The sequence below is a fragment of the Salmo salar genome, chromosome ssa10 (assembly GCF_905237065.1).
Source record: "Salmo salar chromosome ssa10, Ssal_v3.1, whole genome shotgun sequence".
NCBI classification, from domain to species: domain Eukaryota; kingdom Metazoa; phylum Chordata; class Actinopteri; order Salmoniformes; family Salmonidae; genus Salmo; species Salmo salar.
Window position 1 is genome coordinate 84,896,137 of NC_059451.1, and position 130,529 is coordinate 85,026,665.

General features: G+C 44.0%; 7 protein-coding genes across 11 annotated transcripts; 5 read left to right on the forward strand and 2 right to left on the reverse strand.

Annotated features, from left to right (window-relative positions):
- The first annotated feature begins 5,589 nt into the window (after positions 1 to 5,589).
- On the forward strand, positions 5,590 to 44,196 carry LOC106560884 (zinc finger CCCH domain-containing protein 18). 3 transcript variants are annotated; one of them, XM_045688167.1, is made up of 20 exons: positions 5,590 to 5,776; positions 14,270 to 15,180; positions 17,590 to 17,674; positions 18,171 to 18,322; positions 18,426 to 18,521; positions 18,777 to 18,934; positions 19,049 to 19,078; positions 19,368 to 19,485; positions 19,697 to 19,983; positions 29,296 to 29,484; positions 29,716 to 29,841; positions 30,028 to 30,123; positions 30,465 to 31,472; positions 39,682 to 39,792; positions 40,835 to 40,843; positions 41,127 to 41,326; positions 41,455 to 41,684; positions 42,099 to 42,198; positions 42,411 to 42,510; positions 43,138 to 44,196. In XM_045688167.1, the coding sequence occupies exons 2-20, from the start codon at positions 14,284 to 14,286 to the stop codon at positions 43,337 to 43,339; spliced, it is 4,194 nt and encodes a 1,397-aa protein (XP_045544123.1). In that variant the 5' UTR covers positions 5,590 to 5,776; positions 14,270 to 14,283; the 3' UTR covers positions 43,340 to 44,196. The 3 variants fall into 3 exon arrangements, with proteins under 3 accessions (XP_045544123.1, XP_045544124.1, XP_045544125.1); XM_045688168.1 differs by having other exon boundaries at positions 42,102 to 42,198; XM_045688169.1 differs by lacking the exon at positions 40,835 to 40,843.
- A 5,181-nt stretch (positions 44,197 to 49,377) lies between these two features.
- LOC106561111 (interleukin 17c) lies at positions 49,378 to 50,254 on the forward strand. Its single transcript, XM_014124760.1, has 3 exons — positions 49,378 to 49,404; positions 49,555 to 49,808; positions 50,005 to 50,254. Exons 1-3 carry the CDS (start codon positions 49,378 to 49,380, stop codon positions 50,252 to 50,254), a joined length of 531 nt encoding a protein of 176 aa, XP_013980235.1.
- A 1,069-nt stretch (positions 50,255 to 51,323) lies between these two features.
- tango6 (transport and golgi organization 6 homolog (Drosophila)) lies at positions 51,324 to 74,983 on the forward strand. Its single transcript, XM_014124272.2, has 18 exons — positions 51,324 to 51,485; positions 51,744 to 52,402; positions 52,692 to 52,808; positions 53,816 to 53,972; positions 54,142 to 54,248; positions 54,366 to 54,528; positions 55,802 to 55,869; positions 55,965 to 56,077; positions 56,279 to 56,455; positions 56,706 to 56,832; positions 57,257 to 57,451; positions 58,128 to 58,268; positions 58,411 to 59,061; positions 59,730 to 59,787; positions 60,068 to 60,217; positions 62,796 to 62,947; positions 65,319 to 65,432; positions 74,290 to 74,983. The coding sequence occupies exons 1-18, from the start codon at positions 51,434 to 51,436 to the stop codon at positions 74,464 to 74,466; spliced, it is 3,378 nt and encodes a 1,125-aa protein (XP_013979747.1). The 5' UTR covers positions 51,324 to 51,433; the 3' UTR covers positions 74,467 to 74,983.
- Positions 74,984 to 77,491: 2,508 nt separating this feature from the next.
- On the forward strand, positions 77,492 to 92,383 carry has3 (hyaluronan synthase 3). Of its 3 annotated transcripts, XM_045688170.1 has the most exons (6): positions 77,492 to 78,324; positions 79,733 to 80,094; positions 85,322 to 85,482; positions 86,166 to 86,810; positions 87,550 to 87,651; positions 87,774 to 92,383. In XM_045688170.1, exons 3-6 carry the CDS (start codon positions 85,480 to 85,482, stop codon positions 88,701 to 88,703), a joined length of 1,680 nt encoding a protein of 559 aa, XP_045544126.1. In that variant the 5' UTR covers positions 77,492 to 78,324; positions 79,733 to 80,094; positions 85,322 to 85,479; the 3' UTR covers positions 88,704 to 92,383. The 3 variants fall into 3 exon arrangements, with proteins under 3 accessions (XP_045544126.1, XP_045544127.1, XP_013979743.1); XM_045688171.1 differs by lacking the exon at positions 79,733 to 80,094; XM_014124268.2 differs by lacking the exons at positions 79,733 to 80,094; positions 85,322 to 85,482.
- Positions 91,744 to 94,240, reverse strand: LOC106560882 (CTF8, chromosome transmission fidelity factor 8 homolog (S. cerevisiae)). The gene is made up of 3 exons (XM_014124271.2): positions 94,020 to 94,240; positions 93,159 to 93,276; positions 91,744 to 93,048 (listed from the first exon to the last, which is right to left on the reverse strand). The coding sequence occupies exons 1-3, from the start codon at positions 94,043 to 94,045 to the stop codon at positions 92,815 to 92,817; spliced, it is 378 nt and encodes a 125-aa protein (XP_013979746.1). The 5' UTR covers positions 94,046 to 94,240; the 3' UTR covers positions 91,744 to 92,814.
- A 2-nt stretch (positions 94,241 to 94,242) lies between these two features.
- On the forward strand, positions 94,243 to 104,370 carry utp4 (UTP4 small subunit processome component). Its single transcript, XM_014124267.2, has 17 exons — positions 94,243 to 94,369; positions 94,735 to 94,903; positions 95,102 to 95,290; positions 95,404 to 95,488; positions 96,352 to 96,441; positions 96,616 to 96,827; positions 97,032 to 97,206; positions 97,315 to 97,406; positions 97,588 to 97,684; positions 97,841 to 97,905; positions 99,722 to 99,844; positions 101,159 to 101,315; positions 101,451 to 101,557; positions 103,106 to 103,201; positions 103,392 to 103,577; positions 103,768 to 103,878; positions 104,047 to 104,370. Exons 2-17 carry the CDS (start codon positions 94,745 to 94,747, stop codon positions 104,161 to 104,163), a joined length of 2,061 nt encoding a protein of 686 aa, XP_013979742.1. The 5' UTR covers positions 94,243 to 94,369; positions 94,735 to 94,744; the 3' UTR covers positions 104,164 to 104,370.
- A 144-nt stretch (positions 104,371 to 104,514) lies between these two features.
- Positions 104,515 to 116,834, reverse strand: LOC106560881 (WAP four-disulfide core domain protein 1). The gene is made up of 7 exons (XM_014124269.1): positions 116,243 to 116,834; positions 108,717 to 108,915; positions 108,454 to 108,537; positions 108,219 to 108,359; positions 108,088 to 108,138; positions 107,922 to 107,987; positions 104,515 to 105,752 (listed from the first exon to the last, which is right to left on the reverse strand). Exons 1-6 carry the CDS (start codon positions 116,345 to 116,347, stop codon positions 107,923 to 107,925), a joined length of 645 nt encoding a protein of 214 aa, XP_013979744.1. The 5' UTR covers positions 116,348 to 116,834; the 3' UTR covers positions 104,515 to 105,752; position 107,922.
- Positions 116,835 to 130,529: the final 13,695 nt, after the last annotated feature.

Consider the following 130,529-nt stretch of genomic DNA (forward strand, 5'->3'; position numbering starts at 1 on the left):
TACAGACTCCTATAGATAATTCAGCCAGTCATCAAGGCCTACAATTATTTTTGACTCAGCTATGGAGGCTTTCTTACAGGGTTCCGTTATTCTGATGGTAATCACTAGCTTGTAGCCTACAATGTACATTATTCCCTAAAATTAACACAGCAGGTCTAGCCCTGCAACTCATCTTCACAAGTCCATCACCTATGGGACAGCACATCCCACTCAAATCAAATCGGATTTGTCACATGCGCCGAATACAAGAGGTGTAGACCTTACAGTGAAATGCTTACTTACAAGCCCTTAACCAACAATGCAGTTTTGAAAAAAAATTGTTTTATTTAACCTGTTGGGGCTAGGGGGCAGTATTTGCACGGCCGGATAAAAAACGTACCCGATTTAAACTGGTTACTACTCTTGCCCAGAAACGAGAATATGCATATAATTAGTAGATTTGGATAGAAAACACTCTAAAGTTTCTAAAACTGTTTGAATGGTGTCTGTGAGTATAACAGAACTCATATGGCAAGCCAAAACCAGAGAAGATTCCATACAGGAAGTGCCCTGTCTGACAATTTGTTCTCCTTCTGTGGCATCTCTATCGAAAATACAGCATCTCTGCTGTAACATGACATTTTCTAAGGCTTCCATTGGCTCTCAGAAGGCGCCAGAAAGTGTAATGGGGTGTCTGCAGTCTCTGGGCGAAGTACAGCAGCTCTGTTTGTGAGTGGTCAGCCTGGGGACAGTGACACTGGGGATGTGCGTTCATGAGAATTATCAATTTTTTTTTAAACAGCGTTTGACATGCTTCGAAGTACGGTAATGGAATATTTTGACATTTTTTTGTCACGAAATGCGTTCGCGCGTCACCCTTCGGATACTGACCTGAACGCACAAACAAAACGGAGCTATTTCAATATAACTATGGATTATTTGGAACCAAAACAACATTTGTTGTTGAAGTAGGAGTCCTGGGAGTGCATTCTGACGAAGAACAGCAAAGGTAATCCAATTTTTCTTATAGTAAATCTGAGTTTGGTGAGGGCCAAACTTGGTGGGTGTCAAATTAGCTAGCAATGATGTCCGGGCTATGTACTCAGAATATTGCAAAATGTGCTTTCGCCGAAAAGCTATTTTAAAATCTGACACCGCGATTGCATAAAGGAGTTCTGTATCTATAATTCTTAAAATAATTATGTATTTTGTGAACGTTATTCATGAGTAATTTAGTATATTCACCGGAAGTTTGCGGTGGGTATGCTAGTTCTGAACATCACATGCTAATGTAAAAAGCTGGTTTTTGATATAAATATGAACTTGATTGAACAAAACATGCATGTATTGTATAACATAATGTCCTAGGAGTGTCATCTGATGAAGATCATCAAAGGTTAGTGCTGCATTTAGCTGTGGTTTTGGTTTTTGTGACATATATGCTTGCTTTGAAAATGGCTGTGTGATTATTTTTGGCAGGGTACTCTCCTGACATAATCTAATGTTTTGCTTTTGCTGTAAAGCCTTTTTGAAATCGGACAATGTGGTTAGATTAACGAGAGTCTTGTCTTTTTTTCTAGGATTAAATATCAGGAATTGTGAAAAAACGGAGTTTCAATGTATTTTTCTAAGGTGTATGTAAACTTCCCACTTCAACTGTAAACTCAGCAAAAAAAGAAACGTCCTCTCACTGTCACCTGCATTTATTTTCAGCAAAATTAACATTGGTAAATATTTGTATGAACATTACAAGATTCAACAACAGAGACGTAAACTGAATAAGTTACACAGACATGTGACTAACAGAAATTGAATAATGTGTCCCTGAACAAAGGGGGGTGGGGGGGTCGAAATCAAAAGTAACAGTCAGTATCTGGTGTGGCCACCAGCTGCATTAAATACTGCAGAGCATCTCCTTCTCAAGGACTGCACCAAATTTGCCAGTTCGTGGTGTGAGATGTTACCCCACTCTTCCACCAAGGCACCTGCAAGTTCCCGGACATTTCTGGGGGGAATGGCCCTAGCCCTCACACTCTGATCCAACAGGTCCCAGACACGCTCAATGGAATTAAGATCCGGGCTCTTCGCTGGCCAGGGCAGAACACTGACATTCCTGTCTTGCAGGAAATCACGCACAGAACGAGCAGTATGGCTGGTGGCATTGTCATGCTGGAGCGTCATGTCAGGATGAGCCGACAGGAAGGGTACCACATGAGGGAGGAGGATGTCTTCCCTGTAACGCACAGTGTTGAGATTGCCTGCAATGACAACAAGCTCTGTCCGATGATGCTGTGACACACCACCCCAGACCATGACGGACCCTCCACTTCCAAATCGATCCTGCTCCAGAGTACAAGCCTCGGTGTAACGCTCATTCCTTCGACGATAAACGCGATTCTGACCATCACCCCTGATTGGACAAAACCACGACTTGTCAGTTAAGAGCACTTATTGCCAGTCCTGTCTGGTCCAGCGACGGTGGGTTTGTGCCCATAGGCGACGTTGTTGCCGGTGATGTCTGGTGAGGACCTGCCTTACAACAGGCCTACAAACCCTCAGTCCAGCCTCTCTCAGCCTATTGCGGACAGTCTGAGCATTGATGGAGGAATTGTGCGTTCCTGGTGTAACTCAGGCAGTTGTTGTTGCCATCCTGTACCTGTCCCGCAGGTGTGATGTTCAGATGTACCGATCCTGTGCAGGTGTTGTTACACATGGTCTGCCACTGCGAGGACGATCTGCTGTCTGTCCTGTCTCCCTGTAGCGCTGTCTTAGGCGTCTCACTGTACGGTCATTGCAATTTATTTCCCTGGCCACATCTGCAGTCCTCATGCCTCCTTGCAGCATGCCTAAGACACATTCACGTAGATGAGCAGGGACCCTGGGCATCTTTCTTTTGATGTTTTTCAGAGACAGTAAAAAGGCCTCTTTAGTGTCCTAAGTTTTCATAACAGTGACATTAATTGCTGTTCGTGTCTTAACGACCGTTCCACAGGTGCATGTTCATTAATTGTTTATGGGTCATTGAACAAGCATGGGAAACATTGTTTAAACCCTTTGCAATGAAGATCTGTGAAGTTATTTGGATTTTTAACAATTATCTTTGAAAGACAGGGTCCTGAAAAAGAGATGTATTTTTTTGCTGAGTTTATATATTTTTTTAACCTTTATTTAACTAGACAAGTCAGTTAAGAACAAATTCTTATTTACAATGACGGCCTACCAAATGGCAAAAGGCCTCCTGCGGGGACGGGGGCCTGGGATTAAAAATAAATAAAAAGAAATACAATATAAATAGGACAAAACACACATCACAACAACAGAGACAACACAACACTACATAAAGACAGACCTAAGACAACAACATAGCAAGGCAGCAACACATGACAACACAGCATGGTAGCAACACAACATGGTAGCAGCACAAAACAAAGTACAAAAATTATTGGGCACTGACAACAGCACAAAGGGCAAGGTAGAGGCAACAATACATCACACAAAGCAGCCACAACTGTCAGTAAGAGTGTCCATGATTGAGTCTTTGAATAAAGATATTGAGATAAAACTGTCCAGTTTGAGTGTTTGTTGCAGTTCGTTCCAGTCGCTAGCTGCAGCGAATTGAAAAGAGGAGCAACCTAGGGATGTGTGTGCTTTGGGGACCTTTAACAGAATGTGACTGGCAGAACGGGTGTTGTATGTGGAGGATGAGAGCTGCAGTAGATATCTCAGACATGGGGGAGTGAGGCCTAAGAGGGTTTTATAAATAAGCATCAACCAGTGGGTCTTGCGATGGGTATACAGAGATGACCAGTTTACAGAGGAGTATAGAGTGCAGTGATGTGTCCTATAAGGAGCATTGGTGGCAAATCTGATGGCCTAATGGTAAAGAACATCTAGCTGCTCGAGAGCACCCTTACCTGCCGATCTATAAATTATGTCTCTGTAATCTGCGGGGGGTGGCAGGTAGCCTAGTGGTTAGAGTGTTGGAATACTAACCAGAAGGTTGCAAGATCAAATCCCCAAGGTAAAATTCTGTCATTCTGCCCCTGAACAAGGCAGTTAACCCACTGTTCCTAGGCTGTCATTGAAACTAAGAAATTGTTCTTAACCGACTTGCCTAGTTAAATAAAGGTAAAATGGCCATCTGTCGGTAGGATGGCCATCTGAATCAGAGTTAGTTTAGCAGCTGGGGTGAAAGAGGAGTGATTATGATAGAGAAAACCAAGTCTAGATATAACTTTTGCCTGCAGCTTTGATATGTGCTTAGAGAAGGACAGTGCACCGTCTATCCATACTCCCAAGTACTTGTATGAGGTGACTACATCAAGCTCTAAACCCTCAGAGGTAGTAATAACACCTGTGGTAGGAGGGGCATTCTTCTTACCAAAACACATGACCTTTGTTTTGGTGTTCAGAACAAGGTTAAGGGTAGGGAAAGGCTAAACCAAATATTAAAATAGGATATAGAAAGATAACCCAGATGAACAAATAGGTCAAATATCTTTAACACCACCATCCTCGTAAAACAAGGTTAAACCACATGACCTTTGTTTTGGAGGTATTCAGAACAAGGTTAAGGGTAGAGAAAGCTTGTTGGACACTAAGAAAGCTTTGTTGTAGAGCATTTAGCACATTATCCGGGGAGGGGCCAGCTGTATCATCTGCATATAAATGGATAAGAGAGCTTCCTACTGCCTGAGCTATGTTGTGATGTAAATTGAGAAGAGCGTGGGGCCTAGGATCGAGCCTTGGGGTACTCCCTTGATGACAGGCGATGTAATTTACAAAATAGCCTCCAACACTCTACTTAGCAAATTGGATGCAGTCTATCACAGTGCCATCCGTTTTGTCACCAAAGCCCCATATACTACCCACCACTGCGACCTGTATGCGCTCGTTGGCTGGCCCTCACTTCATATTCATCACCAAACCCACTGGCTCCAGGTCATCTATAAGTCTTTGCTCGGTAAAGCCCCGCCTTATCTCAGCTCACTGGTCACCATAGCAGCACCCACTCGTAGCACGCGCTGCAGCAGGTATATTTCACTGGTCACACCCCAAAGCCAATTCCTCCTTTGGCCGCTTTCTTTCCAGTTCTCTGCTGCCAATGACTGGAACGAACTGCAAAAATCACTGAAGCTGGAGACTCATATCTCCCTCACTAACTGTAAGCACCAGCTGTCAGAGCAGCTCACAGATCACTGCACCTGTACATAGCCCATCTGTAAATAGCCCATCCAACAACCTCATCCCCATACTGTTATTTGTTTGTTTATTTTTCTCCTTTGCATTTATTGCCTTACCTCCCTTATCCTACCTCATTTGCACACACTGTATATAGACTTTTTATATTGTATTATTGACTGTATGCTTGTTTATCCCATGTGGAACTCTGTTGTTGTTTGTGTCGCACTGCTTTGCTTTATCTTGGCCAGGTCGCAGTTGTAAATGAGAAGTTGTTCTCAACTAGCCTTAAATAAAGGTGAAATAAATAAAAAATAAAAAAATCATTGCGGAGTGTTTTTTGTTTAGACGTTATTGAAGTCAAGTTTAATATTGAGCGCACGGTGGCGCCAAAGCACAATAACGTTGCCCGTTTATGGCTTAAGCTGACAGTGTCGTATTTTGATGACGTCACTGCAATGGCCGCTCTCACTGTATCGTGTAGGTTTTTTTTATTTCCTCCAGCATAGCAGCTAAATAACCATACCATTATTTATTGTAGAGCCTCAGACAAAGAGGAAGAGAGACGGGGTTGTTCTTAACGCCGCCTGTCTTCAACGAGGTTCAGGTTGGAAAGGTGACTGAAAATATTTCAAGTTTATCTAGCTAACGTTACTGGTGTTTGTAGGGGGAGGGTTGCATTGTTAATTGAACAGACAAGCATGCTTCGATAGCAGACCAGAAAGTGGTATTTTGCGTGTATAAAGTTGCTTTTCAGTTGTATGGGTTGGTTAAACCTTTGTTTAACTCATTGTGGCATCTCCTAAATACAAATCAGACGTTAGCCTCTTGTCTGGTATAGCCCTCGCAGTTTTCGGGCCTGCTTCACCCGGTAACTAGCTAACGTTAGCATTGTTGTTGTAAGCTAACGAGACATCTTTTCGTCCTACTGCGCTGAAGTTGCCTCTTAATTCGCTTATCTATCTAGCTACGACATTGTTATACTATAAACAGAGTCCCCCAGTTTTAATATGAGAATTGTGTTGAAGGCAGCTATGATCACCTGCTCTAGTTGAAACATAACTAGTTAACGTTCGCTAGCTAGCGAACGTTCGCTAGGTAACTTACCAATAAAATGTTATTTGATTTAAAATATCAATATGTAATTATTTCTGACAGACTTACTGACCTGCGCTATTCTCGAGATATGGCAGATGCACTCCCTACATGCATGTATCTTATTGCGAACTTTGTAGCCATATGCAATCAGATAACTAGCTCAAATTCGCGCTTTGACGACTTCCATCGAGAAATGGATTGACTCCCTATATTGATAATTTAAATGAAATCACATTTTCATGGTCACATACAGTACCAGTCAAGTTGACACCTACTCATTTAAGGGGTTTTATTTTCACTACATTGTAGAATAGTGGACAAACTATGAAATAACACATGGAATCATGTAGTAACCAAAAAAAGAAATCAAAACATATTTTAGATTCTTCAAAGTAGCCACCGTCTTCCTTGACAGCTTTGCACACTCTTGGCATTCTTTCCACCATCTTTACCTGAAATGCTTTTCCAACTGTCTTGAATGAGTTCCCACATGCTGAGCACTTGTTGGCTACATTTCCTTCGCTCTGCTGTCCAACTCATCCCAAACCATCTCAATTGGGTTGAGGTCAGGTGATTGTGGAGACCAGGTCATCAGATGCATCACCCTCCTTCTTGGTCAAATAGACCTTACGCTGCCTGGTGTTGTAAAAACAAATGATAGTCCCACTAAGCGCAAACCAGATGGGATGGCGTATCACTGCAGAATGCTGTGGTAGCCCTGCTGGTTTAGTGTGCCTTGAATTCTAAATAAATCACTGACAGTGTCACCAGCAAAGCACCATCACTCCACCTCCATGCTTCATGCTGGGAACCAAAAATCTGAACTTTGGACTCATCAGACCAAAGGATAGGTTTCCACTGGTCTAATGCCTGTTGCTCGTGTTTCTTGGCCCAAGCAAGTCTTCTTAATATTGGTGTCCTTTAGTAGTGGTTCCTTTGCTATAATTTAACCATGAAGGCCTGATTAACGCGGTCTCCTGTGAACAGTGGATGTTGAAAAGTGTCTGTTATTTGAACTTTGTGAATCATTTACTTGGGCTGCAATTCTTGAGGCTGGTAACTCTAATGAACTTACCCTCAGCAGCAGAGGTAACTCTGGGTCTTTCTTTCCTGTGGCGGTCCTCATGAGCCAGTTCCATCATATTTCTTGATGGTTTTTGCGACTGCACTTGAAGAAACTTTCAAAGTTCTTAATTTTTGATATTGACTGACCTTCATGTCTTAAAGAATGGACTGTTTCTCATCGCTAATTTGAGCTGTTGTTGCCATAATATGGACTTGGTCTTTTACCAAATAGGGCTCTCTTCTGTATAGCACCCCAACTGATTGGCTCAGATGCATTAAGAAGGGAAGAAATACCACAAATTAACTTTTAACAAGGCATACCTGTTAATTGAAATGCATTCCAGGTGACTACCTCATGAGACTTGTTGAGAGAATGCCAGGAGTGTGCAAAGCTGTCATCAAGGCAAAGGGTGGCTGCTTTGATGAATGTCAAATATAAAATATATTTTGGTTACTACATGATTCCATATGTGTTATTTCATAGTTTTGATGTCTTCACTATTATTCTACAATGTAGAAAATAGTAAAAAAATAAATAAAAACACTTGAATGAGTAGGAGTGTCCAAACTTTTGACTGGTACTGTATACTGAACAAAAATATAAACCCAACATGAAACAATTAATGATTTTACTGAGTTCATATAAGGAAATGAGTCCATGTTCTGTTAAAATCTCCACCCGGCACAGCCAGAAGAGGACTGGCCACCCCTCATAGCCTGGTTCCTATCTAGGTTTCTTCCTAGGTTTTGGCCTTTCTCGGGAGTTTTTCCTAGCCGATGTGCTTCTACACCTGTATTGCTTGCTGTTTGGGGTTTTAGGGTTTCTGTACAGCACTTTGAGATATCAGCTGATGTAAGAAGGACTATATAAATACATTTGATTTGAACTAAATTCATTAGGCCCTAATCCATGGTTTTCACATAACTGGGCAGGGGTGCAGTCATGGGAGGACATAGGCACACCAACTTGGGAGCTAGGCCCTGTCAATCAGAATTACTGACTGACATATGGGCCTAGCTCCCAAGTGAGTGGGCCTATGGCTGCGCCCAGTTTCATCAGCTGTCCGGGTAGTTGATCTCAGTCGATCCCGCAGGTGAAGAAGCTGGATGTGGAGGTCCTGGGCTGGCGTGGTTACACGTGATCTGCGATTGTGAGGCCGGTTGGACGTACTGCCAAATTCTCTAAAATTATGTAGGAGGTGGCTTAAGGTCGAGAAATTAACATTCTATTCTCTGGCAAAAGCTCTGGTGGACATTCCTGCAGTCAACATGCCAGTTGCACGCTCCCTCAACTTGAGACATCTTTGGCATTGTGTTGTGTGACGACAACTGCACATTTTATAGCGTCCTTTTATTGTCCCCAGCACAAGGTGCACCTGTGTAATGATCATGCTTTTTAATCAGCTTATTGATATGCCACACCTGTCGGGTGGGAAAAAAGTATCTTGGCCAAGGAGAAATGCTCACTAACTGTGAGTAAACAAATTTGTGCACAAAATTGGAGTGAAATATGGAACATTTCTGGGATCTTTTATTTCAGCTCATGAAACATGGGACCAACACTTTTTACATGTTGCATTTATATATTTTTTCTCTCCGTATATTTATCAGATGTTATTGCAGGTGTATCAAAATGTTTGTGATCCTAGCTCCAACAGTGCAGTAATATCTAACGATACACACTAATGTAAAATAATGGAATTTAGAAGTATTAGGACGCGCAATGTCGGAGTCAGGACTATGTATATGTACAGTTGAAGTCGGAAGTTTACACACACCTTAGCCAAATACATTTAAACTGTTTTTCACAATTCCTGACATTTAATCCTAGTAAAAATTCCCGGTCTTAGGTCACTTAGGATCGCCACTTTATTGTAAGAATGTCAGAATAATAGTAAAGAGTGATTTATTTCAGCTTTTATTTCTTTCAGCACATTCCCAGTGGGTCAGAAGTTTACATACACTCAATTAGTACTTGGTAGCATTGCCTTTAAATTGTTTAACTTGGGTCAAACATTTTGGGTAGCCTTCCACAAGCCTCCCACAATAAGTTGGGTGAATTTTGGCACATTCCTCCTGACAGAGCTGGTGTAACTGAGTCAGGTTTGTAGTAATCCTTGCTCGCACACGCTTTTTCCGTTCTGCCCACAAATCTTCTATGGGATGGAGGTCAGGGCTTTGAGATGGTCACTCCAATACCTTGACTTTGTTGTCCTTGAGCCAATTTGCCACAACTTTGGAAGTATGCTTGGGGTCATTGTCCATTTGTAAGACCCATTTGTGACCAAGCTTTAACTTCCTGACTGATGTCTTGAGATGTTGCTTCAATATATCCACATAATTTTCCTCCCTCATGACGCCATCTATTTTGTGAAGTGCACCAGTCCCTCCTGCAGCAAAGTACCCCCACAACATGATGCTGCCACCCCCGTGCTTCACGGTTGGGATGGTGTTCTTTGGCTTGCAAGCCTCCCCCTTTTTCCTCCAAACACAACGATGGTCATTATGGCCAAACAGTTATATTTTTGTTTCATCAGACCAGAGGACATTTCTCCAAAAAGTACGATCTTTGTCCCCGTGCAGTTGCAAACTGTAGTCTGGCTTTTTTATGGCGGTTTTGGAGCAGTGGCTTCTTCCTTGCTGAGCGGCCTTTCAAGTTATGTCGAGATAGGACTCGTTTTACTATGGATATATATACTTTTGTACCTGTTTCCTCCAGCGTCTTCATAACGTCCTTTGCTGTTGTTCTGGGATTGATTTTCATTTTTCGCACTAAAGTACATTCATCTCTAGGAGACAGAACGCGTCTCCTTCCTGAGCGGTATGATGGCTGCGTGGGTCCATGGTGTTTATACTTGCGTACTATTGTTTGTACAGATGAACATGGTACCTTCAGGCGTTTGGAAATTGCTCCCAAGGATGAACCAGACTGGTGGAGGTCTACAAACTTTTTTCTGGGGTCTTGGCTGATTTATTTTGATTATCCCATGATGTCAAGCAAAGTGGCACTGAGTTTGAAGGTAGGCCTTGAAATGCATCCACAGGTACACCTCCAATTGACTCAAATGATGTCAATTAGCCTATCAGAAGCTTCTAAAGCCATGACATCCTTTTCTGGAATTTTCCAAGCTGTTTAAAGGCACAGTCAACTTTGTGTATGTAAACTTCTGACCCACTGGAGTTGTGATACAGTGAATTATAAGTGCAATAATCTGTAAACAATTGTTGGAAAAATTACTTGTGTCATACACAAAGTAGATATCCTAACAGACTTGCCAAAACGTTGGTTTGTTTACAAGAAATGTGTGGAGTGGTTGAAAAACAAGTTTTAATGACTCTAACCTAAGTGTATGTAAACTTCCGACTTCAACTGTGTGTGGTGGGAAGTATGGACATTATGGACAGTATATGAATATAATATGTAGTAGAAGAGTGGTATATGTACAGCAGTAGTTATACAGTGCATTCGGAATGTATTCAGACCCCTTCCCTTTTTCTACATTTTCATACATTACAGCCTTATTCCAAAAAGGATGACATAAATACAAATCCTCATCAATCTACACACAATACCCTACAATGACGAAGCGAAAACAGGTTATTAGAAATGTTTGCTAATTTATGTACATAAGTATTCAGATCCTTTGCTATAAGACTTGAAATTGAGCTCAGGTGCATCCTGTGTCCATTGATCATCCTTGAGATGTTTCTACAACTTGATTGGCGGCCAACTGTGGCGAATTCAATTGGTTGAAAAAGAAAAGGAGAGCTGCACACCCTAGGAGCTCAGATGCTATAATTAAATAACCTAATATCCAATGTTTCGACAGACAAGCTGTTTTCATCAGGGTATTTCAATTCATTGGACATGATTTGGAAAGGCACACACCTGTCTATATAAAGGTCCCACAGTTGATAGTGCATGTCAGAGCAAAAACCAAGCCATGAGGGCAAATGAATTGTCTGTAGAGCTCCGAGACATGATTGTATTGAGACACAGATCTGGGGAAGTGTACCAAAAAATGTCTGCAGCATTGAAGGTCCCCAAGAACACAGTGGACTCCATCATTCTTAAATGGAAGAAGTTTGGAACCACCAAGACTTTTCCTAGAGCTAGCCGACCATCCAAAATCGAGTAATCAGGGGATAAGGGCCTTGGTCAGGGAGGTGACCAAAAACCCGATGGTCACTCTGACAGCTTTAGAGTTCCTCTGTGGAGATGGGAGAACCTTCCAGAAGGACAACCATCTCTGCAGCACTCCATCAATCAGGCCTTTATGGTAGAGTGGCCAGACAGATGCCACTCCTCAGAAAACGTTACATGACAGCCCGCTTAGAGTTTTCCAAAAGGCACCTAAAGGACTCTCAGATCCTCTGGTCTTATGAAACCAAGATTCAACTCTTTAGCCTGAATGCCAAGCATCACATCTGGAGGACACCGGTCACCATCCCTACGGTGAAGCATGGTGGTGGCAGCATCATGCTTTGAGGATCTTTTTCAGCAGCAGGGACTAGTCAGGATCGAGGGAAATATGAATTGAGTGAATTAAAGCTCCAGAGCGCTCGGACTGGGGGCGAAGGTTCACCTTCCAACAGGACAACGACCCGAAGCACACAGCCTAGACAATGCAGGAGTGACTTCGGGGCAAGTCCCTGAGTGGCCCAGACAGAGCCTGGACATGAACCCGATCTAACGTTTTTGAAGAAAACTGAAAATAGCTGTGCAGCAACTCTCCTCATCCAACCTGACAGAGCTTGAGAGGATCTGCAGAGAAGAATGGGAGAAACTCCCCAAATACAGGTGTGCCAAGCTTGTAGTGTCATACCCAAGAAGACTCAATGCTGTAATCACTGCCAAAGGTGCTTCAACAAAGTACTGAGTAAGGGTTGACTAAATTCTAATAATTTTACTTTGTCATTATGGGGAAAAAACATTTTTGGAAGAATTAGTTTGATGCTTATGTAAAGCATTAAAAAAAATTATAAGAAGTGAAGGGTCTGAATACTTTCCGAGTGCACTGTATAGGATAGGCCTTGACTAGAATACAGTACATTCTTATGAAGTGGGTAAAACAGTATGTAAACATTATTAAAGTGACCCGTATTCCATTACTATGTACATAGGGCAGCAGCCTCTAAGGTGCATGTTAGAGTAACTGGGTGCTAGCTGGCTAGTGACAGTGACTAAAGTTCAGGGCAGGGTACTGAATGGAGGCCGGCTAGTGGTGACTATTTAACAGTCCGATGGCCTTGAGATAGAAGTTGTTTTTCAGCCTCTCGGTCCCAGCTTTGATGAACCTGTACTGGCCTTCTGCATGGTACCGAGGTAAACAGGCTAAGGCTTAAGTCCTTGATAATCTGTGACACTGGGTGCTGTAGATGTCCGGTAGAGCAATGTTCCCCCGGTGATGCGTTGGGTAGACCAGGTGGTAAAGCCCGACAGGATGCTCTCAATGGCGCATCTGTAAAGGTTTGATGGTTTTAGGGGCCATGCTGAATTTATTCAGCCTCCTGAAGTTGAAGAGGCGCTGTTGTGCCTTCTTTACCCCCATTGTCTGTGTGGGTGGACCATTTCAGATTGTAAGTGACGTGTACGTCGAGGAACTTTAAGCTTTTCAATTCATCCACTTCGGCTCATCGATGTGGTTGGGGGCATGCTCCTCTTCTGTCTCCTAAAATCCATAATCAGCTCCTATGTTTTGTTGACGTTGAAGGAGAGGTTATTTTCCTGGCACCACTCCGCCAGGGCCCTCACCATCTCCCTGTAGGCTGTCTCGTCGTCGTTGGTAATCAGGCATACCACTATTATTGTCTGCAAACTTGATGATTGAGTTGGAGGCGTGCATGGCCACACAGTCATGGGTGAACAGGGAGTACAGGAGGGAGCTGAGCACGCACCCTTGTGGGGCCCCTGTGGTGAAGATCAGCGGAGTGGAGATGTTGTTGCTTACCTTCACCACTTGGGGGCGGCCTGTCGGGAAGTACAGGGCCCAGTTGCACAGGGCAGGGTTGAGACCCAGGGCCTAAAGCTTGATGTTGAGTTTGTTAGGGTACTATGGTGTTGAAGGCTGAGCTGTAGTCTATGAACAGCATTCTTACATAGGTATTCCGCTTGTCCAGATGGGATAGGGCTGGGTGCAGTGTGATGATGATTGCGTCATCTGTGGATCTGTTGGGGCGGTATGCAAATTCCAGTGTGTCTAGGGTGTTGTAAGGTGGAGGTGATATGATCCTTAACTAGTCTCTCAAAGCACTTCATGATGACAGAAGTGAGTGCTAAGGGACAATAGTCGTTTACTTCAGTTACCTTCGCTTTCTTGGGTACAGGAACAATGGTGGACATCTTAAAGCAAGTGCGGACAACAGACTGGGATAGGGATTGAATACGTCCGTAAGTACTCCAACCAGCTGGTCTGCGCATGCTCTGACGCGGCTAGAGATGCCGTCTGAGCCGGCAGCCTTGCGAGGGTTAACACGCTTAAATGTCTTACTAATGTCGGCCACAGAGAACGAGAGCTCACAGTCCACGGGAGCGTTGGTGGCCTGTGTCGGCGTCACTGTATTTTCCTTGAAGCAGGCAAAGAAGGTGTTTAGGTTGTCCGGGAGAAAGATGTTGGTGTCCGCGACGTGGCTGGTTTCCCTTTATAATCTGTGATTGTCTGGAGTCCTTGCCACAAATGTCTGGTATCTGAGCCGTTGAATTGCGACTCCACTTTTTCTCTGTACTGACTTTTTGCCTGTTTGATTGCCTTACGAAGGGCATGACTGTTTGTACTCAACCATTTTCCCAGTCACCTTGCTGTGGTTAAATGTGGTGGTTCATGCTTTCAGTTTATTTTGGCAGTTATCTATATATTGCCTAGAGACATTGTCTTTGTGTATTAAACCAAATGTATCTATTTTAATAACAGACAATTCTATAAGTAAATACTGTCTTCTGTTTTAGTGGATCATTCTCCAATGGACACCCCTGAGAGCCCCACCCAGTCTCCTGAAAGCCCCAACCAATCACCCCAATCCCCAGAGGAAGAGAAGGGCATTTCTGACAGCGAGTTCCTGGCATCCCCTGAGGAGGAGGAGGACAGGTTGCTCTCTGACAGTGAGCTGCTGAATGATGAAGACAACGGTGGTTTAGATGAAGAGGGTGGTGAAGGTGGGGACTCTGAGCTGGATGATGACGAAGATGGGGGGGTAGTTCAGGAGCGTATCTCTGACCCAGAGGATGACGAGGCTGATGGGGAAGGTGGAAGGGATAGGCATACTATTCTAGAGCAGGAGGAGTCAGTGGGGATGGTAATGATGGGACAGGAGCGACAGGATAGCCAGTCAGATGAGGAGGAGGACCGGATCAGCCAAACTCCTAAGTCCCCTGATTCTGAGCCAGAGCAGGAGAGGTCATCCCCCTTAACTGAGGAGATGTCCAGACATGAGAAGGAAGATGAGAGTGGGGAACCGTCTGTGAAGCTGGCAGTGGAGACAGCAGAAGTAGATGATGAAGAGGAGGAAGAGAGACTGAGGAGGAGGAGGGTGGTGGTGAATCAGATGAAGGAGGAGTTGTCGTCTGTGTCCAGAGAGCTTGATGAACATGAGCTGGACTATGACGAGGAGGTTCCTGAGGAGCCCAATGTTCTAGCGCCTGAAGAAGATGACGAGGTGGAGAAAGGACCCAGAGAAGGGGATGAGAAAGAGGACAAGAGCGTCAAAAAGAAAGAGAAGATACCAATCCTTCCTCCATCCCCGAAAGACGGTCCACCTAAGAAGCCTGAAGAGTCCAGGGCTCAGGACAGAGGAAGGAGAGATTCCTTTCGTGACAAAAAGGACGAGGATGATGGAGAGATTGATGAGGGAGAAATAGATGTAAGTAATGTGATTTATATGCTCTCTTCAATCTGCATTATACTTTTAATCAAGAGACTGATTTCTTTGAGTATGCAGGGCCACTCACACTGAGATAAGGGAGGGAAGCAAAACAGGAGAATAGATCAAGTACAGGACTGCAAAGTCAGAACTGGGGCTGTTGCAGTGACCATGTTACCGTCACACCAACAGGCATGTGTATTGACCGCAGTCAAATTCCACGTGACCGTTGAGTCACGGTAATCTCCTATGTACATGAATGGCACTGATGCGTTGGGACTACACAACTCGCTAACGACCACCAGGCACCTGATACGCAGTGCACTATTGTCCCTCAAATCCAGCGTTTCCCAAACTCTGTCCTCGGGAATTTTGTTTTTTGCCCAAACACTACATAGCTGATTCAAATGATCAAAGCTTGAGGATTAGTTCATTATTTGAATCATCTGGGTAGTGTTTGGGCAAAAAACAAAACGTGCACCCCTTGGGGTCCCAAGGACCGAATTTGAGGAACCCTGCTCTAACCACTCTGACATCAACGCAAGTACAATGGAAAATCACATCAAACACTCATCATCAAAACAGTGTTGTGCTTTTAAAACTCACTGTTAAGATGCATTGTTTGACCCCACTCACTGTAATCGATCAATTTGAAGAAAGAAGTTCAAAAACAGGTTGAAACTGAGTGAAAAACATGTTAGTTGTGGATCTTGTTTTAAAGCCAAACAAGGAAATGGACAGCACTTTCTAAGGTGATGATTCATTAAAAGCAATTGACGTGGCATGTAGAACACCTATAGGCATATTAGAGCTTATGCATACGCCTATATATGATCAAGCCTGGGAAGGAAAGTGTGAATTAATATAATGATTGTGCCATTATACAATACATAGCCTAATAGCCTACCACATATTCTTTGTTACATAATTGGTCTAGCCTATAATCCAAAACTAAACAAATTCTAGTAATTGCCTTTGAGTGTGGACTGTATTATTATACATACTGGATGGACTGTTTACCTTATGCTACGCTCCAACATTACTATCCATGAGTCTGGGAGAGAACGTATAGGCCTAGGCACTGCTGTTGGTTCATTGATTGTGCAGGGAGGTTACAGAGTAGGCTGGTTAGCCTACAATTACAGTGAATTAGTATTTGATTTTGAATAGCCTCTCCACCACGTGTTTCCATCTCTCTCTCTCTCTCTCTCCTTCGTTCCTTTTTGTGAGCGCATAGAGAGAAATATGTTTCATTGTGTAAACATGTTACTATCGGCGTTCCTGAAAAGATTTCACTTGGTTACTTTCCCAAATGAAGTACTGTGTAGCTGCAGGAAGAGGTTTGGAGACCCCTTGACATAGTTTAGGTAGAATATCACCAGCTCCTCAAACAGCCAAACCATTTCTATATGCAATCCACAGGAGGCTGGTGGCACCTTAATTGGGGAGAACGGGCTCGTGGTAATGACTGGAGCTGAATCAGTTGAATGGTATCAAAACCATCAAACACATGGTTTACAGGTGTTTGATGCCATTCCATTTTCTCCGTTCCAGCCATTATAATGAGCCTTCCTCCCCTCAGCAGCCTCCACTGATGCAATCCTGTGTGGAACGCAGAGTTTTGATGATTGCCACTTAAAAGAGGATTCCAGCTTTCTACTGCAACTAGATTTATTTCTCAGCTGCTAGTATTAAGCGCATTGCTCCGCTGTAAAACCAGAGTAGCCTACCCGGCACGATGAAACAAGGAACTACCGTAAAACGCAGCCTCCATTCGCTATTCGAGTGCATACGGATAACGCCTTTTTTCCCTTGCCCCAGTTCTGCACATTTGATAATGGCCCATTTTAAATCGAAACTAATTCCACATATTATTAAAGACAAGATTATATTGAGAATAGTCTGATGGGTGAAAATATGTTCACATGATGAGAGAACAGCGATGGCAGCCAGAGGCAAGGAACAGAGCACAAGCTTTTTTTGACTTTCTCAAATCATCAATATACTCGCATCATGCAGCCCTTATATGTTTTGATTTATAAGACATTCTAAGGTTTGTATTATTCACAGCTAAATTTGCAAGAAATTATAGACTTTTTAAAGGGTAGACGTTCCAAAGGCGCCCGTCAGCGGCTTGTATGTGTGAAGGCATGAAGATGCTAAACGTGTTTATGTTAATTAAAGGTCAATTACAGTGAGACCAGCAGTCATTTTGCATGACAGTTACCATCTGACAAAATTTCATGACCGCCACAGCCCGAGTCAGAACCATGTGACAATACAAATAACCTGCCCTGCAATACAAATTGCACCCTGTCCCACTGACCTAGGGTTCCAGCGGTGTCATTCGGTTACTTCACGGATGCACATGGTTAAGTGGGTTGATATTTAGCTGTTCCATTTGTGCAGGATGATGACCTGGAGGAGGGAGAGGTGAAGGACCCCATGGACAGGAAGGTCAGACCCAGGCCCGTCTGCCGGTTCTTCATGAAAGGTACCTCAACGTACTCTCCTGTGCACCACTCGCGTGTACAACACCTGTCTTATGACGAAACTACACTGTGCAAACATTGCGTGTGCAACTTGAGCATTCCATTCTACACCAGAGACGTATCATGAAGGTAAAACCGAAGGTAAAATCGTGACCCACTTGATCAGCAACACAGGCCTTGCGTTTTGTTGCTTCACTGATGTTCTTCTTCTGTGGCCTGTGTAGCGTTTCTCTTCTTCATTGTAATGGTCCTTTTGAAGCAGTGATATTGAAGACACTTGTTTCAGACAGCAGGGGGAAGCATTGTACTTCATAACTGAAATGAAGATAATGTGGTAATGGAATATTATTAGGAGCTAAGCCACATACAGCGATGATGGATGTCAATTTACACCCAAACACAATTTACTTCAAAGTATTGGAATTCAATGAAAATATGCTTTTTCCAATTCCCATGTATCTGTTTTCAAAATGATACAGCTCTGTTTTTCGTTTCCAGGTAACTGCACATGGAGTATGAATTGTAGGTTCATCCATCCAGGGGTCAACGACAAGGGCAACTACTCTCTCATCTCCAAGCCAGACCCCTTCTCTCCCAATGGGGCACCACCTGGAGCACCCCACCCTCTCATTCCTGGAAGCAACCCCTGGGTATGCACCACCTCTGGCCCGCTGTATTTGGACCTGAAGAGTGTGTGTGTGTGTGTTTCTGCATTGGGTAAATGTATTGTGTTTACATCTGTTTCCCTGTCAGGGTGGACCTGCTGTTGAGGAGCTCCCTCCACCCCCTCCTCCAGTGGAGCCTCCTGTGGAGAGTGCCTGGGAGAGGGGTCTGAGACATGCCAAAGAGGTACAACACCCTCTCAGCTCTTACACGCATATATGTACTCCTCTTCTGTACAGGTTATTTTTCAGCACCAGCTGATTTTGAGTATGTTGATTTTTTTCATTGACATGTTTTCTGAGAGGGTTCCCCTGCTACATTTGGCTCGTGAAGCGTCTTTATAATAATAAACGTGTGTTTAGCCTCTATGGGTTTGTTCAGTCAGCAGGTTATGGTGAAATCCCAGACTTGCCTCGTGTAAAAATGGCCCTATTCCTCTAGGTGTTGAAAAAAGCTACCATACGCAAAGAGCAGGAGCCAGACTTTGAGGAGAAGCGCTTTAACGTGACCATTGGAGAGGATGAGAGAGACTTTGACAAGGAGAATGATTTCTTTAGGGAACGCAGCTACCGCATCACCAGAGAAATCAGAGACCCAGGGTAAGCTCAGGAGCTATGGTTCGATATAGAGAAAATATCTTGGTGGATGTTTTTAAGAATTGTTTTAGACGATGTCTCTGTTTAAACCGTTTTTGGACTTTTCTTCCCCCGTAGTGACTTGGAGTTCAGAGACCCAATCTATCCGTAAGTACAATGTAGGGGAGGTAGTAACATCCTCTTTTCATGCATCTCTTATCTCTACGTTTCCCTGCTTGATTATCAGCTCCTGCTCTGCTGTGAGAAAACAGCTGGTCAGTTATAATGATCAGCCCACTCCACTAGGCCTTATGATTCATTTGTCAATACATGTCTAATTATGGGTTTGTTCAAATATACAAATAAAATGAACCCTAAATGATATAGATGGTGTATATAGCTGCACAGCTATTTATCTCTATTGTTCGATTTGTACTCGATTGTGATGTCATTTCAGTAACGACCCTTATGCTGATCCATACTATGACTATGAGATGGAGGCCTTCTGGAGAGGGGGACAGTATGAGAACTTCAGAGTGCAGTACACAGAGACCCCTCTGCCCTACCACTACAGTGTAAGTACACTCAGAGAGACATCCACCACCCAAGGACTACACAACTTTAAACACAAATGCACAATCGATATTAACTTTGTCGGATTTGCATTTTACTTGTAAGCCTTTTGGTTAAAGAGAATCTTGAATGCGCTATTAAAGCGTAAAGCAGGTTGAGCCTTGCTGGAGGTCTATGGCAGTGTGTTTACAAACCCACCTGTATGAATGTTAGGAGCGTGAACGTGAGCGGGACCCGCGAGAGCGCCATCGTGACCGTGAGCGGGACCACCGCGAGCGAGAACGCCGGCAGAGAGAACGTGAAAGGGAAAGAGAGAGGGAGCGAGAGAAGGAGAGAATGCGCAGAAAGGAGGAGTGGGAGAGGGATCGCATGAAGCGTGATGAGAAGGAGAGACCCATCAGGGAGCGGCCTCCACGTGAACCTCGGGAGAAGAAGGAGGGGGAGGACAAGCAGCCTAAAGGTCCCCCCAGGTCCCCCACCGATACCAACATGCCCCCCAAGTGAGTAGCATGTCCTTTATTACAGGTATCATGTCCTCTAGACCAGGGTTTCCCAAACTCAGTCCTGGAGCCCCCCCCGTGGACGTTTTTTTTTTTCTTCAGCTGATTCAAATAACCAACTCATCATCAAGCTTGGATTATTTAATCCCGCTGTGTAGTGCTAAGGCAAAAACCAAATACTTGCACCGGGGGTGAACGACCGAGTTTGGGAAACTGCACTAGACCAGGGGTTCTTAAACTATTTCGGCTTGAGACCCAAATGAGAAATTGACTATTCTCTCATGACTCAAATAGTCCTCCAGTTACTTAAATTAAAAGGAAATGTGTGATTTATAGAAGTATTCTCAAAACTCGTGACCCACCTATCACATGCTGGGTCCCAACCCATAGTTTAAAGCCGCAATCCTTAGTTGAAACTAGGAATGGGCATTTTACATTTTTGTACTGTATTTATGTATATACCAAGAGATCGCAACAATGCCTAATTTATCATAACTATTACAGATAACAAATCCTAATTGCTGAATTGCCCCATATATATGATATACGTACATGTATACAGCTGAAGTCGGAAGTTTACATACACAAAGGTTGGAGTCATTAAAACTTGTTTTTCAACCACTCCACACATTTCTTGTTAATAAACTATAGTTTTGGCAAGTCGGTTAGGACATCTACTTTGTGCATGACACAAGTAATTTTTCCAACAATTGTTTACAGACAGATTATTTCACTTATAATTCACTGTATCACAATTCCAATGGGTCAGAAGTTTACATAAACTAAGTTGACTGTGCCTTTAAACAGCTTGTAAAATTCCAGAAAATTGTCATGGCTTTAGAAGCTTCTGATAGGCTAATTGACGGTGTACCTGTGGATGTATTTCAAGGCCTACCTTCAAACTCGGTGCCTCTTTGCTTGACATGTGAAAATCAAAAGAAATCAGCCAAGACCTCAAAACAAAATGTGTAGACCTCCACAAGTCTGGTTCATCCTTGGGAGGAATTTCCAAATGCCTGAAGGTACCACGTTCATCTATACAAACAGTAGTACGCAAGTATTAACACCATGGTACCACACAGCCGTCATACCGCTCAGGAAGGAGACGCGTTCTGTTTCCTAGAGATGAACGTACTTTGGTGCGAAAAGTGCAAATCAATCCCAGAACAACAGCAAAGGACCTTGTGAAGATGCTGAAGGAAACGGGTACAAAAGTATCTATATCCACAGTAAAACGAGTCCTATATCGACATAACCTGAAAGGCCGCTCAGCAAGGAAGATGCCACTGCTCCAAAACCGCCATAAAAAAGCCAGACTGCGGTTTGCAACTGCACATGGTGACAAAGAATGTACTTTTTGGAGAAACGTTCTCTGGTCTGATGAAACAAAAATAGAACTGTTTGGCCATAATGACCATCGTTATGTTTGGAGGAAAAGGAGGGAGGCTTGCAAGCCGAAGAACACCATTCCAACCATGAAGCACGGGGGTGGCAGCATCATGTTGTGGGGGTACTTTGCTGCAGGAGGGACTGGTGCACTTCACAAAATAGATGGCATCATGAGTAGGGAAAATTATGTGGATATATTGAAGCAACATCTCAAGACATCAGTCAGGAAGTTAAAGCTTGGTCTCAAATGGGTCTTCCAAATGGACAATGACCCCAAGCATACTTCCAAAGTTGTGGCAAAATGGCTCAAGGACAACAAAGTCAAGGTATTGGAGTGGCCATCACAAAGCCCTGACCTCAATCCCATAGAAAATTCGTAGGCAGAACTGAAAAAGCATGCGTGAGCAAGTAGGCCTACAAACCTGACTCAGTTACACCAGCTCTGTCAGGAGGAATGTGCCAAAATTCACCCAACTTATTGTGGGAAGCTTGTGGAAGGCTACCCAAAACGTTTGACCGAAGTTAAACAAGTTTTAAGCAATGTTACCAAATACTGATTGGGTGTATGTAAACTACTGACCCACTGAGAATAAGATGAAAGAAATAAAAGCTGAAATAAATAATTATCTCTGCTATTATTCTGACATTTCACATTCTTAAAATAAAGTGGTGATCCTAACTGACCTAATAAGACGGAATTTTTAAATGTCAGGCATTGTGAAAAACTGAGTTCAATGTATTTGGCTGAGGTGTATGTAAACTTCCCACTTCAACTGTACAGTCTGAAATGTCAGACTGTACTCATTCAAGGGTTTTTCTTTATTTTTACTATTTTCTAGGTTGTAGAATAATAGTGACGACATCAAGACTCTGAAATAACACACATGGAATCATGTAGTAACGAAAAATGTGTAAACAAATCAAAATATATATATACGTACACATACAGTGCCTTCGGAAAGTATTCAGACCCCTTGACTTTCTCCACGTTTTGTTATGTTGCAGCCTTATTCTAAAATGGATTAAATAAAATTCCCTGTAATGACAAAGCAGATTTTTATTTTTATTTTTATGTTTGCAAATTTATACAAAAAAAACTAACAGATACCTTATTTACACAAGTTTTCAGCCCCTTTGCTATGAGACTCGAAATTGAGTCAAATCAATTTATATTTGTCACATGCGCCGAATTCAACAGATGTAGACCTTACAGTGAAATGCTTACTTACAAGCCCTTAACCAATAATGCAGTTTTAAGAAAATACCCCCAAAAAAGTAAGAAATAAAACTAACAAATAATTATATAGCGAGGCTATATACAGGGGGTACCGGCACTGGTACACTGGTTTGTCAAGGTAATTGAGGTAATATCTACATGTAGGTAGAGTTATTAAAGTGACTATGCATAGATAATAACAGAGTAGCAGCAGCATAGAAGAAGGGGGGAAATGCAAGTAGTCTGTGTAGCCATTTGATTAGATGTTCAGGAGTCTTATGGCTTTGGGGTAGAAGATGTTTAGAAGCCTCTTGGACCTAGACGTTCCAGTACCGCTTGCCGTGCAGTAGCAGAGAGAACAGTCTATGACTAGGGTGGCTAGAGTCTTTGACAAAGTCTATATAAGTTCCCACAGTTGACAGTGCATATCAGAACAAAAACAAACCCATGAGGTCGAAGGAATTGTGTATCCTGTTTCCATTGATCATCCTTAATGTTTCTACAACTTGATTGGAGTCCACCTGTGGTAAATTCAATTGATTGGACATGATTTGGAAAGGAACACGCCTGTCTATATAAGTTCCCACAGTTGACAGTGCATGTCAGAACAAAAACCAAGCCACGAGGTCGAAGGAATTGTTCGTAGAGCTCCGAGACAGGATTGTGTCGAGGCACAGATCTGTGGATTCCAGTCTGCTGTTGGTCCCGCCTCTAGGTACCTGGTTGTACGTGTTATGTGTGCTGTGGTTGCAGTCTAATTTCTACATGGGGGAGAGAGCATGAATTTGCACATCCCATATGTGGTAAGGGTGAGTCAAAATCCCCCAGTTACTGACCCGACAGGTCCAGTAACCTTTCAAGGATCTCTCTGTACTTTGCTCTGTTCATCTTTCCCTCGATCCAGTCTCCCAGTCCTTGCCGCTGAAACACATCCCCACAGCATGATGCTGCCACCACCATGCTTCACCGTAGGGATGGTGCCAGGTTTTATTCAGGCCAAAGAGTTCAATCTTGATTTCATCAGACCAGATAATCTTGTTTCTCATGGTCTGAGAGTCCTTTAGGTGTCCATGAATTTCAGAGTGGTTACATTTCTCCAGGCCCATCACTATCCAGCTACCTTCCCGGTTTTCAGCTCTGCACGTTGAGACTAATGCCCCTTGTGTATATATAGTCATTAAATGCTGGTCACCTCATATTCTGTTTATATATTGTTGTTTACTCACTGTGTATGTATACCGTATTCTCAACACAACTCATCCAAATATACAGTGCATTCGGAAAGTATTCAAACACTAACTTTTTCAACATTTTGTTAAATTACATCCTTATTCTAAAATTGATTAAATAGTTTACTTTCCTCATCAATCTACACATAATATCCCATAATGACAAAGCAAAAACTGGTTTTTAGAAATTTTTGCAAATGAAATTGTACATTTATATAAGTATTCAGACCCTTTACTCAGTACTTTGTTGAAGCACCTTTGGCAGTGATTACAGCCTCGAGTCTTCTTGGGTATGACGCTACAAGCTTGCCACACCTGTATTTGGGGAGTTTCTCCCATTCTTCTCTGCAGATCCTCTCAAGGTTGGATGGGCAGCGTCGCTGCACAGCTATTTTCAGGTCTCTCCAAAAAATGTTAGATTGGGTTCATGTCCAGGCTCTGTCTGGGCCACTCAGACACTTGTCCCGAAGCCACTCCTGCATTGTCTAGGCTGTGTGCTTAGGGTTGTTGTCCTGTTGGAAGTTGAACCTTCGCCCCCAAGTCTGTCCTGAGCGCTCTGGAGCAGGTTTTCACCAAGGATCTCTCTGTACTTTGCTCCGTTCATCTTTCCCTTGATCCGGACTAGTCTCCCAGTCCCTGCTGCTGAAAAACATCCCCACAGCATGATGCTGCCACCACTATGCTTCACCGGAGGGATGGTGCCAGGTTTTCTCCAGACGTGACGCTTGGCATTCAGGCCAAAGAGTTTGATCTTGGTTTCATCAGACCAGAGAATCTTGTTTCTTTTGGCAAACTCCAAGCGGACCGTCATGTGCTTTTTACTGAGGAATGGCTTCCGTCTGGCCACTCTACCATAAAGGCCTGATTGGTGGAGTGCTGCAGAGATGGTTGTCTTTCTGTGCCTTTCCAAATCATGTCCAATTAATTGAATTTACCACAGGTGAACTCCAATCAAGTTGTAGAAACATTTACGTCATTTAGCAGACGCTCTTATCCAGAGCGACTTACAAATTGGTGCATTCACCTTATGATGTCCAGTGGAACAACCACTTTACAATAGTACATCTATATATTTTATTTTTTATTTTTGTAAAAAAAAAAATTTGGGGTGGGGGGTGGGTTAGAAGGATTACTTTATCCTATCCCAGGTATTCCTTAAAGAGGTGGGGTTTCAGGTGTCTCCGGAAGGTGGTGATTGACTCCGCTGTCCTGGCGTCGTTGTCCTGGCGTCAATTAATCTTCTCCTTTCCAGAAGGGGGAAAGGAGAAGATTAATTGTGTGTCGTCTGCGTAGCAATGACAGGAGAGACCATGTGAGGATATGACAGAGCCAAGTGACTTGGTGTATACCGAGAATAGGATCTGGCACCCCAATGTTCCACCACTGGGGTGCCAGAGCAGCGAACAGTTTTGACTGGCTGAGCGGGAACTGTGCTTCCGCAGAGGTAGGGGGGCCAGCAGGCCAGAGGTGGATGAACGCAGTGCCCTTGTTTGGGTGTAGGGACTGATCAGAGCCTGAAGGTACGGAGGTGCCGTTCCTCTCACAGCTCCGTAGGCAAGCACCATGGTCTTGTAGCAGATGCGAGCTTCAACTGGAAGCCAGTGGAGTGTGAGGAGGAGTGGGGTGACGTGAGAGAACTTGGGAAGGTTGAACACCAGACGGGCTGCGGCGTTCTGGATGAGTTGTAGGGGTTTAATGGCACAAGCAGGGAGCCCAGCCAACAGCGAGTTGCAGTAATCCAGACTGGAGATGACAAGTGCCTGGATTAGGACCTGCGCCGCTTCCTGTGTAAGGCTGGGTTGTACTCTGCAAATGTTGTAGAGCATGAACCTACAGGATCGGGTCACCGCTTTGATGTTAGCGGAGAACGACAGGGTGTTGTCCAGGGTCACGCCAAGGCTCTTAGCACTCTGGGAGGAGGACACAATGGAATTGTCAACCGTGATGGCGAGATCATGGAACGGGCAGTCCTTCCCCGGGAGGAAGAGCAGCTCCGTCTTGCCGAGGTTCAGCTTGAGGTGGTGATCCGTCATCCACACTGATATGTCTGCCAGACATGCAGAGATGCGATTCGCCACCTGGTTATTAGCAGGGGGAAAGGAGAAGATTAATTGTGCGTCGTCTGCGTAGCAATGATAGGAGAGACCATGTGAGGATATGACAGAGCCAAGTGACTTGGTGTATAGCGAGAATAGGAGAGGGCCTAGAACTGAGCCCTGGGGGACACCAGTGGTGAGAGCACGTGGTGCGGAGACAGATTCTCGCCACGCCACCTGGTAGGAGCGACCTGTCAGGTAGGACGCAATCCAAGAGTGAGCCGCGCCGGAGATGCCCAACTCGGAGAGGGTGGAGAGGAGGATCTGATGGTTCACAGTATCAAAGGCAGCAGATGGGTCTAGAAGGTGAGAGCAGAGGAGAGAGAGTTAGCTTTAGCGGTGCGGAGAGCCTCCGTGACACAGAAGAGCAGTCTCAGTTGAATGACCAGTCTTGAAACCTGACTGATTTGGATCAAGAAGGTCATTCTGAGAGAGATAGCAGGAGAGCTGGCCAAGGACGGCACGTTCAAGAGTTTTGGCGAGAAAAGAAAGAAGGGATACTGGTCTGTAGTTGTTGACATCGGAGGGATCGAGTGTAGGTTTTTTGAGAAGGGGTGCAACTCTCGCTCTTGAAGACGGAAGGGACGTAGCCAGCGGTCAAGGATGAGTTGATGAGCGAGGTGAGGTAAGGGAGAAGGTCTCCGGAAATGGTCTGGAGAAGAGAGGAGGGGATAGGGTCAAGCGGGCAGGTTGTTGGGTGGCCGGCCGTCACAAGTCGCAAGATTTCATCTGGAGGGAGAGGGGAGAAAGAGGTCAAAGCATAGGGTAGGGCAATGTGAGCAGGACCAGCGGTGTCGTTTGACTTAACAAACGAGGATCGGATGTCGTCAACCTTCTTTTCAAAATTGTTGACGAAGTAATCCGCAGGGGGGGGGGGATTCAGGAGGGAGGAGAAGGTGGCAAAGAGCTTCCTAGGGTTAGAGGCAGATGCTTGGAATTTAGAGTGGTAGAAAGTGGCTTTAGCAGCAGAAACAGAGGAAGAAAATGTAGAGAGGAGGGCGTGAAAAGATGCCAGGTCCGCAGGGAGGCTACTTTTCCTCCATTTCCGCTCGGCTGCCCGGAGCCCTGTTATGTGAGCTCGCAATGAGTCGTCAAGCCACGGAGCAGGAGGGGAGGACCGAGCCGGCCGGGAGGATAGGGGACATAGAGAGTCAAAGGGTGCAGAAAGGGAGGAGAGGAGGGTTGAGGAAGCAGAATCAGGAGATTGGTTGGAGAAGGATTGAGCAGAGGGAAGAGATGATAGGATGGAAGAGGAGAGAGTAGCAAGAGAGAGAGCGAAGGTTGCGACGGCGCAATACCATCTGAGTAGGGGCAGAGTGAGTAGTGTTGGAGGAGAGCGAGAGGGAAAAGGATACAAGGTAGTGGTCGGAGACTTGGAGGGGAGTTGCAGTGAGACTAGTAGAAGAACAGCATCTAGTAAAGATGAGGTCAAGCGGTATTGCCTGCCTTGTGAGTAGGGGGGGACGGTGAGAGGGTGAGGTCAAAAGAGGAGAGGAGTGGAAAGAAGGAGGCAGAGAGACTTGAGTCAAAGGTAGACGTAGGGAGGTTAAAGTCATCCAGAACTGTGAGGGGTGAGCCATCCTCAGGAAAGGAACTTATCAAGGCGTCAAGCTCATTGATGAACTCTCCAAGGGAACCTGGAGGGCGATAAATGATAAGGATGTTAAGCTTGAATGGGCTAGTGACTGTGACAGCATGGAATTCAAAGGAGGAGATAGACAGATGGGTCAGGGGAGAAAGAGAGAATGTCCACTTGGGAGAGATGAGGATTACAGTGCCACCACCCCGCTGACCAGATGCTCTCGGGGTATGCGAGAACACGTGGTCAGACGAGGAGAGCGCAGTAGGAGTAGCAGTGTTTTCTGTGGTAATCCATGTTTCCGTCAGCGCAAAGAAGGTGAGGGACTGGAGGGTAGCATAGGCTGAGATGAACTCTGCCTTGTTTTCGCTTTGTCATTATAAAAACCTGTTTTCGCTTTGTCATTATTGTGTTGTAGATTGAGGATTTGTTTTTAATCAATTTTAGAATAATGCTGTAATGTAACAAACTGGTAAAAGTCAAGGGGTCTGAATATGTTCCGAATGAAGAGTAAATGTTGAACTGGAATGCAAAAATGCTCTGTAAAGTTAGTTGCCCTGTTGAGCTAGTGACTGACAAGATCCACTTGCCATCGTGTTAATGTTGAACCCTGCACGCAAAATAAAATAAAGGTTGAGAATCGTGCATCCTGCGAAACACGACCCAGCCAAGCCGCACTGCTTCTTGACACAATGCCCGCTTAACCCGGAAGCCAGCCGCACCAATGTGTCGGAGGAAACGCCATACACCTGGCAACCGTGTCAGGGTGCATGAGCCTGGCCCGCCACAGGAGTCGCTAGAGCACGATGGGACAAGGACATCCCGGCTGGCCAAACCCTCCCCTAACCCGGATGATGCTGGGCCAATTGTGTACCGCCCCATGGGTCTCCCGGTCGCGGCTGGCTGCGACAGAGCCTGGACTCGAACCAGAATCTCTAGTGGCACAGCTAGCACTGCAATGCAGGGCCTTAGACCACTGCACCACTCGAGAGGCCCCCACACCTATTTTTAAACATTCTGGTAAACAAACCTTATTTACTAGCTTTGTATGAAAGCGCGAATGTTTAGGTTGGGAAACTCCTATACCGGAATCTTCGCCACACACAAGAAGCAACAAAGAGCTGTTGTCTTTCAATTCAAAAGAGGTTAGGCCTACATTTAGGTTATACCCAGCCGTACAAGTACTGGAACTGTGATATGATGGCCTAGATGAGTGCATAACATGGCATCAGCATATGATGTAGTCTAGGCTGTGTGTTTACACTGCAGCATCAGATTTGGCTCTGGGTTTGTTGAGACTTTCTGTTCGAGCGCCTGTCCAAATATTTGGCCGAGGAAATGGGAGAGATTCCCAGTGTTGAAACAGCTCTGATCCATACCTTAGACTCTACAGAGAGGACAGTGAAACATCGCATCCGTTTTACCTCCAATCAGTCAGCGACTGGACTGGTGCCGTCACTGAACATTCTTTTGCCATCACAGAAACAGTCTTTAGTGCAGAATGTTTTGAATGTGCGAATAGTTTTTTGGGGGGTCATCAGATAAGGTCCGTGACAGCTTGTTCTGCACTCATCTCCTCCAGGAATGTTGCAACGCATCATGTTGTGATTTCAGTGTCTTTGTTTCTCTTACCTGGGAATAACTGAAGGGATGTCATGCCATACTATGTAATGAACATAAACTGAGGAATGAAAACAGTGTATTGAACCTTTTTTATTTTGTATTTCTGTCTCATTCATTTGTGATGCTTTATTGCTAAACGTGTGATTTGATTTGATTGCCTCTCTCAACCCCTCTTCCCAGTCGGCCGATGATGGAGCCGCCTCTCAAAACAGAGCTGATGCCCATGTCCAAGCGGCCAGATGAGTGGAAGGACCCCTGGCGCCGGTCTAAATCCCCCAGGATACGTCCGGGCATGTCCGGGTCACCACCGCGGGGCCGCCGGCGTCACCGGCCCTCTGGATCCTCTGTCTCACTGTCCAACTCCTCTAGGTAGCTTTCAATTCAGCCTTACCTCTAGTCTGGTACTCTGGTAACACCTTAAATCAACACTTTAAAACAACGTTTTTATTCTACAGTCATTTATATCTACTTGAGTATTATGGGTTTCTGTGTGTGTGTGTGTGTGTGTGTGTGTGTGTGTGTGTGTGTGTGTGTGTGTGTGTGTGTGTGTGTGTGTGTGTGTGTTAAAGAGTGAGGTTAACTGTGGGTTCTGTTCTGCAGGTCTTCGTCCCGCTCTTCCTCCTACACAGGCTCCGGTTCATCCCGGTCTCGCTCTCGCACCTCGTCCTTCAGCTCGTACTCCAGCCACTCCTCCCAGCACAGCTCCTTCAGCGGCAGCCGCTCCAGGTCCATAACACACACTCTGCCTGTCTGTCTGTCCACCCCCACAACACTGTCTGTTGAATAGGACACCCATTCACTGAGAGCATGGTAACCTGTAATCTCAGGTCTCCCATAAGAGAGCTGATATGTGTCATGGATCGGAGATGACTTAGGGTTGTATTAAACGTGGCCTCCTGTTTCTCACTGCAGGTCCAGATCGTTCTCCTCGTCTCCCTCTCCGACCCCTTCTGCACAGAGAAACGCCAAGAATAAAGCAGCGGCCCCGCTGGCCCTAGGGCCCAAAGGGTAAAGCTATACTCATCCATAGACATACTGTGTATTCATCAGTTGTGCTGTGCACTTCCATACACAACTCACACAGATCATGTACTTTTCCTTTCATGTTTCGAGTCAATATAGATACTGAGTCAATCAATATTAGTACTTCAAAGTCTTACATAATAATAGGGTAGTTTGCATGTAATGCACATGCTGTATTGTTCATCTTAGACATGTAGCTAGCATGCTTCTAGTATTAGTCTGTAGAATCACTGTCTCTTGAACAAAGCATGTGTTTTTCCCTCATGGATGTGACGTGTGTGAATGCTGCATGCCAAACAACAAACCAATGCCTTATCATCCTCAAGCATCCCGTCGAAACCTGGTGCACCTTCCCCTCCTGGTAGGGAGAAGGCTCCCCCCAAGAAGGCTCCAAGCCCACCACTGCCAGGCCAGCCTGGGAAACCCCCCAAACCCACCCTAGAGGGGGCTAAGCCTGGCAATTCCCGCGAGCCCCGTGAGGTGGGCCGACCCATGCCACCTCAGGAGGGGGGCCGACCCATGCCCCCTCAGGAAGGGGGCCGACCCATGCCCCCTCGGGAGGGTGGCCGACCCGTGCCGCCTCGAGAGGGTGGCCGACCCGTGCCGCCTCGGGAAGGTCAGGGGGGCCGACCCATGCCGCCTCGGGAGGGTGGCCGACCCGTGCCGCCTCGGGAGGGTCAGGGGGGCCGACCCATGCCGCCTCGGGAGGGGGGCCGACCCATGCCACCTCGGGAGGGTCAGGGGGGCCGACCCATGCCTCCTCGGGATGGTCAGGGGGGCCGACCCATGCCTCCTCGGGAGGGTCAGGGGGGCCGACCCATGCCTCCTCGGGAGGGGGGCCGACCCATGCCGCCTCGGGAGGGGGGCCGACCCATGCCGCCTCGGGAGGGGGGCCGACCCATGCCGCCTCGGGAGGGGGGCCGACCCATGCCGCCTCGGGAGGGGGGCCGACCCATGCCGCCTCGGGAGGGGGGCCGACCCATGCCGCCTCGGGAAGGGGGCCGACCCATGCCGCCTCGGGAGAGGGGCCGACCCATGCCGCCTCGGGAAGGGGGCCGACCCATGCCGCCTCGGGAAGGGGGCCGACCCATGCCGCCTCGGGAGGGGGGCCGACCCATGCCGCCTCGGGAGGGGGGCCGACCCATGCCGCCTCGGGAGGGGGGCCGACCCATGCCGCCTCGGGAGGGAGGCCGACCCATGCCGCCTCGGGAGGGGGGCCGAGCCATGCCTCCTCGGGAGGGGGGCCGACCCATGTCACCTCGGGAGGGGGGCAAACCCCTCAACCTGCGGGAGGGCCGACGGAAGGAGCGGCAGCAGCACAACCCACCCAGGAGGTAGGACAGAAGTACACATTTGGTCAGAGATGGCCATCTGTCTATCACAAGTTCCTTTGTCACATTCAACACAGCCAACCTGAAATCTCAAGGTTTTCCAATGATATACAAAGGTGTATACCAACAGGGCTCGACATACAGGGCTGCCCGCTTGCCTAGGGATGTTTTGGAAACCCTCCGGGCCAGTTAATCATTCATGTCAGTGGCCCGCTTTGGCCAGTGAAAAAAATATCGTAATAATGGTATTTTCAGTCTAGTCTATATAATTAATTAAAAAAATTACATTAATTCCCCGTAGCTGTTAGTTCATGTACATTGCTGTGAAAAAGTATTTACCCCCTTTCAAATTTTCTCTTCTTTTGTATATTTTTGATACTGAATGTTAAAACCTAATATTAGATAAACGGAACATGAGTGAACAAATAACACAACAGTTAAATACTTCTTTCATTTATTTCGTAAACAAAGGTATGCAACACCCAATGCCCCTGTGTGGAAAAAGTAATTGCCCCTTACACTCAATAACAGGTTGTGCCACCTTTAGCTGCAATGACTCCAACCAAACACTTCCTGTAGTTGTTGATCAGTCTCTCACATCGCTGTGGAGGAATTTTGGCCCACTCTTTCATGCAGAACTGCTTTAACTCAGCGATATTTGTGGGTTTTCAAGTATGAACTGCTTGTGTCAAGTTCTGCCACATCTCAATTGGGATTAGGTCTGGACTTTGACTAGGACATTGCAACATTTCAAATGTGTATACCTTTTTGCTATTTTCATGTAGACTTGATTGTGTGTTTTGGATCATTGTCTTGCTACATGACCCAGCTGTGCTTCAGCTTCAGCGTTCAGATGGATGGCCTGACATTCTCCTGTAGAATTTTCTGATACAGGCAGAATTCATGGTTCCTTCTATTAAGGCAAGTCGTCCAGGTCCTGAGGCAGCAAAGCATCCCCAAACCATCACACTTCCACCACCATGCTTTACCGTTGGTGTAAGGTTCTTACTGTGGAATGCGGTGTTTGGTTTTCACCAGGCATAATGAGACCCATGTCATCCAAAAAGTTATACTTTTGACTCATCTGTCCATAGAACATTCTTCCAAGAGTCTTGATGTTCTTCCAGGTGCTTTTTGTCAAACTTCATTGAACTTTTTGGATGAGATGTGTCCCATTATGCCTGGTGGAAACCAAACACTGTTTTCCCCAGTAAGAACATAGGCCTACCTACTTGGCAGTCAGGCCTAGCCAATCAGAATGAGTTTTCCCCCACAAAAGGCTTTATTACATACAGAATACTCCTCAGTTTCATCAGCTGTCCGGGTGTCTGGTCTCAGAAGATCCCGTATGTGAAGAAGCCGGATTTGGAGGTCCCGGGCTGGCGTGGTTACACGTGGTATGCGGTTGAGGCCGGTTGAATGTAATAACAAATTCTCCAAAACAACGTTGGAGGTGGCTTATGGTAGAGAAATCAACATTAAATTCTCTGGCAACAGCTCTGGTGGACATTCCTGTAGTTAGCAAAATTGAGACATCTGTGGCATTGTGTTTTGTGAAACAACTGCACATTTAAGAGGGGCCTTTTATTGTCCCCAGCACACGGTGCACCTGTGTCGATCATGCTGTTTTATCAGCTTCTTGATATGCCACACCTGTCAGGTGGATGGATTATTTTGTCAAAGGAGAAATGCTCTCTAGCAGGGATATAAACAAATTTGTGCATACAATTTGAGAGAAATTAGCTTTTTGTGCGTATGGACATTTTCGGGGATCTGTTATTTCAGCTCATGAAACATGGGGCAAACACTTTACATGTTGCATTTATATGTGCAGTTTTGTCATGCAACACAATGCCACAGATGTCTCAAGTTTTGAGGGAGCATGCAGTTGGCATGCTGACTGCAGGAATGTCCACCAGATCTGTTGCCAGAGAATATCATTTTCATTTCTCTTCCATAAACTGTCTCCAATGTTGTTTTTGAGAATTTGTCAGTACGTCAGACCACCTGTATGGCGTCGTGTGGGTGAACATTTTGCTGATGTCAATGTTGTGAAAAGAGTGCCTCATTGTGGCAGTGGGGTTATGGTATGGGCAGCCATAAGCTATGAACAATGAACACAATTACATTTCATCGATGGCAATTTGAAAGCACAGAGATACCGGGACGAGATCCAACGGCCCATTGTCATCAAATTTTATTGGTCACATACACGTGTTTAGCGAAATGCTTGTGCTTCTAGTTCCGACAGTGCAGCAATGTCTAACAAGTAATATCTAACAATTTCACAACATATACCCAATACACACAGTCTAAGTAAAGGAATGGAATTAAGAATATATGGATGAGCAATGTCAGAGCAGCATAGACTAAGATACAGTAGAATAGTATAGAATACGGTATATACATATGAGATGAGAAATGCATAGACTTAGATACAGTAGAATAGGATAGAATACAGTATATACATATGAGATGAGTAATGCAAAATATGTAAACATTATTAAAGTGGCCAATGATTTCAAGTCTGTGTATATAGACAGCACCCTCTGCTAGTGATGGCTATTTAACAGTCTGATAGCCTTGAGATAGAGTTTTTCAGTCTCTCGGTCCCAGCTTTGATGCACCTGTACTGACCTCGCCTTCTGCATGATAGCGGGGTGAACAGGCAGTGGCTCGGGTGGTTGTTGTCCTTGATTTTCTTTTTGGCCTTCCTATGACATTGGTTGCCCTAGGTGTCCTGGAGGGCAGGTAGTTTTCACCCGGTGATGCGTTGTGCAGACCACACCACCCTCTGGAGAGCCCTGTGGTTATGGGTGATGCAGTTGCCATACCAGGCGGTGATATAGCCTGACAGGATGCTCTCAATTGTGCATCTGTAAATGTTTGTGAGGGTTTTAGGTGACAAGCCACATTTCTTCAGCCTCCTGTTGCGCCTTCTTCACCACTGTCTGTGTGGGTGGACCATTTCAGTTTGTCAGTGATGTGTACGCCAAGGAACTTAACTTTCCACCTTCTCCACTGCTGCCCCGTCAATGTGGATGGGGGGTGCTCCCTCTGCTGTTTCCTAAAGTGCCACTCATCTGCCGCCATCACCTAATGTTTCAGCATTATAATGCACGGCCCCATTTCTTGAGGATCTGTACACAATTCCTTGAAGCTGAACATGTCCCAATTCTTCCATGGCCTGCATACTCACCAGACATGTCACCCATTGAGCATGTTTGGGGTGCTCTGGATTGGCGTGTACAACAGCGTGTTCCAGTTCCCGCCAATATCCAGAAACTTAGCACAGCCATTGAAGAAGAGTGGAACAACATTCCACAGGCCACAATCAACAGCCTAATCAACTCTATGCGAAGGAGATGTGTCACGCTGCATGAGGCAAATGGTGGTCACAACAGATACTGACTGGTTTTCTGGTATCTGTATTCCCAGTTGAGAAATCTATAGATTAGGGCCTAATGAATCATTTCCTTATATGAACTGTAAATCAGTGAAGTCTTTGAAATGGTTGCATGTTGCGTTTATATTTTTGTTGAGTATATTAGCTTATTGCAGTGAACTCCGTTGCTGCTCCACTAGCTAGAGACTTCACTGGGTCTCATTTTGATCTTTTGCAAATCAAGTTGTTTACCTTATTTTCAGGCTGTATTTCACAGGTAGGCCTAATACCAGGCGTATTTGTGTGTGTGTGTGTGTGTGTGTGTGTGTGTGTGTGTGTGTGTGTGTGGGTGTGTTTTTTATTTTTATTGAACTTGCATGACCGGTATCCCTCAGCTCACAAAGACACTTTGCATGGTAGCTAGATTAGCATCAGGAGGGACCTTTTCCGGGAGCATTGCTGTGTGTTGGTGGAAGAGCTATCCTCTGTCTCAGGGTCAGGTGACGCTATGGCTGGGCCTTCATCGGAAAGAACCTAGGTCTGGTGCTGTGCTGTAGAAGGGAAGGAAAGGACAGCGTGGGGGCGAGCCACTGGCTGTGGTTTCTCTGCCTGCCTTGGTAGAATACACTAGGCTCACACTTTGTGTGGCGTGGTGTTCCCTGTGGAAAACCTCATGTAAATCTTTTTGTCCAGTGGTCCTGCAGCTCTAAAGACACATTGTCCTCCCATGTAAAATGACTTAACCACACTTTTTATGTTAGTCATTTTGTTCAGCAATGATTCATAGTCAATGGCATTTTTACACTTTTGCTTGACTCCTTCTATTTAGTGGGACATGATCCATTACCTAAATTCATACCATGCATGCATACATTTTGAATAGGCTACTGTATGAATGCTTTTCTTTGATCTCCACTTTTAGTGGTTTATAATATCGAAAGGATGTGAAAAGTAGTTAAGTACTAATATTTGTGCTTTTATGTTCATTTCATTTACGTAGTGCGCTTTGGAAGTGATCACCAACCTCCATGCACAGTCGTGGCCTAAAGTTTTGAGAATGACAAATATTAATTTCCACAAAGTTTGCTGCTTCAGTGTCTTTAGATATTTTTGTCAGATGTTACTATGGAATACTGAAGTATAATTACAAGCATTTCATAAGTGTCAAAGCCTTTCATTGACAATTACATGAAGTTGATGCAAAGAGTCAAGATTTGCAGTGTTAACCCTTCTTTTTCAAGACCTCTGCAATCCGCCCTGGCATGCTGTCAATTAACTTCTGGGCCACATCCTGACTGATGGCAGCCCATTCTTGCATAATCAATGCTTGGAGTTTGTCAGAATTTGTGGGGTTTTGTTTGTCCACCGGCCTCTTGAGGATTGACCACAAGTTCTCAATGGGATGAAGGTTTTGGGAGTTTCCTGGCCATGGACCCAAAACATCAATGTTTTGTTCCCCGAGCCACTTAGTTATCACTTTTGTCTTATGGCAAGGTGCTCCATCATGCTAGAAAATGAATTTTTCGTCACCAAACTGTTGCTGGATGGTTGGGAGAAGTTGCTCTCGGAGGATGTGTTGGTACCATTCTTTATTCATGGCTGTGTTCTTAGGCAAAATTGTGAGTGAGCCCACTCCCTTGGCTGAGAAGCAACCCCACACATGAATGGTCTCAGGATGCTTTACTGTTGGCATGACACAGGACTGATGGTAGCGCTCACCTTGTCTTCTCCGGACAAGCTTTTTTCCGGATGCCCCAAACAATCGGAAAGGGGATTCATCAGAGAAAATGACTTTACCCCAGTCCTCAGCAGTCCAATCCCTGTACTTTTTGCAGAATATCAGTCTGTCCCTGATGTTTTTCCTGGGGAGAAGTGTGTTCTTTGCTGCCCTTCTTGACACCAGGCCATCCTCCAAAAGTCTTCGCCTCACTGTGCATGCAGATGCACTCACACCTGCCTGCTGCCATTCCTGAGCTAGCTCTGCTCCCGCAGCTGAATCAACTTTAGGAGACGGTCCTGGCGCTTGCTGGACTTTCTTGGGCGCCCTGAAGCCTTCTTCACAACAATTGAACCGCTCTCCTTGAAGTTCTTGATGAACTGATAAATGGTTGATTTAGGTGCAATCTTACTGGCAGCAATATCCTTGCCTGTGAAGCCCTTTTTGTGCAAAGCAATGATGACAGCACATGTTTCCTTGCAGGTAACCATAGTTAACAGAGGAAGAACAATGATTCCAAGCACCACCCTCCTTTTGAAGCTTCCAGTCTGTTATTCGAACTCAATCAGCATGACAGAGTGATCTCCAGCCTTGTCCTTGTCAACACTCACACCCGTGTTAACGAGAGAATCACTGACATGATGTCAGTTGGTCCTTTTGTGGCAGGGCTGAAATGCAGTGGAAATGTTTTTGGGGGATTCAGTTCATTTGCATGGCAAAGAGGGACTTTGCAATTCATCTGATCACTCTTCATAACATTCTGGAGTATATGCAAATTGCCATCATACAAACAGAGGCAGCAGACTTTGTGAAAATTAATATTTGTGTAATTCTCCAAACTTTTGGCTATGACTGTACATGGTCACTTGGCACAAGAACAGGCAAATCAAATTGAATTGGTCACATGCACATATTTAGCAGATGTTATTGCGGGTGTAGCGAAAAGCTTGTGTTCCTAGCTCCAACAGTGCAGTAATAACTAATAATTCACAACAATACACACAAATCTAAGGTAAAAGAATGGAGTTAAGAAATATATAAATATTAGGACAAGCAATGTCTGAGTGGCATTGACTAAAATACAGTAGAATAGAATACAGTATATACATATGAGATGAGTGAAGCAGTATGTAAACATTTATTAAAGTGACTAGTGTTCCATTATTACAGTGACCAGTGATTCCATGTCTATGTATATAGGGCAGAAGCCTCTAAGGTGTAAGGTTGAGTAACCGGGTGGTAATCGGTTAGGGATGGCTATATAACAGTCTAACGGCCTTGAAATAGAAGCTGTTTTTCAGTCTCTCGGTCCCAGCTTTGATGCACCTGTACTGACAACTTCTTCTGGATGGTAGCGGGGGGAACAGGCCGTGGCTCAGGTGGTTGATATCCTTGATGATCTTTTTGGCCTTCCTGTGACATCGGGTGGTGTAGGTATCCTGGAGGGCAGGCAGTGTGCCCACAGTGGCAGCCAGTGTGCCCACATTCATGGGTGAACAGGGGGCTGAGCATGTACCCTTGTGTGGCCCCTGTGCTGAGGATCAGCGAAGTGGAGGTGTTGTTTCCTACCTTCACCCCCCGGGGGTGGACCGTCACGAAGTCCAGGACCCAGTTGCACAGAGATAGGCTCCAAGCTTAATGATGAGCTTGGAGCGTACTATGGTGTTGAATGCTGAGCTATAGTCAATGAACAGTATTCTTACATAGGTATTCCGCTTGCCCAGATGGGATAGGGCAGTGTGCAGAGTGATGGTGATTGCATCGTCTGTGGATCTATTGGGGTGGTATGAGAATTGAAGTGGGTCTAGGGTGTCAGGTAAGGTAGAGGTGATATGATCCTTAACTAGCCTCTCAAAGCACTTCATGGTGACAGAAGTGAGTGCTATGGGATGATAGTAATTTAGTTCAGTTACCTTTTGCTTTCTTGGGTACAGTGGTGGACATCTTGAAGCAAGTGGAGACAGCAGACTGGGATAGGGAGAGATTTGAATATCTCTGTAAACACTCCAGCCAGCTGGTCTGCGCATGCTCTGAGGACGCGGAAGTAGGAAGTACAGTAATATAATTGATTGATTGCACAGATCTCCTGTGGTGTCAGAATAGTTTCAATGGAACTAGTCACGTAGTGCAGATTGTAATCCACAACCACAACCTGGCACTACTCTGTCTGTTCATGGTTTAACAAAATATTATATGTTGCTTAGTTTGGCAAGCAGAGTAGGTTAGCTTGATAAGATGAGTAGGTTAGCTTGATAAGATGAGTAGGACAGCTTGATAAGATGAGTAGGACTTGAAGACATGCTGTTGTAGGCTGTTTCCTGGGTTTTCCTCTCGGGTGAACTTGTATTGTCAGTCAGTTTATGTTAGTGTTTCTCCTATATTTAAAAGAAATCTGCCGGGATGCGCTTTTAAAGGGATATGGTGAGATTTTGGCAATTAAGTAATGAACTCATGGACACCATTTGTCTCTGTGTGCAGTTAAAAGGAAGTCGCTAACGAGCGTTTGCGCTGTTTCTAACTAGCACACTGACTGGAGGTCTATGGGAACAGCTAGCTGTGCTAGACTCAAGTCATTGCGCTAACACTAACTTCAAACTGCACGCAGAGCAATGCAAAAATCTCACATTATCCCTTTAAGATCAGTGACAAGTTACAATGTATATAAGTAAACAGAGAGAGCAGTGGGGCGAATGAGCGCCACGAGCACACAGCCACCGCTTGCTCCTCATAATCTCCCTACAGTGCAGAGTCGCCCATCAGTTCTATTTCAGTTGGTGGCAACATAATTAAATGTTCATGCATTTTGGAGTAGAATGTCCTTTTAAAAAGTCACCAGAAGTGGCCTTCTCACGGTCATTCTACAACAACACTCCTGCTCTGACTAAAATCTTCCATCATATGTGATACCACACTCCATTCCTCCTCTACAGGGACAATAGTTTGTTTTCTATTATATGAATATGACCTATAAACCCTTGCCAATTATACAATGGGACTGATGCGTTGTTACAGTGATGTACAATCTACTATTAAAAGTATGCTGATCTTTTCATTAACTCAAATATATACCTTTTTCCCCCCTCTCCTGTCTTTCTATTCCCCTGCTCCAGGCAGACGGTCAGTGGCAGTGTAAGTGGCAGTAGTTACTCTGGCTCCAGCTCTCGCTCAAGATCCCGTTCCTCCTCTGCATCCATCTCACCTTCCGGATCCAAGAAGTCCAGGTAGAAATAACAGATCCTACTTCCACTACTGGGTAAATGCAGTGGTGGAAAAGTACCCAATTCTCATACTTGCATAAAAGTAAAGATATCTTAATAGAAGTAAAAGTGAAAGTCACCCACTAAAATACTACTTGAGTAAAAGTCTAAAAGTAATTGCTAAAATATACTTAAGTAAAATATACTCAAATTCCTTATATTGGGAATGGGGTGGCAGGTAGCCTAGTGGTTAGAGCATTGGGCCAGGTTGCTGGATCGAATCCCTGAGCTGACAAGGTAAAAATCTGTTGTTCTGCCACAGAACAAGGCAGTTAACCAACTGTTCCCCGGTAGGCCGTCATTGTAAATAAGAATTTGTTCTTAACTGACTTGCCTAGTTAAATAAAGGTATAACATTTTTATATTAAGCAAACCAGATGGCACCATTATTATTAAATTACGGATAGCCAGGGGCACACCAACACTCAATCATAATTTACAAACAAAGCAAGTGTGTGAATTAGACCATTTTCCTGTCTTTGCTAATCATTCAAAATGTAACGAGTACTTTTGGGTGTCAGGGGAAAATGTAAAAATACAATTTTCTTTAGGAATGTTAAAGTTGTCAAATTTAAATAGTCAAGTAGCGATACCAAAAAAACGACTTAAGTAGTACTATTTTTACTTAAGTAGTAGTTTCAAGTATTTTTACTTTAGTACTTTACACCTCAGGATTAATGAGCATTGCACTGGTTTACACACAAATACAGAATAAACTATAACGTAACGTCTGAGGAAGTAATGCTGAACGGGTATTCCTTTGAACAGGTAGTCTTATCCGTCCACAGCTTAATTATTAGGATATTGGTAATCCTCCAAATCAACAAGATGTGTATATGATTGTTACTTGGTTTCTTTTCATATCACACTGAACAAACTACATATAGAAAGACAGATATGATTGCTTTAAAAGCTGGCAATTATGGTGTTTAGTAAAGCACTTTGAAACGGACATGTATTGAATCCTTTCTCTCTTCTTGCTATTATCCACTGGTCAACTTTGTAGAAAATCCAGGTACTACGTCAATTATATCAGTCTTTTCTTTTCCCTGTACCTCTGCTTCTCTTCATTCATCTTAACTGTAATTCATCTGTTTGATTGATTTCTTCTCCATGTTGCCCCACCATTCACTCATTTGTTACGCTCTGTCCGTGTGTGTTGTAATCATAACTTTTTTGTCATTATAAAATATATATATTTTTACTGTGATGTATGAGTTAAACTACGTGTAAACAATGTGTTTTTGTGGCGCAGCACTGAGTCTTCTTTCCCTGTGTTCTGTGTGGTCTCTGTGCAGGTCTCTGAGTGTGAGCAGTGTGTCTAGCGTGTCCTCGGCCTCCAGCAGCAGCTCTGTGAGGAGCGCTGACTCAGATGACATGTACGCCGACCTGGCCAGCCCTGTGTCGTCAGCCAGCTCCCGCTCCCCAACCCCAGGACACCCCCATGCCCGCAAGGAGAGGGGCCCACCACGGGACAGGGGCCCCAACAAGGACAAAGGTAGTGGTCAGACTTTTGTTATAAACTCTTGACTCACTCTGTATTGTGTTTAGGTTGGTGTGACACAGCTATAACAGAATCGCAGCATTTAGTGGTTGTTGGTGACATACGTAGTGCTCTCCACACAGGGAAGCCCACTAAGAAAGATGAGCCCCATCCCCCCAGGGAGGACCGGCGAAAGATGGATCCCTCAGGCCTCCCTCCCAGAAACACTCACGGTCCCATGCCCAGGTCTGGGCCTGGCAGCAGGGGCCATGGTCCTGGCGGCCACCCCATACACCCGCCGCATGGACCCCCCATGGGTCCCCCTGGAGGTTACGGCCAGCACAAAGACATCAAACTCACGCTCCTCAACAAGGTGACTAATACTGGATTACTGTTGGAAGTCAACTTCTCTTACCCCAACCCAGGTAGACTACAAGTGATGAGTCTTCGAAGTTCTCTGGAGATGTAGATATGAGTTACACTAATATCACACCCTGTGACACTGATGTCATTACGGGGTTTTGACTTTGGGGAAGGACAGTCAGTGTCTGACTTCCTCATACTCTTGGGATGTTATCAGTGAGACTGAATAAGTAGACATATTATTATCAAGTCTCTGTATACAATACTTTTGTTTTTGCTAGCATTTACTCTCGGTTAACTGATATACAAACATTATTTGAATACCACCATTGAAGATGTGATTTGATCTCAATTTAATGTACTCCATTTTGCATTTGTTGCTTGTTGAATGTCTGACGAACCTTGGCTCTCTCTCACTCTGTAGCAGCAGGCAGAGCGGGGTAACAGGAAGCGATACATGCCTTCAGACAAGGACAGGCCGACCTCTCCCCTCAGCAAGAGGATAGCAATGTCTCCTGAGAGAGGTGAGGGCCTCAAACTGTCCAGAAAAGTCAGGGATGAATGTGTTCTTCCCAAGGAAATCACACACAGACATGCACACCAAATATGTGGTTCAGTAAACCCAAATGTGGAAATCCAACACCAGAGAAACCTCACAATAGGCTGCATTCTCTATGATCTGTCCACACGTCCCTGTTGTATTGTTGGTAATCAACTTCCCCTCGATGTCCTGCAGGTCGTGGTGACAGGAGGATGCCTGGACGGCCCCCACTCTCTCCTAGAATGGACCGGCCCAGAGGCCAGGGCCCTCGTCCCATGCCCCCACCGGGAGAAAGGTAAGTGCCCTCTGTGCTGCTTCTCACCCCAGATCACACACACGACCCCAACCTGCCACCTCTTTGTTGGTGCTGCCCTTCTCCACTGCAGTAGTGATGTCATTTTAAAATGTTAAAGCAACCACAAGCCTTTGTTTTGAATGTGGAACAAGTCACGAAAGTGGAATCCCAGAAGTATATGATATTTAAGCAATAAGGCCTGAGTGTGGTATATGGCAAATATACCACGGCTAAGGGCTATTCTTATGCATGACGCAGCGTGCCTGGACACAGCCCTTAGCCATAGTATATTGGCCATAAACCACAAACCCCAGAGGTGCCTTATTGCTATTATAAACTGTTTACTCACGTAATTAGAGCACTAAAAATGAATGTTTTGTCATACAAATGGTCTGATATACCACAGCTGTCAGCCAAACAGCATTCATGGCTAGAACCACCCAGTGTATAAACACCTATAATACATAGGGCATGTGACCATGGTGCCACACCATGTAGAAAACTCATACAATGTGAGCCAAATCTACAGGTATCATCTCTACCCTGGTAGATGTATCCCCATGATAACCCTTATAAATTGTCATAGGCATGTGGCTCTAAACCCAACCTTGTGATTTCCCTGTTTAGAAAACGTCCTTTGTCCCCACCACCCAAGTCGTCTGGGAAAGGTCCAGGGGGGTTGTCATCGGGCTCAGGCAAGCAGCCCCCAGTCGGCCCGGGCTCAGGCAAGCCTAGCAGCACACTGTCCCGTCGTGAGGAGCTGCTGAAACAGCTTAAAGCTGTGGAGGACGCCATCGCCCGCAAGAGGGCCAAGATCCCTGGGAAATAACCCTCACCCTGCCCGCCCGCCTGTCTGCCCACGTCACCCAGGCAACATCAAGCATCAAGGGACATAAATCACCAATCCCATTCATGACGCCTAGCGTTCTCTGGAGATTTTAAAAAGGTTTCTGTCCCAAAATGTAAAGGCTATTGTGTAATTGTTCCTCAACAAAATGGCCACCAAAACATTTTTGCTTGTTTGCCCTCAGAGAGAGGTTGTCTTGATGATTTTACAGTACTGAAGAAATTTAGTAGCAGGGTGTCATTGTTGCTCTCTCTTGTCTGTTTAATGAGAAAGGAGAATCTTGACATTGTCTCAATGATAAGGTGAATTTATATACTTTTGATCCACTCTCTCTGTCTGCCCCTTTTACTGTCTCATATCTCTCATGTCTTATTTTTATTCGATTTTTTGTTATTTTGGGTTTGGAGTTGGTCTTGCCCTAATTGATTCCAAAAATCCTGGAAACCGCTTCTAGGCTCCCAACTGGTTCTCTGTACAAACATTTAGCATCTGTATTCATTCAGACTGAGAAACGTCGAACACGCTCAAAGGACCTCTTGTTCATGGTGGTCACAACTTAACCATCTTAACCTTTTCTTCTTCTAGGTCTGTGCATTGTGTTATCTTACAGTGTGTATTTTACATACTGTTTTCAATCATAGTGAGCATATGACAAGCACCCTTTTTTTTTCTCTCAAGTGTATGATTATAGAGAACAAATTGACAAATTGCTTTTTTTCTCCAGCTCTTCTCAAGTGATAAACTGTTTTATTTGTCCCACATTTTTAGTTGACACAGGAGTGTATGTTTGTGCTTTTGTGACAAAAGGCTTCTAAATAAACTATTTTGATAAAGCAAAACCATCTGAGCCTTTTCCTTGTCTCCACACCATCACTCTGCTACGTTTCCACGATCCTACATGACTTTGATGGATCAATTCTTCAATCGCTTGTTTCATATTGTTTCTCACGAGAGATGGAGCTTCATGTACTGCATGTTAACATACATTTTCACTACCAAATATAATTAAAGCACCTGGACTATCTCATCATGATTACTGCAGATCGTATGCATGTCAATGGGCAGGACACAAATTGGTGCTTTCAAGGGTGGGGCAAGGACATCACGAATGCATTCTGCTTCGCAATTAACTTTTTGCCCCTACTAGCACTGACTTTAATAATGACTGAGATTTGTGGTTGTCCCACCTAGCTATCTTAACCCTCCCGTTGTCCTCATATTCTGTATACACCCCGTGTGCTCCAGGTCAAACTGACCCGCCTTGACTAAACCCCCAATGAGCACATGTGTGACAGTATGCATGTGCACAGCCTTTGCAGATATATTTCTTACATCTGCAGCACACAGTATGTGTTTTAGAGTCCTTCTTTGGTGGGCAGATCTGACACCTCTTACTTGCCCCAGCTTGGGCAGTGGCTAGTGGCTCCTCAGGTTGATCATGAGATCTGGCCCTCTGAACAGCTTTCACAACTGATGCAGATGCGTCTGTGCGGGGGAGACGCTACCTTCTTTTGATGAATGGAGTTACAAGTGCCTTTCCCAGCTGCTCCAGGAACACCCTCCTCTTGCTGCGCTTACGAGGCATCCAGCTAGGGTTGATCTCTCTCCATGTCACAAAGGCATTGTAGGAGGAAACATCAATGATGTTGTGGAAGATGGCCAGTGGGCAGTCATCCTTTTGCAGCTGTACGTTCCAATCACCTTATCTAGGTTGTCCACACCTCATTTGTTGCAGTTGTAGTCTAGGATCATGGCGGGCTTCCTGTCCTGGTGATGGCTAATTTCATCCTCTGTGCAGTGTGCTCAGAAGTAACACATTCTTGTTTTTCTTTGGGAGGTAGGAAACTAGAGTGGTGGTGGGCGTGAAGGCAAACCTTGATAAGAAGACCTCTGTCCTTTTACGCAAGCAGTGCAGGTGGGAGCTCAGGCTTGTTCTTTCGAACTGTGCCAACCATGGTGATGTTCCTCTTCAGGAGCTGCCGTCCGAGTTCATAAGAGGTGAAGAAATTGTCACGTGACATTGTGACCCCTCTGTCACATCAAGCACAACCCGCATCCCCTGGTTCTTCTCTGGGCCTCCACTGGTCGGCTTCCCGATGTAGACTTGCATCTTCCAAGCGTAGCTGGATTTGGCGTCGCAGGCCACCCATGACTTGATCCCATATTTTGCTGGCTTGCTGGGCATGTACTGCCGGAAAGGACAACGTCCTTTGGCAAGAAGAGATATAAATTGATATTTATTTATAAAGCCCTTCTTACATCAGCTGATATCTCAAAGTGATGTACAGAAACCCAGCCTACAACCCCAAACAGCAAGTAATACAGGTGTAGAAGCACGGTGGCTAGGAAAAACTCCCTAGAAAGGACAGAACCTAGGAAGAAACCTAGATATACCTAGATAACCTATATACACTACCTCTGAATGGAACCAGTTGCTCATCACTGTCACGTCAGGCCCTGGGTTGTAGAGGACTGGTAGCCTTTCCACCCACTTGTCCCAGATCTCTCTTATGGCTGCCAGTTTGTCTGTCGCACGTCTTGCAGGTCTTGACTCACGGTCATCAAATCGTAGCAGTCTTGAGTAAGTGTGAAAGAGTTTGAGTGGCATGGTGGCACGGAAAATCGCCCTTCCACTCTCTGCATCCCATAGACTAGCTGCAGCCTCACCTCGGGACCTGTATACACCTGCTAAGATTAGCAGCCCTATATAGGCATGCAGGTCAGTCTCATCCATCCCTTTCCAGCTGTCTCCATATTTTCGAAAACCCTCCAGATTTGTCATGTCCAGGATGATTTTTTTCTATTGCCTGTGTGATGAACAGGTAGAATGTCGAGGCCATGTCATGGGCATGGGAAACGGCATACGTTGTGGGTCCCGGGGTCATCTCCAGGCCCTTATGCTCTGCCATTCTGCCCTGGTTGTGCTATGCTGCTGAGGACCATTTGATTTTGCCATTTTTTGACAGGAAAGCCTCTCTTTCAGCTTGAGGGAGTTCTTCTTCCTCTTCTTCTGGAGATGATGCATCGTGCTCTGGGTTGTATTCCTCCCCATCTTCATCTTCTGACACATCCTCCACTTCCTCCTCAGAATCAGAGTAGTCTTGCTGGACATTTGAAAAACTGTGTTCTAGAACCTGTTCAGCAGTGAAACACACAGTCATGGCTTCAGCACCTTGGACAAGACCACATGTCCGGACATGTACAGACTTGTCTGGACATGTACCCATGACAATATTAGTATCTGTTGTTTCCTACAGCTTACACGGATGCATGAATAAAGGCAACATTTCACTTTTGTACTACTGGGGTCAGTCTAGGACAAGTCATCAAATGTCAAGTTGAATAATATCCTAGAGGGGATTGTTTTCACTGCTCCACATGTCTGGACATGTAAGGACATGTACCCCTTCACTTTTGCACTACTGGGGTCAGTCTAGGACAAGTCATCAAATTTCAAGATGCATAATATCATGGAGGTGATTGTTTTCACTGCTGTAGTGTCGGGTCAAAATGACCCGAGGACAGCAAGAGGGTCAACACTGTGTGGGTTCAAAATGACCATAGGACAGAGGTGCCAGGTCACAGTGTCGGGTCAAAATGACCCAAGGACAGCGGGAGGGTCAACACTGTGTTGGGTCAAAATGACCTGAGGACAGCGGGAGGGTCAACACTCTGTGGGGTCAAAATGACCCGAGGACAGCGGGAGGGTCAACACTCTGTGGGGTCAAAATGACCCGAGGACAGCGGGAGGGTCAACACTGTGTGGGGTCAAAATGACCCGAGGACAGCGGGAGGGTCAACACTGTGTGGGGTCAAAATGACCCGAGGACAGCGGGAGGGTCAACACTCTGTGGGGTCAAAATGACCCGAGGACAGCGGGAGGGTCAACACTGTGTGGGGTCAAAATGACCCGAGGACAGCGGGAGGGTCAACACTCTGTGGGGTCAAAATGACCTGAGGACAGCGGGAGGGTCAACACTCTGTGGGGTCAAAATGACCCGAGGACAGCGGGAGGGTCAACACTGTGTGGGGTCAAAATGACCCGAGGACAGCGGGAGGGTCAACACTCTGTGGGGTCAAAATGACCCGAGGACAGCGGGAGGGTCAACACTGTGTGGGGTCAAAATGACCCGAGGACAGCGGGAGGGTTAAGATTAAATGTGTTTCCATGTAGGTGACATGTCATGATAATTTACTGAAAGTCAAGGTGGAAATGTGAGCCCAGCTGAACTGGTCAATGGTGCAAGTCTACTGATTTAACACTTGATTATTGGAAAGTGAAACAAACATTGGAAAGTTCAAGGTACCAGCATTGGAAAGTTTCATTGTATAAGTCTATTGATTTAATATGTTTGCTCTTTGGGGCAGGGATTTGATCATTGGAAAATTCATGGTACTTGCCCTTATTGGGCTAGACTCATCTTTTCACCGAGCCTTTTCAAAGTGGCAGATGTGAATTTGTATCTCTTAGACATGTTACTCAGCGGCAGATTGATAGTCTAGGGTCAGTTTCATCATGACCAGAATGTATTAGAAGAAGCACACTAGTAGTTTATCTGCTGCTCATTAGCTTGCAGATGGAGGGAACTTCTACTTTATCACAAAGAAAACTACCTATTTATAATGAAGCATGTTGACTTCTGACAGTTTACTGTACCATGTGGAGTCCTTTCCAGATTTCTCTTTGCCTATGTATTGGCTTGATGGTGAGAATACCTGGCATTTTGACAATCTCACCTGATAGTTTATTACAATGCACTGATAAGGCATTATTGTATGCCTATCTCTCACTGCTGTACAAACACCTCATGCTGTTCAAGAACCACCTTTTTTGGAAAGAATTCAATCAGGAAAAACACAAATTAAAAATACTTTCGGGAATCTGTGGCATCGACTTGCTCAGTGTGAACTGCATTGTTGGTTAAGGGCTTGTAACTAAGCATTTTACGGTTGTATTCGGCGCATGTGACAAAATACAATTTGATTTGATTTGATGGTAGTGAAGGAAAATGATCAGATGGGGGGTGTGGAGAGAAGGAAAAGGCTCAGATGGTTTTTCTTTATCAAAATAGATTATTTAGAAGCCTTTTGTCACAAACGCACAAATATACACTCCTGTGTCAACTAAAAATGTGGGACAAATAAAACAGTTTATCAATTGAGAAGAGCTGGAGAAAAAAAGCAATACTTCACATCATTGTCAATTTGTTCTCTATAATCATACACTTGAAAAAAAGAATAAACCGTTTAAGTGGCTGTCCTGATGAAAACCACTGATTGCATCAGAGTGGGAAGACCCAGGCTGCAGGAGAAAGTTGTGGTCTTGTAGGAAGGCTGATGAGGCTGTCTAGTGAAGCAGCTAAATATACTTTTATGAGAATTTAAGCATCATGCTCTGATGAACAAAGCTAAATCATCAACAAAGCAAAAGCCCATTGGTCTAACAACTAAATTAACCATCATTTAAAAAATATATAATTGAATACAGTATGTTACATTTATTATTAGTAGAAAACTGTGAAAAGGTGTAGTAGCATAAGCCACAATTGGGCTACATTTATAGATGGATGCAGATCGAATCAGTTTTAGCATTGTATGTATTAATGAACAGTTTTGTTACATTTCTTCATAATTCCTAGCTTCTGTCTTGACTGAGAACATATCAGTAAGATTACTGTCAGTCATAAATGACTAGGGGATGCAGGTTGTCTGATATTAGATCTATCGTCAGCGTCAATATAGTAATTACATCAGATAAAAAAATCTATGTGTATAAGCTATAGTATAAATCACATGAGCTCATATAAATGAATTTAATAACAGGTGATGTAATCTTAATGTAGACACTCACTGTAGGAAAGAGGATGCAGGGAACTCAATATTCCATTTCCTTCTACATGCGGGTTTCCCCAAGCAGATAGTGGACTTGCCTATAAATTCTGTAGGAGCATGGGCATGATGGCACAAACCGAGCAAAAGCACCTGGGCTCCTCTACTACCAAGATATTTGATATTTGAACATGCCAGGCCTATTCAAGATTATGCAGGTAAGTGAGAGATTGACTGCCCTGATGGAATGAAGTGTATACACCTCAATTAATGTTGGGTTGCCTTCTGATCTATCTTTATGGATAGGCCTTATTCAAATGGAAATTTCCAAATGTTTTTGATTAATTTATTTCATCATTCCTTTGCAGACTCTAATTTTACTTGGACTTGTTATTGCTAAATGTACATGGACATCAGAGGCACACAAGTATAAGGGATGCTTCAGTACAGAAAAACTGGAGCATAGAGCTCTCAAGATCCTTCACCGAAACCGGTACCAGACAGATGTTCATATTGACGAAACACAGTATCACAAACTTGGTATGAAGAAGACCTGCCCCACTGTGCTTCGTTCACAGTCAGTAGACTACAACAATCGTTCAGTCTCCCCCTGGCGGTACAGGTAAGGCATCTCTTTCTACTCGAAGTAAATACCTTTTGATAGATCGAACATTGTTTTAACCATGCATTCATAATATTATCAGTCTGACAGTAACTAAATGTGCATGCCATATGGTTGGGAAATACATTTTCGGATAGCATTATTCATTGATTGATAATTGGCTATTTTGATAACTGGATTGCCACTTTTCCCTTAGCATCGATAGCGTGGAGGGACGATTCCCCGAAAAGATTGTTGTTGCTGAATGTCTATGCCAGGGATGCCTCATCATTAAAGGGCCCAGACACCACGGGGCCCAACATCATGCATATAACTCTGTGCCTATAGAGCAAACCCAGATGGTTCTGATGAAGACCGTATGCCTGAACAACCCAGAAAAATACTCACTTACATCACACTTTGTCAAAGTGCCCATTGCCTGCACCTGTGTTAGGAGTAGGATATGATTGCCTCTCATAGAGGACATTTTTTAGACAAACTGTCCTGACATGTTTCACATTTTGTTGTTTGTTTTTAAAATGCACTTACGCTATTGAAAGTATTACACTTAATATGCTTATGGATAATAAGCTATCGATAATACATGCGTTTTTATATTAGACAAAATTATTTGTGTACAGTATTTATGTTGCAAGATTGTATTTATTTGATTGACTATTGTCATGTCATTGACTATTTATTGCACTAGCTATGTTCTCAAGCTGTTTATTTATATATGGTTTTTGGTGACTTTTGTTAAAAGGCCAGCCTATTCCTTTCAACATCAATGTGTTCTTCTGTTGCTTTTCCCATCAGCTGCGCCACAGGCTCCCGAGTGGCGCAGCGGTCTAAGGCACTGCATCTTAGTGCTTTGGGCGTCACTACAGACACCCTGGTTTGAATCCAGGCTGTATCACAACCGGCCAAGATTGGGAGTCCCATAGGGCGGCGCACAATTGGCCCAGCATTGGCCGGGTTTGGCCAGTGTAGGCAGTCATTGTAATTAAGAATTTGTTTTTAACTGACTTGCCTAGTTAAATAAAGGTTAAATTAAAAAAATATATATATATATCCATGGACATTGATTGGTAGTGATGCATTTATAGAAATGTAGCATCATTTATGGGATTTTATTGTTGATTCCTTAATAAAGATGCCTAATGAAATATCTGCCCCTCTTGCTTTATTTAGTCCAGCCTACACATTCAAGAATGACAGATTTTTTATACACTTGACCAATAAACCACTTGATCAGTAGACAAGGTTAATTCATTTAGGATTAAATATGGATTAAGCTTCAGGGGGGTCATAATGTATAATAACGTTATTATATAGGCTAAACAAAAAAACGCGCAATGGAAAGCGCTGCATTATTACATTAATAGCCATTTTTTTTTTGAAAATCAGCGCAGTTGAAGTCCCTGATCTATAGCCAACGTCATGGCTGCAATTCCTTCTAGGCGTCCGCCATTTCTTTATCCCTATTTTATGCTTTCAGATCTATGAAATTATGACCAATCGGATGCACTCCTGAGCTACCCACAATATTACGTATTCTTTCGGCGACAAGTGTTTTTAGCAGCATGGCTAAAAATGAGTAGCGGGAAAACTGCAGGACCTCTGCTGTAGCGAAATAAAACATAAATATGACTTCAGCCATACTGTCTGCACTTAGTGTCCTCACTAAACCTATCGGAGGTAAGTTAACATTCAGTGTGATTTAGCTAAATACGTTCCTCATTAACATATATGTGTACAGTGCTAGCTAGATTAGCCACATATGATTCGGGAACGCTGTCTACGTTTAATTTGATCCGCCATACTGCATTTCATTTTATCCATGTCAGAAGAAAAAGCGCTGTTACTTGCTTGTTTGGTAAATCAGCTCAATCAATGGGCTTTGACTAAATCTGTCTGGGTGTATGTGTGTCTGCTGACCCTATATTTCCCCTCCAGAGACCACAGTGCATGGTACTCAACACACTGAACAGGAGGCACTGATGGCTGCACTCCAAGCCAACCAGGCCCTGCTGGAGGAGCGCCTGAAGGGGGAGAAGGGCCTGTACGAGGTGCGCAGCCTGCGGGAGGAGGTGAGGGCAGGGGTGCCCTGGATCTGTGCAGATACAGAAGACGTCACATGGAGCTTTGTCCAGGAGTGTCTGCTGCTGTTGCTAAGCCTGGCTCGTAACCTCACTCTCCAGCTAGAGCTCTTCAACCAAGCCCCCAGTCCAGCTATGTCCAGACTGCGGACCTCTGAGATGGCCCCTCCACTGACTCCTGATGTGCTGAGCGTGGCCCAACAGAAGACACTTGGTGCAGCTCTTCAATTTGTTGTCTCCCTGGGCCTTTGCCCCTACCTGGCCCCGGGGGTGGGGGTGCCCCTGGGGCGCAGGTCAGCGTTTGGGAAGTTGGTGGAGGGGTTGGTGTGTCATGATGTGGCCCCTGTCCCTGAGCGTCGTCTCCTGACCACCACTTCTGTTCTGCTGGAGCTGTCTGTGCTGTCATCACTGGCCACCATGGTCTACACTCGCCACCTGGGAGATGTCATGGCAGCACTATGCCAGCTAGGATACCGCCCCCACCGCCCAGAGAAAAACACCACTAAGGAAGAGAAGGTAGTTCACTGTTCCGGCCTGACGATGTTGAATATGAATGGTATTTTATAACTTGATGTCATGGATATGGATATCAGTTTTTCAGCAAAATAAGATGCCCATGTAGTTTCCTGTTTTGCCTATTTGCCATAATGAAGTCAGTTATTCAACTTGTGACAGATAGGGTTGTCATAACACCCTTTTGCCACTAGATGGTGGAAGTATTAACCAGAGGAACAAGCAGGCTCAGCTGTGAACAGCTGGTTTTGCATCTCACTAAATCCATATGATCACTCTTTTGATAATGTAGGAGATCAGTAAGGAGGAATGCAAGAACTGCAGGGAGGCTCTTCAAAAACTCTTGGGGAAAGTCTACCAGCCAATCGTTATCAAAGAGCTGCTTATTCTCCAAGGCGGTCCCAAACAGGTAGAGCGCAGTGAAGTGTCTGTACACCATTACATATCAGTATGTTTTCCTCTGTGTACTTGTATATGGTGCTGTGTCTGTCTACTCTGGTGTAACCTAATGTAGCAGGCGTAAAAGAAACGCCTGAGCAGCCTTTCTTTCTTTTTGATCATAACTAGAGAGAAAAAAACTGTGGAGGGAGGTTCTCTAATGCACTATTCATCCAATCCAGTAAATGTGGAGGAGGAGTTAAGATGGAGTATCACCTTGTTAACGTCTGAAAGCAGAAATCTCGCCGCAGGCTCTTTCCATTTTTCCTGAAAACCGTAAACATCTGATTGTTTTTGACCCTGCTGATGGTAACTCTGGTATGATCTTCAAAGAGTATCTTAAAGGTCCAATGCAACTGTTTTATCTCAATATCAAATTATTTCTGGGAAATAATTAAGTACCTTACTGTGTTTTCAATTCAAATGGTAAAAAATAAACACAAATAGCTTCTTAGTGTAAAGGAAGTCACGCTGCTTGCTTAGCGAGTACCACTTCCTCCCGAATCGGGCCATACCTGGCGCAAACTCGGGTCCCCTGCCTTGCTAGCACTCGGGACAACCCTCCTCAAGCATCTTACCAGCTTGCTCTCACCTGTCATCTGGCGCTGGTCTTTTGAAACAGTGGGGACACTTCAGGCTGAGGAGTAAGTTTCACACATACCCATGTGCTACATTAGCATAGAGCATTTCTCAAGCAATAATTTAGCTAGGACTGTGGGAGTGGTCTGAGTGGGGAGGGGATACTGAAAACTATCTGTTATTGGCAAAGAGGTTTAGAACTCTTTCTTATTAGTTTATTAACTAAGGTCACCATGCAAGCCAAAATTCCAAACAGCTCTTACACTAAAAGGGCATTACTTACTATGACTGTGATATGTGGTCGTCTCACCTAGCTATCTTAAGATGAATGCACAAAGTCGCTCTGCATAAGAGAATCTGCTAATTAACTAAAATGTAAATGTCTCTCTGCCCTTCCAGGCCCCTCCAGGCCCTGGTACTAGTGGTGGCAATAGGAGCCCTCTGAGCCAGGCTCCCCCATGGCTGAGGCGTCTGTGTGGGCAGCTGCTGTCTGAGAGGCTGATGCAGCCCAATGGAGTCCAGTCTGTGTTGAGGGCTATCCTGGAGGGAGGCGCAGGTGAGCTCAGCTGGAGACGTAGGGGGAACATTTAGATAGCCATGAGATGGGCAAGAAACATCTACCAAACTCTTAGGTATTATCAGTTGTGATGAGTGACCCATAAGTGTCATTCTTAGCCGCTTTATAATAATGCAGTTTCACTTTTTGTTCCCTCTATCTCTAATAGGAGGAGAGTCTGATTGGAGGAAATGTGATGGTGTAGCCAGGATTCTAGCAGCCTGCCCTCAGCAGTCTCTATCTTCAGACAGCTACTACAGTCAAGTTTGCCCCCAGGTTAACCTGTCATGTTTTTAAAGATTTATGGAAATTGAACTTTCTGTACATACCAGCATAAAAGTCATGATCATTTCTAGATTCATTCTGGTAATAATATTCTGTCATAATGGTCAGATTCTGGAGCTCCTGCACTTCAGAGACAAGCTGACAGCTCAGCAGTTCCAGCGTGTGGCCACCAGGGCGGCTCTCACCATGGTGCAGGACTGCCCAATGTTTGCCCTGCAGTACCTGCTCACTCCCCTCTTCAGTTCCCTTCACCGCTGTGGCCGGATGGCAGGTCAGTGCAAGCTGTGCAGTATCTCCGAGAGAACAAATGTAGTAATTAGTTACCTAAACTATATACCGTAATTTCCGGACTATAAGCCGCTACTTTTTTCCCACGCTTTGAACTTGGGGAAGGCCCTTTCTTGTTTCAGCACGACAATGCTCCCGTGCACAAAGCGAGGTCCAAACAGAAATGGTTTGTCGAGATCGATGTGGAAGAACTTGACTAACCTGCACTGACCTCAACCCCATCGAACACATTTGGGATAAATTGGAATGCCGACTGCGGGCCAGTCCTAATTGCCCAATGTCAGTGCCCGACCTCACTAATGCTTTTGTGGCTGAATGGAAGCAAGTCCCCGCAGCAATGTTCCAACATCTAGTGGAAAGCCTTCCCAGAAGAGTGGAGGATACTATAGCAGCAAAGGGGGGACCAACTCCATATTAATGCTCATGATTTTGGAATGAGATGTTCGAGCAGGTGTTCACATACTTTTGGTCATGTAGTGTATGTTGGTTTGTTAAAAATGACAACTTCTGTAGGCTATATTACTGAAAAATAACCACCGCTGTTGTTAGCTTGCAGAGCTGATTGCAGCTTTCTATCAAATTATTTGGTCTGTGCATCAGGAAAATTGACACTGCTGCAGAGATAGACTCCACTGGCTTTTAACTTGAGTCTGCCGGTCAATATCCTTACCACTCTGAAAATGACACTTGGTATTTGTGTGTGTGTGTGTGTGTGTGTGTGCGTGCGTGTGTGTTTTGGGTTTGTTTGCGTGTACATGTATGGGTGCCCATGCCTGTGTGTGCAAATTGTGGTATTGCTTGAGGAGCACTCTCTAAAGTTGGGCTAATTGAATATGGATGTCCCCCTGCTGTTAACAGGCCTGTGGTCTGGCTGCTGCTCTGACAGATAGATAGTACACAGACACAGCAAATCTGCATCAACAAAGAACTCCTCATTGATCCACTTAACCAACACAGGACACATCTACTCTATGAGACTCATCCTTAGCCTCTTTGTGTTTTGAATAGTATCTACGTTTTATTTCAATCCTGCCCCAGTTACTATATATTATGTGTGTGTGAAAACAATTATCCTCTATTCTGTAGGTATTGTCCCTCGCTGAATTCATCGTTTTTTTTAAGCTAGCGAAATCCTGGCTCACGATTAAAGATGTCTGCTGGCTGTAAGTGCTTGCTTACGTCATGCTGAACATGAACCTCTAGGTTCAGACACAGTTTGGGTGGCTCCAGCCACTGAGTATGTCTGTATTTGTCAGGGGAGGGTCAAACCCAGGTCACAGTGGAGGAATGGGAGCTGACGCGCTGTGCGGAGGACGTGTTTAAGGTGAGTGGAACACAGACGATTAACTCGACCATGTATAGGCCAAACCTAGAGATTTACTGTATCACTCTCTCCTTCCATCTCCCTCTCTCGCTCAGATTTGTGTGGTGGGGAACAGCCCGTCTGCTCCTTTGCTGAAGGCTCTGGGAGAAGCGATTCCTGTTCTCTTCGATCTGTACTGCTTCACCAAAAAGAATGCGTCCCACCTACGGTCAGTTCTGTTATTGAAATGCTTCAACTGCTGAGTATTTCTCTATCTGGCTAGTACTATATAGTCTCAATAAGCCCTATTTGTGATGGTCACTTCAGCAATATAACAATGGTTTCACCTGTATCTTGTCGTGGATCAGTCTCTGCTTTTTAGGTCGTTTCTAACTTTTCCCTGTGTATGTGTATGCTGTGTGCTCCACAGTGCCCCCTGTCAGGAGATCCTGCTCTGGTACTTTGGCAACTCTGAGCTTCCTGTAGCCCTCTCAACCCTACAGCAGCTGTGTGCCATCGATGGAGGGGCAGGCGGGGTGGCCCCTGGCTTCCACTTCACCCCTGGTAGTGACGGAGGGGCACAGCTTACCCCCTCAGAGACCATCAGGTGACTGGCATTCAACATCACACAATTACTGGTCTCCAAGGCTCCCATACGAGAAGATGCTAGTAAAACCCCTTCATTGGGCGGAGGGGTTTTTATCACTGATCTGATGACTGGGATTGATGGATGTAATGTAGTGGAAACTGCAAGTGCCCCTATCCAGTCATGTTAGAAAAAAAGCAATTAAATATACAATCATGCCCCGTGTCTCTCCCATCATGTGTGTCGGTCTCCTCTACCCTTCATGTCTCAGTGATGAGGATGATGCTCTCTATGAGAGGGTGTCTGGGGAGCAGTGGAGGGTGGAGTGTCTGGCCCAGCTGCTGGCTGAGATGAAGGATAGCGACTTGCCTGGAGACTTCTTCCTGGAGCTGCTGCAGGTAGCTAATGAGACCGAGACACAGACAGACACCGAGACACAGACAGACACCGAGACACAGACAGACACCGAGACACAGACAGACACCGAGACACAGACAGACACCGAGACACAGACAGACACCGAGACACAGACAGACACCGAGACACAGACAGACACCGAGACACAGACAGACACCGAGACACAGACAGACACCGAGACACAGACAGACACCGAGACACAGACAGACACCGAGACACAGACAGACACCGAGACACAGACAGACACCGAGACACAGACAGACACCGAGACACAGACAGACACCGAGACACAGACAGACACCGAGACACAGACAGAGAGGCAGCCTATGGCTTTGGCCAGTATTGTCCTGCTGCGTTCCCCAGGTGGGGTTGGTGTGTAAATATGGACGCTCTCTTCCCTGACAGGCGCTGACTTGCTGGGCTGCAGAGAAGGAGGAAGAGGAGCAGGAAGTGGACACGTCAGCCATGACACTACTGCAGCTGGAGCAGCATCTGTTAGGGAACGTTACAGGGAGGAGTCAGAAGCTGGCCCTACTGCAGGTGCTGGCTGTCATGTGTGAGGGCCTACCACACACTCTACTGCTGCGCAAGCCAACCCAGGTAACTACTGGTATACACCCCACAGCTAAACTCAATAACCTTGCTCCTGTTCAAGATTGGATCATGTCAGATGCCAACAGTTGATTGACTTGAGTATTTGCTTTTCACTGCTTAACTATTTATCTCCAACTCTAAAGTTTCAGTCTCCCATCATTTATGTTATTATCTCAGTTTATGTTCACCATCTTTCCGCTTGTAGTTTTGTGATGAGCTTTTATCAAACTTTAAGTCTTTCTGTCTCTCCCTCTGCATCAAGGCTTTACAGAACACTGGTCCTCTGGGCCTCCTTATTAAGGAATGAGGGCATGATGAGTAATACTTTAAGAGCTCTAAGAATAGTATGGTCTATCTCTGATTAGGTAAAAGACCCAGGGCTAGTGCTGTGCCATTTTGCCTGAGGAAAACCATTCACTCTCAGATTAGGAAACTTCTCTGATAAACTGGCGTCAGTTCAGTTGATAAGCAGTATTTTTAGCCATTTTATCTTGAGGGCCCTCAGCCAGGGGTTTTTGCAGAGACATTTTAAAACTTTTTTTATGTTTAAATCTGTGGGTGTGAGAATTTAAGAGCTCTAGTTAATATGCACCTCGTGGTAGGAAATGTGTGGTTTGTATACATGCAGCTGTCTGTCTGTCCGTCTTGTATCTGATACGTCTGTCTGTGTGTCCTCTCCCAGGTGGTGGAATTCATCGTGTCCATGCTGCAGAGGGCCTGTGTGGGTTTGGACCAGGTCCAGGCTGCTGCGGGTCCAGTTGAGACCCAGACACTCAGCATGGGAATGGGCCTGGTGGCCACCCTGCTGTCAGGACCCTCACCGGTACTGCACACACAGCTAGGGAACACACACCATTCTGTTCAGGCAACAGGCTTTACCATTGATACTACTGTAGATGTGTATGGTATCATATTGTATGATATGTGGCATTTTGTGTTGATGTTTCTCTCTCTCCTTGTCGCAGCTGAGTGCTGAGGACTACTCCTCGATGTCCAGGCTCCTCCCACCACTGGAGGAGATTTCCCAGAGGCACCCTGAGGTGGTCATCCAGGAGCTGGCCTCAGACCTGCGAACCGCCATTGCCACACACGGTGCCTACCAACCTGACAACGTGACACGAGCCACTCAATATCAAAGTCCCAAAACGGACAATAACGTGCCTACTAAGAAAAACTTCAAGACCCAAACAAGTCCCTCGCAAGTCTCCCAAACAAGACTCTACTCACCTACCCTTCATAACAACCCCAGCACACACGCTACTCAAACGCCTAACACCCGAGCCCCAATTCAGACCTGTATCCCCAACCTCAGAACACAGAGCAGCTCTGGTGATAGTCTGGCCCAGAAAACTCATCCATCCCAGAGGGTATCATCTGGGGCTGGCCAGGGTCCTGCAGGGGTGTCTGCTCCTGATGGGGGGCAGTCAGGTGGGAAGGGTGGCAGCAGTAGCAGCAGTGAGCCCTCCAGTGGCACCCCCAGTAGGGCCTTCTCAGACTGCCTGCTCGGGGCATGTGATCCTGAGGTCCCCACCAGAGCAGTGGCCCTGAGAACCTTAACCCGGGCCATACAGAACAGAGACAGGGAGGCTCTTCAGAATCAGGAGAAAGTCCTCACGGTGAGTAGAGCAGTGGAGAACCAGTAGATATAGCATGTAGCTTATAGAATATGTCTCAGTGGTCTGACTGTGTATCAACCAGGGGACCCATTGCAGTCATGGGTTTAATAGGTTCCCTCTGATTCAGTGATTCCCTCTGATTCAGTGATTCAGTGTTTCCATCTCCCTTGAGAGGGGTCTTCCTCTAACACCGTAGACTCATGCAGGCCCTGGAGGCGTGCACAGTAGCAGCAGAACCAGTCTCTGTGGGGGTTACTGTCTGTTTGGGTGGAGAGGATGTTTAATAGATGAGGGAAGTTGATCAGAGACCCTGGGCAATGCAGTGTGGTCTATGGGGACTTGTTAATCTGGCTGAGGGGTGGTGAGGTTGAGGGGACTGGATTATCACACTGGGTCTGGATCTCATTTAGTATTCAGTGTAATGAGCACCCCCTCTGTGTGCACCTTCCACGACCCCCCCCGTCTCAGCCTAGGGGGTCCAGTACCTGGTGGCGGGTGGGGATCCTCTTTAATTTCCATCCTATTGTGCTTCTCTTTGTGTTGGGTTGTTTTGGGACAAATTATAAGCACTATGAAGAAAATGATGTAGTGGTGTAATTTATAATTTTTATAGGATGTCAGATGGGAAAGTTTGGTGTAATGTGTCCTGTAATGGCGTTGTCTTCCAGCTCTTCCTGGAGAACTTGGCGCATGAGGACACGTTTGTGTATCTGTCAGCCATTCAAGGTAGGAAGTCAATGGTCTCCAGGTGGTGCTTAACCTTACATGTGTAAACCTTTGGTCTTTTACTCTAGTTTTGTGGGGTGATATTAACCTTTGGCTTCGGCTAGCTTTCCTTTAGCAAGTTGGAGCAAGTATAACTAGGATACAACTGTTGTATCTCATCTAATTTGCCCTAGAAACTGGAATGACATTAACTTGCAGTGGCATCTTCTTCATGGTATATAGGTTTTGCTGGGCTTAGAGTTTCTCAGTGACCCATTCTGTGTCCCTCTCCTCCCTGCAGGCCTGGCGGTGTTGGCTGACTTCTTTCCTGAGAGGATCCTGCTGCGCCTGCAGGAAGAGTACCAGAATGGTCCATCCTCTCAGAAGGAGAGGTCCCTGGAGACACGGCTGAAGGTTGGAGAGGTGCTGATGAGGGCTAGCAGGGCTATGGGTGAGTGGACTATTATCAACACAGCTAACTGACCTACTAAAAACCTGCTCACCACACATCCTGGGAGAGGCTCCAGCAATAGACTCATTATCTCAATGAGAATATTATCTTTTGGTGTGTGGATTTGACCACACAGAGAAGGAAGCGCCTGCAGCTAGCCTCAATGACACAGTTTACTAGGTTTTGACAGATTCATAGGTTGTTTTGTGAGGGACATGTGAATGAATGATAGTGAATTTGCTTACTCATGTTAGTGTTTCCATTTGAATTATGCATACATGTGTGTTGGTCTATGTTAACGGTGTATGAGGCCCAATTATAGTTATAAAGTCATAAAACAGTCGTAAAACAGACAGTACATGCTTGTTCCACACTGAGGGGACTGTGTCGAAACCTCTCCCTCTCTGCTAGAATTCCGTGTTTGTGGTTTTTCCCTCTCCCTGGTTTTGTCTGCCAGATCTCGATAGTACCATTTTCCCGGGACAAGTGAGGGGTTATTCGGCATGCCCCCCTTCCCCTCCCTTATCTTGGATGTGAAAGGCACCCAGACAGACCAGCGACGGTCTCTAATTGGCCCTGCTCCACTAGCCTAACAGAACAGCATCTCAGCTGGTTTGTCGCCCCATTAGATACCCACAGGAATCTTTTGTCACTCCTCTGGATCACTCTCCCCTTTCTTATGCATCTGGGAAAATACCCCCGTCCGCCAAACCCCATATTCTGAATCGAACCATATTAGCACCCCATCTTATTTTTGTTTCCCCCCACGTACTACAGATGGGCATTTGAAATTACTTTACTATTCAAGTAATATTATTATATTTTTCTGGGATATCCGGATAGCCGGAATGCAAATTCATAATACAGAAATTACTCTACAATGCAAAATGAGGTCAACAGTGAACAGACTGCTTTTCTCAGGTAGTTTTGGCTAACAGCAACAGTGAAAGAGAAGTCTGATTTTCGCCATGATAGAACTGATTATGATACAAAAAGGTATTTGGTCATCAGGTCCTGTGGAAACTCTGTTAGGTGGGCGTCTGTAATTGCTATTTGAAGTGCAGAACATAGCATACCAATGCTATGGAGGGATAAAAACTGTCACGACTTCCTCCGAAGTCGGTCCCTCTCCTTGTTCGGGCGGTGTTCGGCAGTCGACGTCACCGACCTTCTAGCCATCGCTGATCCATTTTTCATTTTCCATTGGTTTTGTCTTGTCTTACATCACACCTGGTTCCAATCTCATCAATTACATGTTTCCCCTCATGTCCTTGTCGGTGATTGTTTGTGATGTGCAAGTTATGTTCTGGTGCGCGACAGGTTTTGTACCCACTTTTATTATCTTGTATATTTTGGTTTTCCGAGTTTTGTGAGCACTTATTAAACGACTCCGTTTATACCAAGTTCGTTCTCCTGCACCTGACTTCCCTGCCACCAGCACGCACCCATTACAAAAACAAAGTTTTAATTTTTTTGTTAAGAATTTCAAATGTGAAGCTATATCCTTGCAAGTAAAGCTTTTTCATTGTTGAAATAGGCCTAAAAATAATTTAACACTCACTCATGTAAGCGAATACTAACATCTGTTAGGATATTCGATTAACCGTGCCCATCCCTACCACGTACTGTATCCCCAGTGCACAAAAGGCCACTTTCCCTTTGCTTTTTCAGTGTATTGCACATTAATCCATTTCCATCAAAGGAATTCTTGAGATTCTTCGGCCCAGGTCAGATCTTGGTCTGAGACTGATGTAAAGTTACAGTTTTGACTGACTGGACAAAGGAGCTAGAATGAGTCAGGAACAGATAGTAGTAAATGGGCAAGGGAAGCATGAGAGTAGCAACTGGACAAATACAGGCCTGCTGACCTAGATAAAACACACAATCATTCACAAACCGACACCTGTTTTCTCTTTTATTAAGGCAGTTAATAAAAGACCATCCTTTGAAACATGGCTCTGACTGAGGAGTGGCCAGCTGAACTGGTGTGTATGGGTTTCTGGAAGGTGGAGGCCAGGGCAGGCTGAATGATACCTCTCATGGTGGGTCTGTCTGACTGGGCCAGCAGACTCAGCTGCAGGGACCACGGCCCAGTCCACCCATCTGAGTCTTACTTGGACACCCAGTAACCTGGCCAACTCCATGGCTCCACTCCCACTGCTTTATGTTGTGGAATATAGCATGTTTTGCACTGTCAGTGGGGGCTGTCTTAGTAAGACAGATACACATACACACACACACTTACACACACTGAAAGGAGTAAAGCGTCTTCTCTATTTTAGTTTCTTTGCCGATTTAGCAACCACCTTTGTAAAAAAAATAAATAATAATAATTAAAAAAATTAAAAAATAACAATGAGTCAGCTCTTTGTATAGATTAAAACAACTTCTCCAGCTGGACCAATAGGCAGGTAGTGTGATGCCATGTCCTCCTGAGGTGCATTGGAGGACAGACCAAACGTGCGGAAGTTTCCTCAGCACTGTCAGCAGCCAGTAGTCAGTTTTGCTGGCAGCCAATAGTACAGTATTGATAATTGTTAATAAGAATACAAACCTTATCTTCCTTCCTGTGTTTCAGGTGACCTGGCGCCCCACCATGGCCGGCCCCTGATCGGGGTCTTCCTGAGGGGGACGAGGGACGAGGACCACAGTGTCCGCGCTAGCTGCCTGTCCAACCTGGGAGAGCTCTGCCAGAGACTCAACTATGCCCTGGGGCCTTGGGCTCAGGAGGTGAGGACCACTAGTAAACCATGTAATTTGGTTAAACAACAAATGTCTGTCAGTTTATTTGCCTATAGTTTCTAACTATAGTACCAGTCAAAAGTTTGGACACACCTACTCATTCCAGGGTTTTTCTTTATTTTTGCTATTTTCTACATTGTAGAATAATAGTGAAGACATCAAAACTATGAAATAACACATATGGAATCATATAGTAACCAAACAAGTGTTAAACAAATCAAAACATATTTGAGATTCTTACCTTGATGACAGCTTTGCACACTCTTCACATTCAACCAGCTTCATGAGGTAGTCACCTGGAATGCATTTCAATTAACAGGTGTGCCTTGTTAATTTGTGGAATTTCTTTCCTTCTTAATGTATTTGAGCCAATCAGTTGTGTTGTGACAAGGTAGGGGTGGTATACAGAAGATAGTCCTATTTGGTAAAAGACCAAGTCCATAATATGGCAAGAACAGCTCAAATAAGCAAAGAGAAACGACAGTCCATCATTACTGTAAGACTTGAAGGTCAGTCTATCCAGGAAATTTCAAGAACGTTGAAAGTGCAGTCGCAAAAAACATCAAGCGCAATGATGGAAATGGCTCTCATGAGGACCGCCACAGGAAAGGAAGACCCACAGTTACCTCTGCTGCAGAGGATAAGTTCATTAGAGTTACCAGCCTCAGAAATTGCAGCCCAAATAAATGCTTCACAGTGTTCAAGTAACATGGACATTAGACTGGTGGAAATCTGTCCTTTGGTCTGATGAGTCCAAATTTGGGATTTTTGGTTCCAACCGCCGTGTCTTTGTGAGACACAGAGTAGGTGAATGGAGGATCTCTGCATGTGTGGTTCCCACCATGGAGGAGGAGGTGTGATGGTGTGGGGGTGCTTTGCTGGGGACACTGTCAGTGTTTTATTTAGAATTCAAGGCACACATAACCAGCATGGCTACCACAGCTTTCTGCAGCAATACGCCATCCCGAAAGCATTCCACTGATGCTGGCCCATGTTGACTCCAGTGCTTCCCACAGTTGTGTCAAGTTGGCTGGATGTCCTTTTGGTGGTGGACCATTCTTGATACACACAGGAAACTGTTGAGTGTGAAAACCCCAGCAGTATTGCAGTGATACAAACTGGTGCGCCATGCACCTACTACCATACCCTGTTCAAAGGCACTTTTGTCTTGCCCATTCACCCTCTGAATGGCACTCGTACACAATCCATGTCTCAAGGCTTAACAATCCTTCTTTGACCTGTCTCCTCACCTTCATCTACACTGATTGAAGTGGATTTAACAAGTGACATTAATAAGGGATCATAGATTTCACCTGGGTTCACATGGTCAGTCAATGTCATAATGTTTTGTACACTTAGTGTATTATTATTTGTATTGTTTCATTCACTTCTGTTGCACCTGCACTGTTGGAGCTCGGAGCGTAAGAATTTCACTGTACCCTGCAAATGCATCTGTGACCCTGTGCATGTGACTAATAAAATAATCTGTCAATGAATCATCCTGAATATGTGTGTGTGTGTGTGTGTGTGTGTGTGTGTGTGTGTGACGTAACTACTCCCTCTCTTAAATCTGTCAATGAGTCCAGATGTCCCCTGTCTTGGTGTACTGTTGTCTACACTTATAGCCTTAGGATGGTTGGGGTCAGGGTGGGATTCAGGTAGGGGTCCGGCGTCAGGGAACAGCAGGTATTGCCCAAGGTTAAAGGTCACGGTTCATTTTCTTTAGAGGGAGAGAACTGAACTGTGGCTGTCTTGTCCTACTGCCCCTCTCAGCCTGTGCCTCTGCCCATGACACATTTTTCCCAGCTCAGCAGTATTGTGTGTTGGAGTGTCCTCTCCTAAAGAGCCCCTCCCTCAGTGCTGAGATCAGGCTTTTCACTGGTGGGGAGAGCATGAGGGGGAAGGGCCGGAATCACTTCACTCAAACGCTCGTCTGCTCTAGTCAATGTTTGAGTTGACAGAAATGTGTGTGTGTCAGGGCAGCTTGTGGAAGGCCTGTCTGCCTGCTGCAGTGGTCAGGGCCCTAAATAAAGCTGCTTTGACGGCAAGGGGTCTGTCAGCGAGGGCTGTGCACTGCAGACTCTGCTTCATGAATACGTATCTCTGTCAGACTGAGTAACAGGGATGCCTATTCATGAGAGCCATGGCCCTCTGCTCTCTGCTACAGCCTAATCCCTCTCAGTCCATCGCAGCCTGCCGTCGGTGTGTGTGTCTATCCTACCAATATGTTAATCAACCCGGCGCACTAGCAGTAAACACAGCACTGTGGACCTTGGCAAGGTCACTGCTCCTTTATAGATCCTCTATTTCAGCCTCTGAGAGTGTGTATTTATCTGTGTATGTGTTTGTTCTTCCTTAGTTGAGCACCTGTTTGACGGCACTGATAAAGACCGAGAAGGAGGCAGAGGTACGGCGAGCTGCTGTCCACGTCATTGCCCTGCTGCTCAGGGGCCTGAGCGACAAAGCCACCGAGGTACAGTACTAGAGCAGTTGTCTGTACTCATACAGGTACAAGAACCACATGGATACACAAATTTGTTGAGCACTCCTACACACATTTGTTGAACAGTCATAAGAAGTAAAGAATTGTCATTAGTATGGCCTCTTACAAAATGTAATCTAATGTAGTTGACATGTTAGTGAGTGGAGATGCGTGTTGGTGGGCGGCGGGTTGCGACAGAGATCGTTGCGGTCCTCATACTGCGGGCAGAAGCGGCGGTCAGACAACTTTGGAGGGTTTTTTGTCCTGCAGAATATTTTGAAACGGTTGTCATTCTGCTTTGTATGCATTAACATTGGACTACCTATTGTATTAAAAGTAGGGGTATAAGTAGATTTTATTTCTTACCGGTACGGGACAAACACATGATGTTTTCATCTGATTGTCAAACAGTCACTTCAAAAAGGTGCTCCTGTAGGCTACCTGTGCATGTTCGTCCTCTCACTAAATAATTCCAGCATCCAAACCCCAACAGTGCACTGTGCATCCGCAATTTAATGAATGAAAAGAGACGTACGTGTTTTGTAATGACATTCTGCGGTTTTCATTATGGCTACACTTGTAGCCTGAATTGATGCGTCCACTACCTATGCATAGGCAGTGAATCACATGGCAGTTATCTTTCCAAGGAAATTAACTTAAATATGATTACACTATAGTTTACTATCGTGTCGGTAAATAAATATTGATAATGGAAACAAGTGGTGGGCACTTAACCAACGTGAATCGAGGTGCAATCAAAAAATGTGATTATCATTAAAAAGGAAAAGATGCAATGCGCATACCATGGTGAGCGAACGTTGTGCCTTTTCAATAAACATTGTTTGCCCATTTATTTGTCTCTACCTGCAATGTTTGCCCATTTATTTGTCTCTATCTGCAAATCGTTCTAAAAGGTAGGGTAAGCATACCTATTAAACCCACTTTCCCATTAAGCCCACTTCCATTGTTGGATGCAAAAAAAATTCTAAAATAAAAAAACTTTTCTGCCGTTTCACGTTTGAACTAATTCATTTGGTTGTTACACCCATAACCTTTATTCTAAGCCAATCAGTTGTTTTATTGTTAAGGTATTGACTGTTATGTGTAAGTTCTCACTAATGGCTAATTTCAAAGCTGCAAAAAAACTTGTGTTGAGGCTACCCTCAGATAAATAACATCTTCAGATATTTTAGTGGATATATGATAGCATGTTTCATGAGAATTCATTGCTATTTCTTGCCAATTGAAATATGGGTTTTTCATGCTAGCAGTCATACATGCATGTCACAGTTACACAGTAGCAACATAAATTGGTGAACTACAACAAGATAATAAATAGAGGCATTCTCAGCTTACATTTTTTTTCAAAGCATTTTGTCTAATTTTACTGTTAAATCAACCTTGCATTGTTATACATAGATGCCATTGACATTTAGTTGGGCTTAAAGGGTACAGTAGCACAAAAAGCACTCCATAAAGAGTGTAAATGACAAAGAAATATTGTTCAATATGATCAATACTAATTCTGCGTAATATTGTAGTCTATAGTGTATTTTATAGCCCAGACCATTGGTTTCCAAATATTTTATGAGTAGACTTTGCTCTTCTGTCTTTTTCACCATAAATCACTGTTGTTCCAATTAAGCCCAGTATGCTCCTTTTAGGCTCAGTATGCTCCATTTAAGCCCAGTATGCTCCATTTAAGCCCAGTATGCTCCATTTAAGCTCAGTATGCTCCATTTAAGCCCAGTATGCTCCATTTAAGCCCAGTATGCTCCATTTAAGCCCAGTATGCTCCATTTAAGCCCAGTATGCTCCATTTAAGCCCAGTATGCTCCATTTAAGCCCAGTATGCTCCATTTAGGCCCAGTATGCTCCTATTAGGCCCAGTATGCTCCTATTAAGCCTGGTTTGTATTGAAACACATGGGGATAGTGTGTTGATATCCCTAATATTCAATGAACAAAAAACAATGTTTTCTCAGATTTGTTGGTTAAAACACACAAAAACTACAGTTATGCATATTATGCATCTAGCTATGGTGCCTTTACCAAGATAGGATCCTCTCTCCTCTCTCCAAGACTTTTGGAGTGGACAGGTAGTCGTTGATGCAGAGAAAGAAGAATAAGATCAGGGTTGAAGGACAGAAGACCTACAAGAGGTGACAAAAATGCAAACAAATGAGAGACAAGAAGATGACAATTTGATGACTGCTTATGCACTTTTGGGTGGGGGAATTGTCATATTGTTGTCTTTCATTCATCCAAGTGATTCTGTTTTTTGGTCCACCACCTGTACCTTTTTTAATACACAGTAGTGAGGAAGATATTAAACTGTCAGCAGATGGGCTTTAGCAAGACAAGTTGAACTAATTAACAAGAATAGCAGTACAGCAAATGTGAATCAGCTTTCAGATAATTTCTTGAAAGTTGTGTGCGTTATGGTCTTTGCATGGCTTCTTATCCATTGTGGGTTCAGGTTTGTGTTCTAATCAATCAGTAACACACCTGATTCAACTAATTGAAGTCATTGATTAGTTGAATCAGGTGTGTACTGGTTTGCAAGAACAAAAGTCCACATTGATCTCTGTGGACTTTCAGGATGAATAGCAATGATCAGTTTATTCGAATAACTTTAGGGGAGATACATTTTATATTAGAAGGATTTCCACGTCTCCCTCTGTTGGTTCTCAGTCCAGGAAAGTAGAGTTGGTTTTGTTCTTTCTTTGATAGTATAGTGAGGGGGGAAAAGTATTTGATCCCCTGCTGATTTTGTACGTTTGCCCACTGACAAAGAAATGATCAGTCTATAATTTTAATGGTAGGTTTATTTGAACAGTGAGAGACAGAATAACAACAAAGAAATCCAGAAAACCGCATGTCAAAAATTGTTATAAATTGATTTGCATTTTAATGAGGGAAATAAGTATTTGACCCCTCTGCAAAACATGACTTAGTACTTGGTGGCTAGCTGGCTATGGCTATCCAACACTGTAACTCGTCAAGGTAAGCTTTTGGTTTTATAAATGTATTGCCACCGGGGCCTGCTGGTGTAACTGCTAAACTGTTTGCTGCTGACTGTACTGCATGATTGTTGCTGGTTTATTAACATGTTCGTTCTATTAGCTATGTTGACAATGACATTAATATGGTGACAATGTAAGCTGTGTGTAGCGGTTAGCAGAACGTTTGGCTTGAAAAGGTTTTTTTCGCCTGGTCAGACAGTTGATGTGTGAAGTCCACTGAAGTCCACAAGCGAAGTGAAAGGGTGAGAGGAGAAGAACGCGTAGATTTGAGAAGGAATTGTACAATGATCAAAGGGATCATGCTGTTTGTATTTGGCTGCTATGAAAGTGAACTGTGTTTGCGTGTATTCATTCCGCTGATTCTGTTGAAAAACTTTTCTTAAACGGAACAGGGATAAACATACCTGAATTTGTCCAATAGAAACTCTCGTTTCAAACTGTTGGACTAATGATTACACACTAGATCAGCTAGATGCAGGCAAGAGTGTGCAAGGCGGTATGTGTGAATGTCTGTCACCTTCATTACTCAAATTTCTTTCAACCTGTGCACCTACGTTGTAAACTTTCATTCATAGGCTAGGTTGTAGTAACCTCATGGGTGTAGGGATTTTTTTTGTATTATCATGAAGTAGCCTTAACCTATCGACGTAACATTGAATTGGGTGAATGGAATATGAATGACAAATCAAATGTTATTGGTCACATGCGCCGAATACAACAGGTTTAGACCAATCATGGTCCAAACGTGTGTTTGGACCATGATTGTTTGTTGATGTGGACACCAAGGAACTTGAAACTATCGGCCTGCTCCACTACACCCCCGTCAATGTTAATGGGGACCTGTTCGGCACTCGTTTTCCTGTAGTCCATGATCAGCTCCTTTGTCATCCAATATGCTGTAATAGAAATAAGGCCATGCTCATTAAAAAAATAATCATCCTCCCTCATCTTAAACTGCACCGACCGCCACTGAATGTAACCTATTTCTTCAGTTATTTTTTAGCATTTTGATATTGCCTATAGGGCACAAAATTATTGGGACCATGGCTGGCAAGCGAGCTGCGTCACATACACCTAATTAACATTGTGGGACTAGTTCTTGCAGGAGCGGGTGGGAGTTGGACAGAAAGCCAGCGAGAGCAGACAGGAGTGGTTTGAAAAGCTGTGGGTGGGAGCTGGATGAATAAATCAGTCCCGCGCAGACCTCTGTGTCTTGGTGAACATCACTGTGTTTAGGCTACATGTGGAATCCTGGAGCCAGCTGGAATGGAGAAACAAATATCCCTTTCATGCTAACAGTCAGTGGTGATTTTAGCATGTAAATCTTGGTGGGGCAAATTCCCCACCAAAATTGTTGATGCATGCCAGCAAAGCCACTACACAACACAACACTAAACAATACATGAATTGAACTATAACAGTGACAAACGGTGCCCACAAACTGTTAGGGCCTATATAAACCTGTCCCAACAGTAGAGCTTTCTTTTCAGCACCATGGAGTGAATCCTTACCACTGCTACACCTGGCTATCTGTGGAGCCTTGTCTGGCAGCGAAACAGTTCATTCAGCCTCATTTACTGCCTTTTAAAAGAAACAGCTGATATGGCTGACTTACTTAAACAAATGTGGTTTCTACTGACAATTGAGATGTACAAACTATGGCTTAAGGGAACGACGAGCGGATAAGAGGCAATCCGTAATTTAGAGTAAAACATTAATGAGCGAGCTAGGATGGACGTAGTCAATAGAAGTATTTGTTCAGCACTTTTGAAACACAGTGACAGAATTCAGAATATGAACCATTCTTACAGTATTCTGCCTGTACACAAGTCAGAACCATAGGATAAATAAAGGGGGCATATAATCAGAAAATGAAAGCTCTTACAATATTCAATGATTACATTTCTCTAAAACAGGCTATAGGCTACATGTGCACCACCAAGTTAGAGCAGTAGGCTAAATTATGATGGAGGAAAGGGACCAAATGATTAGTGTGAGGCACATGGGCTACTAACAGCTTACTACACAACTAACATTTAGTCTTACTTTCTTAGCTGCAGTATACGTATCTCACTGGCATATTGCATAATTTATGTAGCAGCATACAATACATTCTTGGACGCAACTTGTTGTGCTGTGCTCACTTGAAGAGGAAGGTGGTGTGGCGGTCCCTGTGGGCAAATTTGATTCATGATGATGACTGCTTGCTATCTAAGATTTTGAAAGTATGATGTTAACATGATCAGTCCAATCAGAAGGCCAATGCAATTGAACGCATGTAACAAATTGTTGCTTACTGAAACACCCAAAGCATTTCAATCCTTATATAACATTTGAAGCAATAACCTACCCGCATCAAATCAAATTTTATTGGTCACATACACGTGATTAACAGATGTTTAATCATCACAACAGTTTTCAGCTGTGCTAACATAATTGCAAAAGGGTTTTCTAATGATCAATTAGACTTTTAAAATGATAAACTTGGATTAGCGAACACAGGAGTGATAGTTACTGATAATGGGCCTCTGTACACCTATGTAGATATTCCATAAAAAAATTGCCGTTTCCAGCTACACTAGTCATTTACAACATTAACAAACAGTACATTTTTTTTCTGCACAGAAGATATGCATTATAAACTAGCACTGTATTTTTTTATCAATTTTATGTTATTTTAATGGACCAAAAAAATGCTTTTCTTTCAAAAACAAGGACATTTCTAAGTGACCCCAAACTTTTTGAATGGTCGTGTATATTCTAAATGGATTTATTGAAATAGACACCCTCACACATCTGCACACCACTACTACCACTCATCCCCAGCATGTACACGAGAGGTATAAAAAGTGTATGCAGGCAAGAATGTGATAAAAGTAGGCCTGTTTTAAGGGGGACAAAGAAACATTGTCCTTTTTTTTTTTTTTACAGGAAAAATACCGTAACTCCAATGTGAAAGCAGTTAAAGAAAACAGTGGACCAGTCATTTCCTCTTCCCTTATTTGGAACACCAGTCTGAAAGCCACCTTTATAGTTTATCCCGGAATACCTTTCTGTAGACATCATAATTCTCTCACTCACACAACCTTCAATACACACACCACAGTTTACAGCAAGTACCAGTGTTCTACAGTACAGCTCCCTGAATTCAGCTGTTATTATGTCATGTATGGTTATAAGTATGGAGTTACTGCCCAGACAGGATATTTTTAGTTATAGTGAAATAATGGTTTTACATCAGAAGTATTTTGGTGTGTGCTGCACTCTGTGACCCTAGAGCACGTGAATCAGGTGTAGTAGGTTTGCTTCCACACTAACTGATTTCATTGTACCTGGTTCCACACTCAGGAGGTGTGTGTTTGATGTGGTAGGTAGGTATGTTACCTTGGTGCCAGCCTGTGCCACTGTGACTCACATTGGTTTCCATTAGTAGATTCCCTCCACCCCCCAAACCTGATTGTTTAAACTGAGTTAACAGTCTGCTTATGGAGAACAGAGCCAGACCGATATGGGGTTTTTGGGCTTATTCCAATGTTTTTTGGGGGGAAAAACTTACAGATACCGATATCTGCTGATATACTGTTTTACAAAGGGGAAAAAGTTAAACATTTCCACACAGGCTTCTCAAAATTGCCATCCAAAAGTCAAAGAAATATGCTTCAAATGTTGATTTCTTACATTATGACAATATTGACACATTATAAGAATGGCCACAAGTGTTCAGATAAGCATGGGATTCCCTTTTTTCCATCCTATCTATTGAATTTTGGTTATTGGTGGAAATATCGTCCGAGATCATTAACAAGCCAATATTGTTTGATAATGTCAGCGAACCGATCAATTGGTCAGGCTCTAATGGAGAGGCCACACTAATACAAAACTGATAGATGATAACAGCCAGGGATTTTCCACAATGTGTGATGGGACTGGCCACTGTTGATGAGTTGCCTGGGAAAGTCTTGAAATTGTGCGTTAATGCTGTGACAGTTTCTGAATTTTGAGAGTTCTATATCTTAAATTGATTGAAGGAGGGACTGTACACAAAACGTTGGGCAAAAGACAAGGGGTTACAGGCAATACTGGTTATTTTGATCTCTCAATAGTTGGTTCTCTGCTAACCGTGTGTGAAAATGTTTGTGTGTGTGTACGCTTAGTTTCATTGTATCAGTAGAACCAAAAGTTCAGAGATGTCATGTAGACAACATCCCTGTGTAGCCAGGGCCTCAGAATGTGTACACCAAATATGGACATTCCTGAAAACAATATAGGCTAGTAGAGGAACCCTTTCTGTGGAGGAAGAAAACAATGTCCATATTATCACCTCTAGTGCTCTACACTGGCCGACATACTGAAAACACTAGTAGAAGTGTGAAAACATTAGGTGTGTTCAACAGTAGAATCTGTTCAGAGCCTGTTCTTTGAAACAATTGGTCCTCTAATCTTGTGTCACCATGCTCCACAGTGTGATTACAGACTGTTGGCAGATTCTCACCAAGAACAGGAAGGAGACTTAGTAAAAGCATCCTGTTTTGGACTTGCACTGTAACAACCACGTTATCTGGGGAAAGTCCATGCTCATCTTGTATGACATACTCTCTGTCCAACCAGAGAGTCAAACGCAGAATAAAAAGAACAGCTAACTCCTGTGACTGTCTAGGACCAGGACTGGACACTGATGTGTTGCTAAGGGTCAGTACACTTTGGACAACGAACCTGTTAAATTTACCCACTGCTTTTATAGGGTTATTCACTCTCCATTCTATCTAGGCTGCTTGTCTGACCTTTGCATTACTGACCATTTGATTCCTTCGTATAGGCCAGTATCTAGTCCCGTGTAGCATAGCTCCAAACCACATTGTCCACTCCTTTGAAAGTCTGGAGAATTTTGTATTAGCCGAATCGGCTAGAATGGTCCAGTGGCTACATTTTGACTGAATGTTACATTTCAAGAACCCCCCCCCCGCTACTTTCTGCCATTGACTTCACCTGGCTTACCGATTTAGAGATGCCTGGTTCTCGACGTGGTTTGCCAATATCTAGTTAGCTGTCTTTTGGTCGTAGGACTTTTCAAATCTGTAACTGGTCTTCACAACACACTTTTCCCTTGGTTAAGTTTCTCAGGCCTTTCTCAAGGTCCTGTCATTTGGTTAATTGCTGTAGCTGTGTGTGCAGCTGTTGTGGTGGCAATAACACTGAGTCCATGTGAAAATATCAGTTAGGTAGACCAGACATGACCTTAAACCTGATGACTCAAACCTCCAACTACCTCTTCCCTTACTGTTTTTATTTATTTATTTTGCTCCTTTGCACCCATTATTTCTATTTCTACTTTGCACTTTCTTCCACTACAAATCTACCATTCCAGTGTTTTACTTGCTATATTGTATTTACTTTGCCACCATGGCCTTTTTTGCCTTTACCTCCCTTATCTCACCTCATTTGCTCACATTGTATATAGACTTATTTTTCTACTGTATAATTGACTGTATGTTTGTTTTACTCCATGTGTAACTCTGTTGTTGTATGTGTCGAACTGCTTTACTTTATCTTGGCCAGGTCGCAATTGTAAATGAGAACTTGTTCTCAACTTGCCTACCTGGTTAAATAAAATAAATAAATAAAAAACCTGGTGTTTGAGAAGAAACAGCTGATGGCTGAAGACCTGTGTCTACCTTGTGCTCCCAGGAACACTGATCACCTACCTACACCACACTCATTATGGCTCTATGAGATCACTCTCTTATTCAGTTCTGTATACATCCCTCTAATCTCTCTCCCTTCATCTTTTTCTCTCACCTTTTCTTGTCTCTCTTAATCTCCCAGGTCCTGAGTGATGTTCTGCTGGACCTGTACCGGGCATTGAAGTGGGTGGTGCGCTCAGACACTGATGATGTCACAGTGCTCCATGCTCAGCTGGCTCTGGAGGACCTTGACGATGTCATGAGGAGGTTCATCTTCCCTGCACAGAAGCTGGAGAAGAAGATAGTGGTTTTGCCATGAGATTTGAGGAACATGAGCCCACAGAAGAGCGCACACACACCAACTAACCAGTGTTACGAGAACATTTTAGGAGTATCCAGGAGTAGGAACTAGGGGATAGTTTCAGACTGGGCACAACATTCCACCTTTTTGTCCAAGTTCCCGTTGAAGGTGATGGCTGAACTGTGTGTAAAACATGACTTTCTCAACAAACACTGAGTTACCTCTCTTGGTCATTTTCTCAGTGTTTGCAGTACATGGAGTTCCCCCAAGCCAGTCTGTGTCATGGTATCATTGTGACCATAGGGAATGAAGGGTATTTTATCACAATGACAGATCTAGGCCTTCTGCAGAGGCACCAAACTTCCCCTCTCTGGAAACTACACCTGTATGTCCCTATGAATCTTATAAACAGAGGTTAGAGGTCAAAATTAGAGGTGATGATGATCAGCTGATTGTGTGTGTGCCTCTGAATAAAATCCCATTACAGTGAAATAAAATGAAGGGATATGAGTTTCCTTTTGTATGAACAAGTGCATGTTCTTTTGTTTGAGCGTTGTTCTTTACGGTGACCTCAGGCTGTTGTCGTTTGTGTTCTAGGCAGATGGCCCAGTGGAGCTGAAAGTAGTTCAGGCGCAGGGTCTCCGAGCCACTAGGGACTAACCATGAATTCACCAGCACAGCACTTTTAGTTTCCAGCAATGAGCTTACCCTGCTTGCACTGTAGTCCTGTATTCATAACCATAAACAAGGTCAATTCTTGTAAGCAGTTGGCTAGTTATGTGATCCTTGCCATTATAAGTGTATTGAATTGAGGACTGTACCGAAAATACTTTCGATCTAAACATGCCATGACGATATATTTTTATATCTTTATTTAGATCAAATTTCATGTATACAGTTATGGTGTGAGGCACTTAATCAAATAGCTTATCATTCTCTATGGAGAGAGAGATGTTACATTAATACTGTAAGGAATTTGCCTAACAGTAGATATAAACTCAGCAAAAAAGAAACGTCATCTCACTGTCAACTGCGTTTATTTTCAGCAAATTTGTGTAAATATTTGTATGAACATAAGATTCAACAACTGAGACATAAACTGAACAAGTTCCACAGACATGTGACTATTCCATTTCTGTTAATCTGTCCCTGAACAAAGGGGGGGGGTCAAAAGTAACAGTCAGTATCTGGTGTGGCCACCAGCTGCATTAAATACCGCAGTGCATCTCCTCATGGACTGTACCAGATTTGCCAATTCTTGCTGTGGGATGTTACCCCACTCTTCCACCAAGGCACCTGCAAGTTCCCGGAGATTTCTGGGGGGAATGGCCCTAGCCCTCCGATCCAACAGGTCCCAGACGTGCTCAATGGAATTAAGATCCGGGCTCTTCGATGGCCATGGCAGAATACTGACATTCCTGTCTTGCAGAAAATCGTGCACAGAATGAGCAGTATGGCTGGTGGCATTGTCATGCTGGAGGGTCATGTCAGGATGAGCCTGCAGGAAGGGTACCACATGAGGGAGGAGGATGTCTTCCCTGTAACGCACAGCGTTGAGATTGCCTGCAATGACAACAAGCTCTGTCCAATGATGCTGTGACACACCGCCCCAGACGGACCCGCCACCTCCAAATCAATCCCGCACCAGAGAACAGGCCTCGGTGTAACGCTCATTCCTTTGATGATAAACGCGAATCCGACCATCACCCCTGGTGAGACAAAACCGCGACTCGTCAGTGAAGAGCACTTTTTGCCAGTCCTGTCTGGTCCAGCGACGGTGGGTTTGTACCCATAGACAACGTTGTTGCTGGTGATGTCTGGTGAGGACCTGCCTTACAACAGGCCTACAAGCCCTCAGTCCAGCCTCTCTCAGCCTATTGCGGACAGTCTGAGCACTGATGGAGGGATTGTGCGTTCCTGGTGTAACTCGGGCAGTTGTTGTTGCCATCATGTACCTGTCCCGCAGGTGTGATGTTCAGATGTACCAATCCTGTGCAGGTGTTGTTACACATGGTCTGCCACTGCGAGGACGATCAGCTGTCCGTCCTGTCTCCCTGTAGCGCTGTCTTAGGTGCCTCACAGTACAGACATTGCAATTTATTGCCCTGGCCACATCTGCAGTCCTCATGCCTCCTTGCAGCATGCCTAAGGCACGTTCATGCAGATGAGCAGAGACCCTGGGCATCTTTCTTTTGGTGTTTTTCAGAGTCAGTAGAAAGGCCTCTTTAGTGTCCTAGGTTTTCATAACTGTGACCTTAATTGCCTACCGTCTGTAAGCTTAAAGTGTCTTAAAGACTGTTCCACAGGTGCATGTTCATTAATTGTTTATTGTTCATTGAACAAGCATGGGAAACAGTGTTTAAACCCTTTACAATGAAGATCTGTGAAGTTATTTGGATTTTTACGAATTATCTTTGAAAGACAGGGTCCTGAAAAAGGAACGTTTCTTTTTTTGCTGAGTTTACCTTTATAAGCAACATGAGGTTCAGGTAAGTCATACTAGTGCAGCCGACATAGAAATGCAGAAATTATGTGTGTGCCAGCCTGCCAGGGTTTTTCTCCTCAGCTTGACTGCCAAGGACATTCACACAGTGACAGGGATGCTCTGATAGTGTGATGCTATGCTCTGATTCACCTCAGCTCACCACAGGGCAGTAACCCTGAAACACAGCCAGCCAGGTAGCGTACCACCCCACAGGCCCCATGCCATTGCTATCCATGAAATGTCTCTTACACTAATTACAGTACTGCCACACCCTCTGAGCAGGATATGGAGTGTGAGGGTGAGAGAGTAAGTGGGACCAGACACAGTTGTATACTGTATACAGTATGTGTTATAAGATAATTGGTAACTTGGTGTTCAGGGTATGACTTGAGTAGTGTATGTGATTACAGGATGTACTGAGTGTGTGTGTCAGAGCTTTCTGCAGTTTCTCTCCCTCAGTCTATCAGCCTGTGTCGAACCTGCAGGCTGTCGGCAGCACCGGCGCAGGAGAGGAGGGGTGGGTAAATAAATAAGCCCATAAAGGATGCTTTGAGCCAGGCAGTGTGGAGGAGAGGAGAGGGGGTCTGCCTGAACAGTCCTGAGTCTTGTTGGAGGCTGGCTACACTGCAGTGAGCTGGGAGGGGGAGCTAGTGAGAGGGTAGAGGGGTCTTGAAGGGGAGAGGAGGAAAAGCAGCATCAGTCTGGGCAGCTATGCACCAAGCCGGGACAGTGTGACAGAGGAGAGGGGAGCTGGGATTTGGGCTGTGCTGCAAAGGGATGCAGAGTGGAGCTTCCACTGCAGCAGGGAAGCGAGATCGAAACAGAGAGGGCGACTGAAGGACAGGCAGGCAGGAGGCTACAGAGACCCAGTATTAGACCTCCAACCTCTACCACATTGTGGCCCGACCGCTTGCCCATGGGAGAGACCACCGAGCAGACATGGACTCAAGACCGGATGGGTGAGATCCAACCAGGATCAGGGATGGGATCAGCTCATCTGCTATCCTCCTGAACACTTATCTCTGCCTAAAACTCTCAGCTGTTGGGTGAGACTGGGATCTGAGGGCCTTCATGCCCTGAGACTGTCCAGGTAGATAGAGGGAGAGGAGGAGGGGCAGGGGGAGGTGGGACAGGGGAGGCGGAGGAGAAGGAGGCTGAGAGTGAAGTAGAGCTGTATTTTTGGATGAGAGACTCCCGAATTAAGCGAGCTGGAATAAAGATGTAGTGTGAGTGGGAAGCAGAACAAGTAGTGTGCTGTGCTGCAGAGTGTGGTTGAGTGGGGCAGACCGGGAGCCGGGGGTGGACAAACGGACACACAGGCGGCCTGACGGAGCTGCAGGGGTGACTCCAGTGGGGGAGACAGAGCCTGAGCAGTCTACTGGATCAGGAAGGTATGGGACAATACTATGTTTTATGTTACTATGTGTGAAAGAAAGAAAGAAAGAAAGAAAAAGAAAGAAAGAAAGAAAGAAAGAAAGAGAGAGAGAGAGAGAGAGAGAGAGAGAGAGAGAAAGAATGGTACGTTTCTGAAACCTCTGTGTAAGTAAGAACATAAAAATTTAGAGAGAGCCTTGTGTAAAGCAAATGTATGCAGAATATTTTATGGAGAAAATGTGCTTGTTCACTGTGCTGATGGCCAAAAAAGGATGTCAGATGAAAGGTAGAAAGTAACATTTAGTTTGAAACAAACATTACCATCTCAGAATATATGTATGTTTAATTGTATGTAAGTATTAGAAATAGAGGGAGTATGTCATGGGGTAAAGAATGAGTCACATTCTGTTTATGAGGAGATGAATGTCTCTTTGTGTGTGTGTGTGCGTGCGTGCGTGCGTGCGTGTGTGTGTCGGCCTGTGTCAGGTTAGTTTTTTGAAAGTGTATGGTACAGAATGATGTATTTTGTGGTAGAGCACAGTGGTTGGTTCCCTGAGGCTGGCGGAACGTTGGAAAGAAACAACAGCAACGCCTCAGAATTCCGTTTGAAGACTTGACCTCTCCAAGAAAAACGTTGACTGTTTGACTTTCCATGGCATCACTGGTCGACCCCAAATTGGGGTCTGGTGGCCATTTGAAAAGGCCCTGTTGGGATTTGCCATCAGGCCTCATGGGAAGCGGTGCTGGTTTCTCAGTGGTTTCTATTTAACTAACTGGCCCAGTTACCAACTACCTCAGCTCAGTCTGCCACAGAGGTGCTTTGGCTGCTTTACCAAAACTCTGGGGGACAACTGCAACCACATGTGTCTTTGTATGGGGGAACATGAAAGATTACTTTATATTCAATAATTTAAGAAAAGAGATCCGTTATTTTTGCCATATAGTCTCTGCTTTTTGTGTACTCCTTGAAAGTGCCTCGGCCATTGTAAATGTGTTGTGAGATTAAAAGAGAGCCCTCTAGTGGGGAATAGATGTGAATTGTTATACATTGGCCTAACTGAAGATGATATACTATCAAATTCTGAGTCATGGTGACAATATTACTAAATACATACTGCAAGAAGCTGAGTCTATTGTGCATGGAAAGCAGAAAGATCTCTGGTCCACTGGGTTTCTTAGAGAAAACTCCAGGGCTTTGATTCACAGGCTTGTCTCTGATTGGATGAACCATGACTCATGAAAGCAAGGCTGTGGGAGTTACAGTATTGATAGAGTAGATTGATGAAGAGTCAAGTTGAAACCCAGCTAGCAAGAGACTCCACTCACTTGCCCCATCCATCTCTCCCTTCACATGGTCATCCACTCCCCCTCCTTTGCTTTCTGTCATCCCTCCCTCCTCTCCTCCCTCCTACCCTTCTTCACTAGCCTCTGTAGATGGCCCCTGTCCCACAGCCCAAATGCTCATTCAGTCTGCACCAGCCTGCCATCATACCTGAGAATACAATCCATTCATTCTGCTGGAGGGGCACATTACACCTGCAAATACCTACCTGGGACCTGGGTAGCTACCTGTGCCTGTGCTTGGCTCTCCTCTGTGAATGCTGAACTGCAGCTCACCCTAGAGCCACTGGATTACACAGCAGATTCTTCATTTGAATGGGACATCCAAGATAGAGGAGATACTCCAGGAGATACTCCAGGAGATGTATATTTAGCTAGCAGGGACAGAAAAAGCCTTGATCATGAACTGAAATCCTGCTTCTCCAGCAGTCACCATTACCACCACAGTGAGTACTTGCCTTTGACCACTCACTACTCTAAGGACTTAACAATACTGTTCAGGTATTCCCCCAACTCTATTGTCGTAATGTAGAATTATACTCAGTGCTTGAAAGTGCATTGTAGTAGAAGGGTCCCACTGGGCACACCATGTCAATAATTGGGTAATATTTGGTTGATACTTTGATCAATGAGATTACAAACTATTTTTATCCACTCACAGACAGTCAAAGGTTTGTTGAATTCCCAATGTGTTATCAGTATGCTGTCAAGCACCTAAAAGCACTAATTCCAATGGAAAATCTATGTCAGATTTTTGGTTTAGTTGTCAGTTGAATGCGATATCACTGCGCTTTGAACCAATTAAAAGCACAACAAAGTTCAAATGGGAATACAATGTTAGATATTTTGTTTAAACAACAACTTCATGTATTATCACTGTGCTTCATCTACTAGCACAACTAAATGTCTTGAATTGCAGTTGAGATTATTTAAGTACATTGTGCAAGTGATTAATGTCATTTGAGATTCTGCGCAGATTATTATAACAATTGTGAAGATTTCCAGAGACCTACATGCACTTGAACATGCACGCTTTCTATAATTACGTAACACATTTATTGTCAGAACAACCTCAAAATGTGGCCAGGATGTATTAATCATTTTAAAGTTGAATAAATACTTTTATGTTAGTTTGTAAGATAGACCTAACTTTAGGCTATTTATTGTATTACAGAGTAATATTGAATTGTGTTTGGTTGACAATGCAACCAAATATCAACATTTAACGTAGATGTGTCTACTGCTCGGATAGTTCCACCTGAATCCAACATATTGTTTGTTAACTGGTCGACAAGTTAATATTTACTCTACTGCAAAAGTGATTTTGAATTGTGTTTGGTTCTCAATGCAACCAAATATCATCATTTGAAGGAGATGTATCCTTGGATAGTTCCGTCTATGCCACTGAATTCCAATTTGTCTACAAATTGATAATTGGTAGGTGTATGAGATTTAAGTCTCCAACCAAAAATCTAAGTTAATTAATAGGCCTAAATCAAATCAAACTTTAAACGGGGTGGCAGGTTGCCTAGCGGCAGGTATCCTAGCAGTTAAGAGCATTGGGTCAGTAACCAAAAGGATGCTGGTTTGAACCCCTATTCAGACTAGGTGAAAAATCTGTTAATGTGCCCTTGAGCAAGGCACATAGCCCATAGTAAAATGACCAAATCGCTCTCTAGCGGCCTCACACGTGGAATGTTATTCATAATTAATCAAATAAATGAATAATTAAACCCTCTGAAAATCCAGTGTTTCTATGTCAAATGGTTTTGTTTTATTTCAGTTTTCTGTGATGTACAGTACCAGTCAAAAGTTTGGACACACCGACTCATTTCAGGGTTTTTCTTTATTTTTACTATTTTCTACATTGTAGAATAATAGTGAAGACATCAAAACTATGAAAAATCACATATTGAATCAGGTAGTAAGCAAAAAATTGTTCAACAAATCAAAATATATTTTATATTTGAGATTCTTCAAAGTAGCGACCCTTTGCCTTGATGACAGCTTTGCACACTCTTGGCATTCTCTCAACCAGCTTCATGAGGTCACCTGGAATGCCTTTCAATTAACAGGTGTGCCTTGTTCTTTCCTTCTTATTGCATTTGAGCAATTGCAACAAGTTAGGGGTGGTATACAGAAGATAGCCCTGTTTTGTAAAAGACCATGTCCATATTATGGCAAGAACAGCTCAAATAAGCAAAGAGAAATGACAGTCCATCATTACTTTAAGACATGAAGGTCAGTCAATGTGGAAAATCTCAAGAACTTTGAAAGTTTGTTCAAGTGCAGACGCAAAAACTATCAAGCGCAATGATGAAACTGGCTCTCATGAGGACCGCCACAGGAAAGGAAGACCCAGAGTTACCTCTGGTGCAGAGGATAAGTTCATTAGAGTTACCAGCCTCAGATTGCAGCCCAAATAAATACTTCACAGAGTTCAAGTAACAGACACAATCTTTCAGAGGAGACTGTGTGAATCAGGCCTTCATGGTCGAATTGCTGCAAAGAAACCACTACTAAAGGACACCAATAAGAAGAAGAGACTTGCATGGACCAAGAAACACGAGCAATGGACATTAGACTGGTGGAAATCTGTCCTTTGGTCTAATGAGTCCAAATTTGCGATTTTTGGTTCCAACCGCCGTGTCTTTGTGAGACACAGTGTAGGTGAATGGATGATCTCCGCATGTGTGGTTCCCACCGTGGAGCATGGAGGAAGAGGAGTAATGGTGTGGGGGTGCTTTGCTGGTGACACTGTCAGTGAATTATTTAGAATTCAAGGCACACTTAACCAGCATGGCTACCACAGCATTCTGCAGCGATACGCATTCCCATCTGGTTTGTGTTTAGTTGGACTATCACTTGTTTTTCAACAGGACAATGACCCAACACACCTCCAGGCTGTGTAAGAGCTATTTGACCAAGGAGAGTGATGGAGTGCTGCATCAGATGACCTGGCTTCCACAATCACCCGACCTCAACCCAATTGAGATGGTTTGTGATGAGTTGGACCGCAGAGTGAAAGAAAAGCAGCCAACAAGTGCTCAGCATATGTGGGAACTCCTTCAAGACTGTTGGAAAAGCATTCCTCATGAAGCTGGTTGAGAGAATGCCAAAAGTGTGCAAAGCTGTCATCAAGGCAAAGGGTGGTTACTTTGAAGAATCTCAAATATAAAATATATTTTTATTTGTTTAATACTTTTTTGCTTACAACATGATTCCATATGTGTTATTTCATAGTTTTGCTGTCTTCACTATTATTCTACAATGTAGAAAATATTTTTTTAAATAAAGAAAAACCCTTGAAAGAGTAGGTGTGTCCAAACTTTTGACTGGTACTGTACTGTATAAAGTGTAATACTGGGATGCAAACCCAAAATGTAATACATTTCAACTCTGTATCTGACATGGTACAGGTGTCTTCTTTTTTTGTTGTTGCCTATAACCATGTGTGTGAGGTGTGTTTCAAAGTAGATTTGTTTATGACTACCAAGAATCACTCTCTGTGACCTTGACTTAGCCCACTGCAGTAAAGGTTAACCCTAATTTATCCTGTAAGTCGCTCTGAATAAAGAGTCTCCTAAATTACTTTGACTACTAACTTGTAGATTACTACTAACTTGTAGATTCCATTTGAAATCAGCCAAAGCTTGAAACCTTAGGCCTGTATGTCTTGTCTCTTTTTAGTTGAACCCTGGGTTGAATTTATACAATAGCTGTTGATGACTTTCCAAATGCTATATAGGATTAATAGCATCATTGATGATATATGAGTGAAAAAGTATAGTTACATTTAATTTGCTCTGTTAAATCTACCTTTTGGAATGACTTTGATAGCAACAGTGAATAAGTGGATATTTCTCAGCAATCATCCTCACAATAGCACATTGGTAAAAGTCAGTGATACATATTGAAGCAAAGCTGGGCTTGGTTAAAACCCTGGATGGGAGACCAAAGTGTAGCTGTAGATCGATTCAGTAGGAGGTGCTTCCCTGTTTTTTGCTTTTAGCGGATATTACATTGAAGAACTGATTTTGTTTCAAAGGTACAAATTCAACATATTTTATAGAAGGTTTGTCAAGTGGTTACCACGATGGCATAATGCTGTGGTTGAAATTTCACCCTCAAAACAACAGTTTACATTGAAGACTTTTTTCAAATCCAATGTATTTTCTATGTGGATTCCATGTTACAATACGTTGACATATTACGTTGAAAGAACATATGATTTAATCAGTTTGTGCCCAGTGCGGTCTCTCTTCTCTCTTTTCATTGAGGAGATGTTAATGAGAGATTGAAAAAGAGGGTGAGGTCCAGAAATTCCAGGTGATTATACAGTATGTTTTGGTGATGTGCCACTGCAAAGGCTGGAATTCTATGGATTTCTGTATCAGGGATCAGTGACACTACTCAACTACTCTACATTTTCAAGATGCCATAAAAACAGTAACTACTCTTTGTTTCATTTATTCATTGTTTTATTCATCGGCTGTGCAGTCCAACTTGGAAGTCCCTCTTTCTACCTGAAACATGATTTTCAGTCCATGGAGTTTGACATGGAGCCCCCTCTCTATTCTTCTAAAATCTTGACTGCTAACAGCCCCCCCCCCCAATTAGTCTGTCTGCCTGCCTGTCATCTCCTGTATGCCCAGGGGGTATTAATGGCGTGCTGGCTGCCTCACCCTCTTATTGTCCCCCATGGTCCCCAGATCATAGACTGGCCCTCAGAGGGGAATAGTTACTGTATATGTGTTGTCAGTGGACACTGAATTAATCTGCACTCACTTTCACATAAGCAATTCTAGACGCAATATCAGGCATGGTGTAATATTAATGGAATAATGTAATATTATGGAAATTCTGTTCAGGTAGTGTATTACTTATCCTGGTGGTGTACAGTACTGACAATGCCTACAAGTAGCTTACAGAGTATTACGGTGAATGCACAAATTTGTAAGTCGCTCTGGATAAGAGCGTCTGCTAAATGACGTAAACGTAAATGTAAATTATTACATTGAATGCAGGTTGTATAGAAAAGATGAGTGGTAAACTGCCTGAGGACCATGATTTAAATTCACCTTATGAATTCCATTTCTGCCAGTGCTTTCCCCTCAAGTGGATGTTATGATATGAGGTCTGTGAATGAAGGCCGTCTTGCTCCAGCAGAACCGAAGCAGGGGGCACAGGGAGGTAATTTCATCAATGAAAGGGGGGGATTGTTCTCCATTCTGGCCACTCCTGAGTGCCGGCCATGCCCTGCCTGGTCTTTAATTAAAGTAATTAACCTGTGGGGGGAGGGGGGGGCAACAGCAGATGTCTAACTCAGTGAACTGGTCTCGTTTCCATTTATTGTTTAAAGGTTGTAAATGGCTATGTTGTTTCCCCAGGTTTATTCAGCTTTCTGTAGGTGGGGTCATTCACATTCTTTCATTTTGAATTTTTGAGATAATGTTTAGATCTTAATCTTTACATATTTAGTGTTATGAACAGTGCATATAGTTATTTATGTTTCAGAAGAAGACTGGTTATGAAGAGTGTGACAGATAAGACAGGAAAATTCAATGTGATGACGTTGAATCAAAGTTGAGAACTAATTGAATTTGAAAAAAAGTAATTAAAGGAAGGGATGACACTCAACTACTTTTCTCCTTCCCCCCTTCTGACACCCAGGTGGCGTCGCGCATCTCTGCATGCCTGGCACATATCTCAGCCTGTATGGAGCCATCCACCACCTCAAGCTCAACTTCGACAAGACAGAGCTGCTCTTCCTCCCAGGGAAGCCTGTTCCAAGACCTCTCCATCACGGTTGACAACTCCACTACAAGACCATGGTACTTGTCTACAGAGCAGCAAGAGGAACTTCTCCTCTCTACCTTCAGGCTATGCTCAAACCTTACACCCCAACCCAAGCACTCCGTTCTGCAACCTCTAGTCTCTTGGCCCTCCCACCCCTACGGGAGGGCAACACCCGCTCAGCCCAGTCCAAGCTCTTCTCTGTCCTGGCACCCAAATGGTGGAACCAGCTTCCCCCTGAAGCTAGGAAAGCAGAGTCCTGCCCATCTTCTGAAAACATCTGCAACAACCCTACCTCTTCAAAGAATATCTTAAATAATCCCACAGCCCCCCCCCCCCCCAAAAGACTTGTGAACTAACACTGCCATTCTTTCCCCCTTGATAGGTCTGACTTTGCTGATAGACACTTTATTGACGAAAAATGTACTTACTATGAATATGATATGTGGTTGTCTTAAGATGAATGCACTGTAAATCGCTCTGCGTCAGAGCGTTTGCTAAATGACTAAAATGTATATGTAATTGTAGTCTTTTTTTAACCTAAATCCATTGACATGGTTAAAAAATATATATTTCACATTGAATTCACGTTAGTTGACAACTCAACCAAATGTAAATAAAAACTAGACGTTGAACATCTGTGCACAGTGGATGAGCTCTGTCTTTCGTCCATCAGTTCTTTCTGGAATCATGAATCCAATCCCTCTCTTGTTCCCTCTAGATGCCCTCTCGCTGTAGGACTGTGCTGCATATCGTGACGACTACCCTCTTCGCCGCTGTGGTCCTGTTTGGGATCCTGCTGGCTTACGTGACTGGCTACCAGTTCATCCACACAGAGCAGCACCACCTGTCTTTCGGCCTGTATGGAGCCATCCTGTCTCTGCACCTCTTCCTCCAGAGCCTGTTTGCCTTCCTGGAGCACAGACACATGCGCAGCCCCGCCCGGCCCCAGCACCTGCGGCGCTCCGTGGCCCTGTGCATCGCTGCCTACCAGGAGGACCCAGACTACCTGAGGAAGTGCCTCCGCAGCGTGCGCCGCATCTCTTTCCCCGGCCTGAAGGTGGTGCTGGTGGTGGACGGGAACAGGCTGGAGGACGGCTACATGATGGACATCTTTCAGGAAGTGATGGGTGGAGCGGACCAGGCCGGCAGCGTGGTGTGGAAGGGGAACTATCACAGTGACGGGGGTGGAGGGGTGGGCGGAGGGGGGGCCAGAGCAGCGTCCCTGCATGCGGAGGAGGCTGCACGTGTGGCCAGGCTGGTGAGGAACTGTCGCTACTCCTGTATCATGCAGGAGTGGGGAGGGAAGAGAGAGGTGATGTACACAGCTTTCAAAGCCCTGGGAGACTCTGTGGACTATATGCAGGTAAGTCTTTCTCAGTGGTTGAATTTTGCATCAGTGTGTCCTCCGTCCTGCTTGATAGAAATCTCATTGTGACTGAGTCTCCGAAGACATTGGCACAAGGCCTTGTTTTGATGCTCTTCGATTAGAGAACAATATCACAAAGCTGCGAACACGTACACACATGCAGACACACACATATACTCACACACACACACAACACACACACACACACACTTTTATTACATATTATAGCAACGGACTGATATTTCTGTATTGCTCCTGGGCTTGTGGATTGTTATAAAAACAAAGATGCACATTGAGCCATAAACAGTGCATTACTGCATTGTCAGGCTCGAAGTTCAGTTGTTCAGCTGACCCTCACCTGTGTGCTTCTGGAACACCTGTGTGCTGTCAGCAGTCTCTAATTTCTCTCAGGTAACTTGACTGGCATCTGATAAAACACAATGGAACTGAAACACCTGCTGTGGCCCTAGGCTACCGTCTTGAGTATTTCTCACTCATCAATAGACAGTTAATCGCTCATTTGTTAATGTAGACCACATCAGTGTGTATTATAGACATACTGTATGATCCCAACAGCTATCATAACATCAATAGTAAGACCAATAGCCTATTGTGTGATGGATAAGCAAATCAGATTAATCCACTGTCAAAACCAATACACATTACCACCAACTTGGCTTCATGTCAGTTATATTATAAGGGTAGAAATAAGGCCCCCGTGTGTGTGCCATTGCAGGTGTGTGACTCAGACACAGTTCTGGACCCAGCGTGCACCATAGAGATGCTGAAGATTCTAGAAGAGGATGCAAAGGTGGGGGGAGTAGGTGGAGATGTTCAGGTGAGAGACTTCTTTCTCTAAGAAGACCCTTCACATTGGTGTTATTGTCTTCCTTCCTATACTAGTACACTGAGTCAATCATCAGCAACAGTTTCTCCTGTCCTCTTATTGTTTCCCTTCAGATCCTGAATAAGTATGACTCGTGGCTCTCCTTCCTGAGCAGTGTGCGTTACTGGATGGCCTTCAACGTGGAGCGGGCCTGCCAGTCCTACTTTGGCTGTGTGCAGTGTATCAGTGGTCCCCTGGGCATGTACCGCAACTCTCTGCTGCAGCAGTTCCTGGAGCCCTGGTATCACCAGACCTTCCTGGGCAGCAAGTGCAGCTTCGGTGACGACCGCCACCTCACCAACCGCGTGCTCAGCTTCGGCTACAAGACCAAGTTCACCGCTCGCTCCCAGTGCCAGACTGAAACGCCAACGCGCTACCTCCGCTGGCTCAACCAACAGACCCGCTGGAGCAAGTCCTACTTCAGGGAGTGGCTGTACAACGCTCTCTGGTTCCACAAGCACAGCCTCTGGATGACCTATGAGTCTGTGGTGACAGGCTTCTTCCCCTTCTTCCTGGTTGCCACTGTGATCCACCTGTTCTACCGTGGGCGCCTGTGGAACATCCTTCTCTTCCTGTTGACAGTGCAGTTGGTTGGCATGGTGAAGGCTACCTACGCATGCTTCCTGAGGGGCAGTCTGGTCATGATCTTCATGTCTCTCTACTCCCTCCTCTACATGTCCAGCCTGCTGCCAGCCAAAATCTTTGCCCTGCTCACTATCAACAAGGCTGGCTGGGGTACGTCAGGGCGGAGGAAGATTGTGGTGAACTTCATTGGGGCAGTGCCTGTCACAGTGTGGGGAGCTGTGCTGCTGGGTGGGGTGGCATACACCATCTACTGTGAGACCCAGGAGCCCTTCAGTGAGACAGAGAAAGCCCTGCTCATCGCTGGGGCCATCCTGTACGCCTGCTACTGGGTCATCCTGCTGGTTCTTTACCTGGCTATAGTAGCCAAACGCTGCAACAAGAGGGAGGAGCAATACCACCTGCCGTATGCAGAGGCATAAGACATGGATCAATTGTCAATGTTTCAATGGTGCTGCTGGAACAGCTGAGCCAGTCTTTGGCCCCACCCCTCTCATGCCATTCTGTCTCCATGGTGCTAAACCTCTGGTTCTAAGGGACATATGTGGTATGAATGTGTTGTAGAGTGCTCTACCAGTGGTCATGAGTTACAAGGGCATGGTGCTTTCCATAGATATAAAGCACATTATCAAACAACCCGTTTACAAGAGATTGTAAGCGCTATGACACAGGCCTGGAGGTTTGGGCTTATCGAAACAAGTATATGTGTCAGTATGAACAGTATGAAGCAGTGTTGATATGTCTCCAGCATGAGTGGAATAACTGAACATAGAGACAGTAAGACACATGTACGGAGGGCCCTATTTGCCTCAATCAGGTGACACAATGATCTACAGTTGTATTTCTGTAATACAGTAATTTAAAGACAATCCAACATTTATACATAACATAACTCATAAATACATTTTTCGTGCTGTTGAACAGTGCCCAAGATAAAAGCTCATATGGTAATAGTCCAATCTTCAATCGCCCGCAAGGATATTTACATCCAATTGAATGAGTCAGTTCATTTTGTGTGGGCATTTTATTGTATGGGTGCCACGTTGTATACACATTACATACAGTATCAATGCTCAATACAGGATATAATTTACCAACTGAGGATAATCCATCATTCATTCCATCATGTAAACTGCTATGACCAAAGACCACTTGTTTTTTGACGCATGCCTTACCATTAGTATAATACAAGTACTAACTCCACATTTCTGTTATTAGTTGTTAAATCCAGAATAAGAAAATAGAAAACCATGATCCCCTTTTATCAAGGCCATTGGTATTAGTGTAGGTGCCATGTCTAAGTTGACATGTTTTTGTTGTTGGAGAATGGAGATACTGTCGTGGAAGTTTACGTTCTTGTGCTTTTTAAGTTGTGTTAATATTATTTTATTCAGTGAGAATTGCATAACTTGAAAGTGCAAACAAGACACAAGAAATAACGCTTGTTTACAGGGTGGCTCAGCCTCTCTCTACCAATGGTGCAGTAGGTCAATTTGACAGTACAGTATAGTTCCATGACCACACAAAGGAGATCAAAGGTGTTATGACTTTCTTTCCCTTTTCACAGTCTGAATAGATATTAAAGTACAAACTTGGTAGGCGGCCATCCATATGCATTTGCAGTGTTGTCTTGGCTGTAAATCAGAGTTAGCTGTTATTGGGGCTCAAAACTGCAACCTCAACATTAACCACAGGAATAATGTCCCCTGACACGAGACACAAGATTGTTTGCAATTCATTCAAGTATTGGTGGCCATGAATTGTGAACACACCATTTTTGTTGTTTTTCCCATACTGAAATTGGAGTTAAATCGATAAAACAGCTCCCCCAAAAAATGCTATACTTTGAAGTTATTTCCTGAATGCAAGTATACTCGCAATTTAAGCGGTCATGAATGGGTTTTGTTTTAGGCGGTGCATTTAAAAACGTGTTGGAGTCACAAGGCCAGAGAGTGTGAGTGGGGGTGGAAGTGGCCATGCGCAGAGGGGGGAAGTGATTTACTGTGTGGCTGGATGAATTGGCCTCTTGTCAAGAGAATTTTCAATCCCAATGATAATAACTAACAATCAATAAGCTTTAACTAATCCCCAAGGTTTGTAAGACACTGGGTTAATAATAATTAGGCAAAGACTCAGCTTATGCAAAAGGTTCATACAGTTTATTCAGAGAACGTTCTGAAGTCCATAATACAGAGACATTCATTTTATAGTTCATTTCCTACTTACGCACATACATCCACACAAACAGTAGATATCCTACGCACATACATACACACGAACAGTAGGTGAGTTGTATCCCTCCCCAGAGTTCTCACCACTGTTTATCACTACCCAGCGCTGTCCGTTCCATTCCCCGAGATTAGAGGAACCTTGAGAAGTACTCCCTGTCCTATCATAGGTTTCTCAGTTCTAGCCAGGTCAAGCCAAACACAGTCTTAATTGTTCTCGGTATTCTCTTAGGCACACACATACACGCATACATTTATCTTCCTCACAGGTCTCTACTAAACCTTATGGGACTTACATTTAGTACTTTAATTATTCATTATACATGCTACATAAACTAATAATCACTAATAGGTACGTTTCAGGGTAGAATTATTTAATCATTACATTTAAACATAAATCCCTTATCACCCCTTTAGCCATCATGAGTAAAAATTGTGTTTTTTACTTTTATGGTTATACCTCCATCTGCATGCCAAGAAGGGACCTCCCTTTCCCTTAAACACACACCCATACAGCCCATTTGGCCCTCTTTCAGAAATCAGAACAGAATGCAGGAACACTGAATTTAGTGTTTAGAATTGTGTACAGACAGCGAACTGATCTCTTTTAATCATCTGACTTGTCTTCAAACGTATATGAGGCCTACCTTTCCCTCTACTTTCAAGGGTGTATGTAATGTGACTGTGTAATAAGACTCACAGTGGTATAGATATTGGGATAACATGAAGAAATTAGAGGCATAAATAGAATACAGAGATGACTGTGATTGTTGTCTGAAATTGAGTTGTATGGTGTGTAGATATCATATACAATCTTTGTTATAGTAGCCTATCTGTCAGGCTGAACATCTGCTCAGTCTACAATATTGTCTTTAATGCCATTTTTGATTTCCTTGATACTTCCTGCCTCTGATGTACACTCAGGCCCTTGAGCTGTGACAGTTTCAGACCACTCATGTTTGACAATAAATCAATGGGTCTCATAACGCTGAGTGACAGTAGATGTCCACCCATATTTTGTAGGCATATCTTACATGGAAAAACATTCTTATAATAGAACTAGTTTGTATATAATTATAGAACTATTCAATAAGTCTTAACGTGACCTAAAATCTATACCAGACTTTTCTAAGCATTCTCTCAATGCCGCAGAACAACTGTTGAGCCTAACCAAAAAGCCATGGCAGCTCAGCTCATACATCATTCAATGTTTACAAAAGACAATGTTTCAAAGAATATTGCAAAGTAATATATTTTCTGTATTGAACATATTCAAAGATATTTTGAAGATGCGCAAGAATGATGGGGTGAAGAATCGGCTTATATTTAAAAGGAATTATGGGGTTCTGACATTTCATGAAACGACAGCTGTTCACATCATGTTTATAATATGATGTAGCTAGCACATCATGGTCAGTGAATTCAGTGTAGTTTGGTCTCTAGAGCTCAACATTGCTACACTGGTATTTGTGTAGTTACATGGATGAGAGATAAGACTTATTTTATATTACCATTTAGGAATGATACGTAGATTTAGAAGAGGTAGGTGTAACTGTCATGTAGAAGTAATTAACCAACAGATAACATTTCTAACACAGTAGCATGGTTAAAAAAAAAACTCTCAATCAAGCAACAGCATATGGCTATTGATACACAACATAACAAATATAGTTTCATTGGTATAGAATAGCTGAAAATAAAGTATTGTAACCACCCATGTATTTCATTATGAACATATTTAAATGCAGTATAAAAAAACATGTTTTTGGCAAAAGGTTTTGTATTTCAATTTCAATCAGAACATTTATTTTTTACACTTGTACAGCGGTTGAAAAACGGTATGTTTTTGTATCTGAATAAAAACATTCTCATTCCACTGTTGTACTGATTTCTTTCCCATCTGAAAATAAACACAGTACAAATGGCATATCAACACGTTAAATCCTGTCACAAAAATGCTAAAATGATTGAAATATCTTGATTTTACTAATACACCACCACATACAGCAAATTCCAGGAGCATAACCACTTACATATCTAAACAAATATGCACACAGTCTAGTTCCAGATGGTCCATAACCTCAAGCCAGAGGGGTGTGTCCCAAATACAGTCTTTCACTGTGTGCTCCATACTTGTGGATTTGAAGTCATTAAGAGTGCAGCGTGTACTTTCCTCCCACAGAGGTGACCAGGGTCATTAGGCACAAAACGGAACACTGAAACAGAGACAATCTGAACTTGTCAAATTTTTCAGTAAAAAGGGTTTTGCGACAGTGAGCCCTAATGCATACGACCAAGTACTTTACTACACTTTCTTGGGCACATTAGTGATGATGGGCTTTGGGCGAGTCTTGAAAATGAGCTTCTTCTTGATGAGGGCGGCGACAGAGTAGGTGGTAGGGTTCTGATGGTTGGTTTCCATGGGAACCTCGTCCCCCTGTGGGAGGCCGGAGTGTTTCATCAGGACAGCGAAGGGCTTCTCCAGTTTGACCACCTTTCCATAGAGGATGTGGTGTCCCACGATGAGCACAGGCACACCCTGGGGGCGGGGATACAGGTGAAGACAATAAACAACATCTCAGAGTGGAAAGAGGTGAGGTAAGAGAAGAGTGTACTACCACTATATTATAGTGCCATGTTGTCCTGTACCTCTTTGGTGTAGAGCAGATCTCCCATCAGGTTCCCAGCCAGTCCAGAGTTCTGCCTGGACACCATCTCCCCCTGGAGTTCAACCAGAAGCCACTCAGCAGGACCAGTCCCATCCACACTGGACAGGGATGGATAGGGGAGTAGAAACAGACATACTCACCAATTACATAACTAGACATCAAGCAGTCACTAAACATAAATGAATCTTTAACACACTACAGCAGACTGATTGACACTCACATGTTTTATTTTTTTAACCCTTATTTTACCAGGTAATTTGACTGAGAACACATTCTCATTTACAGCAACAACCTGGGGAATAGTTACTGGGGAGAGGAGGGGGGTGAATGAGCCAATTGTAAACAGGGGATGATAAGGTGGCCATGATGGTATGAAGGCCAGATTGGGAATTTAGCCAGAACACCAGGATTAACACCCCTACTCTTACAATAAGTGCCATGAGATCTTTAGTGACCACAGAGTCAGGACACCTGTTTAACCATCTGAAAGACAGCACCCAACACAGGGTCCAATCACTGCCCTGGGGCATTGGATATTTTTTTAAACAAGAGGAAAGTGTGCCTCCTACTGACCCTCCAACACCCCTCCCAGCAGCATCTGGTCTCCCATACAGGGACTGACCAACCAACCCTGCTTAGCTTTAGAAGAAAGCCAGCAGTGGGATGCAGGGTGGTATACTGCTGACAGATCTAACTCTGCTCATTAACATCTTATGAAATTAAATAAATAAATAGCTAGGTAAGGTACACTATTCTGAATCAATGTTTTATACTGCGACGAGACAGACAGAACCTGTGAATTGACCATTTATAAAGAATTCAGATGATTGGCAAGTCTTACCTTGAATTTATGATTATTTGAACCATCGTACTGCTCGCAGAAAGATAACTAAAACACAGAGGGGTGAGGAGAAGAAGATAGTTGCTACATAGGCACTTAACTACACATTGTTAGGTACATAGAATGATGCGTTAACGCTTATTCTGTCGTTGACAAATCCTGATTGTTTTCATGTTTTTCCCGCCAGCAACATGTACCACCTTCTTCCGGCGCACAGTCGCGTCACTCACATCTAGGGTTTCCGGTTCAAAGGTGTCCAACGTGGTGTCTGCTGTAATTCAACGTTTGAAACTCTTAGCAATGAACGTTTGGTGAAATTGAAGAAAATACTAAAGAAGGGGGCGATACAAGTAAGCGTATTTGTTTTACTGTTTCTATATTCATTATATATCGGTACTTGCCAATAATGTAATTATTTGTTGATAGGCAAGCTGTGCTCTTTCAGTGTAATGTTACAGCGAGCTTAGCTAGCTAACCGGCCAAATTGTGAGATAGTAAGCTAACTTTAGCTAGCTATCTTTATCCAAGTAGGCTAGTTATGTAGTTGATAGTTGTCTTGTTGCGGCTTACATTTCAAATTATATGTTTAGCATGATGGTAGTTTATCCGCCAACTAGTTATTGTAACTAAGTCCATTAACGTTAGCTAACATTACTGTTTTACATGCAAAACTATTGATCCTCTTTTTAATTTTAACATGTATCTGTTTTCTTAGATACGCAACAATGGGGGAGTTCAAAGTGCACCGGGTTCGGTTTTTCGACTACATGCCCACAGCGATCAGAGCCATGGCATTCAATGCCCACACAGAGAGACTAGCCCTTGCACGAATGGATGGGAGTGTCGAGATTTTCAACTTCACTGACCACTATTTCCAGGAAAAAGTTAGTAGCTTACTTAATTATTTTATGGCATGTTCAGAATGTAAAGAAACATTTTGTAATGTTTGGTCATTACAGCCTAGCACATTTAAAAAATACTTTGAACCGCTCTCGTTTGGCCATTGTTGATCGACATTGTTGACAGAAATTGCCTCAGTGTGGTTGCTAAACTTGCCATTAACACTTGTTTTGGATCTGCAGGTTATCCCAGGGAAAGACTCCCGATCCATTGAGTCTCTGTGTTGGGTTGGAGGACGCCTTTTCAGTGCTGGCCTGAATGGAGAGATCACAGAATATGACCTGGAAAACCTAAGACCCAAGTACTCCATGGAGGCGTATGGGGGCCCCATTTGGACCATCATCAGCAATACTCAAGGGACACAATTAGCGGTCAGTTACCCCTCTAGAATCAATGTATTTTCAGAAATATTCAAATTATGCCTGCTTTCGGTGTATTTTTGTTGCTATTAAAACATTATAAATGTTGGTTTTTCACCTGTTAGATTGGATGTGAAGATGGGACAGTGAAGTTATTTGAAGTACTTGAAGAGCACATACAGTTTGAGCGCAATCTGGACAGACAAAAAGGTAAGATGGTCCACCCGATATCACAGGAAGGCCAAAAAGATCATCAAGGACAACAACCACCCGAGCCACGGCCTGTTCACCCCGCTAACATCCAGAAGGCGAGGTCAGTACAGGTGTATCAAAGTGGGGACCGAGAGACTGAAAAACAGCTTCTATCTCAAGGCCATCAGACTGTTAAACAGCCATCACTAAAATTGAGTGGCTGCTGCCAACATACTGACTCAACTCAAGCCATTTTAATAATGGGAAAATTGATGTAATCAATTTATCACTAGCCACTTTATATTATATAATGTTTACAGAACCTACATTACTCATCTCATATGTATATACTGTATGCTATACCATCTACTGCATCTTGCCATCTTGATTTAATTAAATGTATCACTAGCCACTTTAAACAATGCCACTATATGTTTTCATACCCTACATTACTCATCTCATATGATATACTGTACTCCATACCATCTACTGCATCTTGCCTATGCCGTTCGGCCATCACTCATTTATATATTTTTATGTACATATTCGTATTCATTCCTTTACACTTGTGTGTACAAGGTAGTTGTTGTGGAATTGTTAGGTTATTACTTGTTAGATATTACTGCATGGTCGGAACTAGAAGCACAAGCATTTCGCTACACTTGCATTAACACCTGCTAACCATGTGTATGTGACAAATGCATTTGATTTGATTCAATTGTCTAAAAATGTGTTCCTTCCTTAGATTGCAGCCTTTCTTATGCTATATGGGCATCCTCACTCACACTGTCAATGGGATTAGGGACATTGCCCATGGGTGTTGAGAACTAAACCTCTTGTTGTAGTGCAGCCCTGTTAAACGTTCGAATCCTGTCTTTCAGGTCGCATCATATCCCTCTCATGGCACCCCTCTGGCACACACATCGCTGCTGGCATGATGGACATGATCCGTGTCTTTGATGTTCCAACTGGTGAGCTATGATCTGCTTTGAATAATGAATTTACATTCGACCAGTAGTGATGAATTCATACTTGTTCCAATAGGCCAGTGAGGTTGTGGCGTTAAGTTGCAGTCTTTGTCAGTACACTGATGTCCATGTAGCTACTTGTAGTTTGATCCTGAACCCTGGTGTTTGCTGTCTCAGGTCATGCTGTACAGAGGCTCCTGGTGGACCGGGGCTTTGGAGGCTCTAAGAATCGGGAGACAGTAGTCTGGAGCGTGGCCTTCCTGTCAGACCATACTGTCGTCAGCGGGGACTCTGCTGGGAAGGTCCAAGTCTGGGACGGACACACCGGCACGCTTGTCAAAACACACCTGGTGACCAAGTGGGATGTGCTGGCACTGTCTGTCTCTAAGGTGAGAGGATTTTCTCTGTGATGGACACCTGGCGTTAACAAATATCTTATCTCTCCTTCCGGATTGGTGCACTCTGTCTATTTTTATTCAGAGGGGAGAGAGCAGGTTGACATGTCTGAAGGCATGTATTTGTTTGACACAACTACTGTTTATGTTTCACTAGAATGGAGCTTCCTTCCTGACTTGGCTGTGTTTGATTGACAGGACGAGAGCAGTGTGGTGGCAGGGACGTCAGAAGGCACTGTGATCCAGTTCCAGTTCATTGCTCCTACTCTGCATCAGCAGCAGGACAAGGAGTGGGTCAGAACCAGGACCTTCAAGAACCACACACATGATGTCAGAGCCCTGGCTGAGATCGAGACTGCCATCGTCTCTGGAGGTCAGTACTAATGCTCAAATGGAGGAAGATGAAATGCTACTGTAGTACAATAAATGTTGCTTTATATTGACTGCATAAAGACTCATTCTGGATATATTATTTTCTCAGGCATGGATACCCACCTTGTAGTGAGACCCCTCTTAGAGAAGTTTGATGAGAAGTCACACGCTTCAGGACTTCGGAAGATCCACTTTCCCCACGTGAGTACAGAAATGGCAGAAATGACTCTGGTGTCAGAGTTGTTACAAATAATATCCATTGCATTGATTCTGAATAGTGAATTCAATGGAATATTCCTATTAACTATGAACATGTGTTTTTTATTATTATAGAATTGCCTTAAGGCTGGGTTTGATCCTGTTTTGTTGTTTTTTTCCCCAGCGGAATCTAGTATCCTGTGCAAAGAAGGCAGGACTGCTGCTCTTCCAGTTCCCTGGTCAACTGGAGCTGTGGAGACTGGGAGATAGTGATGGACATGGTGAGAGCCCACACACACACACACTGTCTAGGAAGATGGGAGAAATACAGTCAATATCGTTGACTCTTTTCAAACAAACGGCAGTGGTCATCACACTTGTCTAGTAGGTATAGTTGTCGTGTGCAGTATTTGACGACTCATCTGTCTTCCTTTCAGGGAAGCCAGGAGACCGCTTGCCTCTGAAGAGGAAGCCGGAGAAACTCCTCCTTCTGAAGAGAAAGGTAGCTACATGGCTCCTGCATATCAACTTGATCAGTAGAACCATCCAAGATCACCAGACCCTTTGGCCTTTCCTCTTAGCTTATCTGAGCACAGTGAATCTGAGTGGCATAGTCTTGAGTTTATAAACTCAGCAAAAAAATAAACTTCCTCTGACAAGGCTATTAAGATACAGAAAATGTAGCTAAATCAAAGTTTTATGTTTATTATCCCTTCCCTTATGTTCTGGGGAAATTTGACCCGGGAAACAGAGTTTGAAATCACTAAAATACCATTTTACGTAACTTTTCCACCATGACCGTTCATGACCCTTCTAAACTCAGCAAAAAAAGAAACGTCCTCTCACTGTCAAATGCGTTTATTTTCAGCAAACTTAACTTGTAAATATTTGTATGAACATAAGATTCATTAACTGAGACATAAACTGAACCAGTTTCACAGACATGTGACTAACATAAATTTAATAATGTGTCCCTGAACAAAGGGGGGGTCAAAATCAAAAGTAACAGTCAGTATCTGGTGTGGCCACCAGCTGCATTAAGTACTGCAGTGCATCTCCTCCTCATGGACTGCACCAGATTTGCCAGTTCTTGCTGTGAGATGTTACCCCACTCTTCCACCAAGGCACCTGCAAGTTCCCGGACATTTCTGGGGGAATGGCCCTAGCCCTCACCCTCTGATCCAACAGGTCCCAGACGTGCTCAATGGGATTGAGATCCGGGCTCTTCGCTGGCCATGGCAGAACACTGACATTCCTGTCTTGCAGGAAATCACGCACAGAACGAGCAGTATGGCTGGTGGCATAGTCATGCTGGAGGGTCATTTCAGGATGAGCCTGCAGGAAGGGTACCACATGAGGGAGGAGGATGTAATGCACAGTATTGAGATTGCCTGCAATGACAACAAGCTCAGTCAGATGATGCTGTGACACATCGCCCCAGACCATGACGGACCCTCCACCTCCAAATCGATCTCGCTCCAGACTACAGGCCTCGGTGTAACGCTCATTCCTTCGACGATCACCCCTGGTGAGACAAAACCAAGACTCGTCAGTGAAGAGCACTTTTTGCCAGTCCAGTGATGGTGGGTTTGTGCCCATAGGCAACGTTGTTGCCTGTGATGTCTGGTGAGGACCTGCCTTACAACAGGCCTACAAGCCCTCAGTCCAGCCTCTCTCAGCCTATTGCGGACAGTCTGAGCACTGATGGAGGGATTGTGCGTTCCTGGTGTAACTCGGGCAGTTGTTGTTGCCATCCTGTACCTGTCCTGCAGGTGTGATGTTCGGATGTACCGATCCTCTGCAGGTGTTACACGTGGTCTGCCACTGCGAGGACGATCAGCTGTCTGTCCTGTCTCCCTGTAGTGCTGTCTTAGGCGTCTCACAGTACAGACATTGCAATTTATTGCCCTGGCCATATCTGCAGTCCTCTGCCTCCTTGCAGCATGCCTAAGGCACCTTCACGCAGATGAGCAGGGACCCTAAACATCTTTCTTTTGGTGTTTTTCATAGTCAGAAAGGCCTCTTTAGTGTCCTAAGGATTCATAACTGTGATCTTAATTGCCTACCGTCTGTAAGCTGTTAGTGTCTTAACGACTGTTCCACAGGTGCATGTTCATTTATTTGTTTGTGGTTCATTGAACAAGCATGGGAAACAGTGTTTAAACCCTTTACAATGAAGAGCTGTGAAGTTATTTTGATTTTTACAAGTTATCTTTGAAAGACAGGGTCCTGAAAAGAGGACGTTTCTTTTTTTGCTGAGTTTATAATGTTAAAGCAATGCTGTTTAACTGTAGTTTTGTTGTGACCTTTGCCCCCAGGGTGAAGATCATATCTGCTGCAGTGCCCTGTCCTCCTGTGGAGGATGGCTAGCCTATTCCACCGTGTCCTGCATGCGTATCTACAGGCTGCAGACGGACAATAATAACATCAGTATTACCAAGGTATTACCAAATCCTGAATGTGGATAAAGTCAGCTTCCTCGCCTCTACTGTATCATGCGTGTTGCTCTGGCAGTAGTGGCAATGACAACAAAATGTATTCATATATTGAGATATTTCTTCTACTATTTGATCTCTGGTTATGAACTGATTTCCTCGATTGTGAGCTAAAGTCAACATTACAGATTTGATTTCTCATTGTTTGACTAATTCATAAAATCCTGTTCTTGTTGATTGTCATTTGAGCTTGTGGAATCTGATCATGGATTGTGTTCAGTTTTCCAAGGGGCGGTGATATTTGCAATCATTCCAATGGACCAGACATTATTTCTATGCCATTATTAATTCATCCCAAAGGTGTTCGATGGTGTTGAGGTCAGTTCTTCCACTTCGAAAAACTATTTCTTTATGGACCTCACTTTGTTCATGGTTGCATTGCCATGGTGAAACAGGAAAGGGCCTTCCCCAAACTGTTGCCACAAAGTTGGAAGCACAGAATTGTCTAGAATGTCATTCTATGCTGTAGCATTAAGATTTCCCTTCATTGGAACTAATGGGCCTAGTCCGAACAATGAAAAACAGAAAAACAATTAGACCATTATTCATCCTCCACCAAACTTTACAGTTGGCACTATGCATTCAGGCAGGTAGCGTTCTCCTGAGATTCGTCCGTTGGACTGCCAGATGGTGAACTATTATTCATCACTCCAGAGAACGCGTTTCCACAGTTTTACACCACTCCAGCCGACGCTTGGCATTGCGCATGGTGATCTTAGGAGTGTGTGGTTGCTTGGCTATGATAAGCTATTGACACAGTTCTTGTGCTGAAGTTGCTTCCAAAGGCAGTTTAGAACTCGGTAGTGAGTGTTGCAACCGAGGACAGACACATTTTACGCGCTTCAGCACTCGGGGGTTGGGGAGGGGGTCCTTTTTTGTGAGCTTGTGTGGCCTACCACTTCACGGCTGAGCCGTTGTTGCTCCTAAACATTTCCACTTCACAGTAACAGCACTTACAGTTGACAGGGACATCTCTAGAAGGACAGAAATTTGACAAACGGACTTGGCATCCTATGACAGTGCCACGTTGAAAATCACTGAGCTCTTCAGTAAGGCCATTCTACTGCCATGTTTGTCTATGGCGATTGTATGGCTGTGTGCTCGATTTTATACACTTGTCAGCAACGGGTGTGGCTGAAGTAGCCGAATCCACTGATTTGATGGGGTGTCCACATACCTTTGTGTGTATATATAGTGTAGCCAGCAATATATATATTTTTTGAATATATTTGAACTACCTCACTTGTCACCCCCTCCCAGGTATCCAAACTCCCAAAGGTTCTGCGCTCTGCACACCAGCTCTGCTTCTCCTCGGACTCCTCCAAGATGTTTGCTGCCTCCAGCCAATCATCAGTCCTCGTTATTGCTCTTACCCAGTCTGAGTGCAAGTATGTGCACACCCTCAAGCCCAAGTCAGGTCAGTGGATCCTCCGATATGTCACCTCAATTTGGTTGTTCTTCACTGAAAAACCATAGCTTTCTTTTGTATAATTCCAATTCTAAACTCTGATTGTGGCAGCATGGTCTCACTCTGTGACGTTTCCTTCTCCAGGGTCCAGACAGCCCATTCACCTAATGACGACCAGTGTAGATGGGAAGTGGCTGGCGGCCGCAAATAGTGACTGTGAGATCCACGTCTACAATCTACAGAAACTAAAGGTGGGTGGTGTCGTGTCTTTGGCTATGCCGGATTAAGTGATATGACATGCTAACTTATAAAATGATTTCTCTGTAATTAATATTACCTGATTAAGCTAATCATGTAAATGTAATTAACTAGAAAGTCGGGGCACCACGGAAGAACATTTATAGAGCCGTTATCTTCCGAATAAACTCTTAAAATACTTTGTAATATTTTACCTCGATAGCAGTCAATATTAACCCTTGTCTTATTTTCAGTCTCATAATGAAAGTTGTAAATTCTTGGCTATCTTCACGAACCCTGGCTAACAAGTTGAATCAGCAATACAAAATTGGGTTTAATTATTTATTTACTAAATACCTAACTAATCACACAGAATTACAAATACACAGAATACAATGATGTCATACAGAATTCACCCCTGGTGAACGGAACCTGTATGAAAGCTGGTTACACAAAGGAAAGGGGGTTGGGCTTGAATGAAAGAGCGGGAAGATTTAGGAACACAGAAACAGCAGCTATGCTATCGTAAATACATTATCTTATGCATTCTAAATTACCGCCCATTTGGAAAAGGAAAATGCAATAAATATTTACTCTGAGCTGCGCTTCGGTAGATTGGTCGTAGATGCTGGCCGGGTTGGCCAGCAGATCTCCCTGTTTTCGGAAGAATGTCAATGGTGGTCAATTGGATACGTGGTGGTATCTTCGTCTGGTTGTTAGACTGGATCCGTCATCCGTCCTTTCCTAGCCCACGTAAGCAGCGGCCGCTGCTAACTCAACGGCTAGGAAGTAGCACTTCTGTAGTGAATAAGCTCAAAGTTCATACCATTCGCCACCAAAGCTCACGCCGAGGTTGGCTTAGTTCTGTTCTTGACATGTGTGTCCTTCTAACGTAGAGGCTGCAGACCTCCCGTACTGGAACCACTGGTTATCTTTTCGTCAAAGGCTTATATAGTGGAGAGGGGGAGGGAGGTGTTTCATCGTTTATAACCCCTGTCTCTTCACAGGGTTGGGCCACTGATCGAGCAGGGCACTTTCCTTATGAAAACCCAAATCTCTCATTCGGAAGCTAAAATTACATTTCATCTCCTAACAAACATTTTCAATATCAAACATTTCAATTGCATAACAATTCCATGTGACTCTGATAACTAGAGGGCGTATACTTTTCTCAGGTACAGTTTATGTCGTCCTGTCATCAGTCATAATGTCTCAGATGACAACCGAACTGACATGCATACTCATTACGTTCCCAAGCATATTTCCAACTGGTTTTATTAACAAAATATGTGGTACCTTTCCCCATTTGTTTGATGTTCCCAGACTCTCTATATTTAACACAGGCTATTCAAGTCCTTCAGTAGATTCAGAGAGGGGAAGGGAGAAAGGTATTTATGGGGGGGGGGGTCATAAACCTTACCCACAGGCCAACGTCATAACAATGGGTTATCCGCTGATCCAGCCAGGCTCTACAGCTGCTTGTTAGACTACAAGTAACATTGTAAAAGTTGTATAATCTGCTACCGATGACAGCCTCTCATGGCCCTGTTCTTGTGTTCCAGCTCCATTGTATAGTACCTGTTTATGGTTCCTGTCCCAGTGCCATGGGGATCCACCCCACCACCAACAACCTGACCATGGTGCACGCTGACCAACAGGTAAACACCATGCCACCTCTCATACTGCCACCTCTCATACTGCCACTGCAGTTGTAGATATTAGTATCTCTCAATTATACCTTTTTTACAGGATTCATCTTGTTGAAATTGTTATTTCCCCTGTAGGTTTATGGTTTAGTACTCTTGACACGTGTAGTTATGCTGACTGTTCTGTGGTGTATGTCTGTAGTTATTTGAGTACTCTATAGTGGAGAAGCAGTACACAGACTGGAGCCGAAAGCTGCAGAAGCAGGGGCTTCACAACGTGTGGTTGGACCGGGACACACCCGTCACCCACGTGACCTTCAACCAGAAAAACCCAAATCAAGTTGTCCTGCACGACATGCACATGTTCTGCATAATCGACCAAAGTCTGGTAAGAAACCTGCATTTCCCTAAGGCATCCTCCTTTTTGTTTTTCTTTCAAGTGTTTATTCATCAATCCTTGTCATAATGGCCTTATTGGTGTTAGTGGCCTAGTATGGATCATATTGAATGTAACATTTAGAATACACCTGCTGTAAGTGGCCTGTGAGATTAACACTGTCCCCTTCTCTCCCCCTCAGCCCCTCCCTGACCAGAAGACCCAGTTTTACAATCAGATCACCCTCAGGAGCCTATCAGAGCAGGAGAGGCCCAGTCACCTCCATGCTTTCAAAATATGCAAAACCTTCCAGGTGAGAGTCTCTTCTTTTTGGCCAGGTAGAACCCAAACCCAAACTGGGACAATATCAGGATTCTGTTGGATATACCCTATATACAGTGATGTTTAAATCCTGTAAATATAACGGGTCAAATCAGTATGTTTTATTCATGTGTCTGTTCCTATGATATGTCCTGTGTAGGACCTGTTGTGTGTGAGCCTGTTGGATGACCAGTCTCTGGTGGTGGTGGAGCGCCCTCTCCTGGCCATCACATCTCAGCTGCCCGCTCCAGTCCGACAGAAAAAGTTTGCCACATAAACATGGAGGAGAAGTGTGTTTTTATGTGTGTCTGTGGCTGCACTTCAATTCTCTACCCTTCTCCCTGAGGTGGACATACATTCATTGGATTTTAAAAGAATGCCATTTCAGGTAGCAGGGGAGGGAATCGGAACACAGCCTGTGTCTTCACCCCTGACCCATGCTTTGTAAAGACTGATACATTAATAAATAAAATATTTACTGTAATGTACAGACTGTTTTGTCATCTACCCCAAGGTAGTCACCTAAAGTTAGCAAGAATGGTAAATTGTGCTTTTGTGTTAATGGTTAGGTTTTAGTGTAACGTTTCTCAGTTATTTAGGTCTGTACATTCATGTAAATACCTGAGCATACCTCAAACAAAGTTTATTTAGAATACACAAAGCAACATTACAGCACCAGTTTGACAACATTTGGATATCACTGTTTCACTCAGAGTTACATCTTGTTCATACCTCTAGCTTATTAATTGTGGAATTCAGTCTTTGTGTGTAGACCAGCTTATTCTCCTGTTAGAAGAGGCAGCCTTGAAACTGAGCACCATTTCATATAGTACTCAAATACAGACATGGATACTTGACGTGGACTCCTAAACACTCACTTTTTATTATACTAAAGCACATTTTTGTGAAAATACTGTATGGAACAGGATCAATTTGATTCACTTTTGCTAGTTTGAACTCTCCGATGTTCTGATAAATGATGTGATCATTGGTGTAAGGCCTAGATTGCTCTCCCACTATGATAGACAGACAGGCTTTGTTCAAGCTGTCAGTAGAGTGGAGGGCTGTTGTGAAGTTATTACATGAATGTATGGAGTCTGTTTGTGGTTCTGGTTGACCACCAGCTGTTTCTGGATCGGTTTCTGGGTTTCAGTCTGATAGCCATAAATCCTGTGTGTTTATGGGACCTTCATCCTGCTCGCCTGAAGGTGAGCGGGCCAACAGCAGCACATGGTTCTTATTTCCTATTGACCAGCCCTCAATGGGCCTCAGGTTAGGATTCAATGGCTGGGTTTACACAGGCAGCCCAATTTTGATATTTTTTCCACTAGTTTTGAGCAATCACATTTCTTTTCACAGATATTTTTCAGAGCTGATCTGATTGGTGAAAATACTTATTAGTGGGAGAAAGATCAGCGTTGGTCTGCCTAGGTGGCAGGTGTGTGTCTGGTTGTGGAGTGTTTTGCAGTGGATCTACTTAGTGTATAGAATAATGGCATGTTTTATTTCCCAGTTTGAGATGGAAAGAAAAGTGCTTCGATGTTTACTGTGTCTTATACCTTTCTGTTTCAACCATAATGCCATTATTCCTAACCCATGACTAAATCACAACACGTTTTGTGTGTGTGTGTGTAAATCTCTCAAAGTAGTGGGTTAACCCTGCCTGGACCATTATTACAACAAAATTGAGTATACCAGCTAGAGAAGAGGTAGGAAATGTAGGCTTGTTTTCATCCTTTTCCCAGGCCAGACATGAGATGTAACGCACCGTGAGGTTACCAGGTCTGGTTTGGTTGTGTTCTGTTGATGAGAGGTTTGGTATCTGGGCTCTGATAGCTGAGGTTCTGTGGAGAGGTATCCGATGCTCTAAGGAGGGATACGAGAAAGACATTGATCTGTTGTGATGAGTATCAGCATTTACAGTGAGGGGAAAAAAGTATTTGATCCCCTGCTGATTTTGTACATTTGCCCACTGACAAAGAAATGATCAGTCTATAATTTTAATGGTAGGTTTATTTGAACAGTGAGAGACAGAATAACAACAAAAAAATCCAGAAAAACGCATGTCAAAAATGTTATAAATTGATTTGCATTTTAATGAGGGAAATAAGTATTTGACCCCTCTGCAAAACATGACTTAGTACTTGGTGGCAAAACCCTTGTTGGCAATCAGAGGTCAGGCGTTTCTTGTAGTTGGCCACCAGGTTTGCACACATCTCAGGAGGGATTTTGTCCCACTCCTCTTTGCAGATCTTCTCCAAGTCATTAAGGTTTCAAGGCTGACGTTTGGCAACTCGAACCTTCAGCTCCCTCCACAGATTTTCTATGGGATTAAGGTCTGGAGACTGGCTAGGCCACTCCAGGACCTTAATGTGCTTCTTCTTGAGCCACTCCTTTGTTGCCTTGGCTGTGTGTTTGGGGTCATTGTCATGCTGGAATACCCATCCACAACCCATTTTCAATGCCCTGGCTGAGGGAAGGAGGTTCTCACCCAAGATTTGACGATACATGGCCCCGTCCATCGTCCCTTTGATGCGGTGAAGTTGTCCTGTCCCCTTAGCAGAAAAACACCCCCAAAGCATAATGTTTCCACCTCCATGTTTGACGGTGGAGATGGTGTTCATGGGGTCATAGGCAGCATTCCTCCTTCTCCAAACACGGCGAGTTGAGTTGATGCCAAAGAGCTCCATTTTGGTCTCATCTGACCACAATGCTTTCACCCAGTTGTCCTCTGAATCATTCAGATGTTCATTGGCAAACTTCAGACGGGCATGTATATGTGCTTTCTTGAGCAGGGGGACCTTGCGGGCGCTGCAGGATTTCAGTCCTTCACGGCGTAGTGTGTTACCAATTTGTTTTCTTGGTGACTATGGTCCCAGCTGCCTTGAGATCATTGACAAGATCCTCCCGTGTAGTTCTGGGCTGATTCCTCACCATTCTCATGATCATTGCAACTCCACGAGGTGAGATCTTGCATGGAGCCCCAGGCCGAGGGAGATTGACAGTTCTTTTGTGTTTCTTCCATTTGCGAACAATCGCACCAACTGTTGTCACCTTCTGACCAAGCTGCTTGGCGATGGTCTTGTAGCCCATTCCAGCCTTGTGTAGGTCTACAATCTTGTCCCTGACATCCTTGGATAGCTCTTTGGTCTTGGCCATGGTGGAGAGTTTGGAATCTGATTGATTGCATCTGTGGGCAGGTGTCTTTTATACAGGTAACAAGCTGAGATTAGGAGCACTCCCTTTAAGAGTGTGCTCCTAATCTCAGCTCGTTACCTGTCTAAAAGACACCTGAGAGCCAGAAATCTTTCTGATTGAGAGGGGGTCAAATACTTATTTCCCTCCATTAAAATGCAAATCAATTCATAACATTTTTGACATGCGTTTTTTTATTTTTTATTCTGTCTCTCACTGTTCAAATAAACCTACCATTAAAATTATAGACTGATCATTTCTTTGTCAGTGGGCAAACGTACAAAATCAGCAGGGGATCAAATACTTTTTGTCAGAAATGATTGTAGCTTGTTAGATTTTTCTTTGATAGCTCTGGCATAGGAAAAACATTTTGATGAGGGGAAAATCGATACTGTTACGTAGAGCAATATTATTTGGGACAATATATATTTTTAGCTGCCGCTAAATCGTCTGTACCTGTGCCAAAATGCTTGTATTTTTCACCCTATAGCTTCTTCTCCATCTTTTAAAATAGTGAGCCAACATGTTTTCAGCACTTTTATTTCCATGACTGATCAAAGCAAATGCACTTATGCTCTCTCTAGTCTCTCTGCAGCAGACATATGGAGAGCAATATCTTTGGAACATCAAATCGTAATACATATTTTATTGGCACCTAAATATCGTGATATCATATAGTGAGGTCCCTGGTAATTCTCAGCCCTCGCAAATAATATAGGCTATATAATATAGGCTACCCCTAAAAAAACAAAATAAATACAAAATAATATAGGCTATATTCTGTCCCTTTGTTTTTCTAAATGCCATCTAGATCTAGTTTTCTATCCCAGTAAGACCTACCTCATCCCAGATGTTTGTGCTGGTGTTTCTCATAGGCCACAGCATTATTAGAGCTGCTTCCAGTTCCTATGGTGGAGAAATGACAGGCGTGTGAAAGAGACCCCAGTAGTTGATCCAAATGCAGTATAATGATTGAGTATACAGGACAGTTGATCATCACACCTACCCAAGTAATCCTTATAGTCCTTGTAGGACTTTTGCCTCATGGGACGTCCATCTGGAAGAGAAAGAGCACCTCCAGTTAGTTTATGGCAGTTAGAACTCCATCGAATGAGTGTTGACTGAATCTGACCTTACCAGAGTTACCACGTGACTTGATGCACTGTCCTCTGTTGGGGATGCCAACAGCGGGGTTTCCTTGGTTGATGATGTGGCACTCGTAGCCGGTGGGACAGTGAAGGGGCTCGTCCCCATCCTCTGTGGTGCTGCATGCCTCCGCTAGAGGGAAGGTGGCACACAGGTCAGAGGTCAACTAAATACACATACTGATGATGTAGAGTTCAGGTGGGTTTAATGGTTCCAGGCTACTCACCCTGCAGTACCTCCTCTGGACCGTCTAGAAGCCAGCCATTCCCTCCCAGCCACCGAGGCTTGGGTTGAACCAGCCAGTCCAGCACTGATCAACACAAACACGCGTCATTGGAAAGTTTGATCCTAATTATATCTTCAGTACTTTACTGCATATCCTTGTGCCAATGGTTAGAACCATGCTCACGCTATATATGACCATGTGTGTTGTCAAATGGGTTGATAAGTATGGTTTTGTGTACTGTATACTAGATCTATGGTGCTTACCTGGTGGTGGCTGCACTGATTCCAGACAGGCGTAGATGCAGCCGTTGTAACAGCAGCGTTTGTGGCGCTCACACTCTGAGTCAGAGCGGCAGCCGGGCACCTCGCAGGCCCGCTCCGGCAGCATCTGAGGTGGGGGTGGGCAGCGGTCGTTCTTTTGGTGCTGGGTGGACTGGGACTGCTGGTTCGGATACTCATAGTCCTGAGAGGAGATAAGATAATTACTTTATTGTTTGCACAGAAATTTGCGATCTATTATCCTGAGACTGAAATATAAAGAGACCTGGATCATTTCCAACATAATAGCTACAGTAGGCCTACAAAGATAAATAATGGTAAGTGTACTTGTACTATCCTTTTGACCAGCAGGTGGCAGTAACTGATTTTTGTAACATACTTGTTGCAACTTTTTCCATCAGCTTCTTCTATTTGTTATGTTTTCAGTGTTATGTAGCTGTCGTGCCTGTCAGTACTCAACATGTGGGGGGATGAAGAATTGAAGAGTAATTCAATAAGGAGGGAAATAGGGCTGTGAACATGAGCCAGAGATCTCCATATGTGATACACTGTCAATTTTTTAAAATATATATTTTTTATTTATTTCACCTTTATTTAACCAGGTAGGCTAGTTGAGAACAAGTTCTCATTTACAACTGCGACCTGGCCAAGATAAAGCAAAGCAGTGCGACACAAACAACAGAATGGAATGGAATAAACAAGCGTATAGTCAATAAAACAATAGAAAAAAAAGAAAGTCTATATACAGTGTGTGCAAATGGCGTGAGGAGGTAAGGCAATAAATAGGCCATAGTGGCAAAGTAATTACAGTTCAGCAAATTAACACTGGAGTGATAGATGAGCAGATGATGATGTGCAAGTAGAAGTACTGGTGTGCAAAAGAGCAGAAAAGTAAATAACAATATGGGGATGAGGTAGGTAGATTGGGTGGGCTATTTACAGATGGGCTATGTACAGCTGCAGCGATCGGTTAGCTGCTCAGATAGCTGATGTTTAAAGTTAGTGAGGGAAATATAAGTCTCCAGCTTCAGCGATTTTTGCAATTCGTTCCAGTCATTGGCAGCAGAGAAGTTGAAGGAAAGGTCGGCCAAAGGAGGTGTTGGCTTTGGGGATGACCAGTGAGATATACCTGCTGGAGCGTGTGCTACGGGTGAGTGTTGTTATTGTGACCAGTGAGCTGAGATAAGGCGGAGCTTTAAGGAGGAGGTCAAGGAGGTCCTGCCTGCCTCAAACCTACACACATTCTCCACCTCTCCTGAACAGTGGTGATCTGTGATTGTGCCTCAAATCCACACACATTCTCCACCTCTCCTGAACAGTGGTGGTCTGTGATTGTGCCTCAAACCCACACACATTCTCCCCCTCTCCTGAACAGTGGTGGTCTGTGATTGTGCCTCAAACCCACACACATTCTCCACCTCTCCTGAACAGTGGTGGTCTGTGATTGTGCCTCAAACCCACACACATTCTCCCCCTCTCCTGAACAGTGGTGGTCTGTGATTGTGTCTCAAACCCACACACATTCTCCACCTCTCCTGAACTGTGGTGGTCTGTGATTGTGCCTCAAACCCACACACATTCTCCCCCTCTCCTGAACAGTGGTGGTCTGTGATTGTGTCTCAAACCCACACACATTCTCCACCTCTCCTGAACTGTGGTGGTCTGTGATTGTGCCTCAAAGCCACACACATTCTCCCCCTCTCCTGAACAGTGGTGGTCTGTGATTGCTTGTAAAGAGCTTGTGAAACACTTACATAATCAGATCTGTAATACAGCCATGACTGTGCTTACTGCTTTGCTTGGTTCAATAAGCTACAACTATTTCCATGCACCCATGTGCTGAACTTCGCCCATTAGAGGCTGCACTTCCTGTGAGCTCTGGAGGAGGTCATAGGTCAAGCGTAGGTTTATTTAGGTTTGTGGTCACTGTATGTGATGTGCATTTAACCACACCACTTTCCTATTTTCTAGTGTTATTTCACAGAGGAGCTGCTCTGGCCCATCAGCAGATCCAGTGAGGTCAGGTTTCCAGTTGCAGTTGAAGTATTGTACGGTGCCAACCAGACTCAATCTGGGAGGCTCACGCTGCCAATACAAATTCCTCTCCTCTATCATCCTTCATCAAGGAGTAGTTAATCAGAATGCAAATGTTCCGCATTGTCTGGCCAAGAGAGAACCAAAGCTCATCTATAGCATGGAGCTCCATAGCAGAGACTGTAAATTCAGGTGTGCATCCTGCTGCTCACGAAGTGGATGCCCTCTCACTAAGTAGTTAATGCGCTTGCAGACTGCACAGAATTGTTAAAACTGCACTGTTTATATGGCAGACTAAGCAACTGCTCTTCCAAATCAACCGTAAAAATGAAAGCAAATGTTTGGTATGGGTGTTTGTGACACACAGAATGCGTATTTGTAATAAACACACAAATCGTTTGCTTCATCAGCTGCCAGCATGGTGGGTGGGGTGCTGGTTCTCACCACAGCTCAGTGACTGAATCAACTTGTGGCGTTGGCGTGGCAACACATAGGGGCACTACTTTCTGGCCCTCCCTGTCAGTGTGACCACAGTGCGTCCTCAGGCTGTGCCTTGGTTAGGGTATTGATCTTGATTTGACGCCAATTGACTACGTCTTAGGACCACTTCCAGATTGTTTATGTACTTTACAGTGATTCACCTTCCTTAAAGTTAATCTTTTGTGCTCTTGACTTCATCAGGGTTCTCTTCATTCTGAGAATTTGTGCTTTTAGCAGACATGGTCTACGTTGGCCAGATTGGAACAGGCATCTCTCAGATCTTCTGACTGTCTGTCTCCTGAGAGTTTCTAGGCCTAGTCATATTAACCTAACCTATAGTATCTCAAAACCAGTGGAAAAGTCAAAGAGAAGCCAATCAAATGTCATAATGCTGTTGTCTACAAAATGATTCTAATCCTATAAACACATAATTATGGGACGCAAAGTAGGCCATTCACTTTTATCCTCATGTCATCCTATATCTTTACAAATGCAACTCCAGGTTCAAAGTACAAGAATGAGACTGATTATCTCTGTGAATGGATAATGTGAGTTACAGTGACCATGGTTCATTATATGCTCAGTTCCCATCGTTTCCCCTCAGATCTCAGTACCAGAGGAAGTAGTGTCTGGATCCAGTCTGTCAGTCTATTAGTCTGTCTGTCTGAGTGCCAAGCTGCCCTACCCTGTGATGCACTGTGCCGTGCTGCGTGTGTCTGTTTGATGTTCAGTCCCACATTGTTTATTTATTGTTTATTGGTATCTTCCTGTTGGGCCACAGAGATGCCGGCAGCCCTGTTATACCGGTGTTTACTGGGAGCTTTGTCTTCCAGAGCAGGGATTTCAAAGCTGAGCGCTACAGCTGTGGTCTAAAGCAATCAGAAACCAAATTTGGCTCCAGACTGCGATGTAAACTGGGATCAGGCCATTGAGGTCTGTATTGTATCTAGTTCTTAGATCTGACACTTCCTGATTCCGAGAACTCCAGGAAGCACACCATACAGCCTCTCCAGTGACTATGTGTAATGTGATACTGTCATACAGCTCAAATGGATTGCACTGATTATTTCATGCTAGTCATACTTATGGCCATGCTATTTGGATCGGTATCTCCTCCTTTCTCATGTAATACAACTACATGTATTATCCAGCCTCCTTTCTCATGTAATACAACTACATGTATTCTCCAGCCTCCTTTCTCATGTAATACAACTACATGTATTCTCCAGCCTCCTTTCTCATGTAATACAACTACATGCATTATCCAGCCTCCTTTCTCATGTAATACAACTAACTACATGTATTATCCAGCCTCCTTTCTCATGTGATACAACTAACTACATGTATTATCCAGCCTCCTTTCTCATGTAATACAACTAACTACATGTATTATCCAGCCTCCTTTCTCATGTAATACAACTGCATGCATTATCCAGCCTCTTTCATGCAGAGTTCTCCTGTGCCGTGAAAGGTCTCTAGACCAGCCTTGCTCTAGACTTTCTGTGGCCCCTGGGCACTTAGTTCATTTCCTGCACCGACTCTGATTGACAGCTGGCAGGGTCTGACCTTAGTCTATAAAGAGATGGAGTGTAGCCAGACAAATGCTGGGGAGGTGGTGAAATTATGTTTTAGTCAGATATTATATCTGTTTGGGCTTCTTGCAGTCAATTTGCAGTCTATAAATTAATTGTAGCTATGTTCCTGACCCATCCACTCATGAAAAAATCGGCCTGCGGCTGAATCTAGTTGAGGGTGTACAGTAATGTCCAGACCATGCTCACATCATCTGACTGGGATTAACGTTCAGAATGCCTATCAAAGTCCACATCACCTGACCACCTCTGCCAGTGGGCTAAGTGTATTAACTATGACCTACCCAGCAGTATACTCAAACCAAGTATAAAACATACCTTACCTCCCGTGGATTTCTTCCAGAATATTTCTTCCAATATATTACTATATGGCAAGGCCATATGTTTTGTATTTGTTACGAATATTTTAGATTTTTGTCCTACTCATAGACAGAGTGGTATTTACTGGCTACAATAGAGGGATTATCTGCTATATTGAGTCCAGCCATCTTGGAATAGCCTATACTGTAAATGAACTTGGCCACAATGCTGGAATGTGCAAAGTTAGGATGCCTGTTCCAATTCGGTTCGTTCTGACGTTTTAGCACACAGACAGCCCAATTCCATGGGATTCATTCCCTTATAGCTACCATGGATAAAGAGCTGTAGCTGTGAGATGGTAAACAGAGGTGTGAGAATCACCTGGGGAGGACATAAAATGCTGAGAGAGGCCAAGGCAGACGGCCCAGAGCACAAACAGAACAGGAAGGCCAAGGATTTTCTGAGCATCTACAGGGCCAATCTAATTTCAGAGCCTGACAAAAGCCTGTCCCCATCGAGGGAAATGAATGGAACTGTACAGATTTAGTACAGTTCAGAACTTCATGAACATGCCCAGACACATGTCAGAAGTAGACTATATCCCCCTGGATGGGACACAATAACAGGAGTGTTACTCCAAAATTTGCATCAACATTCTCTGGGTGCTGTCTAAGCAGTGGCAGCTGTGGTTATTGAAATGCTCTCCCCACGCTAGCAGAATGTTTGCATGTTTCTGGCTGTGCTGGCCGGCTGTGCTGGCCGGCTGTGCTGGCGAACTGCTCATTCTACTTTGCTGGTCTGTAGGGAGAAAGAGAGCTGCACCCTGTGCCCCTCTGCCTCCTGCACCTCTCCCATCTCTCCCCTCCCTCTGTCTGCTGCTCTCACACAGGAGCCCCTCTGTGACAATGGCCATGCTCTGTTTCTCTGTGGTCAGTCTTCTGCATGACTGTCTGTCACTCCTCCACTTCTCACACAGCCTTCATGAAACCATAGTGCTGCTATTGCTAAGACTAAGCACACTGGAAGGGTTTACATGAATACGATGCCAGGGCTTTCAAAAGCTGTGTGATGATTGAATGACAAGGGCAATGATATTGACAATAGCTTATAAATGGCCTCACAACAAGGTGTCCATGCAGTCAATACTGAGTTCCTGCCTCAGCCATTAAACACCACTCTGTGGGCACTCTAATGGAGAGGGGTCACTGGGGGCTGCCTGGCAATGACATGAAATCATTTAATTAAACAGTCCAGTTAATTTGAGTCATCTCACTCAAGAACTTTGGCACTTATGAACTTTGCAGTTTAAGCTGCAATTACAGCGGAGCAAAGTGCCAGAAGGATTTGACCCAGTGCCCCAGTTCTGGACTAATCTGAGTCAGCACTACACTACGACTACTGACCTGAGGTGACCCAGTGCCCCAGTTCTGGACTAATCTGAGCCAGCACTACACTACGACTACTGACCTGAGGGGACAAGATAAGATTGCAGCACTGAGGAGGGTGCGCGTCTTGTTGGTTCCTGTTCGAATTTGTTTGCTCAGAATGTCCGGGCAATAATTTCCTTCGACCGACAAGCACTTCTGGATCCCTTACCATCGGGCAGAAGGTATCAAAGGATGAGGTCTGATACAAACAGGCTCAGAGACAGTTTCTATCAACAAGCCATCAGACTGCTGAACACTTGAACTGGACTGATCACCTGCACTGATTCTCCGCACCATAGCGGGCACACGCACACGCCCACACACGCACGCACGCACGCACACACACACACACACACACACATACACACACTGCTGCAGCAACAGTGTAGGTACTCATTTCAGCTCTAACTATCCCTCACCTTTTGGTTAAGCCCTCTCTTCCTGATCCGCCGGGCGCCTCCTGACACACGGAGACATACATACATACATTCATGCTACACACACATCACAACTGCTGCTACCAGACACTTATTACACTGCTCAGTTTATATACTGACCCCCCACCCTCCCCAATACACGTGTAAATATGGACTATATATTGTGCCTTCCTCTATTATAATATTATATTCTACTGAACCATTTACTTTATCTTCATATTTTTATATTTTATTATTTCTTATTGTTGATGCATTGTCAAGAAGGAACCATTTCGTTGGACGTTGTATACCATGTGTATCCTGTACATACTGTACGACTAATACAACTTGAAACCTGAAACCGACTGCCATCCACTGTACGGTAAGATAACTCATATTTAAACTAGTCGGATAAGCTCACCTAACATCCTGCAACCATTACTGGCTTATTCAGACAAAGAAAGAAAGGCAAGGGAAGGCAACAGGTGTTGCACATGCTGGTGCCATGGAGTTGTGAATGGAGAGTGATGGAAGTGAAAGAGGTGGAAGGCTTGGAGGGAGAAGGAGAATAAAGCATTAGGTCACGGCCACCTCAGCATGTTCCAATTAAAGTGGCTTTGAAGCAGCGTCCTTGAAGAATGTCAGTTTGGCCATCCGTCGTGAGGGAGGGGATCGAGAGAAAGAAAGAGGGAGAGAGAGAGAGAGGGGGGCACCATAGTGCACCGGCCCTCGTTAACTATGATCAATCAAACCTGCACTGAGCTGAGTTAACGAGCTAAGGCCCACTGAGTTCCTGCCCCAATAACCCTAACATCCTTTACACCAGGTTCACACAAACACATACACTCGTACCACACGCACACGCATCCTGCTCTGTACCTTCTATTTTGTAATCTTGTGAGAGTTTTTTTTATAGAATTCAAGCACATTACTCAGTACGTTTATCTTCAGACATACACACCTCTACTGAGCTCTTCAACAGAGACATAGTCACACCACTGTTAACACCCACCTCTCACCTCAGCTCCAAAACTGTTTTCAGTGTGAAACCTTCAAACTACACCCCTCTGCACCCTGCTAAAACAGAGTATGTATTGTATTTACACCAGCCTTTCTCTCTCTCTCTCTCTCTCACACACACACACACACACACACACACACACACACACACACACACACACACACACACACACACACACACACACACACACATTGCTGCAGCAACAGTGTAGGTACTCATATCAGCTCTAACTAACCCCCACCTTTTGGTTAAGCCCTCTCTTCCTGATCCGCCGGGCGCCTCCTGACCCACAGGACAGCACCAGCATGCATAGCACCAGCGGTATCCGGACATGACAGCCAGGCATGGTCTAACGCTGAACTCTTCCTGTACTCCTCACACTGTTTTGTCTCTTCTGCCGCCACTCCTTGTATTCTGTATTGTATCCTTCTTCCTTGGAGTTTAGAAAAGGTGGCCTGTTTTTCTTTGTATGTCTTGTGTTTTGTCCTTCCCTCCAACGCTGTGGTGTTCAGTCCAGTGCTTGGTATTCCTTATTGGGCCGGTGTTGAGGCAGGGGCTCCTGTTCTCATGCCTGTGAAGTCAGCGATTACACAAGCTCTGCTACAGGACAAGTCTTTATAGCCGTCTGAGCAGGGAAAACTGCAAGGGAAAATCAGAAAGAGGAATGGAAAGGAGGAGAAAGAATGAATAGAGCTACTGTGGAGAGAAAAGGAAAGAGGGAAATAGTTAGGGGAGTCAAGGAGAGGAAGTGAAAGGCAGCTGTCTGTGCATCAGTTATTCTGAGGAGAGGGTTAAATCAGTCTGCTGGCACGACAAGCACATCTGCCTATGAGTGAGCGAGGGAAGGAGGGAGGGAGGGAGCGGGAGGAGGGAGCCCTAAGGAGGGAGGGGAGAGAACAGAAGACCGAAAGATGTGTAGAATGATATATTGTTTCCCCATGTGTCTGTAACTAGAGAGAGAGAGAGAGAGAGAGAGAGAGATGGAGAGAGAGAGACATCCATCCTTGAGTTTGGGTATACAGTATTTGTCTTTGGGAATGTACTGTATGTGTAAAGAGAGTAGGAAAAACATTGAGGGCTAATTCTGACAGCATATAGTACATTTCCAGTATGGACTGTATGTTAGAGTTAATGTGTATGTATGCCTGTATTCAGTTATGATTGTTGTATGCATACATTTTACATAATGAGTTTCATTTGTGGAAATAGGAAATGCATGATATACAGTTGTGGCCAAAAGTTTTGAGAATGACACAAATATGAATTTTCACAAAGTCTGCTGCCTCAGTTTGTATGATGGCAATTTGTATATACTCCAGAATGTTATGAAGAGTGATCAGATGAATTGCAATTAATTGCAAAGTCCGTCTTTTCCATGCAAATGAACTGAATCCCCCAAAAACATTTCCACTGCATTTCAGCCCTGCCACAAAAGGACCAGCTGACATCATGTCAGTGATTCTCTCGTTAACACAGGTGTGAGTGTTGACAAGGACAAGGCTGGAGATCACTCTGTCATGCTGATTGAGTTCGAATAACAGACTGGAAGCTTCAAAAGGAGGGGAGTGCTTGGAATCATTGTTCTTCCTCTGTCAACTATGCTTGGAAACACGTGCCGTCATCATTGCTTTTCACAAAAAGGGCTTCACAGGCAAGGATATTGCTGCCAGTAAGATTGCACCTAAAGCAACCATTTATCGGATCATCAAGAACTTGAAGGAGAGCGGTTCAATTGTTGTGAAGAAGGCTTCAGGGCGCCCAAGAAAGTCCAGCAAGCACCAGGACCGTCTCCTAAAGTTGATTCAGCTGCGGGATCGGGGCACCACCAGTACAGAGCTTGCTCTGGAATGGCAGCAGGCACGTGTGAGTGCATCTGCACGCACAGTGAGGCGAAGACTTTTGGAGGATGGCCTGGTGTCAAGAAGGGCAGCAAAGAAGCCACTTCACTCCAGGAAAAACATCAGGGACAGACTGATATTCTGAAAAGGTACTGCTGAGGACTGGGGTAAAGTAATTTTCTCTGATGAATCCCCTTTCCGATTGTTTGGGGCATCCGGAAAAAAGCTTGTCCGGAGAAGACAAGGTGAGCGCTACCATCAATCCTGTGTCATGCCAACAGTAAAGCATCCTGAGACCATTCATGTGTGGGGTTGCTTCTCAGCCAAGGGAGTGGGCTCACTCACAATTTTGCCTAAGAACACAGCCATGAATAAAGAATGGTACCAACACATCCTCCGAGAGCAACTTCTCCCAACCATCCAGGAACAGTTTGGTGACGAACAATGCCTTTTCTAGCATGATGGAGCACCTTGCCTTAATGCAAAAGTGATAACTAAGTGGCTCGGGGAACAAACCATTGATATTTTGGGTCCATGGCCAGGAAACTCCCAAAACCTTCATCCCATTGAGAACTTGTGGTCAATCCTCAAGAGGCCGGTGGACAAACAAAAACCCACAAATTCTGACGGGCTGCCATCAGTCAGGATGTGGCCCAGAAGTTAATTGACAGCATGCCAGGGCGGATTGCAGAGGTCTTGAAAAAGAAGGGTCAACACTGCAAATATTGACTCTTTGCATTAACTTCATTTAATTGTCAATAAAAGCCTTTGACACTTATGAAATGCTTGTAATTATATTTAAGTATTCCATAGTAACATCTGACAAAAATATCTAAAGACACTGAGGCAGCACACTTTGTGGAAATTAATATTTGTGTCATTCTCAAAACTTTTGGCCACGCCTGTACTGTAAGAAAGTCCCTGGGAGTGCCTTGACTATGCATTCCTGAGAAGGTTATATATTGAAAGGATGATGTAGGCGGTCAACCAGAAAGTATAAAAGCATGTTGCGTGTTTCAGGGAAGGAGCCACTTGTCTGTGAAAAAACATTTTCCCTCTCAAACTAGGACATTACCCTCACCCTTCTCACTCCCTAACTCCCCCTAACCCCCATCATTCCCGTATCCTGCATTGAAAGGGGGAAAGAATGCTAAGCCTGCACAAATCTCCATCATTATTAGTTTTACAGGAGCAAGGCCCATGTCACAATGGGGCCCAAGCTATAGTAACACAAAAGAGAGAATGAAGAGAGAGAATAGCGAGAGAGAGACATGCCTGTCTGTCGCCAGTGGGGCCTGGATGGGGTATGGGGTATGGGGTTGGGAAAGTAGCTTTACTATAAAGACCCCTGATGATGTAACTATGGGATGTTCCCTGCCAGGAACGGTACTGCATCAATAGCGGAGGTGATACAGTAGCTACAGTAATAACAGCAAAAACCAAAAATTATGGAGCTAGGAACTAAAACTATGATAACATACCTCAGAGAACCATAATGCAACAATATGTGGAGCTCAGATCATTCATTACAGGATGGTTGGGTCATGTTGATTGTCGCTTTAAGCTGATTATAACCACGTAACACAGCAGTGGTAAACTTGTTGAGTGGTGTTTATTGGCATAGTGATTATAGCCAGACTAGAGACAGCTAAGTGTAGACATGTGGCTGTGCTCAATGCAGATGACAGTCACTCTCATTTCTGCACTGTTGGGTTAGAGGGTCACTTCCCCTGTCACGGTCACCTGTCACCCCAGACTGCCCAACCTCCCCCACATCCCCCTCTGCATTCGTCACTTGCCCATCCCTGCACTAGCCTAAACCCAAGTACACTCCACTCTGTCTACCACCCTACCACCAGCACAACACTTTGTCCCCTTCTACAGCAAGGGCACAGAGAAACTTGACTCAGATAACCTTGACACGGAACCTGGGCGCCCCATTCACATGCAACAGGACCTGACTATGCTGAGTGTCTCTGTGTTCGTTAAATTCATTCTTATTCGGGCTTGTTACACAGTGTGTATGTATATGGGTGTCAGTTTGAAGTTACAGTGTGACCGTATTGGTTTTCCCAGGCAGTGTAGAGAGATATCGCAAACAGATATTCTGTGATGCATGCTGATTAAGCAAGGCAACACACACACTCACACATGTATTGTATTTACACCAGCCTTTCCCTCTCTCTTCTCTCACACACACACACACACACACACACACACACACACACACACACACACACACACACACACACACACACACACACACACACACACACACACACACACACACACACACACAGAGAGAGAGAGGCATACATTCCTTTGATCTGAGGCAGTGTTCTCTGGAGATTGGGATGTTTCTGTTAGAGCAGAGAGGGCTTTCTGTGCACATCACATGCTTCAGATCTCAGTGTGTGTTGCTGCTCTAATGCAGCCCAGATGGACCACTGTCACGTCTACTCCTTCTCCCCCGCTCCGGCACTCGACATCTCCGGTCTACTAACCACCGGTCCTGGCAACCCATCATTACGCACACCTGCGCCCCATCATGAGGCACACCTGGACTTTATCACTCCCTGATTACTTCCCCTTTATGTAGCGCTCTGTTGTATCACCCATTAGGTAGTATTGTTTCCTGTTTTCATGTTTAGACGGTACTCCTGTTTTTGTATTCACTCCATGTTCATTCCTATTAAACTCACCACCTGCTTCCTGACTCCCTATGTCTCTGTTACAACCACGGTGGATAGCCATGTCACAGGGCATTAGGGACCTCAGTATGGTGATGAGACAAATCAAATCAAAATGTATTGGTCACATACGCATGGTTAGCAGATGTTATTGTGAGTGTAGCGAGATGCTTGTGCTTCTAGTTCCGACAGTGCAGCAATATCTAACGTAATCTAACAATTCCACAACAACTACCTAATACATACAAATCTAAGTAAAAGAATGGAATAAGAATATATACTGTACATATAAATGTATGGATGAGCAATGACAGAGCGGCATAGGCAAGATGCAATAGATGGTATAAATACATTATATACATATGAGATGAGTAATGCAAGATATATAAACATTATTAAAGTGGCATTATTGAAGTGACTAGTGAAAATCCTCTAAATTGTGCATCTGTAAAAGTTTGTGAGGGTTTTAGGTGACAAGTCAAATTTCTTCAGCCTCCTGAGGTTGAAGAGGTGCTGTTGCACCTTCTTCACCACACTGTCTGTGAGGATGGACCATTTCAGTTTGTTCGTGATGTGTACGCCGATTAATTTAAAACTTTTCACCTTCTCCACTACTGTCCACTCGATGTGGATAGGGGGGTGCTCCCTCTGCTGTTTCCTGAAGCCCACGATCATATCCTTTGTTTTGTTGACGTTGAGTGAGAGGTTGTTTTCCTGACACCACACTCCGATCGACCTCACCTCCACCCAGTAGGCTGTCTTGTCGTTTTGGAAACCAAGCCCACTACTGTAGTGTCATCTGCAAACTTGATGATTGAGTTGGAGGTGTGCATAGCCACGCAGTCATGGGTGAACAAGGAGTACAGGAGGGGGATGAGCACGCACCCTTGTGGGGCCTCAGTGTTGAGGATCAGCGAAGTGGAGATGTTGTTTCCTACCTTCACCACCTGGGGACGGCCCGTCAGGAAGTCCAGGACCCAATTGCACAGGGCGGGGTTGAGACCCAGGGCCTCTAGCTTAATGATGAGCTTGGAGGGTACTATGGTTTTGAATGCTGAGCTATAGTCAACGAACAGCATTCTTACATAGGTATTCCTCTTGTCCAGATGGGATAGGGCAGTGTGCAGTGTTATGGCGATTGCATCATCTGTGGACCTATTGGGCCGGTAAGCAAATTGAAGTGGGTCTAGGTTGACAGGTAAGGTGGAGGTGATATGATAGACAGGGGAGGAAGGGATGATGTTAAAGCAGTAGTATAATTTATTGTTCCCCAAATGGGAGACCCAATCAGGGTGGTCCCCACTGGGTCAGAGATCAGCAGTGATGGGCTGGTAGACCAATCTGCTTCTATTGCAGCCCTTGACATTAACTGTTGGGCAAGTTTTAATACCAGAAGGACAGTAAAATCTCCCTCAGTTTTTTATGTGACCATGTTTTCCAAAAACTCTGTTAAATGTCTACTCTGAATTAAGATTCAAAGATGTCTGCAGAAATAATGGGGTGCCAGCTATGATATGATGCCTTGAGTTTGAACAAATCTCTTTTGGTTATTGAATTACAGTAAGTAGAGCGGATCAACCCCGCAGTAAAAGAATGACATGATCTGTACTATACCAAAGATTATCAATTTTATTGAAAACATTGTGACCAATCTAACAATGGAAATACATGTCCTCAAAGATGGAAGGCAGATGGGAAGAGGCAAGATCAGATGGGACCATTCTAGCCAATGAGAGGGCAGATTCGTGTGTGACAGCCACAACTCCAATATAAAAAAAAGTTATTTTCAAAGTTACCGAAATGCCACGTGCATCCACTTATATCAGTGCATTCGTAACAACCTAACCATTACAAAACGTAAATTTGATCAAATAGAGCTTGCCAGCTTGTACTCCTTAAAAACCGTAAATGATATACCTCTGGTTCATTCAGCCATTCCTATTGGCAAAATGAATAGGGAAAGAATAGGGTGTTGGAATAAACGCTGATATGGTTAACACAGGCTTATGAGATATTATACATTTTGTTCTATGAGACAGTATCAGTCAGTTAACATGACATTTATGAATGTATGTGCGTTGTGTTTTTTTATTATATAAATGCTTCAAATTTTACAAAAAGTGAAGATTATCTCAGAACAAAACGTATAAGATCTCCTAAGCTTGTGTTTACCACAGACCTTATTTTCAGCATTTACCATTTCCCCATAGACTTTGTTCAACGAACCATGGCGGAGTTAGTGCCTACAAAAAGATGCCATTACTATTGCGCTCTATAAGCCTCACGTAGAAAATTAGCAATACATTTTTTTCGGGACCAAATTCGACACTCTTTCATTGACCTCCATAAAAAAATTCCTCACTTCGTGGTCTTATTTTCGTGGACAGATTTTGGGTGATGTAACTCCTCTCACTTCGCCTCTTCCTCTCTGACTATACAGAAATGCATGATTATTAATGTCCTTCTCTTCATGATGATGTATCCTATATAGGTACACAAAGGTAGAATATTTTAATATCCTCCTTTGCAAGTTTGGATATTATTTTACACATTTTATTATTTTAATGAGCTCTGCCCCCTAACAAGACCAAATCTGTACAATTCATAGATGTCTATGTTTCACAAGTTTGGACAGTACAGTAGAGCATAATACATTACTGTACTCTACTTATGTGTGCTCTACTGTACTATACTGAACTCTATTCAAGTCTACTGTACTGAACTATACTCTACTTTTCTTTACTATACTGTACTCTACTGTACGGCACTCTATTGTGCTCTACTGTACTGTACTGTGTTGTTCTCTACTGTACTGTACTGTGTTGTTCTCTACTGCGACTGTGGTTTGTGACTACTATGATTTCTCATTGTGGCCAATTCAATTGCATTCATTCTGTTACTGATTTTTCTGTCACTCAGTTACCGATTTGGTAACAGAGTGACACGTTTTAATCACTTAATAATTCAAAAACTAAATTGTTATCAGTAAAAACACAGCAACTAATTGGTAGGTCTACCTTTACTTGTTACTTCTGTGAAGTTTCATAAAAATATCTTAAAGATATGGGGGGTTTTGGTAACAGAATGACAAGACACTAGGCAATATTTTTTCAACTTACAGAAGGCAAATTAATTCTGCAAAACTACACTGAAAAAATATTTAAACACAACATGTTACAATTTCAAAGATTTTACTGAGTTAAAATTCATAAGGAAATCAGTAAAATGAAATAAATTAATTAGGCCCTAATCTATGGATTTCACATGACTGGGAATACAGATATGCATCTGTTGGTCACAGATACCTTAACCAGTCAGTATCTGTGACCACCATTTGCCTCATGCAGCGCAACACATCTCCTTTGCATAGAGTTGATTTGGCTGTTGTTTGTTGCGGCCTATGGAATGTTGTCCCATTCCTCTTCAATGGCTGTGCGACGTTGCTTGATATGGGCGGGAACTAGAACACACGGTCGTACAGTAATCCTTCTAACCCCCCCTTAAAAGATTTAGATGCACTATTGTAAAGTGGTTGTTCCACTGGATATTATAAGGTGAATGCACCAATTTGTAAGTCGCTCTGGATAAGAGCGTCTGCTAAATGACTTAAATGTTAAATGTTAAATGTACATGTCTATCCAGAGCATCCCAAACATGCTCAAAGGGTGACATGTCTGGTGAGTATGCAGGCCATGGAAGAACTGGGACATTTTCAGCTTCTGGATGTAGGGCTGGACATATCATGCTGAAACATGAGGTGATGGAGGCGGATGAATGGCATGACAATGGGCCTCATGATCTCTTCACAGTATCTCTGTGCATTAAAATTGCCATCGCTAAAATGTTTGTTGTCCGTAGCTTATGCCATCCCAAACCATAACCCCACTGCCACCATGGGGCACACCATGGGGCACTGTTCACAACATTGACATCAGCAAATTGCTCGCCCACATGACGCAATACATGCTGTCTGCCATCTGCCTGTTACAGTTGAACCGGGATTCATCCGTGAAGAGTACACTTCTCCAGTGTGCCAGTGGCCATCAAAGGTGAACATTTTCCCACTGAAATCTGTTACGAAGCCAAACTGCAGTCAAGTAAAGACCCTGGTGTGGATGACGAGCACGCAGATGAGCTTCCCTGAGACGGTTTCTGACAGTTTATGCAGAAATTCTTTGGTTATGCAAACCCACAGTTTCATCAGCTGACCAGGTGGCTGGTCTCAGACAATCCCTCAGGTCAAGAAGCCAGGTGTTGGAGGTTTTTACTCCAACATTATTGTTTCTAATACCTTTTAAGACTTTTTCTAGTAAATCTTTTTTAAGACCCCTTTCCCATCTGTGTGACCAGAAATCAAAAACATTTGCTTATTCCAAAGTATTAAGTTGTATAATGGTTGAAAAATGTATCTATGCCTTAATTTCCCAAAACTATAAACTCTTAGCTTTCATATTACACCAAATTTGATATCGTAACTTCCTGATGAAAATCTCTTATCTCCGAAACAGAAACTTTTCAGGAAATTGAAAAAAAGACCATTAATGTTGATACAATTATAAAACTTCAGAAGGTATTTTGAATAGATGTTCGTCATCCTAGTCATGAAATGTTAAGAGTACATTGATTGAAGTTACTGCTTCCAATAAATAAAATAAATAAATGTTTGCTAAATTGATTTACAGTTATGCCTCTTAAATCAGGAGCAATGAAAGTCGTGCTTTCTTCTGTTTTAGTTTTTGACATTTAGAAGTTCTCCAGGCATTAATTCAACCCAGGAAGTGTATTTAATATGCCTGTCAGTGCTGAGATGTAAATCTCTAAGCAGACTAACCAGAACAGATTTACAAGCTCTTTTGAGTGTGTATTTGTGGGAAATGTCACATTTTTTGTGCTTGTGTTTTTGAGAGAGAGATTGTAAGTCTGTATGGTGTAATAGTGTTTGTGTAATATGTAATTGTATTATCTATTATACAGGAACCAAGAGGCGCGGCACTATTCTTTCTGCTTTACAACGCTCACAGTAGATAAATCTATGGGAATTGTTCCGTAGTTGGTAGTGAAAACAGAAATGTGTGCACAAATCTCTATCTCCCCTCTCTCCCTTCTCCCTACAAATGCCTTGATTGCAGTATGCATGGTGAGAGTGCTCTATTATGTGCTTATGCTATGGTTATTATGTGTGTGTGTGGAGTGGATACATACATGTGACTGCATGCATGTGTGTGAGTGAGTGTGTGGGAGGAAGGGGATGGGGGGAGGGCTTGGAAACACCAAAGCACTGATGAGGCTGAGCAATACATCTGTTTGAGGCTAGCCAGCCTGGCTTCAGAGGATTTCGTAAATCTGAGACACTCCATTTAGTATGATATGTTACGTTTCGTATGGTATGTATTAATTTGTGGATGTCTGTCAACCGTTTCGTATGATATGTTACGAATTACAATTTGTATTATATGTTACGAATTTGCAAAACGTACAATATGTTACGAATTTGCAAAATGTGCAATATGTTACAAATTTGCTAAACATATGATATGTTATGAATTCTGGCTAGGTGGCTAACGTTATGTAGGCTAGGGGTTAGGGTTAGGGTTTAAGGTTGGGTTAAGTTTAGGAGTTAGGTTAAAGGGTTATGGTTAGCTAAAAGGGTTAAGGTTAGGGGAAGGGTTAGCTAAAAGGGTTAGGGGAATGGTTAGCTAACATGCTAAGTAGCTGCAAAGTAACTAAAAAGTAGTAAGTAGTTGAAAAGTTGCAAATTAGCTAAAATGCTAAACGTTGTCTGTGATGAGATTCAAACCCGCAACCTTTGGGTTGCTATAAGTTTGCGTTATACACCAACCCATCCACCCTGAGCAACCACCCACCCTACTTTGTTTTTGACTTAAGTAACCATCTGTCTTATGTAACCATACCAAATGTAACACATCATAGTAATTTGAGTGTCCAGGATTTATGTTTACTATGTTACGTCTAGTCTATGAGAATAGGCTGGGCTGGCACTGGCTGAGAGGAAGGACGGTGCAGATCAGTGAGATAGGAGGGGATGGGGACAGGTGGAGACAGACAAGGGCCGTGTCTGAATATCCATACTTGCATCCTAAATAGAAGGCAGTTTGAGTATGCAAAAAATAAAGTTTTATAGAACGTGAAATTTAAAAAGTCGGATGTCATACTAATTTCAGCTTTTCATCCAGTAGAATTTGCTGCATACTATTGAGGTAGAGAATCCTCTTTTCACACCCACGTGTGTTTGACAACAGCTGATGATCAGAATGAATGAATGAATGCCAGGGAACAAGCGCGATTGTGCATTCGATGACGCCTTCTCAGTATCTATGTTGATAATTGTTTCTTACTGCATACGTTTGTACTAAACAGTACATTCGAAATAGTGTGTAGTACAATTAGTACACAGCAAGCAGTTTAAAGGTTCAATGCAGGCGCTTTTATCTCAATATCAAATGAGTTCTGAGTGACAATTAAGTACTATACTTTGAATGTTTTTCAATTAAAATGGTAAAAAAAAAGAAATAGCTTCAAGAATTCTGCTAGGACTGTCTTGGAGTGGGGAGGGGAAAACAAACTGTTATTGGCAGAGGGGTTTGGAACTCTTTCTTATTGGTCTATTAACTCATTTAGCACCTGGTGATGTCACCAGGCAGGCCTAAACTCCATCCCACCACAACAGACTGTACTTTCAGGCGGCTTTTTCAAACAGCTCTTACACAAAAAGGGCATTATCATCAATTTCACAATTTCACAGTATTGTTCCAACCTCATAATCTGGAAATATATATATATAACACAGGAAAATTATGTTTTTGACTGCACTGGACATTTAAGTAAGTAGTAGGCAAGACAGATTTCGGACACTGCCAAGGTGTGGTGCTCAGAGGCTAAACATCTGTTGGGCTCCTGTCTCACTGCATTCACAGGGGACACTTAATCCTCACCACTGCATCCTGTATCAAAAGGTTGGCTGGTTCTCATTAAAGTCCTGTAGATCACTTCATTACTCCTGTTTTGTTTACAAAGATGTACTATACAAGCTTCCAACTTACCTAACTTCGTTGTTAAAGTATAAAAAAGTAAAATAAGGAAACCTGTTCACATCAACTCGAGGTTCCTCGGGTCTCCACCGAACTAAGTAAATCTGTTTTTAGTTTTAATGCACCTCATTGCTGGAACAACTACAAAATACAGTGGCTTGCGAAAGTATTCACCCCCCTTGGCATTCTTCCAATTATGTTGCCTTACAACCTGGAATTAAAAATTATTTTGGGGGGGGGGTTTGTATCATTTGATTTACACAGCATTCCTACCACTTTGAAGATGCAAAATATTTTTTATTGTGAAACAAACAAGAAATAACACAAAAAACTGAAAACTTGTGTGCATAACTATTCACCCCCCCCCCCCAATGTCAATACTTTGTAGAGTCACCTTTTGCAGCAATTACAGCTACAAGTCTCTTGGGGTATGTCTCTATAAGCATGGCACATCTAGACACTGGGATTTTTGCCCATTCTTAAAGGCAAAACTGCTTCAGCTCCTTCAAGTTGGATGGGCTCCGCTGGTGTACAGCAATCTTTAAGTGATACCACAGTTTCTCATTTGGATTGAGGTCTGGGCTTTGACTAGGCCATTCCAAGACATTTAAATGTTCCCCTTAAACCACGTAAGTGTTGCTTTAGCAGTATGCTTAGGGTCATTGTCCTGCTGGAAGGTGAACCTCCGTCCCAGTCTCAAATCTCTGGAAGACTGAAACAGGTTTCCCTCAAGAATTTCCCTGTATTTAGCACCATCCATCATTCCTTCTGACCAGTTTCCCAGTCCCTGCCAATGAAAAACATCCCCACAGCATGATGCTGCCACCACCATACTTCACTGTGGGGATGATGTTCTCGGGGGGATGAGAGGTGTTGGGTTTGTGCCAGACATACATTTTCCTTGATGGCCAAAAAGCTCAATTTTAGTCTTATCTGACCAGAGTACTTTCTTCCATATGTTTGGGGAGTCTCCCACATGCCTTTTGGCGAACACCAAACGTGTTTGCTTATTTTTTTCTATAAGCAATGGCTTTTCTCTGGCCACTCTTCCATAAAGCCCAGTTCTGTGGAGTGTACAGCTTAAAGTGGTCCTATGGACAGATACTCCAATCTCCGCTATGGAGCTTTACAGCTCCTTCAGGGTTATATTTGGTCTCTTTGTTGCCTCTCTGATTAATGCCCTCCTTGCCTGGGTTTTGGTGGGCGGCCCTCTCTTGGCAGGTTTGTTGTGGTGCCATATTCTTTCCATTTTATAATAATGGATTTAATGGTGCTCTGTGGGATGTTCAAAGTTTATGATATTTTTTTATAACCCAACCCTGATCTGTACTTGTCCACAACTTTGTCCCTGACTTGTTTGGAGAGCTCCTTGGTCTTCATGGTGCTGCTTGCTTGGTGGTGCTGCTTGCTTGGTGGTGCCCCTTGCTTAGTGGTGTTGCAGACTCTGGGACTCTTTCAGAACAGGTCTATATATACTGAGACCATGTGACAGATTATGTGACACTTAGATTGCACACAGGTGGACTTTATTTAACTAATTATGTGACTTCTGGAGGTAATCGATTGCACTAGATCTTATTTAGGGGCTTCATCGCAAAGGGGGTGAATACATATGCATGCACCACTTTTCCGTTTTTTATTAAAAATAAATAAATATCATATCACTTCACCAATTTGGACTATTTTGTGTATGTCCATTACATGAAATCCAAATAAAAATCTATTTAAATTACAGGTTGTAATGCAATAAAATGGGAAAAACTCCAAGGGGGATGAATACTTTTGCAAGGCACTGTACATTACAATTGGATGTTCTGGTGCCACTCCCTTCATACTGAGGAATGTAACAGTTTTTCTTGAATATTTGTGTTGTGCTGTATTTTTGTTTATTTTACATTGTATCGGATTTTGATTAGCTTTAGTCTTGTGAATTGTATATGCAGGGTTCCCTTGTGAATGAGACCATGGTGTCAATGGTGACTCCCTGTTTAAATAATAATAATAATAAATAATAAAATTACTGCCTGAGATTTTGAACTTGAAGCCAAAATATATATTCCACTGAAACCATGATTTACGGACTAGAATGGTTGTACAACATCATGGTTAAACTCAAATAATAGTTTTTCAACTTGGCTTTCAAGATTGTTTAGTTGTCAGTCTTTATTCACTTTGAGTCTAGGATTTAGAACTTTAGTGTTTTAGAACTTTTACAACTTTGTTTAGAACACTGCCCCCAAGTTGACTAATGAAAGACACTAAAGCTGGTCTTAAACTGCTCATCTGGGAGGGTCTTTGTACTTGTAGCAGCTCGTTATCCTAACCCCCTGCAGCTGGCCCAATCACAACTCATTAGGACAATTTCCCCATGACCTCCCTCAATCAGTGCCGCCCTTCCACCCCCAGGGAGAGAGGGAGCCATCCACACTGGGCTGGAGGAGTATCCTTTTCCCCCTTTAACCTAGGCCTCTACCTACCATTTTCACCCTCCGCCTTATTAACCTTCCTCCCTTTCTGTGCACCTTTTTCCCCTACATCATTTCCCCCTTTCATCTCCTTACCAACTTCTCTGTCTGTTTCTGACTTTTCCTTCATTCCTCAAACCTCACTCTGCCCCTGCTTTTCCTTCCCCTCTCTCTCTCTCTCTGCCTCCAGCCGTCCCTCTCTCCCCTCACACTACAGCTACAGCTTCAGCCGGGGGCCCTTTGAACTCAGGTAGCTGCCCGGAATTCCACAATGTGACCCCTGAAAGCATGGTCAAAGAAAACATTTAAACTTGTAGTTACTATAGCGACATTCTTCCCAGGAGTCCAACAGTGAGGTCAAAGTGAAGGGGGGTTGGTTTGGGTTGGGGATGTGGTAGGGACTGGGGGGAATGGGAGGGGAGATGAATCGGAGATCCTATAGAGTTCTTTAGGGCTCCAAAGGACTCGGTCTTCCTGCTTTATAAG

Bases quoted from the DNA above. Each gene is read 5' to 3' on its own strand.
- LOC106560884 (XM_045688167.1), top strand. From the start codon at position 14,284: ATGGACACCCCTGAGAGCCCCACCCAGTCTCCTGAAAGCCCCAACCAA. The intron at 17,675-18,170 runs GTACCTCAACGT...TTTCGTTTCCAG, and splicing joins CTGCCGGTTCTTCATGAAAG to GTAACTGCACATGGAGTATG. The intron at 42,511-43,137 runs GTAAGTGCCCTC...TTCCCTGTTTAG, and splicing joins ATGCCCCCACCGGGAGAAAG to AAAACGTCCTTTGTCCCCAC.
- LOC106561111 (XM_014124760.1), top strand. From the start codon at position 49,378: ATGCCAGGCCTATTCAAGATTATGCAG. The intron at 49,405-49,554 runs GTAAGTGAGAGA...ATTCCTTTGCAG, and splicing joins GCCTATTCAAGATTATGCAG to ACTCTAATTTTACTTGGACT. The intron at 49,809-50,004 runs GTAAGGCATCTC...CTTTTCCCTTAG, and splicing joins GTCTCCCCCTGGCGGTACAG to CATCGATAGCGTGGAGGGAC.
- tango6 (XM_014124272.2), top strand. From the start codon at position 51,434: ATGACTTCAGCCATACTGTCTGCACTTAGTGTCCTCACTAAACCTATC. The intron at 56,078-56,278 runs GTCAGTTCTGTT...TGTGCTCCACAG, and splicing joins AAGAATGCGTCCCACCTACG to TGCCCCCTGTCAGGAGATCC. The intron at 59,062-59,729 runs GTGAGTAGAGCA...GTTGTCTTCCAG, and splicing joins ATCAGGAGAAAGTCCTCACG to CTCTTCCTGGAGAACTTGGC.
- LOC106560882 (XM_014124271.2), bottom strand. From the start codon at position 94,045: ATGGTTCAAATAATCATAAATTCAAG. The intron at 93,277-94,019 runs GTAAGACTTGCC...ATCCCTGTCCAG, and splicing joins CAAATAATCATAAATTCAAG to TGTGGATGGGACTGGTCCTG. The intron at 93,049-93,158 runs GTACAGGACAAC...CCCCGCCCCCAG, and splicing joins ATCTGCTCTACACCAAAGAG to GGTGTGCCTGTGCTCATCGT.
- utp4 (XM_014124267.2), top strand. From the start codon at position 94,745: ATGGGGGAGTTCAAAGTGCACCGGGTTCGGTTTTTCGACTACATGCCC. The intron at 103,202-103,391 runs GTAAACACCATG...GTATGTCTGTAG, and splicing joins TGGTGCACGCTGACCAACAG to TTATTTGAGTACTCTATAGT. The intron at 103,578-103,767 runs GTAAGAAACCTG...TCTCCCCCTCAG, and splicing joins GCATAATCGACCAAAGTCTG to CCCCTCCCTGACCAGAAGAC.
- has3 (XM_045688170.1), top strand. The intron at 86,811-87,549 runs GTAAGTCTTTCT...GTGCCATTGCAG, and splicing joins ACTCTGTGGACTATATGCAG to GTGTGTGACTCAGACACAGT. The intron at 87,652-87,773 runs GTGAGAGACTTC...GTTTCCCTTCAG, and splicing joins GAGTAGGTGGAGATGTTCAG to ATCCTGAATAAGTATGACTC.
- LOC106560881 (XM_014124269.1), bottom strand. From the start codon at position 116,347: ATGCCTGGCTGTCATGTCCGGATACCGCTGGTGCTATGCATGCTGGTG. The intron at 108,538-108,716 runs GTAAGCACCATA...TGTGTTGATCAG, and splicing joins ATCAGTGCAGCCACCACCAG to TGCTGGACTGGCTGGTTCAA. The intron at 108,139-108,218 runs GTAAGGTCAGAT...TTTCTCTTCCAG, and splicing joins CAAGTCACGTGGTAACTCTG to ATGGACGTCCCATGAGGCAA.